The sequence below is a fragment of the Diceros bicornis genome (assembly GCF_020826845.1).
Source record: "Diceros bicornis minor isolate mBicDic1 chromosome 12 unlocalized genomic scaffold, mDicBic1.mat.cur SUPER_12_unloc_1, whole genome shotgun sequence".
Classification (NCBI taxonomy): domain Eukaryota; kingdom Metazoa; phylum Chordata; class Mammalia; order Perissodactyla; family Rhinocerotidae; genus Diceros; species Diceros bicornis.
The window spans coordinates 210,074-354,252 of record NW_026690864.1 but is presented as its reverse complement, the minus strand read 5'-3'; the positions used below and the strand labels follow the sequence as shown (position 1 = coordinate 354,252).

The 144,179-nt window shown below is 42.6% G+C and overlaps 3 long non-coding RNA genes and 1 pseudogene across 8 annotated transcripts; 3 read left to right on the top strand and 1 right to left on the bottom strand.

Moving 5' to 3' along the window:
• Positions 1 to 52,195: 52,195 nt before the first annotated feature.
• LOC131401594 (actin-like protein 9) lies at positions 52,196 to 70,157 on the bottom strand (annotated as a pseudogene).
• Positions 70,158 to 87,655: 17,498 nt separating this feature from the next.
• Positions 87,656 to 92,757, top strand: LOC131401610 (uncharacterized). Of its 2 annotated transcripts, none has more exons than XR_009217786.1 (4): positions 87,656 to 87,862; positions 89,054 to 89,193; positions 90,458 to 90,561; positions 92,647 to 92,757. It is a non-coding gene; the product is annotated as an uncharacterized LOC131401610 (long non-coding RNA). The 2 variants fall into 2 exon arrangements; XR_009217787.1 differs by lacking the exon at positions 87,656 to 87,862 and adding an exon at positions 88,036 to 88,101.
• An 852-nt stretch (positions 92,758 to 93,609) lies between these two features.
• Positions 93,610 to 98,411, top strand: LOC131401608 (uncharacterized). Of its 3 annotated transcripts, XR_009217783.1 has the most exons (6): positions 93,610 to 93,683; positions 96,164 to 96,199; positions 96,568 to 96,788; positions 97,720 to 97,841; positions 97,943 to 98,009; positions 98,169 to 98,411. It is a non-coding gene; the product is annotated as an uncharacterized LOC131401608 (long non-coding RNA). The 3 variants fall into 3 exon arrangements; XR_009217782.1 differs by lacking the exon at positions 93,610 to 93,683 and having other exon boundaries at positions 95,888 to 96,199; XR_009217784.1 differs by lacking the exons at positions 93,610 to 93,683; positions 97,943 to 98,009 and having other exon boundaries at positions 95,888 to 96,199.
• Positions 98,412 to 98,826: 415 nt separating this feature from the next.
• LOC131401606 (uncharacterized) lies at positions 98,827 to 129,941 on the top strand. Of its 3 annotated transcripts, none has more exons than XR_009217780.1 (4): positions 98,827 to 98,848; positions 100,577 to 100,727; positions 102,076 to 102,399; positions 128,369 to 129,941. It is a non-coding gene; the product is annotated as an uncharacterized LOC131401606 (long non-coding RNA). The 3 variants fall into 3 exon arrangements; XR_009217779.1 differs by lacking the exon at positions 98,827 to 98,848 and adding an exon at positions 98,905 to 98,928; XR_009217781.1 differs by lacking the exon at positions 98,827 to 98,848 and adding an exon at positions 98,919 to 98,940.
• Positions 129,942 to 144,179: the final 14,238 nt, after the last annotated feature.

Sequence of the window (144,179 nt, the reverse complement as noted above, 5' to 3'; positions counted from 1 at the left end):
AAAAAATTTAAAACTTTTATGGACTCACATTCTCATCCAGCTATTTCCCTTTCCACTTTATAGCCAAACATCTTGAAAGAGTTGTCTACACTACATGTTTCCATTTACTCACCTCACTTCCTCTTAAACATAAAGCAATTTGGATTCAATGAGCTCCACTTCATCAAAACTGCTCAGTCACTGATGACACACACAACTTTAAAAATCCACAAGTTTTTTCCTGACCCTTATCTTGCTTGATTTTTAAAAAATTGATATGTTTTCACTTTCAGTTTCCAGTTCTGCTCGTAAGGAGCTTGGAAGTTACCGCTCCATCCTGATAACAAGTAAAAAGCTGAACAGACTGAAAAATCAACAAACAACTATTCTTGGATCCATAAGGCAGGGGAGGACACAGGGTAAACTGCTCCCCCAAGAGTGGAGAGATGGACAGGCAAATACAGAAAGCCGCAGCTCACCAGAGCAGAGACTCGCGCAGAAACCACCTCCAGAACCAGCGCCAGGGTAGGAAAACCTGAACTGTAATGGACAGATTGGTGAAGGCTCAGTGTGGACAACTCTGAAAGTGAAGAACTCTGGGGTGATCCAGTCATAGAGGGGCCCCCAGAACATTGTGAGATTACCTCCAGGAACTTGACTAGGTTCCCACAGTAAGTATCTGAGAAAAATCCCCTTGTGCTCCTGGCAGGAGGAGGGGAAAAGGAACCATTCTGAAATACTCCAGAGCACTCTGTTCTTCTTAACAAGGCCCACCCTCAGGGAAAACTGCCTAACAAGAGCTTAACCTACTGGAGTATTATCAGAGCCTAACTGACCTAGGGGAGGGGAAATACCCAACTCCAGCCCACTCTAGCCATCCTGTCTCACCTAACGGGGCAAAAAAAAAACAACTGAGAAACAGTCATGAAGTTCACAGTGCAGAGGCATAGGCTCACTGAAAAACTGAGACCTAATCTTAGGACTATAGAATGCTTCCCCTCCCCAACACCTCACTGCCACATCACTAAAGGCCTATTTACAGCAGTTCCTTTTACCCAGTGCATCATATACAGCTATCAAGAAAATTTACCAGGCATATACCAAAACACAAAAAACATAATTTGAAGAGACAGAGTAAGTATCAAAATCAAACATGGCAAGGATGTTGGAATCATCAGACTGGGAATTTAAAACAACTGTGATTAATATGCTAAGAGCTCTAATGGATAAAGTAAACAGCATGCAAGAACAGATGGGTAATGTAAGCAGAGAGATGGAAACCCTAAGAAAGATTCAGAAAGAAATGCTAGCAATAAAAATCACTGTAACAGAAACGAAGAATGGCTTTGAGGAGCTTATTAGTAGGCCAGACATGGCTGAGGAAAGAATCTCTGAGCTAGAGGATATATCAATAGAATCCTTGAAAACTGTAGAGCAAAAAGAACAAAGACTGAAAAAAAAAAAAAAAAACAGACTATCCAAGGACTGTGGGACAACTACAAAAGATGTAACATAGGTGTAATGGGATTACCAGACGGAGAAAAAAGAGAGAAAGGAACAGAAGAAATATTTGGAAAAATAATGATCAAGAATTTTCCCAAATTAATGTCAGACACCAAACCACAGATCCAGGAATCTCAAAGACTACTGAGCAAGATAAATGCCCCCAAAAATTACACTTAGGTATATCTTCAAATTATAACCAAAAATAAAGAAAAAATCCTGAAAGTAGCCAGAGTATAAAAACATCTTACCTATAGAGGAACAAAGATGAGAATTACATCTAACTTCTCAGAAACCATGCAAACAAGTAGAAAGTTGAGTAAAATATTTAAAGTGTTCAGAGAAAAAACCCCACCAACCTAGAATTCTATACTCTATGAAATTATTCTTCAAAAGTGAAGGAGAAATAAAGACTTTCTCAGGCAAACAAAAATTGAGGGACTATGTTGCCAATAGACCTGCTCTGCAAGAAATGTTAAAAGAGGTTCTTTAGAGAGAAGGAAAATAATATAGGTCAGAAATTCAGATCTACATAAAGAAAGGATGAGAGTTGAAGAAGGAATAACTGAAAGTAAACCAAAAACTCTTATTTTTCTTATTCTTAATCTATCTAACAGATAACAATTTGTTTAAAATAACAATGTATTTGATTACGTACGCTTACGAATATGTATGCTTATGTGTGCTTACATATAAGTGAAATGAATAACAGCAATGATACAAGGGATGGGAGTAAGGAATTAGGATTATTTTGTTATTATAAAATACTTATGCTACCCAGGAAGTAGTATAGTGTTATTTGAAAATGGACTTGGATTAGTTGTAAATATATATTGCACTCTAGGGTAACCACTAAAAAAGTTTTAAAAAACTGTAACTGATATGCTAAGAAAGGAGAGAAAATGGAATCATCATACAAAATGCTCAATTAAAACCATAAAAGGCAGAAAAAGAGTGGAAGACAAAAACAGGAACAAAAAACAAAAGAAACAGGGGCCGGCCCAGTGGTGCAGCGGTTAATTGTGCGTGCTCTGCTGCGGCAGCTTGGGGTTCGCAGGTTCGGATCCCGGGCACGCACCAACGCACCGCTTGCTAAGCCATGCTGTGGCGGCGTCCCATATAAAGTAGAAGAGGATGGGCACGGGTGTTAGCCCAGGGCCAGTCTTCCTCAAGAAAAAAAAGGAGGATTGGCATCGGATGTTAGCTCAGGGCTAGTCCTCCTCACAAACAAAAAAAAACAACACACAAGAGAAACAAATAGAAAACAGTAATGAATATAGCAAATATATGTCAGCTATATCAAAAAACACTTTAAATGTCAATGATCTAAATGTACCACTTAAAAAACAGAGAACGTCAGAAGGGATCAAAAAACATGACCTAACTATATGTTGTCTACCAGAAACCCACTTTCAATACAAAGACACATATAGATTCAAAGCAAATGGGCAGAGAGAAATATACCATGCTAACAATAATCAAAACAAAGCAACAGTAGCTATAGTAATCTCAGACAGAGCAGACTTTAAAGTAAGGAAAGTTATCAGAGATAAATGAAAGCATTATATAATGATAATGGGGTCAATTCTCAAAGAAAACATAACAATTCTGACCGTGCATGTGCCTAACAACAGAGTGTCAAACTATGTGAGGCAAAAACTGATAGAACTATAAGCAGAAATAGACAAATCCACTATAATAGTTGGCGACTTCAACACCCCTCTCTCAGAAATGGACAGATCTAGCAGGCAGAAAATCAGTAAGGACACAGTTGAACTCAACAGCATCATCAATCAACTAGATATAATTGACATCTATAGAGCACTTCATCCAATGATAGCAGATTACACTTTCTTCTCAAGCTTGCATGGAGCATTCACCAAGATAGACCACATCCTGAGACATAAAACACCTTAACAAATTTAAAAAAATAGAAATCATACAATGCCTACTTTCAGACCACAATGGAGTTAAACTAGAAATCAATAATAACACTTACATGTTTTAAATTTACATAATTCACTCTTTGTGATGTATATTTCTATGGATTTTGACAAATGCATAGAACTGTGTATACCATCACAGTCATGATCCAAAAAGTTTCATCACCCCAAAAATTCCTGCTTGCTGCCTCTTTGTGATCAACCCCTCCCCACACCCCACTCCTGGCAACCTCAGATTTGTCTTCTATCTCAATAGTTTCGCCTTTCCCAGAATGTCATATAAATGGAGTCATACAATATGATGCCTTTGGGTTCTAGCTTCTTTCACTTAACAAAATACCTTTGAGATTCACACATGTTGTTGCATGAATCCATCAGGGTTACTTTCTCCCTTGTGTTGCTAAGTAGTATTCCAGTGTATAGATATACCACAAACTGTTGATTCATTTATTCACATTTGAGTTGTTTCCAAGTTTTAACAATTAAAAATAAAGCTGAAATAAACATGCGTGTACAGATTTTTGTGTGCACATAAGTTTTTAGTTCTCTTGGGTAAATATTTGGGAGTAACACTGCTACTCCCATATAAGAATAAGTAAACATATAAGCACTGTATATGTTTAAATTTGTTTGTTAAAAAAACTATTAAACAGTTTTTCAAAGTGGCCATACTGTTTTATAGTCTTATCAGCAAAGCATGAGGATTCCAGTTGTTCCACATCTTTGTCAACACTTGGTAGTGTCAGGATTTTTTTTTTTACCTTCTAATAGACGTATAGTGGTGTTTCATTGTGATTTTACTTTGTGTTTCCATCATGAGTATTGGCATCTTTTCATATGCTTATTTACCATCAATATGTCTTTTTGAGTAAAGTGTCAGTTCAAAACTTATGTTTCTGTCTTTTGAGTTATTTCTTGTTGAATTTTGTGAATTCTTTATATTCTGAATAAAAGTCTTATTTTATTGAGGTATAATTGATATATAACATTATATTAGTTTCAGGTGTATAAAATAATGATTTGCTATTTGTATATATTGGGAAATGATCACCACAATAAGTCTAGTTAACATCTGTCACCATGCATAGTTACAAAATTTTTTCTTGTGATGAGAACTTTGAAGATTTACTCTCTTAGCAACTTTCAACTATGCGGTACAGTATTAACTATAGTTATTATGCTGTACATTACATCCCCACTACTTATTGATTTTATAACTGGAAATTTGTACCTTTTGATCTCCTTCACTCACTTTGCCCACCCCCCCACCCCTCAACTTTGGCAACCAGCAATCTGTTCTCTGTAGGCATGAGCTTGTTTTTTTGTTTGTTTGTTTTAGATCCCACATGTAAGTGAAATCCTACAGTATTTGTCTTTCTCTGTCTGACTTATTTCACTTAGCATAATGCCCTCAAGGTCCATCCATGTTGTCATAAATGGCAAGATTTCATTCCTTTTTATGGCTGAATAATATTTCAGTGTATATATACACCACATTTTCTTTATCCATTCATCCATCAGTGGACACTTAGGTTGTTTCCATGTCTTGGCCACTGCAAATAATGCTGCAATGAACATGCAATGAATATGAAGTCTTTTGTCAGAAATGAGACTTCTAAATATTTTCTCTCAGTCTGTAGGTTTATCTTTTCCTTCTCTTAACAGTGATTGTTTCAGAACAAAAAGTTTTAATGTTTATAATTGCTCACGTTTTGGCAGCATTTGACATTGGCTTTCTCATCCTTCAAGACTCAGTTTCAGGAGGCCTACCTGAATTAGGCTCCTCCAGCTCCTTTATGTTAGCAAATTTCTATCATATTACCCTATACATTTTCTTTATGGCACCTCTCACAAACTGTAATTATTTTATTCATTTATTATGTTTATTATCTGTATTCCCCACTACATTATAAGCTCCATGAGGAATGGGGGCTGCATCTGCTTTTTCACTAGTACTATCAATGACTAATACAGCGCCTGGCAAATAACTATGGAAAGGAAGGAAACAAGGAGAGAAAGAAGGCAGGTACAAAGGAAGAAAAGGAAAATCTTGAAGGAGAGGTCAAAGATTATTCTGAGAATTCAACTTCAAGAAACTAGCTAATTGTTATGATTTAAATGGAAATAGAAAATACAGGATTGAACAGCAACTCCCCACTTCCAGCCCACCCCCATCAGCCCTTGGCAACCACCATTTTACTTTCTGTTTCTATGAGTTTGACTACTTTAGATACCTTATATAAGTGGAATCAGGCAGTATTTGTCCTTCTGTGACTGACTTATTTCACTTAGCATAATGTCCTCAAGGTTCATCCATATTGTAGCATATGATAGCATTCCCTTCTTTTTTAAGGCTGAAGAATATTCCATTGTATGTATGTACCACATTCTCTTTATTCATTCATCTGTTAATGAACATGTAAGTTGTTTCCACCTCTTGCCTATTGTAAATAATGCTGCAATGAACATGGGAACGCAAAATATCTTTGAGATTCTGTTTTCAATTCTTTTAAATAAATATCCAAAAGTAGGATGGCTGGATCATATGGTAGTTCTATTTTCAATTTTTTGAGGAACCTCATACTGTTTTCCGTAGTGGCTGCACCATTTTAATTACCATCAACAGTGCACAAGTGTTCCAATTTTTCAACATCCTTACCAACACTTGTTATTTTCTGTTTTTTTGACAATGGACATCCTAACAGGTGTGAGGTCATATCTCATTGTGGTTTTGATTTGCATCTCCCTGATAATTAGTGATGTTGAGCATTTTTCGTATAGCTGTTGGCCATTTGTATGTCATTTTTTTTTGTGAGGAAGATCAGCCCTGATCGGATGGCACCCTAACATCGGATGCCAATCCTCCTCTTTTTGCCGAGGAAGATTGGCCCTGGGATAACATCTGTGTCCATCTTCCTCTACTTTGTATGGGACACCACCACAGCATGGCTTGACAAGCTGTGCATCGGTGCGCTACCAGGATCCAAACCTGCAAACCCTCGGGCTGCCGAAGCAGAGCACGCACACTTAACCGCTGCGCCACCGGGCAGACCCCTGTATGTCTTCTTTGAAGAAATGTCTATTCAAGTTTTTAGCCCACTTTTTAATTGGTTGTTAGTTTTTCGGCTATTGAGTTTTATGAGTTTCTTATATATTTTAGATATTAACCCTTTATTGGATAACTGGTTTGCAAATATTTTCTCCCATTCTGTAGGTTGCCTCTTCATTCTGTTGATGGTTTCCTTTGCTGCACAGAAACTTTTCAGTTTGATGCAGTCTCACTTATCTATTTTTGCTTTTGTTGCCTGTGCTTCTGGTGATATGTAAGAACAAACCTTTTAGCAAGGTATTCCCGGCTTTCAAATTCTGACCCCAGCCTGCCTTTCTTCTTTGAGCTTCACCACCACACCACTGCACACCACAGTCCAGGCCACTGGACCACTCCCAGTCCCTGAGAATGCCATGCACATGTATGTATCTCTGCATATTGTCCTTTCTTCTTGGAATAGTCACCCTCTGCTGTCTACCCAGCAGGTGCAGTATTACAAAAGTCTCTGGTGGCTTTCCTGATCCTCTTCCTCCCAAGGAAGGATTAGTTGCATTCAGCTTTGTTTGGTCCCCTAGTGAAGTACGTACTAGAGTTGTTTACAAAATTGTTTCCTGTTCTAGACTATATCCCAGAAATTAATATCTACCAGATAGTGTATGCTATTTTTTAAATAAATTTGGTCATTTTGTCTCGATTTCTTTATCTGTAAAATGACAGTGCTTTTAAATTTGCTTGTCAATAATAACCAGCCGAAACTCATTTTTGAAATATAGATTTGAGGCTCCCTCCCATAGATTATGATTGCAGGGTTCCAGGAATTCATATTCGAAATGACCTCACTATGTGATTCTTATAATCAGGTATGTTTAAGAGAACTGAGTTAGATTACTCTAGGGCCCTACCCTGTTCTAAATTTTTTCCTTTTTTTGTCTATAATTTCTTACAGCATAGAAGAGAATAAAAGTGAAGGACAAAGCTGAAGGGCATGTTTTAAGATGACTAGCCAGAGTTTTGGTAACTGACACCCATCCCCTCTCCTTCAGTCCTTATTTTCAAGGGAAATTTTGAAATTTTAAGCCTGGTAAACATGTGGAAATATGATTAGAGTAAAGAGAAAGTAAGAGGAGAAACTGATTCGATGTATATCTAAATTACAAAAATACCTTAGACAATTTTCCATCAATAATCAAAATAACACCTTACACCGGTACAATGCTTACAACTTGCAAAATACTTTCCACTTCCTTTATCTTTTTTACACTTTATAACCACACTGTAAGTTCAGCAGGGAAAAGCAGGACAGCAATCATTATTTCCATTTTATACAAATATTTTTTGAGTGCCTATGTCATATGAGGAAAAAATAGAGTATTTCATATAGAAAAAGGCTATGATCTTCTATGCGTTTAAAAGAGGTAAAGTTCTCAAACTGTATATGCCCAGGTAAAGAGTTATTGGACTGAGTTGGAAAGATATATTATCCAGATATTTCAAGGCCATCGAAATCTTCTTTTCCCACCACCTATGCAGAGTTATTTAGGGAACTGCTATAAATGCCCTCTTGACTTTTCAAATTTGAAATAATTTCAGAATTACAGAAAAGTTGCAAAAATAGTAGTTTCCATATACCTTTCATCCAGCTTCCTCTAATGTTAACATTTTACATACCACAGTACAGTTATCAAAATTAATATTGGTACAATACTAGTGACTAAACTACAGACTTTAAACATTTTTCCACTAAGGTCCATTTTCTGATGCAGGATCTAATCCAGGATCCCACATTGCATTTAGTTGTCAAGTCTCCTTAGTCTCCTTCAATCTGAGATAGTTCCTTGGTCTTTCTCTCTCTTTCGTGACCTTGACACTTTGGCAGAGATACTGGTGGAGTTATTTTGTCGCATATCCCTCGATTTGGGTTTGTCTGATGCTTTCTCATGTTTAGATGAGGGTTATGCATTTTTGGCAAGAACACCACAGAAATCGCATTGTGCCCTTCTCAGAGCATAAAGTCAGGAGACGTGGTGGTCTCTGCCAAGTTTCTCCATGTAATTATTCCCCTTCCCTTGTCATTAATAAATATCTTAGGGGAAATACTGAGACTATGCAAATATCCTGCTTCTCCTCAAACTTTTACCCACTAATTTTAGCATCCTTCAATATATTTTGCCTCTGATAATTATCACTATGGTGTTTGTCTAATGAAGATTTTCTTTCTTCTTCTTTTTTTTTGTTTTTTTTTGGATATCTGATCTTATTTGTTACTCTTAGAAAATTTCATTTTTGACTGGACTCAGACTTAGAGGTAGAAGCTCTCAGGACAGCCCCCGTCTCTTGGCAATCTGTTCCTGGTGTTTTTCTTTGGCCTCCTTCACTCTCTTGGCCAAAAGTTCAGCATATTCTGCAGCCTCTTCCTTGTTTTTCTTAGTACACTGTTTCTTCAGAGCAATAGGCCGCCGTTTGTGTTGCAGGACACGTGGAGTAACAAGATGCTGAATCCTAGTGGATATTGACAGACAACGTGAAGGATCGTCACACTTTTGTGAGGCATGGAAGGGGATGGGCAGTGGAAAATTTTTTGGAGGGAGCTGAGGAATTAGAGTTCCTTAATATCATTTGCTCCTCCTTGTGAGTCCCATTCTTATGACTAAAATTTCACTTTCTGGCATTCAATGTAAAAACTCTGGTGTTAGACACAAGGTGGCAAAAAAAAATTATGTTGCAATGCAACGGGCTTCTTCAGTAACTTCCTGATCTGGTTATATATTCTCAGACCAAAGGCAAATTGGCTTCCAATAATTGTCAAATTTGCTCCAATCTACTTTCATCTGAGAACTTTGTTTAGAATTCCTCTCTTTTCTAATGTAGTTTCCAAAACTCCATGTACAGTAACTGCCACACTTGACATTTTTTATATTTGGCTACCAAGTTCTCTAAAGCCCTACCTCAGTGACTATATAGTTGGAGTTCTAAGACACTATTGGAGAAAGCCTGTGTAAATGATTTACTATTGCATAACACACACACAAACAAGTTCCCATTTTAGGGCAGGAAAGTCTTTGTTGCCTGCTACCCCACCTTGATTCAGCCAGTTTCACTTTCTCTGAGGTTTGTTATTTCCAACCCCATTCACAGTCAAACTGGAGCAGGACTCTTCCAGTTGTAATTGGCTGAAATTCACTTAAACCAGTTTAAGCAAAGACATGACATTGTATTATAAGGATAAATTATGATAAATAATTCAAAGATAGGGAGCAGACTCGACCTTCTCAAAGGACTGAGATCAGGAACGGTAAAACTATCAGGAACGAAGGCAGCTATCGGATCCGTGTCTGATATGTCAGCACTGCTCCATGAAAGCACAGACTCTGGAGTCACACTGCCTGAGTTTTATTTTAGCTTTAGCCCTTCCTTAATTTAGTCAAGCTTCTCAGTTTCCTTACCTATAAAGTAGGGATAACAGTACCAACCTCACAGAGTTACAACACTTAGAACACGGAGTGACGTGGTAAGTGATCTGAGAGTATTCTTGTTCTAAAACACACCTCTAAATCTCCACATGCTGCTACCAAACATGGCAGCCCTAGCCTAAATTTATAGGTTTCTTAGAACAGATCAGCTGTCTGATAAACTTTCTCAATCAAGTTTAAATTCTTAGGACAATCTGATTGGTCCAGATAGGGTTCCGGGTTTCATCCTTGCTAAAGCCAGAGGCGTTAAGTCACCTAACACTTACACACCTACTGAGGCCCACCCCTAAACGTCTGTGGATATTTCTCAGTGGTGGGGGATCACAAATCAAAGCTAAAATCCCCCCCTCCAAAAGAGAAAGAAAAGGATTTTTCAGTACTTCTCTCAACTCACTGCTATTCTGTTCTTCCATAGTCACAAAAAGTCCTGATATGAGTAACTTGCTCAGTATCATATAGCTAATAATGAAGCTGTGGTTCAAAACTAGGTCTGACTCCAAATCCCAAATTTATTTTCACTAAACAATGCATTAGAGTTGTTTATATTTATTGAGACCATACTAAGTAGCTGACCCTGTATTTAACCAAACTTTTGAGATGCAAGACTTCGAGTAATTCAAAATTAGGTTTCCTGGGTTTTTTTCCTAATTTTTAATTTTAAAAAATTGGGGTATAGCATATGCACAGTAAAGTTCACAAAATTAAAATGTTTGACTTGATGAGCTTTCTCATACATATACACTCATATCCACCCAGATCAAGATATGGAACATTCCCATCATTTTATAAGGCTTCCTTATGCCCCTTCCAAGTCAATACCCATGCCCAGAAAGGTAACTACTATCCTGACTTCTATCATTATAAATTAGTTTTGTTTGTTCTTGATTTCATATAAATGGAATTATATAATATGAATTCTTTTGTGTCTATTTCACTCAACATAAATTATTGTTTGTAGCAATTTATTCTTTTTTATTGCTGGGTAATATTCCATTGTATGAATATACTTCACTTTGTTCCAGTTTGAGGCCAAAATGAATCAAACTGCTAGGAAGATTCTTATACAATGCTTTTAGGAGACACCTGCATTCATTTCTCTTGGATATACACTCAGGAGTGAAACTGCTGAGTTATAGGATAGGCATAAGTTTAGCTACAATGTACACTGCCTGTGAATTTTCCAAAGTGGCTGTAACCAATTTACACCCCCACCAGCAATAATACTTTCAGTTGCACTATAATCTTTTTTTAACCAAGGAAAATAATATAATCAGTCTATTGTGCTAGTCACATTTCTTAGTTCTGCAAACGTATTTTATTTGAGGCTCTTTTGTTGCTGGTTACAAGCAAGGCTTAGTTTTAGGCTAAGTTGTTACGTAGAATAGATCCTCCTCGTTCATTAGCACCCTTACCAAACCACAACCCCCACCCACTGAGATTTCACTAAAAGATACTACCTAGTTTGCCATCCTTTATAGCGGGGTTTCTCAACAATGGCATTATTGTCATTTTGGGCCAGATAATTCTCTGTTGTGGGGGGCTGGCCAGTGCATTGTAGGATCTTTAGCAGTATCCCTGGCCTCTGCCCAATATATGTCAGTAGCAGCCCCCACCCGATTCATTGTGACAACCACAAATGTTTCCAGATTCTTGCCAAATATCCCCTGAGGTGCAAAATCTCCACCCACCACTGCCCTGTTAATAACCACTATTTTCTAAGTAAATATTCTGGCCTCTCCACACTTCATCTAAACCAAACGTCGTGAGTGAATGCAGTGTTAATACAATGATGTCCATAGTTTTTCAATACTAATGGCACATTAGAATCATCTTTTTAAAAGGGGAGCTTTGAAAGAACGCATATGCCAAGGCCCCACCTTAGAACAATGGAATGAAATCTCTTAAGGTAAGTCTTGAGCATTTTTCTTTTTCTTTTTTTTTGGTGAAGAAGATTAGCTCTGAGCTAACATCTGCTGCCAATCTTCCTCTTTTTGCTAAGGAAGATTAGCCCTGAGCTAACAGCTGCGCCCATCTTCCCCTATTTTTGTACATGGTTTGCCACCACAGCATGACTTGATGAGCAGTGCATAGGTCCGCAGCCAGGACCTGAACCTGCGTACCCCAGGCCGCCAAGGCAGACTGCGCGAACTTAACCATTATACCACCAGGCCGGCCCCTTGAGCATTTTTATTTTAAAGCTCCTTAGGTAATTCTAAACTTCGGCACAGCTGAGAACTACCTTCTTAACATATTACTCTTCCCAGGAATATATGCTTTCAAATAGATTTCTACCAAGGACTTCTCAAACATCAGCAGAGCATGAGGCATGTATCTGGGGAGTAAAAGACTCACAGAAATTCTCAAGCTACACCAATTAAGTGTCTATAGCCCATAACTATAAACAGTGATATCTAGTGTTCTGTTCCCGATTGGGAAAAAAAAAAGGTATATGTGTTAATTCTTACAGCTAACTCTAATACATTCAACCTCTCTTTCAAAGGGATATTTCCCATTGTCTTTGAAACACCTTAAATCTTTCACCTAAACAAACAAAAATCCACAAGCCCCCCCAAAAAAAACAAACAGAAAAATTCATATTCACCCTCAAGTCAAAGTCCAACTGTCTGAGAGAGAAATTTAGACTCACTGATTCCATTTCTTCATTTATGACATCCCACTCCAATCTGGCTTCTGGTCCTATTATTCCAACAAAATAGTTCTTGCTAAGGTAAATGACCCTTATGTTACTAAATCTAATGGATATTATTCAGGCCTTATTTCACATGACTTCTCAACAGCATTGGACACTACTCACCACTCCTTCCTTGAATTATTTATGACTTTGTCTTCCATTGCACAACACCCATCTGATATCTGCAACTCCTTAGCCAGCTCATCTTCCTCTACCTAGCCAAAAATTAATTTAAATTCTTCATTGCACACTCCTAGGTTGTCTGCTAAGTCTATTTCATGTATACTCAAGACTTTAATTTCTCCCTACATACTTAACAGTTAGTTTTCAGTCTAGATCTTACTTCTCAGCTCTAGACTTCTATCCAAAAGTCTCTTGGATGACTCAAAGGCATCAGAAACTCAGTAAGTCCTACACCAATGATCTCCACACCTACTCATCTCCAAACATATTACCTTTCAAATGGATGTCATCAATCAGCTCCATCCCATTCCATTGTATGTACAGCTTCCCTCCTCCTCCTAACCTTGAATCCAATTGCATCAACAAATCCTGTGGGCTTTTCCTTCCACAGCTACTCTCTCCTCCTCCATAACACTACCCTGGTTCATCAAGTTATTTCTAATCTTTTACCTGTTGTACCTGCCTAATTCATCTAAGAATATTGCATCTACTTTGACCTGCCTCTAATCCTTTTTTGGAATTTACAGCTAAGGTAAATTTTTCAATTTGCAAATCTCATCATTACCATCCAGTTCAAAATCCTTCAAAGGTTTCCCATTGCTCCAAGGGAAGAACCTGCTTCTTTTCCTGGCCTTTGGGCCCTGAATGGCCTGGCCCCTATGCAGCTTCATCTTCCTCAGTTCTGTCTGCTCCAGCAGCACTGAGCTTCTTGCAGTCCCTTATAGGTAGGATGGCAATGTAATTTATCACCCAAACCACTTCTTTTTGTGTGTGTGTGTGTGTGTGTGTGTGTGTGTGAGGAAGATCAGCCCTGTGCTAACATCTGCCAATCCTTCTCTTTTTCTGCTGAGGAAGACTGGCCCTGGGCTAATATCCGTGCCCATCTTCCTCCACTTTATATGAGATGCCGCCACAGCATGGCTTGCCAAGTGGTGCGCCAGTGCGCGCCCAGGATCCCAGCTGGTGAACCCCGGGCCGCCACAGCGGAGCATGTGCACTTCATTCACCGCCTGTGCCACCGGGCCGGCCCCCCAAACCACTTCTGAAAGTGCAAAAAGTCTATCCTTGGCAAACTGGGATGTTAAGTTGACACCATCTTTCTGGCCCTAGAATTTTTGCTCATGTTGTGTCTTTTACTGGGAAAGGAGCTCTCCATGTCCCTTTTGCCTATATAATTCTTCAGTTCTCTGACCAAGTCACTTCCTTCCAGGACTTTTCTGACTACGGTTCTCCATTGTGAATCCTCACAGCACTATATGCTTCTTCATACCATTTTTCTCAGTTATGATTTTGCAGTGTGATTGTTTTCTGCACTAGACTTGAACTCTTGAAAGTATGTTTTTGCTCTAATTCCCCTCCCCCACCCCAGCAGAGTGTCTGTATGCAATTTATTGAATGAATGTCAATATAATAAATAAGGAACACAGAGAGTCTGTATTCAAGGAGCTCACAATGTAGTATGGAAACAAATGGCTTATTACAATGACATGCTGCACTTACAGAATACACAATTTGATATCCAAAAAGGGAGGTAAGAGAGCTGCCTGATGTATCTCACATGGTGTCAGTACAATTGTGTCAGTTCTTGATGACTGACTTAAACAAACCTACAAGGTTTGTTCATAGGAGAGATGGACTATATCCACTAACAGTGAGAAAGATACCTTTCCAATGACCTGAAGAAATACGTGGCTAGAGTGTCGAGTGTCTGCTAGGAATGATGGGAGGCTATGCTGGGGTCAGATTGTGAACAGACTAAGTAATTAAAATATTATGCATGTATGCAAATATATGTAGTATATTTAAATATACATATTTAGAGCAAGGGAGTGATTTCATTAGATTTCAGGTCTGAAAGGAGCCTACAGGGTGAGCTGGAGGGAAAGATATAGAGAAAATAGGGCCTAAGTAAACAAAGTAGTGAGGATTAAGAAGAAGGGCTGAAGACAACAGATATGAGGTAAAATGGACAGTAAATAAAGGACTTGGGGGAGAGGAAAGAGTGACATAGCATCAACACACCAATTTCTTTTTTTTCTTTTTTGAGGAAGACCAGCCCTGAGCTAACATCCTTGCTAATCCTCCTCTTTTTGCTGAGGAAGACCAGCTCTGAGCTAACATCTATTGCCAATCCTCCTCCTTTTGTTTTTTTTCCCCAAAGCCCCAGCAGATAGCCGTACATCATAGCCGCACATCCCTCTAGCTGCTGCATGTGGGATGCGGCCTCAGCATGGCTGGAGAAGCTGTGCGTCGGTGCCCGCCAGGGATCCGAACCCGGGCCACCAGTAGCGGAGCGCACGCACCCAACCGCCAAGCCACGGGCCCGGCCCCCAATTTCATATTTTGAGGTTAGCTACTTAACTTTTTTCTTACACTGTGTGCACACTTAATTTTGTCAGTAGAGGAAGTAAAATCTTTGTATCCACTTCTATGCCTATTAGATTTTATACATAGTTGCCTCTTAGCAAGATCTTTAAGAACTTTCCATTTAAAATTTATTATGATTCAAGCATTTATCAGTAAAAATCTCCAAATACAGTGGCCATAAACAAGCTGGATGAGCTATTGGTAGATATCAGAACAATCTAGGATATTTTTCCAAGCACTACCTAGAACGTAGAAATTCTGCATATCAGAAGAGGGGAGGAATGAGAATGTCAGGCATGTGTAATTAGGAAAAAATTTCCTAGGTGACTGACTCCTGCTCCCTGCCCAACACTGGGAACCACAGCTCCTCTCTTATTTTTATGATTAAGAAAACAGAAAATGTACAATAAATTTTCAGTGTAGGTTACTTAGGATTTCATGTGTTCTATTTATAGAGGACTTTGTAAATTTAAGTATATTTGGAAAGCTCTTCCTGTTTGGCAAGGACCTGGGGGATGACGTCATAGGTTGAGATTCTAGGGTATTTTAATACTGTCCTGATTGTTTTAGCAGCTTCTAATATGCAAATCCTCTAATTAACAAGAACATAATTATGAAATTAAAACCCCAACTTGGCATCCAAAACATTAACAGAAAGCAAGAGTTATCATTGTTTTTATGGTACACATCTCACAATTCTGGATAAGTGGTTCTCAATCTATCCCCACCTAAGGAAACTCATGGGTTTCCAGCCCTAGAAGAGCATATCAGAAGTAAGGACTCACAAAGAGCTGTCCTAGATTTTGTCAAAGTAATATTGTTTCCAAAGAATATGAAATGTCCCAAATGGGAAATTAGATAGGAATAAAAACTTCTGGTTGATGTTATTTTTCAGGGATTTTTGCTAGTCATGTGTTGAGATTATCAACTGTTTGTCTATTGTTTTTAGTACCCATAGGTAGAGACAAAGACCGAGTTTATTCAAACAAAGTGAAACTGAGAATTTAACTATGCAGATAACAAATGGTCAAACAAATACTTTTGCCTTATTTATCAAGTGACTTTTTAAAAGCTGAACTGGCAAGATTGTTCCAATTTTCTACTTACTTGTATTTCTCGACATTGTCAACAGTCATTCTAAAATTTTGTGGAGTCTTAAAGTGTACAATGATTTTACAAGAAATATAAATCTCCAAGATTCAACAGGAAACATAAACCTCCAAGATTCAACAAGAAATATAAATCTCCAAGATGCAATATTTTATTACAATTTTGGCAAGATTTTTTTCCCGCAAAAAAAGGATCTAGAGTTTATATGTAGCATATCACATCCAAATGGCAAGTCAGTAGTTAAAAAAGGTTTGACGTGGGCTTTCAGAAAACATACAAAATAGATTAAGAACATAACGGTAATTCTTTTTTGTAAGACAATTATAAAGTGTAGTATAATTGAGGACTTTATTATCTGAATTATATTTCTGATCACAACATTCTTTCTCTGGCGTGGCTACTGTTTTCCAGGGGCTTTTATTTTTCACTTACCACTCCAGTAATCCAAGAAAGAAATCAGAGGCACGGGAAGGTCCTATCATTAAGGCACTTTTATCATATTTTTAATATTAAAAATTAGCACTTGGTTCCTACTTTTAGGGCCTTCAGAGATGGAGATTTGTATGATCTTGTTATTCCTCACAACCCAGCGTTACAGCTATTTAATAACTAGGAAAAAAGGAAAGAAAAAAAGAGGTGGAGCACAGACCATTTTGCAAACTGTGGTAGTATTCCATTTTGTTTCACTATTCATTGGTCACAGACAGACTTTTTTTGGAGTAGACCAAGTGTACCTGTTTGCCGCCTCCTCCTTCCCAAGGGTGAATATACTCTTCCATAAAATGAACACATACCTGGAGTCATGTTTTGAGATCTTTTTGAAGGCTTTGACCCAAACTGTTTAAACAGCTGGTAGACTAAAACTTGAAATCCCCACATGCGAAAAGAACTATTTTGGGAACGCAGCTACCCCGTTCAAAGTCATTTGACTTGGAAGGTTGGCCTTTACACCAAATCAAATAACTGAGGAATGGGATTAGAAAGTTTCAAAAAGCATCATTAACCTCGAGCGATTCAAGACTGATCTGTGGACGGGGGAAAAAAAATGAAGTGTAAAAGAAATGATTAAAAAAATGCTTTCAAAAAGAATGAAGCGGGACATCCCGAGGCTTGAAAAGACAGTGTTTCCATCGCCACATCTCCAGGGTTGTAACTGAGGCCCGCAGTCACAGTTCAGGAAGAAACCGTCCACTAAGTGGCAGCACGCTACGCTAAGCCAGTTATCAACGTCCTTCGAGCAGCTTTTTTGTCGCCATTCGGCAGCGCACCCTCCTCCCGTCCTCCAGGGAGGGACCTAGAAAGGTTGTAAGAGTTTTCTCCTGAACCCACAAAGGAATCAAGAAGTGTCACAGGATGTCAGCAACTCCGTCTCTGTTTTCCCTCCGTCTCCTCAGGTGCCCCGCCCGCACGGGCCATCGGGCCCCCGAGGCAGCCTCTGTCGCAGGTCGCCTAGGCGTAGGAGGCGGCCTGAGGTGACCACAGCTGCCCAACAGTTGGGGTCCCAGGCTGCCCGGTGTGACGCAGCGGGCCCCTCTCCACCCCTCCCCACAGGCGCTCCGACGGGGCCGGGGCCGGAGAGAGATGCGGGCCGAAGCCTGGGCGACCGGACCCCACGCACGACCCGGCCCCCTGGGCTTATCCAGCGCAGCGCTTCTGCGGCTCCCCGAGCCCCAACATAGTCTTCAGCATCTCGCCATCCCTCTGCTTCCCCGGTTCCTCTCAGTCTCTCCCCCGCGAAGTCCTTGCGCAACTGTCCCGAGCGACAGCAGCGTCCACACCCGCACGCAGCGAGCCTCTAGCTCCCACTTCCCGGAACTCAACTCCCGGCGGGTGAGGGAGGGCACCAGAGCAAGCATCAGCGGCCCGCGGCTGCCGCCAGAGTCCGGCGGCCTCCGCGCGGCCAGCGTGCGCGCTCCCATCGGCGCGCGTGCGCGCACTCGCTCTCCGCCCCACCTCAGCACCAATCGCTTTCTTCCTACGGCCCACGACTCCACAACGTAGCCCCTCCCACCGCCCGCGCGCCGGCAGGAGCGGTTTGGCGTGCTCGCGCCTGCGCCCTAGTCAGTCCTCCTCGCGCCCAGTGGGGAAGGGGAGTGAGCAGGGGGCTTACGTCGTGCAGGCGGCGGCGGCTACGACGGAGACGGCTGCGCTTGCTCTCTCGGCGTTATGGCGGCTGCCGGGAGCCGATAAGTGGCGGGAGCGGGAGCGCGCGCGTGGCTGCGGCGACGACCACGCGCGACGACGACGGCTCCTTCCTTCTCGCTCTAGCTGCCCTCGCCGTTGGTGCTTCCATCATGAATGGATTGTTGGATCCGCTCCGCAGGGGGTCGCGCGTGGGAGCCGCGGGCCGGGGCTTCCCTTCCCCCCTCCCCCTCACGGACTCCTGCTTCCCCCGAGACGCCCGGAGCCCGAGGACTCACCCGGCGGCGGAGACCTGAGTGGGCTCCCTCCGCCCCCGCGAAGCCTGCACGGCCGCCGGTAAGAAAGGGGGCGGCTTGCGGGTCAGGATGTGGCGGGGAGGCCGGGAGCCGGCCGGGCGGAGGGCGGGGGCGCCGGGCGAAGGCCGGGGCGGCTCTGCGAGGGCCGGCGGCGGCGGCGGCGGCGGCCGGGCTCGGCGCGCGGGGGGCTCCGCGGAGCGCGTCCTAGCGCCGGCGGGCGGCGGAGCCCGGGCCTCCTCGGCGTGGGCGCGGCGGGGCCGCGAGGGCAGAGCCGCGGAGCACGAGCGGCGAGCGCTTGGCCGGCGCGTCGCCCCCGCCGCGACCCGGCCTCCCGGCACGTGGGGGGCGGCGGCGAGGGGGAGGGGCGGCGGCCCAGGCGAGCCCGGGAGGGCGCGGAGCGGGGCGGCGGGAAGTGTGAGGCGGGAAGAGAGACTCGGGGACCGGGAGGGGGGCCCTGGGAGGGACGGGGGTGGGAGTGTGCGTCCGGCCGGGAGACTGACTGGAGCGAAGCTGCGATGGACGGAGGAGGGAGGAGGAAGGCTTCCAGCCTCCTTTCGAGCCCCGCTTGGGAAACTCAGCAGGAGCAGAGCAGCTGTTGAAGGACCGGGCACAGGGGAGGAGGGTTGGGGAGGTTTGACTTCATTGTTGAGACGCGGGAAAGGCTGGAGAGAGCTGCGTGCGCCTGGAGCTGCAGAACTCAGGGCTGTGAGCAGGGCCTCGGAAAGAGGACTGACTCGGGGAAGGCAGATGAGGGGGAAAAGGAAGTTAGAATGTCCAGAGAAAGCCGTTTTGAGGAGCGAAAGGAAGGTGGAAAGGAAAGAACGAAAAGAGTGAACTTTCTCAACGCAGAGAGACTTTCGGGAAAGAGGCGGTTTGTTAGAGTCCCTAGATTTTTAAGACTTGTTGAACAGTAAAACTCTTTGACGGGTTGGAATTAATATTTAACATGAGGAATAAATGTTGTGTGGAAGAGTTACTTTTTGGATAACCAGTTCTTGCAAAGAGTCTACTGGACCTTAGTCTCTGGAGAATTAAAATCTCGATCTAGATGTAGAGTTTGCTGTGATGAAGTTGGCAACAGCCTGTTTTCCTCCTCTTTTTTGTGGAATGGAAATCATCGTAGGACTGAATTCTCTTTGCTGAGGTCGGAGGACAGCTCTGCTCTCAGTCGGCTATCTCGGTCCTTTCTGGCTGGGGAGGGATCTGACGTCTCCTTCCCCCGCTTCTTTCTCTCCCTCCCCTGCCAGAGATCTCCTTGGTTTATTCGTGGATGGCTTGTAGGTGACTCTCCAGTGTTGTGCTGAAATCTTGAAAGGTGGGAATGCTGTGTCTTGGTCAGTGATTTCTGCCCCAAACCTGTTACTTAAAAAATCATAGTGTGTATTCCATTACCTTTTTTTTTTTTTAATGGAATCTCCGCAAGTCCAACCTGGATAAATATGATTTAAATTTTATCATTCCACTGTCGGCTTACCTGTGAAAGTACACGTTTATTTTGACCTGTACAGTTTTTGCGAAGATTGTATGATACCCTTTTATTCTTCTGTTCTTATGTGAGCATTTTCAAAACTTTGTCTCATTAAAGTGTATGAAGTTCTTGGTGATATGAATTAGTGTTTGATTAAAGGTAACCTTTTCCCCCTTTACTTGGTTTGACAAAGTATCTAATAAGACTCCGTTTTCTATTCTTGGAGTGTATGTATATGTTATATATTACCATTTTTCTTTAGTTAGCTAGTTATCCGTAATGTGTGTATATGTATCGCTACACAGCTGCAGTTAGTCTAAAAGTTTTATCACTCAGCAGATATTCTGATTTCTTCTGTCAAAAATAAGCACTGGTGTGCTATAAATTCTAGTAAGTAGTCAGGAATGTAGTTAATGGAAGCCTAGGTATTTCTGATTGGCCTAGGTAGATTTGTATAAGTTCTAAATAGACTTATCTTTTTCTCTACAGGAAGTTTTCTTATTTTCTTAATATGTTTTCTTTAGGTGAATCAAAAAGGGTCCCAGGAAACCTGTGAATGTTGAAGAAAATTCGTCTGTGAATTTTTGGTATTCAAGGAGGAGTCAGTATTTATATTCATCTTTTAAACTGGGAAGATATATATTTTATTTTAAAACTTCTTGATATTTACAATGAATGGACACAGTGATGAAGAAAGTGTTAGAAACAGTAGTGGAGAATCAAGGTAAGCACTTTATTATCAAGTATTTATTATGAAGAGAATGGAAAACTTGTGTGAGTCTTTTTAGTTTTCTTAGTAGATGGCAGTTTTCAGGTTCAAATTCTTCCTCTTAGGTATCCAAACAGTAAAAAGTTTCTAATATAAGGAGCTTTGTTGATAATACAGGTTTTAATTATTTTTTTCCTTTGAGATACACAAAGAAGAATTTAAGTATAGAAGTTTGGGTTACTTAAATCTCCTTGGAGGTATATATTGTTTGGGTTAATAACTGAAGCTAGAACAAGTAGGAAAAGAGATTTAAATTGATTTGACTGTTAGTGCACTCTCTAAATAAGGGCAATAAGAATTTCTTTCCTCATCTTTTTCTGGCATTTTATCTTCTACCTGTGCTGTCCAATATAGTAGCCACTAGCCACATGTGGCTGTTTAAATGTAAATTAATTAAAATTACACAATATTCAAAATTCAGTTAGTCACACTAGACACATTTCAAATGCTGAATAGTCCCATGTGGCTAGTGGCTACCATGATGGACGGTGCAGATAGAAAACATTACTATCACTACAAAAAGTTCTTTTGGACAATGCTGATGTGGATATTTGTTAAAGTATTGTTGCAACTCTTTTTTCCTCCTATTTTCTTTAATTTGAGTTTTAATTATATATGAGTGAGTTAAGAGTTCTTACTTGGGCCATGTCTTTTTAAGGAAGATATAGTTTATGGGATTAAGCCATATTAAGCTATTTTAATGTGAAAGAAGCCTCTTCAAATACAAAGACTCTTTAAATTCTTCTGTAGCCCCCAAATTTTAAGTTATCTGCATATTAATAATAAAGTCCATGTAGTTATATATACTCATTGTATGTAGAGATCAGGAATATGGACATTGGAGTGAGACTGCCTGATTACTTATCCTGGTTCTACTTCTGGTTAGCTCTGTGAATTAGGACAAATTATTTAACCTCTGGGGCCAGCCCAATGACCTAGTGGTTAAGTTTGGTGTGGTCTGCTTCAGTGGCCCGGGTTCAGTTCCTGGGCACCGACCTACATCACTCATTGGTGGCCATGCTGTGGCGGCGACCCACATACAAAATAGAGGAAGACTGGCACAGATGTTAGCTCAGGGTGAATCTTCCTCAAGCCAAAAGAGGAAGATTGGCAACACATCTTAGCTCAGGGCCAATCTTCCTCAGCAAAAAAAAAAAAAGAGAGAGAGAGAAAAAGAAAAAATTAACTTCTGAGGCTTTGATTTTTGCAGTTTTGAAATGGGGATTACGGTATTATTTATCTTATTTGAAGTTGAAGATTAAGTGAGATGCTACATCTAAAGGTCTTAATATAGTTCCTGATATAATGAGCACTCAATATTTGCTTATTATGATTAGCATTATGTTTTATGTAACATAGGGTACTAGATAACTAAAACATTAATTATAGTGATAGAGAAATGTGATGGACAAGAAACAGGAAAGTTTTGGCAGTTAGGAGGGTTTCAGACAAAATGTTGGGGTAGAAAATGAAGCAGTGGTATATGTATTTGACCTGAGACTTGGGATTTTCTGGTCATTCTAGGAATACTTGAGTTTATCAGCTTTCACAGGTGCACTGTTTGGATAACAAGAACATCATAGAGAAGAAGGAGTAGTTACACGGAAAGCAGCATGATTTAGCAGAACAAGTGTTGGTCTGGAGTTACAAAACCTGAGTTGACACCATCTAACTAGTTCTCTGAATGATTTCTCAACTGTAAAGTAATTAAGAGTTGAACTAAATGATTTTGAAGTTTCATCCTATCACTTTTACAACGTGTAATAAAATTTTAGATAACAGAGTTTCTGGTGATTCTAGTCAAACTCTGTTATCTAAAACTTTATGAATCTCCAGAGTTGAGAGGTAAATTAGAAGACTTGAATCTCAGTTTTGATTAAGATCTCTACAGGTATATTGACTATAGTAAGTGAATAGGAGAGTCACGTTGTCCCGCATTGTCTTATTCATTAGTGAGCAATGAAATGGTTGATAGGTAGAAATACCTAGAGGAGACACAGGAACAAAACTACCTGGAAAATAGGAAGTAAGCCTCTTGAGAGTAAATCCTCTTGTTGAGTATGTGGAGAGATCGCGTGCTGTTATATTCTGACCGCTTACCTGTTCCAGTAATCTTTTATATATTTTACTGCCATATCTAAAGCAAAGGTGAGTAGTAAGTCAAATTAGATGGTATAGTTGAAAAAAGTTAAACCCTGTGAAAGCGGATTTACTTACAGGAGTCTTATTATGCATACTCATTTAAAATAGTTGCAAAGCGTATTCTGTAATTATTCTGAGTCATCATTTCTACCATACAAGGTATGTGCTTCTGAGAAGTATGATTGTCGAGTTATCTAATTCTTTCAACTGTCTTGGTGTTTGTTTATCAGGAGGAGGAAGACCTGCTTCTATTTTGCTTTCATTTTCTTCCTCACGGCTGTTATGCTATCCTTTTCCTTTGCTCTACTGTCATTGTTACGAACCCTGAGACCCCCTCCCCAAAGCTTTTATAACAAGGCAGTACAGAGAAGGGAGATTGTGCCTAGTTAGTTAAAAGAGTGAGGAGGTGAACTTTATAGACATAGGGATTTTCTTGCAAACAGCAAAAGTTTCAGTAACTACGAATGTTAATATAGAGTGATGAGAGGAGAAATATGCTCTCCTTTTGAAATTAATATACACTGTAAATAGTTTTTAAAGTAAAATTTGATTTTTATTGGCTAGAATTTTTAAATGTATTTTTGCTTTAGCGTTTCTTTTTTCCTTTATGAAAATGAAGTTTATGAAATGAAATAGACTTAAGAAGTCATTTAGCATTTTTGGTTGGTATAATTAGCTTTCTACTAAAAAAAATGGTTTTTTGATTCTTTCTATGTAGAAAGCTCTCTATAACCATTGACTGAAGGGAAGAAGAATACATAGGAAAATGTCTCTTGGCCTATGCTATAAGGGACAGTTTTGAAACTTATTTACTAAGAAATCTGGGTCAGGATGCACCTGTACATCAGTTTCAGCTCAGCACAAAGTTTATTATGTAACTGAAGTTAAGCTTTCTGAAGATACTATGGGAAGATTTCAGAGCATCAGTTCCTCACTGTGTGGATGTGTTGTTATTTGCAACCAAATTTTTCAAATCCTGGGTAGATATTTTTTATTTTAAAATTATCTTGAGTGATGATTTACTCCAGGACTAGATTTATGGGTAAAGACCAGAAATATATTATCATATTTTGCTCATTTTGGATGATTGATACATGCTTAATACTCAGAAGAATTTCTCTGCTTGCCTGTAGATTAAATTTTTAATAATATGTTTGTCCATGTAAATTTGAGAATTTCTTTGAATCACTTTAATTAGTCTCTGTATATTATGCTCTTGAAAAATTCTTACAGGGTGAGGAAGGTGGTTAGTGATGTGCTGTAATGGTCTCAACCATTTAGAATTAATCTCTAGCTGGCAATGGAGCTTTGTTGACTGTAACACTTCAATTTCCTTGGCTTATAGAAAATATTTTAATTATCATTTTATGGTTCAAGAATCTTTGGATCTCAGCTTGTAAAGTGTTGTGGGTAGGCAGTGAATAGGGACTATGATCACTGGAAATGTTCTCAATGAAAACCTCCTTTTTAGAAATTCAGAGTTTAACAGGCTGTTTAGAGGCTTTGAGAAGCCCTGGAGCCTCAATGACCTGTGACATTTAAGGAAAACCAGTTCAGAGTTAATTTGAACACAGGGCACAGTTTGCACCATGGATCTGTTAGTGTCCTGTTGAATTCTACTATGGTATACTGTGTTTGGAAACATTGTATTTATGTATACACATACCAGAAAGATTTCTTGCCATCAAAATCAGTTAGTTTCTTTCACTAAATAAATTTGAACAGTTTTTAAAGTCAATACCAGTTAAAATGGTGTTTGCTGAGCTTGTTTTGCAGTTATCTCAGAGTTTTAAAAAAAATGTTATTTTTTAAATTTCCAAAGTTTGTGTTAAGAAACATTTTAAGGAGGATGGGAAAGTGTGAAATCACAAAGCCAGAATGGCTAGAAATCATTGAGTTAAGGAAACTGGTTTTTAAAATTTTCTGTGATGTCATTAATTGCAGGAAAGTATGACTCTTTTACACCTCATTTTTTGTTATTCCCTATTTCTCAGTTCAGCATGTGCTTTCTTCATCTTTTCCTCTTTTTTCTCTCAAATATCCTGTATATGCTACTAAATCTAAGATCATCTAAGATCGCTTCTTATCCTTTGAAAACTCAAATCGTTAAGCAGGAGCCTTAGTAATAGGATACTCTGTTTCCAAACAGAATTTACCAAATTAAAATTTTCACACAATTTCCTAGGATTGTGGTTAATCTAGGTTACTGTAAAGTATTTAGGCTTTTTTAACTGATAAGGCTAAGAGAATTGTATATGACTTGACTTTGCAAGACATTACTTTTATCTACATAGGTATGAGATCATGTGGGGGCAAACATTAATGTGTAGTTACCCCTTTTTTGTACAGTAGCCTCCCCTCATCCACGGGGGATGTGTTACAAGACCCCAAGTGGATGCCTGAAACTGCGGATAATACAGAACCCTGTATATACTATATTCTTTCCTATGCATTCATACCTGTGATACAGTCTAATTTATAAATTAGGCACAGTAAGAGATTAACAACAACAATAATAAAATAGAACAGTTATAACCATATACTGTAAAAATAGTTCTGTGAATGTGGTCTCTCTCTCTCAAGATACCTTATTGTACTGTACTCACCCTTCCTCTTGTGAGGATGTGAGATGATACAATGCCTACATGTTGAGATGAAGTGAGGTGAATGATCTAGGCATTGTGATGTAGCGCTAGGTTAATATTGACCTTCTGACAATACATGAGGAGGATCATTGAGCCGTGATGATGTTGATGGTTGGATGTCATAAGCAGATGATGTCCATGGTTGTTAGAACACAAGCACTGTGATACTGCGATAGTCAATCTGATAACTGAGATAGCTACTAAGTGACTAATGGGCAGGTAGCTTATGCAGCGTGGATACGCTGGACAAAGGGATGATTCACGTCCCAGGTGGGATGGAGCGAGATTTCATCATGCTACTCAGAACAGCACGAAATTTAAAACTTACGAAGTTGGGAATTTTCTATTTAATATTTTCAGACCACAGTTGACTGCAGGTAACTGAAACTGTGGAAGCAAAACTGCGTATAAGCGGGGAAGACTGTACTGTTGAAATAGTTGCTTATTTAAGATCTTGACGACTGGTGGGTTACATATGATATACTTGGGTTTAAAAATAAGAGTATTTTTTGTGGTGAAGAGATAAAGAATAGATGGAGAAAACTTTTTTGTATTTTTTAAGGAAAATTTAAAAACATGCAGAAATAGAAAAGTTGCAGCCCCAGTTTTGGTCCTTGGACCAGCAGCATTGGCGTCACTTGGGAGCTTGTTCAAAATGTAAAACCTTGGCCCCTACCCCAGACCTTCTGAATCAGAATCTTCATTTTAACAAGATTCTCCAGTAATTCGTATTCATATTAAATTCATACGCATATATATGAAGCGGTTCATTCAGCACCTTGCCGCTTTTTTTGTTACTGATGTTGTTATACATCGTTTTTATTTTCTGGGAACTCCCAAAGAATGGTGTCATAGGCCCTGCCATCAAGAGGCTGGGTACATTTCATTGCTCTAGAAACAATAATGCAACCAATAATCATTGAGCTCTTAACTCTGACTGAGCCAGGCATGGTGCACAGTACATGGTGCATTATGTGAATTTATCACAGTTCATCCTCACAAAACTCCTGTGATGTTCACAGTATTATGAGTCCCATTCTCTAGAAGGAGAAACCAGATTTATAACCATTAAAAAAAAAAAAAAAAGCTATTGGGGCCAGCCTGGTGGTGCAGTGGTTTAGTTCACGTGCTCTCCTTCCGCGGCCCAGGGTTCGCAGGTTCGGATCCTGGGCGCAGACGTATGCACCACTTATCAAGCCATGCTGTGGCAAGTGTCCCACAGAAAATGGAGGAAGATGGGCACAGATGTTAGCCCAGGGCCAGTCTTCCTCAGCAAAAAGAGGAGGATTGGCAGCAGATGTTAGCTCAGGGCTAATCTTTCTCACCAAAAAAAAAAAATAAATTTCAAACTTCACTTGGATTTCATTGACTTTTCCATTAATGCCCTCTTTCTATTCCAGGATTCAACCCAGGGTACCATGTTATGTTTAATTGTCAGCTCTCTCCAGTGTCCTCTGCTCTGTGAGAGTTTCTTAGCCTTTGTTTGATTTCCTTAACAGTCGTCAGAAGTACTGGCTAGGTGTCCTGTAGAATGTCCCCCAGTTTGGATTAGTCTGATGTTTTTGTTAGGATAAACTAGGGTTATCAGTTTTTAGCACGAATATCACAGAGATGAAGTGTTCTTCCAGTCACATCGTATGGGGAGCATAATATCCATGTGACATTACTGTTGATGATAACGTCCATCACTTGGCCAAGGTAGTATTTGCCAGGTTTCTCCACTGTAAAGTTACTGTTTGTTTTTCCCTTTCCATGCTGTATTCTTTGGAAGCAAGTGACTGTGTCTGGCTCACTCTCAAGGGGGTGGAGGGAGTGGGATTAAGTTCCGTCTCCTGCTGGGAGGGAGTGTCTACATATATTATAATGGAATTCTTCTGTAGAGAAGTCATTTCTCCCCCGTTTAGTCACTCATTCATTTATATAAGCATGGACTTATGTATATGTATTTTATACTTTGGGCTATAATCCAATGAATTTATTTTGTTGCTCAAATTGTTCTAGCCTTGCCCATTGTGAGCTTTCTTTCGAGTTGGCTTCCGTGTCCTTTTTACACATTCCCATTCTTTTGCCCTCGAGTCACTCATTTCTCCAAAGAGCTCTGGTTCCTTTTATTGGAGAAAAGGGTCTTAGAAAGCAGATTTGGGTGCGGGGTATGCTCATTGCTACTCAGGTGTCACTACTTCTAGGCCCTCTCAGCAGACAAAGCAGACAGAGCTAGTAACATATGTATATATAGTAAACCACGTATGTCGGCATATCTGTAGTTCTTTCTGTATCTGTCCATCTGTATACATATTAAGGTAAACTTGAGTTTGTACTGATGTCTCCAGCTATAATCCTGAACTACAGGATTCATCCTAACCTTCCTTTCTTGCTCCTTTATAATTTCTATCTCCAACAGAGAAACCTGGTTCCCACCATCCTCTACCTACCATCCATACTCTTCACCCTCAGCATATGGGTAAAGCAGTTGCAGAATTTCTAGGCTATTCTCACAGAAGAAACAAATTTACCAACTAGAATACAGTGTTTACATACAGTGTACAGTTCCTATTATATTTAGCCTTAGAGTTTCTAGTCAAAACACCCGTTTTCCAAAGTTACTCAAGTTAGCTTCTGCCCCCCAACCCCCTTCAGTATGGTGATATCATAAATTTATAATAATGTTAGATTCATTTGTCACAGTTTGCATTCCATCCTGGGATACTCAGTCACATGGGTTGATTTTTTTTAAACTTGCACGTATTACATACACTCCGTGCTACACAGTTTTGTGGGCTTTGACAAATGCATAGAATCATTTATTCTCTGCCACAGTACTGTCAGAATGATTCCTTCATCTAAAAGTTCCCCTGTGTGTCCCAGATTTACGGAATCAAAATTTTCATTTTAACAATATTCCCAGGAGATTTGTATGCATATTAAATTCATATGCATATATATGAAGCTATTCACCTGGAGTCATTCAGTATCTTGCCATGTTTTAAAATTATAAATTAACTTGGAGAAAGATATTATGATCTAGAGGTGATAATGGAATAGCCAGGTTTAAATACACAGTCAAGGAAGTGAGTATATTCAAATTCATGGGGCATATAGGTATGCAAGTGAGGTGAAAGAAAATAGAATTGGGCAAATTATTGGACTAAAGTAGTGGGCTGTATGGCAGGTTTTCACAGAGCTCTTTAAGTTTTGTCCTCTTGATGATGATGAGAAATGATGTAGTTTGGAAAGAAGGAAGAACAAATGGTATCCAGAGGCATGATGGAGAGGAAGGTTTTTTACAGAGGTCATAGTCCCCAACAAAGATGTGCAAGTTCCCTAATAAAGAGAATGTGTTGGACATCCTAGCTTTGCAGTTCTTTACCCTGAGGTTTATTCAGTGTTCTGCCGAAGTTTTTGTGTGGTTTAGTCCCAGGTGGAGGAAGGAGAAAAAAGGAAGCATAGCTGAATAAATGCTACCTGTATTGAGGGATACCCCTGGGAGTGTAATACAGTCCATGTGAATGGACTGGTCAGAACCACAGATTTTAAGGAGGTACTCTAGGAATCTCTTGTACCAGAATCAAGTTCTTATGTATGAATGACTGAGAAAATTGCTTTTCATAATTAAGAGTATATTATCTGTCCCTGTGATATGAGGTGACTGCTTAGTCAAAAGTCAGCTTTAAGTAAATGTTAAACGGCGTTCAAAAGTTTCCTTGATGTGGACAGATTAAGTGAGATCTAAGTGATCTTTGGGATTAAAATACACAGACGTGAAAAGTTCTGGGTAATTACGCACTACTGGCTTTTGGGATCTAATGTCTACAGTATCTCTCAGAGCTGAGGCATAAGGCACAAAAATAGTAGGGGGCTCTTTTCTTAATGAAAACCTTCTGTTAGCTATTTCACATCTGTCTTGTTGCTGCTTTCAGAACTACAGTTCTGTGTCCTTAGATAGTTATTTAACTTAGATGATTGAGCAAGTACTGTGTGGTAGATACCATCAAATACTAAAATTTGAGATTCTTCTCTGAAGCTTATAATCAAGAAAGAGACCTTAGCCTTAAATATTTGTAGCATCAGGTGGATACAGTAAATACAGAGAGATACAGTCTGCACCACTTCAAAGGTAGGAGACAGAGAAGTTTGATCATAAGACAAATGGTTAATTTCTACATCAAGCTCAATATCAGAATCAATTTTTTTTTTTTTGGTGAGAAAGATCAGCCCTGAGCTAACATCCATGCCAGTCTTCCTCTTTTTGCTGAGGAAGACTGGCCCTGAGCCAACATCCATGCCGATCTTCCTCCACTTTATGTGGGACGCCACCACAGCATGGCCTGATAAGCAGTGTGTTGGTGTGCGCCCGGGATCCGAACCCGGGCCGCCAGCAGCGGAGCGTGCGCACTTAACTGCTACGCCACGGGGCTGGCCCCCAGAATGAATTTTTCTTTTTTGAGATCATTCAAAATGCTGATAATCTTAAATTTTATGTGTGTTAAAGTCCTGGTAATGTGACTTTTATGATGGCGAGATATTTTGACAGGGTTAGACAATAAGTCAAGAGTAATTTTTATACCCAGGAAAAATGATGTTAGAACGCAATAAATACTATGCTGACAAGTTTATGTAAAGGAATGGGGCCATTGGAGAAGAGTGAAGTTACAGTCTAAATTCCCTCAGAGAAGACTATTCTTGTTTTAGTGCTTGAGGTAGATTATAATATGATTACTGCCATTTGATGCAACTACTACAGTATTCCCAGTTGTAAATGGCTAAATCCTGAATTACATTAATAAAAGGAAGAAGTTTGATCTGAAAGGAAATTTTATAAGAAAATAAGAATTACAATTAGCTGTAAATGAGTACTAAAAATGTACAAAATCTTCTCTTTATTCCAGTGTTAGCATGTATTTTATACCAAAGGATTGACCTAGTGTGCAGTAGCTTATCTCTGTCCAATCGAACTTTCTGCAGTGATAGAAGAGTTTTATATCTGCACTGTCACATGTGGCTACTGAGTACTTGAAATAAAGCAAAGGTGACTGAGGAACTGAAATTTTAATTTTATATAATTTCAGTTTATTAAAATGAACATTTAAATAGCCATGTGCCTACTTGTTGTAATTATAAATGATAGAATTAGAGATTTTTATCATGTCATTAATATTATAACAAATTGCATGTGTTTTATGAAACTATTAGTGACTTTGAATTGTATCTATATATAGTCCTTATTTCTCATTTGATTCTCTGCTTACTAGAGAAGCTTTTGAGTTTACTATTTGACCTCAGATTCAATGTGACTAAACCCAAATTTAAATGATGTAAGCCAGGTGATAATCAAAATTTTTAAGACAAGGTATTATTAGGTTTTGATGGTTTGAGTGAGAACAAAGGGGAGCCCTACAATTGCTTCAGAGTTTATCAACAGCAGAGAATCCTCCCTCACCTCTTCCAGCTCCTGGTAGTACCTGCTTCCCTGTCTTGTGGCAGCAGATCTCCAATCTCTGCCTACGTCTTTCACGTGATCTTCTTCCCTCCATGTCTCTGGGTCCTCTTCTCTTATAAGGACACCAGTCATTGAATTGAGGGCCCACTCTAAATCCAGGATGAGTTCATCTGCGGATCTTTAATCACATCTTTAAGGACCTGTTTCAAAATAAGATTACATTCTGAGGTTCCGGGTGAACTTGAATCTTTGGGAGATGTTATTCAACTGACTACATCCTCTACCCTCAAGTTGAGGTTGGGAGCTGGCTCAGGCAGATGTGAATGGTAACAATATCAGAGGAGTTGTTTTCACCAACAATAATGGAGGAGTTGTTTTCCTCAGAAGTACTTGATTCAATGTAATAAACTTAAAAATCATAATGTTTTTTGAAATCATGATGGTGATTCTTAAATTCATATGGAAGAGAAAATTTACAAAATAATTTTTGAGAAGCAACCACCAAACAAAAGAAACATGAAGGAGAAAAAGGACAAAGGTGACATATCAAAGCATTTCCCCAGTTCTGTTAACAAAAACGGCAAATTAACGTACACACAGAACAAGTCTCTCCACTGAAGCAACCATTCACTTGGACAATACTGACAGAATCATGTGTTTCAGAACTCGGAAATATAATAAAAAACTTACAGCATCCAGAAGAGTGATTAATGAAGGAAACATGGCTGAATTTGGGTAAGAAAGCACTGTGGTGTTTTTGGTTAATGCCTACCCGCTGCCATCTCTGGTACAGCAGAGGTCGTGAGGATGGGAGGAAAGATTCCTTGCATGGCTCCCTCATGCCAGGAGACAAATACTAACCTGATTCTTAAAATAGGGTGATTATGTGATGGGGTGGTAGTGATCTGTCTTTCGGGCCCCTGAGGGAACAGCGCAGAAGGTGACACGTATTTCTCCCCCTCAGGCTGGAGGGACTTTGCTGGTGGTGTCATTGTCTGATGAAACATTTAAAGGTCTATGATACTGGTAGATGCCTGCGCAAGGGATGATGTCCAGGACAGGAGAGAGACATAAATAGCTGGAAAGGAGGCATCTGAGGAGAAAGTTTTTTGGGGAATGAAAGCTTAGAAAGGCCACTGCATCTACCAGAGAAGCTGGAGTGTAATGTACATGCCCAGGATTGGATGGGTGCTCAGAGAAGAACTGAGAAGACCCGGGATTGCACCTCTGGCAGATTTGTGGGCTCCATGCAGGTAGGGGGTGAAGTCTAAGGAAGAAATGCAGGGGTACCTGCTGCAAAGGCTGGAGATTTTAATTTTATCTTTTTTTAAAATGTGTTCTTTTATTTATTTATTTCTCCCCCAAAGCCTCAGTAGATAGTTGTATGTCATAGTTGCACATCCTTCTAGTCGCTGTATGTGGGACACGGCCTCAGCATGGCCAGAGAAGCTGTGCATTGGTGCGTGCCCGGAATCCGAACCCGGGCCGCCAGCAGTGGAGCACGCGCACTTAACCCCTAAGCCACGGGGCCGGCCCAAAATGTGTTCTTTTGGATCCTTGCATTTAAAGAAATCTGTCTCTGTCAGGTCACTTGCTGATTGTTAAGATAACTGAAAACAGATTTCAGTGAGCACATACATCAAAAAACATAGTCTTTGCAAAAATAGTTTGAAAAGTCACTAAGCAAAAGGATGACTGCAGCTCATAAAAAGCCACAACAGCAAAATCTGGAGAGTGAGGAGAATCTGATTCTCACAACAACCACATTGTAATACGCAAAATGTCTAGTTACCACTACAAAATTACAAACGATATGAAGCTACAGGAAAGTATAGCTGGTTCAGATGAAATAGAGTGGAAATTGACAGAAATTTTTCCTGAGGAAGCCCAAGCACTGGACTCATGAGACAAGGATTTCAAAATAACTCTCTAATATATGCTCAAAGGGCTAATGGAAAGTAGGAACAAAGAACCAAGGAAAATAAAGAGAATGATGTCTCAATTCAGAGAGAATATCAATAAGGATAAAAAAATTGTAAAAAGAACCAAATAGAAATAATTTAGTATTACCGTTGCACTTCCTACTCCCACCTCCAACCTTAAATAACCACAAATTGACTTCTTGTCTGTACAGATTTTCCCATATTTGACATTTCATGTAAAAGGAATCATATGATAAGTGGTCTTCTTTAACTAGACGCTTTCACTTAGCAGAAGGTCTTAAAGGTGCATCCATGGTGTAGCACGTGTCCTTCATATGTTTTTGGCTGAAGTACATACAACGTACAGAAATACGGATCACACTGTGTTTATACATCCATCAGATGATGGATATTTGGGTTGCTCTGGACCACCGTTTGCTGGTCCAACTCTCACCTTCAGTGGCCCAACATCAATGTCTCCCATCACCCTTCCTATTCACTGCCATCCAGTCAGCTCAGCTCTGCTTAGGCACCAGGTCTTCTCAATGTAAACAGTGGTGGAGCCCTTAGCAAGGGCCCTAAAAGGCAGAGGTGGTGATGGGTCGTGTCCACCTCGCTGAAGACTGCCAAGTCCAACACATGCTTTCCAGGTGCAGCAACTTTAACATAAACAATTAGAGCCGAAATTCCCAAGGTTGCTGACACATGTCGTCTCCAGTGTTTCCTCTTATAAAACTTCAAGTATAGGGCCTCCTAGTAGACATCTGTCATCCTTCTTGGTTTCTCAGCCACTGAACCCCTATCCTGTGTTTGAGGGCTTCCCTCACTTTATGATCCTGGGGGAGATAACACCAGCTTCCCGATTTAAAAGCAGAAAATGCCAGATATGGCCATTTGCAGCCTCCCCACTGCAGCCAGGGCACAGTTCCGTGGATCAGACGCACCCACGCAGACTCTGACCCAGGAGGGGGAACCTATGCTCTGATGACGATGGATTTGGACAGCAGCTAATAGAAGCGGCCTCAGCAGGGCTCCAGCCCATCCCCGTCCTCCCAGAGGCTCCGTGAGCGATCACTCTAACAATCCTCTGTTGCACACAATCAAGAGCCCTGAATGAGAGCCTGGCGTTGGTGTTGGAAGTGGGGAGACGGTCAGGAGGGGCCCACAGTTCGCATTCCAGCCTCGGTCTAGGATGGGGGCCTCTTACCAGACTCTCAGTCAGCCGGCGTGGTCACTGCCCCCAGCGGCCTTCCTCACAGGCTGGGTCCGCGGGCTCAGCGCGGCTCAGAGGCTGCACCCCCGGGGTCAGTCCCCGCCGCGGACATCGGCGCCAGACTCCACGCAGCCATCACATCCGGAGGACCCAGCCGCGGGGACACGGGCGTCCTCGTCGTGGGCGGAGGACACGCCGCTGTCCTGGCGTCCACGGCCCTTCATGCGGGGCGCTCGGGGCAGCTCGGAAGCGTGGAAGGTCGCCCTCGTTAACCGCCATCCTCACTTCCGCCTCAGCAGGACTCTCTCTCCGCCACCAGGGTCCCCAGGCCTCCCCAGCAGGGGCTTGGCTCCGCTCTCTCGCCGATTCTCGCTGCTTTTCGGCTCACACGGCTCTCCCTGCAGGCCTCGGCTCTTTCCATCCAATGTCGCCTCCCTCCGCCCAGTCTCGGCTCCCCGTTCCCTGCCCTCCCATCTTCGGCTATTTCCGCCCATCTTCGGCTCTCTCCGCCTCTCCCCGCTGCTCCTCGGCTCAGGCGGTTTCCTTCTGCTCTCTCCGCCTGGCCTAGGCTTTCTCCGCTTTCGCAGCCACAGTTCGCCTCTTTCCGCCTCTACCCGCCAAACTCCCGGGTCCGCTGGGCTCTCTCTGTCCCACCAGGTCCCTGGAAGACTAATCAGCAGTGACTCATGTGACGAATAACAATGCTGCAGAAATGACAGCGTGTCACATCTGAGGCTACATCATAAAACACACTGAAGCTTCCTCCTTCATCTCTTAGATTGCTCCCTCTCTAGGGGAAGCCATCCACCATGCCATGAGGATGCTCCAGCTTGTCATGGTAGGCAGTTATGGGACTAATGGACCATCTTAAGCCCAGGAAGATTAGGTTTTAAATTTTATAAGGCCAGGTCTGTTTCAGGTTTATACTTACTCCTTAGGTGTATCCCTTATTCTTACGGTATGGTACTTATCGGGGTGTGGCATTTCTAGGGTCTTAGTTGATACCCAGGCTTTTTTCCCAAGGCCACTCCACTGCGATGAGTCCACAAACCAACCTCCAATTCCCAGCGTGTATGTCCTCTGAAATTTCTGCACAATCTTCAGCTTTCAGTAGCTATTCTCTGCTAAACCTCCCAGCGTCTGCACGTGCACAGCTTAGATCCGATATTCAAAGACCTGACGGGAATTTTTAGGCAGATTTTTGGTGCTTCTTCTCTCTGGCTCTGTCTTGTCCATTAGAAGATCCTTTGGGTTGGCACCTGTGTTCTTTCAACCAGGACCCGCCACTTTTTGAGCATTTCCTGACTTTACGGCACCACCAGATATTCCCGGACAATCTGGTATTTTCTCTGTCCTAACCCTGGAATCAATCACTTCACCAAGGAACCCTGGTACCCTCGACACATCTTTTTTTTTTTTTTTTAGAGAATGGCATTTAGAAAGCAACATCTGGGAGCCACGTGTACTCATGGCTACTGGAGTGTCCCTGCCTCTAGGTCTTTTCTGCTGACAGAGCTTGGAAATATATGTATTACCTCATCTCATGCATAGACACACATCTATGCCTGTCTATCTATCTAGCTATCTGTCTATCTATCAATCATCATCATCATCATCTAACCATCAAAAAACCACATGTCCAAACTGATACCTCCAATTCCAATCCAACACCCAGTGTTCATTCCAGCCTTCTCTCTTTCCTTGTTGGTAACGTCTTTCTTTGACAACAAAAAACTGGCTCTCATGATCTACAGTATATTTTTTAGTTGTTCAACCCTAGTATATACATAAACTGGTTTCAGAATTGCTAACCCATACCTTTCTGAGAAACAAATTTATGAACCAGAGCACAAGATTTCTAGACAGTTCTTTTTGTTTTCAGCCTTATAGTATCTGGTCAAAGTACAGTTTTCCAAAGTAAATTGGCTTTTCTCCATGCACATCAGTGTGGTTATGTCATTCATTTGTAATACAGTCAGGTTCATTTGTTATAGTCTGTAATCCCTCTGCCACCTGGTGGATTAAGTCTTTTTTTTAACCTGTAGTAGCATTCATTCTTTAGCGTGTTGCGTTCTACAGGATTTGAAAGATGCATAGAGATGTGTATCCACCATCACAGCCACGACATAGAACAGTTCCATCACTTCCAAATTCCTTTGTGCTGCCCCTTTGCATACCTCACCTTTTACCCCTGGCTACCCCTGATTTGTTGTCCTTCCCTACAGTTTTGCCTTTTCCAGAATGTCATACAATGGAATCATGCAACATATGGCTTTCTGTCTCTTTCGCTTAGGAAAATGAGTATGATGCAAATTGAGGTATAATTTACATGGAGTTTAACGTACAGATCTTAAGTGTACAGTTTAATGCATTTTGACAAATGCATACACCTGTGTAACCTATTCCTCTATCAAGATATAGAACCTTTTTCTCACCCCATAAAGTTCCTTCTTGTCCCTTCCCAGTCAATCCCAGCTACTGCCTCACCTCCCTCACGTCACACTTTGATGCAACCACTGTTCTGATTTTTTCCCGCAACAGAGATTATTTTCTGCCTGTTCTAGAAACCTATATAAATAGAATCATATAGTATTTACTCCTTTCTGTCTGGCTTCTTTTGCTTGGCATATTCTTACAAAAATTGTAATTAATTCACAATAGAAGATGAAATATATATATAGTGTTTCCTATATACCAGGAAGTTTCATAAGTGCTTTACATATATCAACCAATTGAATCCTTAATACAAGTCTACGAAGTAGGCACTCTCATGTTCCCATTTTACAGATGAAGAAACTGGGGCACAAAACATGTTACTTGCCTGAGGTGAGCAGGTTAAGTGGTAGAGTCTAGACTTGAACCCAAATGGTCTCTCTCCAGAGTCCATACTCTTAAACTCTATGCTACAGAGCACTGCCTCAGTACCAGGTACGGTTTGTGGCACAAGATCTACAGTAATGGATCAGACATACAGTCGTTGCCATCATGGTGCTTGCAACCTAGTGGGGGTTGGGATGGAATAAATATTAGTCAAATAAATAAGTATATATAGAGTAGATTGGATAGTGATACGTGCTATTGAGACGAATATCTCCCAATAATGATAAGAAATGTGGGAATTGGAGACTTGCTCATTTATCTGGAGTGAGAATGAAAGCCTCTCTGTTCAGGGCACACTTGAGCAGAGACCTAAGTGAACTGAGAGTGAGCCATGTGGCTACATTGGGGGATATCAGTCTAGGCAGTACAGAGACCCTGACATTGAACTGTGCTGGGGTGAGGGAGCTACAGCAAGACCAGTATGGCTACAGTGGATGGAGCAAATAGGAGAGTGGTGGAAGGTGAGGTCAGCGATGTGATGAATCCTGATTATTTGGGGCCCCTGTAGGAAATGGTACAGACTTTTCATTATGCTCTCCGTGCACTGATGTGTCACTAGGCCAGAATGATTCATGTTAACAGGACTAGGGTGTAGGGAAACCAAAGAGGGATACTGCATATTCAGTCATTGGAAGAGCAAGGAAGAAAAGGTGAGGGGAGGGAGTGAGTCTGGGGTCATAGTGGGCAAAGGGGAGACAGCTGCACCACAGGGGCTGAGAAGAGCTCAAGGGTAACACCCGGACCCCAGTTCTCCTGCAGGGATATAGTCATGGCATGGAGTCACTCTCCTCCAACCTTCTGATCTCCTAACTGGGCTCCCCACTGACCAACCCAAACAGAAGCCTAAGGCAAATGAGCTCTTTGATATAGTCCATCAACCTCCCCAAGCACAGAGCAGCCTAGACTAGAGGGGAGAGTGCCAGTGTTTGCCATTCCACATTCCTTATATACAGGGTGTTCCTCTGCAGTGTGTTTCTCATGTGTGTCTTAAGGGCTGAGGGTCCTCTGAAGGGTTTTCCATTTTGATGATATTCATAGAGTTTTCCCTTAGTGTAAATTGTGACGTGACTCCCTAGGGCTATCACCGAAGGCTCTCCTATAGCCATTGCATTCTTTAGGTTTCTCCCTAGTAGGTCATCGTCTGGCACACAGTAGGGTCAGAGTTTGTGTTGAAGGTTTTAGCACATACAGTGCACTTAAAAGGCTTCTCTCCAGAGTGAGTTAACGTGTGGGTTATTGAATGCTACTCCATATTGATCAGATTAAAAGGATGAGGGTGTGCTGAAGGCTTTTCTTCACTGAAGGCCAGACTCCAAGAGGATTCCCAGTGATCTCTGTCTCCTGGTATTCATATCCTGTGTAGTTCCCTCCCACTGTGTGGCAGGATCAGTCTGGGTGACCAACACAATCCAGATGAAGAAAGAATATGACCTTCTGAGGCTAGGTCATAAAAGACTTACAGCTTCTGCATGGGCTCTTTTGGATCACTTCCTTTGGAGGGAACGTGCTGCCATATTGTGACGATACTCAGCACCATGGAGAGACCTACATAAGGAGAAACTGAAGGACCCCTGCCAACAACTGGCACTAATTTGCCAGGGATGTGAGTAAGCTACCTTGGAAGTGGACCCTTCAGTCCCAAAGACTTTAGATGACTGCATTTCTGGTTGACATCTTGTTTCTCATGAGAGATCCTGAGCTAGAACTACATAGCTAATCCATTCCTGAACTCTTGACCTACAGAAATTGTGAGATAATAAATGCTTGTTGTTTTGAACCACTAAATTTTAGGGATAATTTATTACACAACAAATAATTTTTACATCCAATGTGAGTCCCGAAGATGCCCGAGAGATGGCAGATCAATGAATGCTTTCCCACAGTTACTATATTCATATCTACCTATTATAAATTCTCTTATGCACAGAAAGGTAAGAGTTAGTGGTGAAAGATTTCCCAAAATGATTGCATTCATAGGGTTTTTCTCCAGTGTGAGTTCTCACATGTTTCTTAACAGATGAGAGATTATTTAAAGCTTTCCCACAGTCACTGCACTCGTAGGCTTTCTCTCCGTAATGTATTCTCTTGTGCACAGTAAGAGAAAAACTGCTGCTGAAGGATTTCCCACGCTCATTAGACTCACAGAGTTTTTCTCCAGTATGAGTTCTCACATGCTGTGTCAGATGTGAGCTCTTCCTAAATGGTCTACAACAATCATGACATTCATAAGGTTTCTCCCCTGTATGCATTCTATTGTGGACAGTAAGGGAGGAGCTTGTGCTGAAGCATTTCCACAGTGATTACATTCGTAACGATTCTCCCCAGTATGAACTCTCCTGTGCCTTTTGAGGATACATCTAGTGCGGAAGATGTGAAAACACTGGTTACATTCATAGGGCTTTTCTGCAGTGTGAGTTCTCACATGCAGTCTAAGGGATGAGGGATTACTGAAGGCTTTCCCACAGTCACTGCATTCATAGGGTTTCTCCCCATTATGTATTCTCTTATGAACAGTGAGGTAAGAACTGCTGCTGAAGGATTTGCCACATTGATTGCAATCATAGGGTTTTTCTCCAGTATGAATTCTCTTGTGCTGAATAAGATTAGCTTTTGTGCTGAAGACTTTAAAACACTGATTACACTCGTTGAGTTTCACTCCAAGGTGACTTCTCTCCTGTTGATTAAGAAATGAATGCTGACTATAATTTATAATATTTTTAATATTCAATGCTATCATAGGAATTTTTCTTCCAGGAATTCTGCTATGTATAGCATCATTATAATTGGTGTTTTTGCCACTTTGAGTGTCTGTATATGATTTCTGCTGGTTTGAGTTCTCAGAAGTTAAAAAAGATGGATGCTTTGCCATAAGTCCTTATCAGATTCACAGAGCATCTTCTGAGAAGTTTAAGACAAATTTATGTTTGAAACACTCAATATCTGAGTCACATTTATGGAAACATTTACTTTTGTGAACACTCAGGGAAGAAAAAATTTGGGGGATAACTTATGCTTCTCTCCAAATTCACAAGAGTTTCAGGGTATCTCTCCAGAGGAACAACTTTTTCTTGGGAAAATGAATCTCTTGGTAACTTTGTGGCTTTTCTAATTTATGGTATTTTCCTACTGTGGAAAATCAGAAATCTTACCATTTTTAAACCTTTAGATTGTTCTTCTCTAAAAACATGCTGCTTAGAAGTTAACCCTTGGACTTTAAGTAGAGTCTCCAAATCCGAAACAAATTGAAAAGAAATTTAAGTTGATGAAGGAAAGAAAAGGTAAAATGCACACATTAGTGAAGGTAGACCCGAAGGAGTTAGAGATTTTCAGGAGGTTTACAATGAAAGGGACACGAGTGTAAAAATTTTAGGTTTGTATTAAAGAAGACTCTAGAAATATTGAAACTGATGCTGATGGAAAGAAGGAATTGTCCGGAATGTAAAGTGAGAAGGAACTAGACAAAGAGCTCATATGAGACTTAAATTTAAAAAGGAAGAGAGAGATCTTTTTCCCCCTCTGAGGCCAAAGTAAAGTATGAGATAATGAACAGAAAGTTAAAGAAAAAGAAAAGGAGGTCCACGAGGAGGCTCATACTAAACGTTTTTGGTTTTGTCGGGAAAAAAGGGCATTTTACAAATGTGTCTGATGGACATTTCCTAATGTAATACTCCAAACTGTCAAGCCACAGGCCAGAGAGGTTCCTGACAAAGACTCATATATACCTAGTGCTCACCTGGACAGGTGCCTGGGAGAATTCCTCTTTCCTCTGTCCTCGCTTTATCTTCTTGCTCCAATTCGGAGAGCAGACTAGGTTTATCAACTTGATTCCCTATACAGGGAGAAAAGACATATGATGTAGGGGACTCTGCACGAGACAAGAAGCCTCACCATGGAACTGAGGACCACACTTCTATAGATGAGCAGGTGTGACTTTAGGAGCAGAGGTACAATTATCCCTAAATTCTAACAAATATAGTAAAACTATCTTTCACCAAGAAAAAAAAAAATGCAAGCATCCTCAGTCAATATCCAGGGTGACGGGGGATAACTGGTCCCAGAAGTTGATGCCCAGTTTCAAATACAGACTTAAAAGCCCCAAAGCTTTTATCCATGGAGAACATGAAGTCAGGGCAAGGAGTAGATCTTCAGTTGATAGGGAAGGCATTAGACCACAAGCTCCAGGATGGTAGGGACCTAATTCCCTAATTCCTAATTCCTAGCACAAACCTCATTCACCACCATATTCCTGATTCCTAGCACAGACCCAGGAACATAAAGGTGCTTAAGAAAGACTTGTGAGAAGTGATGTCAGTGACAATGGTGGAGTAGGTAACTCTCAAAGTCCAACACTCTACAAAACACCAGCAAATAAACTGGTAAAAACTGTCGGAATCAACTTGATTGGAACATTGGAGAGTTATAAAAGGTTTACAGCAACTAGAATAATGCTTAATCAAAACAAAGAAGTGAATTTGGTAAGAGAGCTCTGTGACAATTTAACTGACCCTGGCCCATCACCTGTTCCCCAACATGGCAGTCACCTTGAAGACAGCAGCCTGTGTTCCTACTACTGGAGGGAGCAGAACGGATTTTCTTCTCAAAGAGCTGTGGTTGCTTGTTTTGACCTGTCTGGTGGCTCCCTGAATGACTGGCTCAAAGGGCTTGCTTTTATTTTGTCTAACTCCAAACTCTCTCAGTGCTGAGGTGGCTATGAAGGGTGGAGGGCTGGGACATGTGCCAAACACATTTAAATGTATTAGCCACTGCTGCCTGGGGCAAGGGAAAACCATTGAACCAAACAAAAGACTAACCAAAAAGTCTAAGAGGAAAGCAGGGAATAAGATGTTTTGGACAAAAAAGGCTTCGAAAAGCTCCCACATATTCCTAGGTATACGTAAGACCAGGCACATACCCAGGGCTGGGTGCATGCTCTGAAAAGACCTGAGAAGGCACTAAGCCCTCACCTTTGATTGACCTTCCTGCTCTGCACAAGCAGGAAGTGAAGGCTAAGACAGAGTTGGCAATCGCCTGATTGAGTTTTGAAAGCACGCTCTAAAATATACACAGAGACCATCTGCAAAGACTGTGCGTTTTTGGGTTCTAGGTATTTAAGGAAATCTCTGACAAATCACTAGCTGGCCATTAAGCTAACAAAACAGAGACTTCAGTGGCCACACATGACTAATACAGACATTGCAAAGTTAGTTCAGAAATGTCACCAAACAAACAACACCAGCTACAACAAGCAACAACAACAAAAATTAGGGATGGGGGGAAATCTGATTTACAGAATTGCCAGACTATAATGCCAAACGTCCAGTTTTCAACAACAAAAAAAATGAGTCATGCAAAGAAACAAAAGTGCTTGGCCCATTACAGGAAAAGGAAATTAACAGAAATTGTCCCCAAAGAAGGGACTTTCCAGACAAAGACTTCAAATCAACTATTTTAAGTATGCTCAAAGAGATAAAGGAAGCCACGTACAAAGAACTAAAGGAAATGGAACTCTTACCAAATAGAGACCATCAAAAAGATAGATATTATTGGGGCTTGCCCGGTGGTGTAGCAGTTAAGTGCGCGTGCTCCATTTTGGTTGCCCAGGGTTCACAAGTTCGGATCCCGGGCGCGCACCGACACACTGCTTGTCAAGCCATGCTGTGGCAGCGTCCCATATAAAGTAGAGGAAGATGGGCACGCATGTTTTCCCAGAGCCAGTCTTCCTCAGCAAAAAAGAGGAGGATTAGCAGATGTTAGCTCAGGGCTGGTTTTCCTCACACACAAAAAAATAAATAAACAAAGTTCTGAAAGAAAACAAACTGTCACCCACAAATTCTATATGCAGCAAAAGTCTCCTTCAAGAAAGTGAAAAGGAAATCCATAGAATGGGAGGAAATATTTGCAAATCATATATTTGATAAATGTCTAGCATCCAGAAGATATAAAGAACTCTTACAACTCAACAACAAAAAGACAAACAACCCTGTTCCCCCTAAAATGAGCAAAAGACTTGAATACACATTTTACTAAAGAAGATATAGAAATGGCCAACAAGCATAAGAGAAGATGATTCTTATCTCATTATTCTTTAAGGAAATGCAAATAAAAGCCACATTGAGATATATACCACTTCACATCTATAAGGACGGCTTTCATAAAAAAAAAAAAAAGGAAAATAAACAAGTGTGGTTAAGAATGAGGAGAAATTGGAACCCTCACATATTGTGGGAGGGAATGTAAATGGTGCACAGGTACTCTGCCAAACAGTTTAGAGATTCCTCAAAAAGTTAAAACATAGAATGACTACATGACTCAGTAATTCCGTTCCTAAGTTTATACCTGAAAGAACTGAAAACAACTGTTCAAGGAAAAATTTGTACATGAATGTTCGTAGCAGCACTATTCACAATAGCTAAAATGTCCATCAACAGATGAGTGGATACACAACAAGTGGTATATATGCACAATGGTATACATTCAGCCATAAAAAGGAACGAAGCCTGATACACACTACAACATGGATGAATCTTAAAAACATTACGCTGAACAAAAGAAGCCAGACACCAAAGGCCGTATATTGTATGATTCATTTATATACAATGTCCAGAATAGGTAAATCCACAGAGACAGAAAGTAAATTAGTGGTAGCCAGTGGCTGGGGGTAGGCAGGACTGGGGAGTAACTACTTAATGATCATGGGTATGATAAAATGGTTCCGGACTTATAGAGTGGTGATGGTTGCACAAGACTGTGACATTATTAAAAGCCACTGAACTGTATATTTAAAATAGTTAAAATGGTCAGTCTTTCTGTTTTGTGAATGTCACATGAAGTAAAAAAAGCCTTGTTACCTGAGTCAATAAATAAATGCAGGAATGATGTCAGGCTTACCAAGAGATGCGAGGTTCCTGCAGTTTTCCAGCATCACATCCCTGTACAGTGTTCTCTGAGAAGCATCCAGCAATGCCCACTCTTCCAGGGTGAACTCCACAGCTACATCCTCGAAGGTCACCAAGTCTTAAACCATCACAAACATCATGGCTTAGCCAAGGACCACCCTCACCAATGTTGACAGGAAAAGGGCCGAGGATGACAGAACTAGGGAAGAGGAACCCAAAGCACACGATGTCCAGGCAGGTGCTGAGCTCTGCTCTCCTTTGCTTCCAGGCTCAGCCCTCAATGCTCGTCTCCAGTCTACTTACTTCCAGCCACTCCCAAGGTTAGATGCATGTCCACCACATACACGGTTGTCTTTTTCCAGTAAGACTGTGGGCTCTGTAATCTTATTTCTCTCAATCTCCAAGGTTGACAGGCTGGGACACTGCAGAAAACAGAGAAATACTCACTAGTAGCCGTCATAAATTACTTGAGTACAGGACACGGTCATGTCTTTCCTTTAAAAGTCTCAGCAGAACACAATATAGACGGTGACCCCGCAGGAAGCTTTGAAAATGTAAAAAATGTTGACATAGGCTGACATTTTCTGGGCAGCCCCTCACCCTCCATCAGATGCTCAGAGATCCTGGGATGCCTGAGGACCTGGTTTGCCTGTGAGGCTCCAGGCCACAAAAGATAAGTCCAATTTCTGGTCAAAAGAATAATTATCTGGAGAAAGGAGTATCTGACTTACCAGTAACCAGCTTGCCAGGAAGCCATGAACAAGACCTTCCTCCTCTGTGCATCTTCTCCGAGGAGAGGCTGGGTACAGGGGAGACTGAGCTGGAGAAGAAGGAAGGAGTCACAAGAATCCAGGGATGCCCTCTGTTCACAGATTATTCCCATTTCACAGATAAAGAAATTGAGGTTCGGAGGGACATCATTGTTACTTCATCAAGTTTATAGAAGGAATTAGAGGTAAAATTCATAAAATCCCACACACTCACCACACAGGTGACATCTCCACAGACACTCAAACCACTGAAGTCCCAAATCCCAAGAACCACATAATCAGATATCAGTGACCTCAGGGATCCTGGGGCTCCACTCCCACCTCCCCTGCTCAGCCCCCTCCCCTGTGGTGCAGGGGCCTTTAGTGCCTGGACTCTGAGGGCTGTAAGGACCCAAGAACTTACCACAAGTTGGGGACAGAACCATGGCCGCCATCCTGTGATTCAGTAAATGTTCGTGAACAACAGGGCAGTGGAGAACCAGGATGCTCCTCCTCTTATCCCCACAGAGCACTCAGGACAGGGCCCTGGAATAAATGGGAAAATACAAAGTATTCACAGCCTCTCTCCCTCTCTAGGTTACTGAGGACGAATCTGTCTTAGCTCGTCCGTCATGTCCTCCTTCAGACATAATATATTTGATACTGGGCCTTTATTTTGCTTAGCAGGTGATGAACTCAGGGCCATGTGATGGCAAAACTTGTCTTCTTCTGCCCCAATGGTATGACCAATACATTACTGCTCCCCCCATTTTAAGTCCTTGGCTTCCCTGAGTCTCAGGGCACATTCTTCCCATCCGCGTGGTTGTCACAATCACAGTCCCAGCTACAACCCCTGTTCACGGAGACTTTGGCACCTGAGTCCCATTGTTATTTCAACCTCCAGTCCCACCTCACTTGGATGATGTCAGCGTCCATGAGGATGACTCTCACAGTATTAGGAGTTTGTCCCCATCCATCTTGGCCACACATTTCCATGGGCACCACCCCAGGCTTTGTCATCACCTAACACTGCTCTACCATCTAGAACACTAGTTCAGAAACTTCTCTCTCTGAACCCAAATTCCCAAACATCTACCCTGCTGACTCATTTCCTCCTCTCAGGACATGTGTTCTACCACACATGGCTCCAGTCTACCCACTCTCCTACTTTATTGTTGTCCATCTACTACCTTCTCTCCTCACTTCATACTTACTCAACTTGTATTTCACTGTCTCTCATTTCAACATATTTCCTTATCCCTACCCCCTATCTTCACTCTGGCACAGCAGAACTCCAACCAAGCATGATTCCAATAATCTGCCTGCTCCGTGGCAACATCTGGGCAGGCCAGCCTGCACAAGAGATGTCACGTTGCCAACTCCAGAAAAACATGGTCTCCACCACGCAAAGAGCTCTTGACCCTGTAGGACAATCCCACAAGTCTCTGAAGCTTCCTACTCATCATACCTTCTCTAATGTCTCTAAATCTCTCACATGCTCACCTTTTCCCCTATGGTAACCAGCTTCCTAAATAGCCCTCAATGATTCGAGCCTCCTGGTTGTCACACTCATATTGAATTAGGGCTGACCTGTGTGACCAACAGAATATTGTGGAGGTGACTTCTGAGGCTAGGTCTTAGAAAGCACTGTAGCTTCCGCCTTGTTCTCTTGGACTGCTGGCTCTAAGGGAAGCCAACTGCCATGTTGCAAAGACACTCAAGCATCCTGGTTGGGAGACCTACGTGGAGAGGAACTGAGGCCTCCAACAGCCAGCACCACCGTGCCAGCATGTGAGTGAACCACCTTGGAAGTCAATCCTTCAGATGACTGCAGCCCCAGCTGATATCTTGATGTGAACTCATGAAAGTCCCTGAGACAGAACCTTCCAGCTAAGCTGCTCCTGAATTCCAGAACCACAAAAACTGTGAGATGACACATGGTTATTGTTGTTTTAAGTCACTAAGGTTTGGGATAATTTGCTATGCAGCAATAGGTATCGATGAATACACTCTGACTTTCAGCAGATGGTCTTGCCTCTTACTTCTCAAAGCAATCATCCTAAGGAGTCCATTTTCCTGTCTTGTCACCAAAATCACAACCTACACCACGGTTTCCTCCCTCTCCTGTTACAAACCAGGAGCCGTCTCCCCTTCTCTGTAAGGCCGTGCTCTGCAGCTCTGTTCTTTGCTCCATCCCGCCTGCCTTTTTAGGATCTGAAGCCTATCGATGATCTCTTATCTACCCTTCCCCTTCCAGCTCTCCCACTCTACTGGACTCTTCCTCCCACCATTTCAACCCTATGCAGTATTTGTAGCGGGGAAATAAACCTATCCTAAGAGCATAGTTTTTTTTCCAGTTACTTCCCAGTCTCTCTCCCTCATCACTGCCAAAGTGTTTGCATTCTCTGTCTCATTTCCTCATGTTCCCAACACAGGACACTCTGGTTTTCACCACTTCCATTTCAAGGACAACACTCTTGGTAGAATCATCAATGATCTTAGTCACAGAACAGAGATGTAGGTGGTAAATACTGATACTATTTCTTATCTTTCAGATCAATAAAAATCCTTTGTTGAAAAGTCTGTCTGGAAAGGCACTTTCATACACTGTTGGGGTACAACTCCTACAGAAGAAAATTTACCATAATCAAGCAAAACTGCAAAAATATTTATCCTTTCTCCATCATTCCCACTACTAGGAATCCATCTCAAAGATACAGAAATACTAAAATATTCCTCTAAGACTATTCACTGTGACATTATTTATAACAACAAAGAAGTAGAAACAACACAAATGACCATCAATAGGGAACTGGTTGAATAAACTATGGGATATTCACCTAGTGAAGAATCATGCAGCCATTAAAAAGTGATAAGATCTCTAGGTAGTTATAGAGATAATTATCCCCAATAAATATAAAGAGAAAAACATCAAGGTACAAAAGTGTATGGAATGATTCCTTTTTAAAAGAAGGGAAAGGCGGGGATATATACATATGTATATGTATACATATAAACGTATATACATTTGCATTTTGTATGTATATGTATTGTATGTAATTGTATGTAAAATACAAATGTATTTTATATAATACATATATATAAATATATGTACATATATACACACATATATTTTGCATATGTATATTTTTACATATACACACACCTATTTTCTTATATTTGCAAAAGAAACGCTGAAAAGATAAAACAAATGAATACAAACAGTAACCAAGAAGGGTAGGACAATAATTGAGAAGAGGAGACAGGAATTGAATTTAGAATTCCCTAAATATGGCTCATTATACAGTTTTGACTTTGGAACCATATTTTAAAAATACAACCACAATCCTCAAAATGGAAAACAAATAACTCAATGAACCGAATTTGCATATAAATTGGAAACATGACTACAACAGAGTTTGGAAAAGAATGCTTTCACGGGACTTTAAAACTAAGTATAGTGCTAATTCAGCTGGTTTCCTACTGAAGGACATTTGAGTTGTTTCTCTTCTTTTGCTGTTGGAAATAATGCTTCTGTGAATAACCATCGTGTGTAGATGTGGTCTTGTATTTTGGGAGGTTTACATTCAGAGTATATTTCCAGAAGCGGGATTGCTACGTAAAGACAGCGACTCTTCTGGGTGTAATTTTTTATATACACTGGAGGAGAATATCATTAAGTAAATAAATTAATGCTATTCAGAGGCAATATTTTTAGTATAACATATAAGAGATTAATATAAAATCAAAGAAAATTAAGCAAAAAACCACTATAAAGTTAAATCGAATTAGAAATATGTTAAACTCATGATTTAAAAATTACGTATTCTCTACTGCAGAAATTGATAAAAGAAACCTTAACTAAATTGGAATCAGGAAGGCCTGTAGTGGGAGCTCTCACACCCTCTCACATATTGTCAATTACACCAAACAGGAAGTGACAGAGACTTGTGTCTTGGACACGAAGTAAAACTGCTTTATTACTGAAGCAAGATTTTTTTTTCCACCTGACAACATCCTAGCCAATGAGAAACATCACAGCTCAACCAACGAAACACGTCGCAGCTCAGCCATCGAGAAACGCCGCAGCTCAGCCAACCAGAAACGTGGCAGCTCAGCCATCGAGAAACGCCGCAGCTCAGCCAGTGAGAAGCCTTTGCTGCCTTGACCTTTACTTTCTCCCAATGGATTTTCCTTTAGAACAGCCCCTCCTTACTCCTGCTCTTCTCTATAAAAGCAGCTCCCCTCCTTTCTTTTCTGGATTTGCCTGTGGTTTGCCATAGCATGTATATCCTGAATTGCAGTTCTTTTGGCTATTCCCAAATAAATTCAATTTCAGATGAAATAACAGGCAAATTTGCTTTTTAAGTTGACACTACTATATCCACTGAAAGGTCATAGAAGCAATGATACTCCAGAGGCACTGAGCATACCTAGTGTCCAGCTCTTGGTTTTTAAGACTATTTACCACTAAAAAGACCAAAGTACTCTATGCACTAATAATAGAAAAATCTCCAGTATATGTTAAAGGAAAAAAGGCAGAGTAAAATGCATAGAGTACTACAATGTTTTGTATAAGTAAAAGGGGAAATGAAAATATATTTGCTTGCATTTACTTAAAGAAAATCCAGAACGCTAAGAATGCATGATAAACCAATAAAAGTAATTACCTATAGGTGGCTAGAGGAAGGAGAATGGGATGGAAAGAAAAGAAGGTGAGGGCAAGACTTTGTAAGGTATATCTTTTTATATCACCTTAGTTTTGGACCAAATGCAAAGAAGAATTCTAATTAGATTTTAAACATTTGAGTATTTTATGAAAAATTGAGTAATTTCATTTTTAACCCGAAAGTCTTCCTGACTCCTTGTGGTGACAACCCAAGCCCAGGAAAGCCCACTGGCAGGTCTTCTGCACAGCGGAGGCTGATGGAACCTGTCGGTACCAGGTCCACACAGTACTCACCTCCTCACACAGAAATCCGCGGATCAACGAGGACAGGTGGACCCTGAGCCTGGTTTCACCTCAAACTTGAGCTCCATGGATGCTTTTCTTGGCTGAGGGGGGAAAAAAGCACAGAGATTGCTTTTGAGACCCTTTATAGGGAGTAATACAGCTGATGGATGGAAAGCCACCCCATTCACTTTTCTTTTTTGCTTTTACTGATTTAACTGTAACTGTTGGCTGAGACTGGATTTTCCCGATTCCTATCCAGACACCTGCTCCCCACTTAGTAAACTCAGTGAATAAAGGAGACACAATCGCTGTCCCTCAAATGTCGTCTGAGAGTAAGACAGTGACATTAGACATCTTTCGCATGTCCTGTCCTCCATGGTACATCCCAAGTGATGCACTGTGGTTTCCTTAGATTTCAGCCCAGAGCTGGGCACATAGTGGGTGGTCAGTGCATGTTTGTGGAATGAATATGTGAATGACTTAAAACCAGAAGTGGAAGAAATTGGGGACGGTGGGCTTGGGAGAGAGTAGACTCCAGGGGTGTGTGTGAATGCGGGTGGGGGGACCTCTCTGGTGCTCTCAGTGCCCCGGGTAGGGGAGTGGCAAGCAGAGAGCACAGAGGTTTACCTACAACTCCTGGAAGGAGGTGGGATTTCTAACAACAGACTTGAGGTAGTGAGCTCCCCACCCCTGAGAGTGTGCAAATGGGTGGGGCACATTTCTGGAGAGTTCTAGGGGAAATTTCTGTCCCAGGGAAGGTTTGGGGCTGGGGAAACCTTAGTCTGGTCTAAATGAGAGCCCTTTGGGTTTGTCAGCAGCCCAAGAGTGGTGGGGGTTTGTGCATCCTCCTCACTTCCAGTTGCATATGGGACTCAGCTTGTCCCACATCCCTTCTGTGTGTGTGTGGCTGGCAGCGCCCTGACCCCGTGGTACGGGGTGGGTCTCCTTTGAGCTCTGGGATGCAGTCGTCATGGTTCTAAATTTGGTGCAGCCCTCAGCCCCTTGAGCTTGGACGCGCTGCCCCCTGGTGAGAAGAAAAAGCAGTTCCTCCTCATCACTTTCTAACCTCTTGGGGGTTCTTGTTTTGGGTTTTTCATATATCTTCTGACATCCTTTTTTTTTTTTTTTTCTGGGAGTCTGAAAACCCCAGGGTGGGGTGTTCTGGGGGTTCATCATGAGTTGACCGTGGGAGACTGTATTTGGGGAGGGAGTTGGGAGGTCAGAACACAGGGGAGGGACCTAGGGCATTAGTGGGGTCATCATGGGATGGTCCTGGGGGCCAAAGCCTTCCTGGGAGGATTCCAGGGCTGAGGACTGGGGTCAGGATGTACACTGAGAGACAGGCCATGCAGGGGTATTTTCGGAGGGATGCAGAACAAGGGGCTGGGCTGAGAGCAGTGGCATCATCCTGGGGGTTTGGGGTTTCAGAACATGGTGTTCTTTGGGGGTACAAATGGGGGATCGGTTGTGGGAGCACCTGGATGGAAAGAGTCTAGGGGAGCAAACTGTGAGGGGAGGGCAGAGTTTGGGGGAGGGGCACTTGGGGCATGGGATTTGGACGAGGGATCCTTTAGTGGGCCATTATAGGGGAGACCCCTGATGGTCAGAACTTGGATTTTTCTGGTGAATGTGGGGTTTCAGCACTTGTGGGGAGAATTTTGGGGGTGCTCATACTATCAGAGTATAGGAGCACTTTGGTTAAATAGACAAGAGAAAACCAATGAGGGGGTGGATTTGAGGTGCTTAGAACCGGGGATGTCTTGGGAAATAGATCTCGGGACTATGTTTGGGGGGATTAGAAATTGGGGGCAGACTATGAGGGTGCACCTAGGGATTGCAACACTCATGGAAAGATTCTGGGAGGGGGTTTGGAGTGCCCAGTGCAGTTCCTTGGGCAGGAACAGGGTATGGGGGTGGTTGAGGATCCTTGACGGACATGGCAAGGGGGTGAATTGGGGAGCTTAGAGCCCAGAGGAATCTTGGGGCACTATATATCAAAAGAAATAGATGATGGAGGGGAGATTAGGGGTTAGAATCTGGGGATGTCTTGGGGTTGGGCTTGGGTGGGGCCCCAACCTGAGAGTGCCCTGGGGGACACAGATCATGGAGACGGGTTTGACAGGGTGAGGACATGGTGGTGTGTCGGGCCTTGATCCTGGGGGAGGTGGGTTCAGGGAATCAGAACTGGGGTCTCTCACGGGATGGACCATGGGAGGTGAGTTAGGAGAGGGCAGAACCAAGGATGTCTTTGGAGGCAGATCTCGGTGGGGTGGGCGTGTGGGGTCAGAGCAAGGCGAGTCTGGGTGGGTCCAGGAGTGGACGCGGCCGGGCCCTGAGGGAAGGGAGGACAGAGCCCGCTGGGTAGCGGAAGCTTTACTGCCCACAACACTCCCCACCCCTGCCCCGCGTCAGTAGCACTTTCGGTACACGATGTGGGGGCCCTGCTCCTCGTACTCCTCCCGCAGGACCAAGCAGGACTGGAAGGCGCGCAGCGAGGCCAGGACGGAGCCCCTGATCCACACCGAGAGGCTCCTGCTGGGCCGGGCCGTCACCACCCGCGCGGGCCTCGCAGGGCAGACCGTGCGGTAGCTCCGCGCGGAAGCGGCCCTCGAACCCCGCGAAGAGCGAGGAGCCCCCGCAGAGCAGCACGTTCTGGGCCACGTCCGCCCGCACCTCCAGGGGCACCTTGAGAAGACTCCGTGTGGCCATGGTGGGGAGGCCCACGGGCGACAGCCCTGGGATCGCGGGCGGGCTGAAGAGCAGCTCCGGGCACTGGAACAGCTCCTTGCCCAGCGTGACGTCCGCCCGTCCGGCAGCTCCAGCCTCTGCCGGTCTTCCTGCTCGGGCCGGGCCTGCTCCTGGAGCAAATGGGCCGCCACGTAGCAGTAGCGATGCTTAATGTCCTCCACCGTGTCCAGGTCCTGCTAGCCCAGCTGCACGCCGGAGCCGAGCAGCATCTCCGCCAGGAAGGCGGTCAGGTGGGGGTGCCCGCCAGGTCCAGGCGCTCCGTGGCGTGGGGCAGCTTGTAGCCCTGGAAGACCCGCACCGTGGAGGTGACCCCGTGGCCCGTGTCCACCACCAGCCCGCTGACCCGCCCCTGCGCGTAGACGGACAGCACGGACTGGGAAGCCACGTACATGGCGGGGGAACGCAGCGACTCGAAGGCCACCTCCACCAGCTTCTCGCGGTTGGTGGCGGGGCTGAAGGGCGGGTCTGAGAAGAGCAGCGGGTGGTCCTGGCTGGCCACGCGGAGGTCGTGCTCCAGCAGGTGGCGCCAGATGAGCTGGGCCGCGCTCCAGTCCACCACGAAGCCTCTCCGCACCGGCTGCACCAGCGTCAGCTTGGGGCGCGCGCGCGCGCGCAGCCTCACCGATGAACGTCTCCAGCGCTTGCTGCCCGGTGGGGGCCGGCCTCTGGGGCTGGCAGCCCACGATGGTGGCCACGGTGTAGTGGGCCTCGCCTGCCCCACCAAGCCCACCTTACAGGTGCCTGTGCCCGTGTCGATGACCACTGCTCCGGTCTTTGGTGGCAACCTGTCGCCCACTGTGCTGGGGGCTGGTGTCCTGCTGCAGGCCTTGTTTCCCGGGGTTGAGCAGGGTGTCAGGCCAGACCTGGGGGTCTCTGGAGGACTGGGGCTCCAAGGGGGTGGAGTGATTTGCATCCATGGCTGCAGGTGGCCGGGTGGCCTGCTTGGCAAAGCTGACCCCTTTCCTCTGGGGTGCAGAGGTGTGGGGGGAAAAGGTGAGGCCGGGCCTGTGGCAGGCACAGGCAGAGAGGGAGAGGGGCCGGCCAGTGGTCTGTGACATCACCCTGCCCTCTGCCCCCTTTAGAAGACGTCACAATGAAGGGCTGGGGATAGGGCCCCTCCCTGTCCCAGAAAGCTCCCAGGACACTCATCTATTCTGGATTCCCCTGAAAGTGCCAAATTTGGAGAAGGAGGAGGATAGAGAGTTCCTGAGGAGGCATGTCTGACCCAGCTCCCTGATCCAGAACCCAGTAAGACCCAGGAATCTTTCTCTTGGTGCCTTGTCTTGAAGTTATTTACAGCGTCCTATGGGAGAGCTGGCCACATGCCTCCTTAGAATATTAAAATATTAATCCTTAGAATATTCATCAGAAGGTGATCAGCTAGTGTGGCTTTAGAAATATACTAAATAACAGCGCCTTATCCATCACATTCAAACTTGGTTGTCATTTTTACTTTTTAATTCAAAACAGGCTGAAAAACACAGCATGAGAAAATGAAGTCACCCATAATCTCACCACTTAAAACTTATGTAAGGGAAAAAAAATAGGGGCTGGCCCAGAGGTGTAGTGGTTAAGTGCAGGCTCTCTGTTTTGGGGTCCCAGGGTTCACAGGTGCCAATCCTAGGTGTGCACTGATGCACCACTTGTCAAGACATGGTGTAGCCGCGTCCCATATAAAATAGAGAAAGCTGGGCACGGATGTTAGCCCAGGGCCAATCTTCCTCAGCAGAAAGAGGAAGAGTGGCATTGGATGTTAGCTCATGGCTAATCTTCCTCTCAAAAAAAAAAAAAAAGTAGGATTCTGCCTCTGACCTTCCGATGCCCCTGCTCAGAGCTGACCTGATTAACGCTTTGGTGCGCAGCCGTTCTGTTTTCAAATGTTTTTGGTTAAAGAATAAGAATAAGCATTTTGGCTGGAAGGATTTCCCCCTCATGTTTTTAAAAAGAGCCATAGTGATGATGTAGTCAGATTTTTTTTCTTTATCCTTTGGAGGGTTTATTGAAATCACAACTTTTAACAAAATTTTAAAGAAAAGTCTAATTGTGGTAAAATAAACATAACATAAAATTTACCATCTTACCCATTTTAAGTGTACAGTCCAGTGGTGTTAAGTACATTCACATTGTTGTGCATCCAATCTCCAAAACTTTTCATCTCACAAAACTGAAACTCTAAACCTATTAAAGAACAGCTCCTTCAGCCCCTGGCCCCCACCATCCTACTTTCTGTCTCTGTGAGTCTGACTCCTCTAGGGACCTCCTATAAGTGAGTCACACTTTACTTGTCTTTTTGTGACTGGCTTATTTCACTGAGCATAATGTCCTCAAGGTTGATCCATGTTGCAGCGTGTGTCAGAATGTCCTTCCTTTTTAAGGCTGATTACTATTCCATTATAAGTATATACCACATTGTGTTGCTCCGTCCTTCCATCACTGGAAACTAGAGTTGTCTCCACCTCTGGGCTATTGTGAGTGATGCTGCTGTGATCATGGGTGTACAGATATCTCTTTGGGACCTTGCTTTCAGTTCTCTTGGGTATACACACAGAAGTGGGAATGCTGGATCATATAGTAGTTCTGTTTCTAATTTTGGGGGGACCATCATACTATTTTCATAGCTGCAACACCATTTTACATTCCCACTAGCCCTGTAGAGGATTTCACTGACTCCACATCCTTGTCAACACTTGTTATTTTCTGGTTTTTAAAAAAGTTACAGCTATCCTAATGAGTGTGGGGTTATAATAGAGCTTTGAGCATCAGCACATTAAAAGGACACATTTAGTTCAGATGGATTATTCCATTAAGAATTGAACAGACTCTGTTGAGGGCCCAGCCTTTAGTGCCGATAGTGATACAGCTGTGTGTGGACGGGGAGGTGTCTCCCATTTCTCCACCTTGTTCAGCACATCTGCAGGATGGACCCTTGACCCCATGAAAGAGTATTGTGGTGAATTTACATTACAGCCACTTAAGACAATAATAAACATTTTTTTCCCTTTAAAGAATCCTCATGGCAAGTGAAAGGGGTGTTAGATGACAGCTTGGAATGGGGCATTGTGATGACTTAAAAATGGGTACTATGGCCACTTTTTCTGATGGGAAAATAGAGGCTCAGAGAGGTGAAGTGACTTGCCCAAAGTCACACAGCTGGAACAGTGCAGGAGCAGGGTTTGAACCCAGATCTCTGAGATACTGCAGTGACTGGGTCCAGGAAACTGTGAGGTCTCAGATCCATCCCAAACAGTGGAAGTGGAGGTTGGGACTCCTGAGGGGGTATTGTGTCTGGCACATAACAGATGCTAGATCCTGGGATACCACAGCAAACAGGGCAGAGACCGTCATGATTAGAGGCAACAATGCCGTGATATTGTTAAGACCACAGATCTGGAGCCAGCTGCTGGGTTTAAACCCCAGCCCCTCCACTTCATGGCTGAGACAAACTACTATTCTCTCTGTGCCTCATCTTCCCCATTAGCAAATTGTACGTAATAGTACTGACGTCAAAGGGCAGGTATGGGGAGGGACGAGTTATTTGTGCAGGGTTAAGGTCCGTGAATGGCACATAGTGCTATATGAGGGTTTGTTACGTAAATTACAGGTAATGTATTCTGTATGTGGGTGTGTGTGAGCAAATGACAACTGGAAACATTCAAACAACAGCTTTGAAATGGAATTATATAGGATTAAATGGATTTAAATAGGCATTTCCATTGAAAGGGCATTTCGTGGACACATATCAACCAGACTTCAGATACGTGCAGCGAACTCCTACAAAGCCCACGTGGGCCGGCATTTCTATCCACCTGCCTGAGGGTGCTGGGAGCCGACATGTACAGCTTCCCGCCGGCAGGGGGCGCCCAAGACCACCAGCTTCTCTTCCTTTCCCCTGCTGCCCCTTTGTTCTCTTGGTCGGGAGTTCTCAACCTTGGTTGCAAATTAGAATCACCAGGGGAACTTAAACAAATCCCCAGATCCTGGCTGCACCCCAGACCGATTGAATCGGAATCTCTGCAGATGGAGAGCAAGCATCAGTGATTTTTAAAAGCTCCCAGAAGAACTTAATGTGCGGCAATTGGAGATCTACAGATCTGGGTCTTCAAAATTCTTAAATTCTTCATTCCCCCTGATCATCTGAAACGTGGACAGTGAGTCTGGCTTGTGAGGCAGTTCTCTCAGACCAGCGGGTCCTCTTGCTTAAAGGTGTATGAGAATCTGCAGGAGGGCTTGTTAAAACACAGAGTTCTGGTCCTGCCCAAAGATTCTGATTCAGCAGGTCCAGGGTGGGGCCTGAGAATCTGCATTTCTAACAAGCTTCCAGGTGAGGCTGATGCTGTTGTTGCTCCACTTTGAAAAATTTGTAGCCTTGTAGTTTTGTTTCATCTGGGAGATGAAAGGAAAACTCACAATAAAGCTGGAACTACAAGGTTTCATTATTTTATTTCTAAATACATTTTTAATTTCAAAATTTGAAATTACAAAATATTTCAGGCTTACAAAACTTACACACATACACACAGTCAAAGCATCAAAAATACAGAATAAATCAGGATAGCCAAGGTGCAGAAACAACCCAAGTGTCCGTCAATGGATGAATGGGTAAAGATGATGTGATATATATATATGCAATGGAATATTACTCTACTATGAAAAGGAAGAAACTCTTGCCATTTGCAACAACATGGATGAACATTGAGGGCATTATACTAATGAAATAAGTCAGACAAAGACAAATCATGTGTGACCTCACTTACACGTGGAATCTAAAATAGCTGAACTCAGAAACAGTAGAATGGTGGTTACCAGGGGGTGGGGGAAATGGGGAGATGTTGGTCAAGGGGTACAAACTTCCAGTTAGAAGATGAATGAGTTCTGGGGATCTCAGCACAGCATCCTGATTATAGTCAAAAATACTGTATTGTGTATTTGGAAGTTGCTAAGAGAGTAGATCTTCAATATTCTCATCACACAAAAGAAATGTGTGATGTGAAGGAGCTGTTAGCTGCATGATGGTGGTAATCACTTTGCCATATATAAGTGTATCAAATCAACTCATTGTACACCTTAACCTTACACATATATTATGTCAATTATATCTCAGTAAAGCTGGAAAAAATGCAGACTAAAAAGCCAAGATTAATACAGCATCCCTGTTTGTTCTCCAGGGGTTAAGGCAAGAATGCTTAAGTGATCAATGGCTGATTCTCTTAATTTATTGCAGTAGTTGTGTTCTATAAAGTCACGATGAACGCTGAACTATTGCCTCTAGGGGAATGTAGGGGAACTATTGTGCCCTTTATGAGCCATGCGTCCTTGAGGCCCCTTGTCTGGTCTACATGCCAGCACTCATGATGATCACAATCCTGGGCTTGGCCGACCCAGCTGTTTCTCATGGGACAGTTAACTCAAAGGCCGTCATGGTCTGAGGGAACATGGAGGCCCTCTGGGGGGAGCTCTCGTCCTTGGAATGCAGGTCATACATGGACAGTCCTCCTCGGCAAGCACGCAGCCTTTGTTCCTCTGCCTGCTTAAGCAAGCTTCTCTCGGGGGCAGGAGCAGGTGCACACTTCTGTCCAGCCGGCCACTGCTGGACATTCCCTGTAAGTAATTCCCAATAAACCCATGTGTCTCACTCACCATCTTTGGGTCTTTTCTTCAGTCTCTGTGCAACCTATCCCACACTGCTCACCCAACTGGGCATGTGGCCAAACTGGGAATCACTGGATTAGGATCCTGCAAGTCTCTAGTTACAGCATTTTGATCAACTAATCCATACATAGCTTTGTGTTGTGTGTGTTTCTGTTTAAAAACACCCCATTTAATATGTATTAATGATCCATTAACATTGAACCCACGGCCAACAGTGCTACAACTCATACCTGAACGAAACTTATCTAACACACGCATTTTCTCTGTAAGTCACGTCACAGCCCCCTTGCACTTAAGAACACTAGATAGCAGCACCTCAGCACTATGCCTGGGGGCCAATGTAAACAGTGAAGGCACAAAAGCACAAAAACGTGACACACGTGGCACTAGATAGACCATGACGATGACATGTTTGTGGTCTGAGAGCTGAAACTAGAAGGGAGAGCCTTGCCTTGTTTGACATCAGCTGGGAAGGAGCGTGCAGATGACTCAAATTTTTCACTGCTCTGTGCATGTCTGCGAATGGCCTAGGACATCCCACCAGTATTGATTTGGGGATTGCAAATAAATGTTAGCAAGTAGGTGAATTCTCAGATATAGTCTTTGTTAGTAATGACGATCAACTGTACACACACACACACACACACACACACACACACAGAATCTCAAGTGCCTGTGTGTATCCACCACCCAACACAAGCAACAATAACACGATGGACACATGGGAAGCCCTCTGTGGATCCTCCCCTGAGAGGATCGTGCTGCTGAATTTGGGGTGTTTTTACATGGGGAAATCACAGTTTTTCCAGGACACTGCACCTCCTTCTGGCTCTGCTGAAATGAGCAGCTCCATCCATTCTTTAGTCTGGAGGTCCCCATTCCCCAACGATGCTGATTCACTTGACCTGGGGTGTGGCCTGAGCATCACATTTTTAAGAACTTCCAGCTCACTCTACTGTGTATTCCGTGCTGAGAACCACTGATTACTCGAGCAGTCTTGCCACAAACCCTGGAGAACACACAGGAATGTTGCATTAATCGTGTCTTTTTATTCTGTATTTTTGATGCTTTGACATCTTGGGGACTTGCTTGGGGAGAGACTGCTCCTTCTAGGACTAGCTAATTCCTAGAGACAGCAAACAACCACCTGTGAGTGCACCTGTCATGTGCAAACCAACCAATGCAGAGCCCACACCCCAACCCTCTCCTTCATGGAGCTCTTATACTCAGGGCCACTGTCCACTTACTAGATCACTCCGGGACCAGGGGCCAGACAACTAGGGACATCCCTGTGCCCCAGAGCCCACCAAAATTATTCAGACTAGACAATCCTAAGCCGGCTAACCCTGCCTCACCCATTTTTTCCATGGAAACCAGAATAAAGGCTGTTGCCCACGTTTTCCCCTCTCTCCCTCTGCCTCCTGACTGACCCTGGTGCCTCCCCATGTGACCCCCATGGCATGGTGTGCCACCTCCTCTTGGGAACCGTAAGAAACAGGGTGTCTTTTCAATGGCAATCATCTGACCTGTTGGCTTCACCATACCTGAATAATAATAAACCTACATTTTAAAACAGATGCCTTGGGAGCTGGCCCTGTAGCCTACTGGTTAAGTTCAGCATGCTCTGCTTCAGCAGTTGAGTCTCAGTTGCAGGGTGTGGAGTTACACCACTCATCAGCCATGCTGTGGCAGCGACGCACATGCAAAATAGAGGAAAACTGGCACAGTTGTTAGCTAAAGGTGAATCTTCCTCAACAAAAACATAAAATAAAATAATATAAAATAAAAAAAATAACCACTTAAAAATAAATAAAATAAAACAGACTCCTCCCATTCTTCTCACTCAGAACTCTCCAGGGTATTCGATGGCCTGGCACTTTTCAGTCATCCATGCAAATACTCCCTCCTCCATTCCTGTGGTCAGTTAAGAGCTGAACATAATTGTTTTCTCATGCTCTGCTGGGGCAAACGTTAGATGTAGGGCACCTGACTCCCACTGCTGTTAATATTCTCTGCAGTTGAAAGAGGAAGCCAGAAGAGGCTTCCCCTGGGACCTCCATCCCTTGACAATTAGCTCGTCACTGCTCGGGTGAAGGTGCTGGTGGGCTAACCAGGGCGTGACACATCCCAGGGAGGTGTCCTCAGGAGTCATTGTGAGATGGGGAGAGCTGATGGGCATCTCTCACTGGGTCTGCTCATGGCCCTGGATCCACAGACTTAAGAGCAAGGTAGGGAAAGGACCTACAGAAGATATGTGTCTCTCTCCTTTGTCTTGTGCAAACAGGATGCATTAGAACTGTGCAAATCTAGGGTCTGTTTTTCCAGCCTGTAGACCAAGTATGTGGATATTTGACATCATCTTTCTACTTTAGTCCACGGCGGTGTGTGTGTTTGCTGAGGCAGGCTCTCCAGATATGATGGAACCAGTGCCACCCCTGTGAGTGTCCTCGCACAAATGTGTCTGCAGGTGTTGCTGGTATCCGCAGGTGAGTTTTGGGCAGGAGTGGTGGTGAGAGACTGAGTCTTCTTCTTTTCTTTTTGTTTTGGAACCCAAAACTCTGTATTTATGTAAATCTCCTCTCGAAACTTTCAAACACACGAAGGTTTCTATCAGTTTAATTTTCTTGAAGAAACCTCTGCTGGAGCCTCCTGAACTGCTTCAGGCTGAACTAGCTGACAGCTGCCATCCTAGGATCCCCCTTCACCATTACCCTAGAGATGCCATTTGGGTTGAATCCTCTGTTTCCTATAGTCTGTATTTTCTCTTTAGGTTTATGCCCCATTGAGGTGGCACACGTGCTCCCTGAGAAAGAGTCAATGGAGACACACTTTTTGAAAATACCATCAGGTCTAAAGATGTCTTTATTCTTTTTTTGTGTGTGTGTGAGGAAGATCAGCCTTGAGCTAACATCCATGCTAATCCTCCTCTTTTTGCTGAGGAAGACTGGTGCTGAGCTAACATCTGTTGTCAATCCTCCTCCCTTTTTTTTCCCCCAAAGCCCCAGAAGATAGTTGTACGTCATAGTTGCACATCCTTCTAGTTGCTGTATGTGGGACGTGGCCTCAGCATGGCCGGAGAAGCAGTGCGTTGGTGCACGTCCAGGATCCGAACCTGGGCCACCAGTAGCAGAGCACATGCACTTAACCACTAAGCCATGGGGCCGGCCCAAAAGATGTCTTTATTCTATTCTCACACTTAAATGGTTATTTGACCAGCTATAGAATCCTGGGTTGGAATTAATTTTCCTTGAGCATTTTGAAGAGATCACTCCATTGCCTTCTAGTATTTTTTGTTCCTGCTGAAAAGTTCCAGGGCATTCTTATTTTTGAGTTTTGTAGGAAAGGTGTTTTATCTCTCTGGAAGCTTATAGGATATATTATTTTTGTCTACTCTGCTGAGCAATTTTCAATCTTGAAATTCACAACTTCCATTCTGGAAAATTTTCTTGCATTATTTCTTTGAATTTTTCTGTTTTTTTCTTCTCATATTTCCATACATCTGAAATGCCTATTGTTTCTTTGTTGGGCCATCTGTGATGATTCTTTGACTTATTCATCATTTTTCTACTATTTTTCTCTTTGTTCTTTTGTGATGTCTTCCTAAATTTTATATTTCAACACTTCTATTGAGTTTTTCATGTCTCCTATCATTAAAAACATTCTAAAAGATTTTTTTTGTTATTTAAAGTAAAGATAAAATCCTTTGTTTCATGATTATTATCTTTGTAGTTATGTCTCTGAGTTCTATTCAGTTATATTTCTAATATTACTAAGAATTTCTTTTTAATTTCTTCTTCCCTCAAAGTCTGTTTCCTCCAAAGTGCCTTTATTTTCAGAACTACTGTTTCGGTCTCTGTCCCTTGTATGACATGTTTTTGGTTAATTGGGTAAAAGAGTTGATGGGAAGCTCTATGCACGTGTGTTAGCCTGTTTACTTGGTTTTCTATTTAGGGTGACCTTGCTGGGCTGTTTCCTTGGGGATTCCGTAGTGGTAGCTTTTTCTTTCTTTTTGGGACTGGTTGATTCTCAGAGAAGAATCTCTTATATAGATGTCAGTTCATTGGGTAACCCCCTGAAAGGCTGGAATGTTGGACAAATTCTCCAATTCTTTCCCTCCTCAAGGAGAAGCCAGGACTGGGGGTTTTTAGCTCACTTGCCTTGTGCTGACATGGGGAAAGGTCTATGGCCAGGGAGTGCACACTAGTCTAAACCATCACCTTTGTTCTCAGTGGCTCCCAACCTGGGCCACTTTCCCATCAGTGCTCAGACTCAGGCAAGACAGAAACCAGTCCTTCAGGCAGCCCCTCAAAATGCTAGAATATGGGATGTGTGGTACAGCGCTTTCCTTCCTTTCTCAGGGAGAATCTGGGAGCTGGGGGTTTCCTCCTGGATTGTGTGGTGCTATGATGGGGGAGGAGTTATGGTGAGATGGTGTCGTGTATTTTCCTACTGGCTTCAATGCAGCTGATCTCATGCTCAGTTGAGGTGCAGGAGCCGTTCAACTGGTCTCTGGATTTCACAAAGGGAAATAATCTATATATTGTTAAATCAGTATGTCCATGTTGGGGAAAGAAGTCTGGGGCTTCCCATTCCACCATTTTGCTTACATTATCCCTGCTCTCTTCATATAAGGTCATGAGTCATATTGGATTAGATCCCATCCAAATGACCTCATTTTCACATAATTACCTCTTTAATGACTCTATCTGTAAATACAGCTGGGTTCTCTGCTCCTGTGGGGTTAAAATTTCAACATATGAATTTTGAAGAGGTATAACTCAGCCTACAACAATGCTACAACATGGATGAACCTCTAAAACATTATAATAAGTAAAAGAATTCAGACAAAAGAGGTCACATACTGTATGATTCTATTTATATGAAATATCCACCATAGGTAAATCTGTGGGTACAGACGGCAGATAGGTGGCTGCCAGATGCCGGGGGATTGATAATGGGAGTTAGCTACTTAATAAATATAGAGTCTTCTTTGGGGTGATGGAAAATCTTGGGAACTAGATAAAGGTTATGATTGCACAACCTTGTGAATATACTAAATACCATGGAATTATACACTTTAAAATGGTTAATTTTGTGTTAGGTGTATTTCGCGTCACATGAATTTGTGAATTTGATGTTATGTGAAAGTGAGTGTGGTTGTGTGTTTATATGTATGTAAAGCGAGAAAGCCATGTGGCAAAAGAGTAACAATTAGTTAAGGGTACATGGTTGTTCCTTCCACTTTTCTGTAGGTTTAAAAATTTTCATGTAAAAAGTTAGAAACCCTGAGAAAAGACTTGGTGTTATTTTTTTTCAGCCATTTCCATCATTTTACGCTTATCTTTTCCAAAGGCTAATGGTGATGACTTGTCAGCATAAAAGAGGAAATTAAGTAAATTCTAAAAAAACAACTAAAAGTGAGTGATTAAAGAAAAACACAGGTATATTCCACAGACTATCTCCCTGTTTAAACTTTTCCTAGTAGAATGCAAAAATGTCTTGTTAATGCCCAAACTTCATAAAATGTGTCTGTCTCTCAATATAATGTTTTCTGGCCCATAGTTACAGAGGAAAAGTTGACATTGACACCAAGCTAAGTACAAGACTTTAAACAAAACAGTGTATAGAAAAAGTGTCCCAAGTGGTAACAAAGGAGAGTGTGCGTCTCAGGTATTACTGGTGCCGAGAGGTTATGACAACATCACACTCAATGTGAGTCATTCTCTGCTGTTATGTGCTTGTCATGAACTTGTTTCCTCAAGGACCGTCTACATTTTGACAAAAGCAAAGGTTAGTGTTGTACAATGATTCCCCCAAAAGTTGAGAAGTGAAGAAAATCTTGGAAAAGGAAGCAATGGAAAAGAAATATGACTTCACACTGTTAATAGCTCTGTTCATTTCTCAGTCAACAGGAAGCAATGTTTTAAGTATGTCATATCCCAGCATGATAGCTTGTTACTGATACGTAAGCGTTTCACTGGTTTTAGCTATATTTCAGGAGATTGGTTGAGAGTTTGGGGTTGATGTAAAATACAACTTTTCCCATTTAAATAATGGAATATAGGGTTCCAATAGACAGTTTTGTGTGCATCTGCTTTTCAGGAGTGGACAACTGACATTAAGCAGGAGATACCTGTATTGAGAAAACGTTAGTGTGGATGGAACATGGAAATGGCAAAATTATGAAGGTGGTATGCAAGGACAAATATTTGAGGCACACACCAAGACTACTAACAATTTCTTTTTCATCTTTATTTTTCTTCATCTGTTCCTTAGAACAACATGACTCAGCCACAAATAACTTGAATCATGGCTTGTTCTTTCCATTCCTACACCCTTCCATCCACCCACCTGCCCATCCACCCATCCATCCATCTTTGATGCAAGTCAGCATGCTAGGTGTTGAGGATCCAAGATCCCCTGCCCAATTCTCCATATCCTGATTTCTCTTTCCAAACTCCTGTCTGTTCCATCCCTGTCTGTTCAACAAACATTGAAGTGTCCATGTACCTTGGGTAGCAGTTACACAGAAATGAATAATAGCAGGATACTTCCTGTCCAGGATCTCATGGTCTATGGCAGTGCTATGCAAAGTGTGGTCCATGAGCTCTTATTGGCCCTTGAGGGGGAAATGACTTTGGGATGGACTGTCAATCAACAGCATCACTAACCTTTAGTTCAACTGACATTTCTTCCAGAACAAGACTTTCTCAACAAAGGAAGCAGTGTGTGGAATAACTTTTTGGTACAAGCTCTTTATCTCCATGCAGACTATCTCAACTGCTTTGAGTCCTGGTCTAGAATCTGCTTGGAAAGAAGATTTCATTATGAATGTCAAATCCAATTTGTAAGCTCTGGCTGTATGGTGTGCTAGGTTGGGAAGCTCCATCTAAGGTCAGAGGTAGAAAACAATGAGATCAATGACTAACATCTGCCATGCACTTGGGAGTAGAGAGTGGTGGCATGGTACAAGGAATTTGCTAATAGTTACTACTATAAATAAAGTCCTTAGCATATGTCACTTGTTCCTGCTTCTGTCTTGGTTACACCTTGTTGCCACCTGTCTGACTCAGCTTTGGTTTGAGCAGAGCTCTGGGTAAATCACTCTGCTTTGGCCTTGCCTGTGACTTTCTGCAGAGGGCAACTTTGTTGAGGATAGCCTGGCTCTCTGGTCTCTGCCCTTTCCTTTGGCTCTGGTTGTAGACACATAATAAGTTCATGGGCACTAGAGTCATCTATCTCTTGACCATTGCATCTCCTGAGACTTGCAGGCTCCTCAAGAATGGAAGAGGAAGAAATGTCTCAAGCCAGTGAAGCTGCCTCCTAGCTGTTCCACCACCATCACTGTCTCATTATTTAACTCAGAAGAGGTCTCCTGGACATCAGAATTGGTTTTGTTTTTGAGCATGGGTCCATTTGCAATAATGGATTCCCTCATCTCCTCTTCCTAATTGGATCTAAACGAAAAGACTTGGATGTTTGTCGCATTCAATTATCCACATCAGTGCTGCTCATCCTTCTGTGGTTGTGAGATGAGTAAATGTTATTCCGTGATCCTCCAGCGACAATCCAAACATAAAGGGCTCTAGGCTCCCATTGCAACCAATTTTCTCTCCAGCAGAAAGGTAGACCCAGAGGGGTTTCTGATGCAACAGCTCTCCCTGGAGCTTCCATACCCAGGCGATGACAACTATCTCTGCACAGACAGAGGCAGCACTGGTTAAGCCCAGGATGCTGGAATCCAGGGAGGTTTTATCTGAGACTGTCTTGGAATGAGGGGGTTGACATGCTCATGGGGTGTTGAGAAAGGTCCCTCACTCCACACACAGACCATGGTAAGTGGGGGAAACACCTTGGAACCCAGCCTTGCGGAGATCTTGGGCGTCTAGGCATGATTGAGAGACTAGACATTCATGGCAGGATGAATCCAAAGAACTGCTCATGTTGTTTCCCACAAACGTGCTGAGTTGAGTCTGAGTTGTGCTTGTTCTTTCCCTGTCTGTCTTCATCGCTGTGAACCCAAGAAGGCCAGGCCTCTAGACAGCAGGAAGTCATCTATGTTGACGTTCAATCCATCTTGAAGGTCAACCCATGCTGACCTTTCATAAAAGCTGTTGGAAGCAGCCAGGCATGGGCACGTGACCTTGGTCATGAGGCTGGTACCAGAACAAACTTTATATCATGGGTTGGGGGCACCTTCAGCTCACCTTCTGAGGACTGGCCATCCACAACTGTGATCCCCTAGGGGAGTTCTCAGTTCTGGCCTCCTGGGCAGAAGAGCTGAGCATTAACTCCAGGAAAGAAGCAACATCCCGTGTTGAGAGAACTTATGATTTGGAATCAGACAAATAGGAATTCAAATCCTAGTCTGCCCTCTTAGTAGCTGTGTGACTTTAGGTAAGTCACATCTACTCTCTCAGCCAATTTGTCATTAAAATTAGTTCCAACCAAAATAGTGTTTCCCTTGCAGAATATCTTCATTCAACAACTGTTTATTGAGTGAGCTCTGCTGTGGATTCTTAAGCTGTGCTAATGGATTGTGAGGCTTAAATAAATAATATAAATGACAGTGTCCTGCAAAATGTCATTTGATTATTAAGATGATCAAGGGTCCATTTCATGCCTGGCCATCCTGGAGAGATGTGAGAGTTTTACTGGCAACAAGAAGGGAAATAATGCTGGTGTCTTCACCCTGGTCACTCAGTGTCAACAAAGGGGTCCTCAGACCCAAATTTTGGCATCCTTAATGAAAATGGGGAAAGAAAGAGGTAAAACCACACTTGGAAAGTTGCTGAAGGGGCTTCTCTTCAACCCAAATGAGAAGTATTGATTTAGGAGTCACAGTGTGATAAGCCAGCCCGGATTCAAGTGAGTCATGGCTAACTCTGCCAGCTCTGGCTGTGTGACTGGCAGGGCAGGGGTTGGGGAGGTTGGGTGGGTGGAAACATATTTTCCAAAAGAGGTCTTGGGGGGGAAAGAGTTTGACAAAAGCTCATGACACTAGGGGACCACAACCAGAATTGCTAGCCTCTGAGGAACTGCTGGTTAGAGATTCCAAATATCCAGGGCTTTGCATTTTTTAAAAGATGCATCAAGAACAGTGGGACCCTCTGGGCACCTTGGAAGGAAAGGTGAGTTTGAGGACTCACAGGACAGAGTGTGTGCGTGTGAGTGTGTAAAAACTCCTGAAATATATATTACAGTGTTTTTTTTTTTTTGGAGGCGGGGTGTAGAATGCCAAGATAAAAATAGGGACTTTGAAATCAAATCCCTATTTGTTCAAATCTTGGCTCTATTACTTCCTTGCTGGGTGATACTGGACAAGTCTCTATGCTTCTCTCAACCTCTATCTTATCCAAAAAAAAAAAAAACACCACATATAAATAACAATACATACAGGCACTGTTTTCTTTTATTGTGATAAAACATACATAACACAATTTACCATTTTAACCACTTCTGAGTGCACTGTCCATGGCATTAAGTGTATTCGCATTGTTGTGCAACCATCTCCACCATCCATCTCCAGGACTGGAGGATTAAAGCATTAAGCACATAAAACAGCCAGATGACTGCTACACAGTCAGCACTCAGTCGGTGTCAGCTCCTTTCAGGGTGAGGACGTGTGAGTGCACAGAGCAAGACCAGGTTCATTTGGACACTTAAATAGCCCTGGACAGGAGTCTGCAGTAGAAGCTCTTTACCAGCTGGGGTACTGGCGACTGGGGGGATTGATTGGCTGTAAGTTGACTGAAAGGTGTGAGCAGGCTCATTCTACTTCCTGGGGACATTTGGCCATGTGTGGAGCCATTTTTGGTTTTCCTGACTAGATGGTGGGAGGGAAGTGCTGCTGGCATCAAGTAGGTTGAGGCCAGGGGTGCTGCTAAACTTCATACAGTGCACAGGACAGCTCCCCACAACAGAGAGTTATCTGTCCACAAATAATGCCAAGGTGGAAAAACCCTGTTGTAAGCCAGTGGGGTTGGGAATGAGTGGATTTTTAAAGACTCTGCTAAGGGATCTCAGAAGCCAGAGAAGGAGCAGGTGGGTTTCTACCCAGTAAGGACAAGGGCATCACAGAGCAGCACTCATGAGGATGAACTGGACAAGGTCAGGCTTGACCATGGAAGGGGTCATGATGTTGAATAATAATAACAGGAGTCGACATTGACAAGAATGTCCTATGTGCCTGGCACTATGCTAAGTGCAGATCATCCAGCCAGAACTCTTTAATGCTTTCCCCTTCCAGAGAATTAGTAGTATTTACAATTTATTGAGCACTTGCTGTGTGGCAGGTACTAAGCTCTTAACATTCATGCTTTGATATAATCTTTACAACAATGCCTGTGACCCAAATTATCACCATCCATTTTATGGATGAAAAAACTGAGGTTGAGTAGCTGCTCAAGGTCATGTTGCTACAAAGTATTTGAGCTGGGATCCAAGCTCCTGGGTACCCTCTCCTAACCACCAATCCATACAGCTCATGTGATCTATTTCTTCTGCTTGGAACAACTTTCCCTCCCCTAGCTGCCTGGAAAATTCCTGCTTGATCTTCAAAACTCAGTTCCAGTGCCTCCTCCTCTATGAAGGCTTCCCTGTCCCCACCCCAGGCAGAGTTTGATTCTCTGGGTACCCAAAGCATCATGCATGTGTCTCTATTACATTTCTGATTAGACTATTCTGAAGCTATGTGAACAATGCTTGTTTTCCCTCTCGAACTCTGAATTCTATAATCACAGAACTAACTTATCTTACTTCCTTACATCATGGACTGACTTTGGAAAATGCTGCCAATAAGGCAGCCCATTCCGTTTTTGTTTGGATCTCACTGTTAGAAAGTTCTTCATTAGGGTGAACCGCACAGCCAGCCTCACTAAAACCCACTTCCAGGCAGCAGGAAGCAGTTGGTTCTACGGCATCAGTAGCCCGGGGTCGGGGCCGCCTCCGCCGAGCCGCGCCGCCGGATTTGTAGCGGCCGAGGCCGCGCGCCCCTCCGGCGGCTGATTCAAGGAGCCTCCCGGGCGGGGGCTGCGACCCGAGGGCCGCGGGCGTGGAAGAAAAGGACGCGCCCCCAGCGCCCCTCGGGCGGCCACCTCGGAGCACGACCCTCGCGGGCCGGCGCCGCGCGCTCTGATCCGTCGGGACCCCAAGCCATGGGCGCCGGGGGCCGGCGGGGGGCGGCGCCGCGCCGCTGCTGGTGGCCGTGGCCGCGCTGCTGTTGGGCGCCGCGGGCCACCTGCACCCCGGAGAGGGTGAGTCTGGGGTCCGGGAGTGGGCGGGGAGTCGCGCGGTGGGGAGGCGATCCCTCGCCAAAATGGAGCCCCAGCTGTGGACCAAGAGCCCTCCCGGGTGGGGAGGCGGGTGGCCGGGGCGGTCACTCAGGTTCCCCTGGGGGCGGGAAGCCGCTGACCTTGGTCTTTGCCCGCCTGGGCTCACGGCTCCGCGCCCCGCGTGCCGACCCCGGGCTGGAGCAACCTTGCGCCAGTGCCTGCTCTGCCGCGGGCGCCTCTCCGGAGCGCGCCTCGGACCCGTGCCTGGCTCTCTCCGACCCCAAGTCGCTCCGGAGAGGGGACACACGTCCTCTCTGGGTCGCCTCTGAGAAGTGGGGTCCCTGGGTCCGGGAGGCCACGGACAGCCAAATGCGCGGGGCGCACACGGTAAGGAGCCGGAGTCGAGGGTGACAGACCGGGGGGTCCCTTGGGGTCGCTGCTGCTAGGTGACGCTGCCCGGGGCGGGGAACTGTAGAATCCCTCCATCCCCTTCCTGGGATCGAGGCCCGTGGCTACCCCGGACTTCAGGTGCATGTTTACACTTTGGGATTCTGTTTCCACATGTCCGGAGGCAAACTCCGGCGCCTTGGGAACAGCACAGTTATAGTAGCAGAAGGAGTGGACGTTTTTATCATGATTATTATAGTGGGTGTCACCGAATGCCACGGGCTGCGCCATCCTATCTCTCTGGACCCTCAGAGTGGCCCCTAAAGGCTGACGCTGTTGTTCGCCCATTTCATAAAGGAGTAAACTGAGGCTCAGAGAGGACGCATAACTTACTGCCCCAAGTCAGTGCCAGAGGGAGGGCTGGAACCTCTCCGTGTGGTGCCCACCCAAGGCTCTGGACTGCTGCCGAGGCTCCCTGCTAACCTCCCCCCGCCAGCTCCGCCCGTCATGAAGCGGTCTTTTGCCGTCAGACTTGGGAGGTCTCTAACCTTGGATGAGCCTCTCATGCGCCCTAACCCCGAGGGCCTCCCTCCTGCGTGTCCCTGTGTGGCAGCAGACAGAGGCCAACCCCAACCCCAGCATGCTTCTGCGGCTTGACAGCAGGCCTTTCTGGTTGTGGGACAAGGACTGAAGAATCGTTTAAGAGAAGACGGCTGGAGATTCCCACCGTGGTGTCTGAGGCTGTGCTTTAAAAATATCTGTTGGGTTACTTCAGATTTCTGCATAAAAGGAAATCAGTCATGATGAGGAAGGGGTTGGGGAGGAAAGGAAGAGACTCCTTGAGTTCCCTGATGGTGAGTGAGGTGTGGGAGAAAGCATACACAGGCTCAGGAGTTGAAAACCAGGTTTGCTGAGCGCCTCTGCCAATTACGCAATGTCTTGATGCCCCCGTATGCCTGGTGTACAGTGAGCGCTCAATGAAGGAAGGATGGCAATTGGTTTAGGTTCTTGTTAAGAAAATCCAAGACAAGTTGTCAGACCTACGCCAGGCTTTGTGGTTGTTTGTGTGTATGCATTTGTGTACGTGCGGTTCCCTGTTCCTCTTTTCCTTGTGGCTTTGGTAATTAATTGTGGATTTACGCCTGGGCTTCCAGGAGTGAACAGATGGATTTACCACTTGGTTACACATTTACAGTTCCCACAAGGGCAGAGGCTTATGTGTATTTCATTCACTGCGACATTTCTAGAGCCTAGAACGGTGCCTGGCACACAGTAGGCATCTGGTAAATATTTCTTCTTGATTCAACTCTTTTCCTTCATGTCCTCACCAGTCCTCCAAGCCACTGCTCCTTTATTCTCCAGATAATACCTAACTAACAAGAATAAAAGGAAACACTCAGTGGGAGCTGTGCCATATGCTTTGCATATATAATCTCAGTTAATTCTCACCATGACCCTATGAGGTAGAGTCTGCCCTCCCTTTTTGTAGGCGAGCAACTTGACGTGGTTACAGAGCTGGAATTAGAGCCCCAGCTTGTCTGGCTGCAGAGCACTGGCTTCTCAATAAAAGGTTGTTCATTGGGGTCCCAGCCTCCCCATCCCTACCCTGCGGTAATGGTTAACAAAATCCTATCAAATACATGAGATGTGAGGCCCCTCAGAGATTTGGAGAGGTTAACAAAATCCTATCAAATACATGAGATGTGAGGCCCCTCAGAGATTTGGAGAGGGGCAAGAAAGTTTACAGATCATTAGTCTCTTACATCAACTGACACGACATTTTGGCGGGGCTGGGCGGTGGAGGGAGATCAATGTGATTTTTCACGAATGAAGGACTCTTTCTTGGAGATGTTGTATGGGATGTTCCACCCTGGTTCATTCTCCTGTGGCGTCTCTGTTGCTTTGCTGAAGAGGGCAATGGCTTTCCCCGCCATTTCTCCTTCATAAATAATTAGAGCGGAAATTCCCAAGGTTGCTGACATAAGTGGTCTCCAGGGGTTCCTCTTAAAAAACTTAAAGTAGGGCCTCCTAGTAGAATTTGTCATCCTTCTTGGTTTCTCAGCCACTGAACCCCTATCCTATGTTTGAGGGCTTCCCTCACTTTATGATCCTGGGGGGAGATAACACCAGCTTCCAGATTTAACAGCAGAAAATGCCAGACATGTCCATTTCCCGCCTCCCCACTGTAGCCAGGGCACAGTTCTGTGGATCAGACGCACCCACGCAGACTCTGACCCAGGAGAGGTACCTACGCTCTGATGACGATGGATTTGGACAGCAGCTAATAGAAGCGGCCTCAGCGGGGCTCCAGCCCGTCCCCGTCCTCCCAGAGGCTCCGTGAGCAATCCCTCTAACAATCCTGTTTCACACAATCAAGAGCCCTGAGTGAGAGCCTGGCGCTGGTGTTGGAAGTGCGGAGACAGTCAGGAGGGGCCCACAGTTCGCATTCCAGCCTCGGTCTAGGATGGGGGCCTCTTCCCAGACCCCCGGTCAGCCCGCGTGGTCACTGCCCCCCAGCGGCTTCCCCACGGGCTGGGTCCGCGGGCTCAGCGCGGGTCAGAGGCTGCACCCCCGGGGTCAGTCCCCGCGCGGACACCTGCGCCAGACTCCACGCGGCCATCACGTCCGGAGGATGCAGCCGCGGGGACACGCGCGTCCTCGTCGTGGGCGGAGGACACGCCGCTGTCCCGCCAGAGCGCCCCGCGCTGTGGGCAGCAGCGGGGCCGGGGGAGCGGGGAGGAGGGCAGCGGGGACCGGGTCCACGACCCTCCGTGGGGGCGCTCGGGGCGACTCGGGCGCGTGGAAGGCTCCGGACTTTACATCCAGGGCCCCATGCAGCGCGGTCCCCTTCATCGTCGCCGGCCTCGCCTCCGCTTCCTTCTGAGGCGCCAACCGCCTGTTCTCGCTTCACCGCCCACGACCTTTCAGCCCTTCCCCGCGGCCCCGGGGCTCGGCTCTCTCCGCCGCCTCTCGCCGCTTTTCGGCTGGGCTCGGCTCCTCTAACCAGGCGTCGGGCCCTTCCGCCTGGCCTCCGCTGTGTCGTCACATCTTCGGCTCTTTCCGTTTATCTTCGTCTCTCTCCGCCTGTTCGGCTCCCTCCGCCTGTCCCCGCCGCTCCTCGGCTCAGTGGTTCGGGTTCGTCTCTCTCCGTCTGGTTTCGGCTTTCTCCGATTTCACTGCCACAGTTCGGCTCTTTCCGTCTCTCCCCGCCAAGTCCCGGGCTTCGCTGGTTGTTCAAGTTCACCCCCTCTTCACTGTGCTGTCGGAGTGTCACTTTCTCTACATCCTAATGGATCAACATATTAAACAAACAGTAAGTGTTCCTAATCTGATAAATAAAAACAAGAATTTTGGTGTTTTACTTATCTTTCCTTTGGTGGGCGAAGTTGAGAATCATCTCTTATACTGAGAGCATTCTCTATTTTCTGTGAACTGTTCTTCGCCATTTGTCCATTTCTCCAACGGATTCTTTGTCTTTTTTGGTTGGTAAGAGTTCCTTAATATTAAAAAATTAGCTTTTTGTGATGAGTTGCCAACATCCTCCTCTTTTCCTGTTTTTGTCTTTGCCTCTAGTTGTTGCTGCCATGCAGATTTTTTGAAAGGAAATCAAACGTGTTAATTTCGGTTCTTGTTTTGTTATAGTTTTAAAAGACCATCTCTTCTCTGAGATTATATATAAAATACTTATCCTTTGGTTTTTTATAGGACTTTCATAGCTTTAATCTGTACCGTTAAATCTATGATAATCCCTATTCCACAGAACAACTGGGGGTTCCAACATGATTTTTTTGTTAACAATTCGTTTTTTCTTTCCTGCCTTAGCACACCACCTGCACCCACTTTATTAGGAAAAATGTTCAGGCAGGGAGATAATTTGAAAGAGTTTTGCAGTGAACAGTCACGTTATGGACAGAATTCTGTCCCCTCAACAGTCACGTGTTGAAGCCCAAATCCCTAGTACCTCTTATTGTAACTTTATTTGGAGTTTGTGACTTAAAAGAAAGTAACTGAGATAAAATAGGGCCATTAGGGTGGACCCTAATCCAATTTGATCAGTGTCCTTATAAGATGAGATTAGGACACACAGACCAAGAGACGCCAGGGGCACGCATGCACAGAGGGATGACAACGTGAAGAGGCAGCTAGACGATGGTCATCTGGAAGCCAAGGAGAGAGGACTCAGGGGAAACCAATCCTGCAGGCACCTTGATCTTGGACTTCCAGCCTCCAGAATTATGAGAAAGTAAATTTCTGCTGTTTAAGCCACTCCGTCTGTGGTACTTTACTACGGCAGCCCTAATGAAGACAGTCCACCACCTAGATTCCATCAGTTACAATTTACTATGTTTACTTTGCCACCTCCATCCGTTTATCACCCAAGAATCCATCTCCGTTTAATGCATTTTGAAGTACGATGCAAACAACAGTAGACTTCACTCCTAAACATGTTAGCATACGTAGTCATTAAAGTTCAAAATTTGACTGAGGCTGGAAGATCTTCCCAGGTGGCTCACTGAATGGTGAGCACTTGGTGCTGGCAAGTTGGTTCCTCTCCACGTGGACCTCTCCACAGGGCTACTGGAGCATCCTCATGGCATGGTGGATGGCTTCCCCTAGAGAGGGAGCAATCTAAGAGACCAAGGAGGCAGCTTCAGTGTGGTTTATGATGTAGCCTCAGGTGTCAGACACTGTCATTTCTGCAGCACTGTATTGACCACTTGGGTTCATGGCAATTCACAGCTAATCGAATGTAGGAGGGGGCTGCACAGGGCATAAACACAGGTGGAAGGTACCATTGGTGGCTATCTTGGCTGCTAGCCTACACACCCCCCTTTCCTCCAGGCCGCCTCTCCTCATAAGCCCAGAATTCCTTTTCTTCTGTTCCTGCTCACCCCTGAGAACCTGGTTTGATTGGAGCTGTTTGGGGCCTCTGGAATTCATGGCTGTGTTTGGGACAACATGGAAGGTCTCATCTTTCCCTTTACTCTTACTCCTCTCCCCTCTCTATCCTTCTCAGCCTCTCCCCCAGCTCCAGCCTTTCTTGGCTCCTAGTGACTCTTTTAGCAGTAGAGGTTATTCTGAAGGTCAGCAGGATGTGCAACAGATAAGAGGGGTTTGGTAGAGCAGGAAATGTTGAGGGGAAGTTTGCGTCCTGGGCTCCTGTCACCTTCTGTAGAAGGGGAGCTTGGGGGTGTTTGGTGGCTTGTCAGGACAACTGCTGTGTTCCTTATTCTGAGACTGGGTCCTCAACATTCCCCAGGGCAGGGGATTTTAGGTTGAACGGGGCTCTATCTATCCACTACAGTTGGGGACAGAGACATCTACACAGCAAGAGGAAGCTGACGAGTTGCCAGCTGGGGCTCAGAATGTTCCTTGTGTTTGGGATTAGGGAGGATTCCCCACAGGGGCAGTCGTCTCCTGTTGGGAGGGACTTGAGGGACTTGCATTGTGGTCTCCTCTCATTTGTGTTGAGTACTGCTTGGTGATGCTTCTATAGACTCTTATTTTTTGATAATGGGAAGAGAGGGAGTTTTCTGAGGATCTGTTTGACACTTACACTGGAGAACCTGGCGTGTTGCCTAGTGAGACTCTGGTCATTGCTTTTCTGGGGGGGAGACTGGGTTACTCATTGCTGGGTATACTCATATCTAGTCCAAGTAGTCAAGAGGCGAGCTGGGCTTTGTGTTGGGTGAAAATGGTGTGCTATTGGTTGGGGCTCCTTTCTTCTTGGTGTATAGGGGGTTGTAAGTTGGTTTTTGGGGTTTCCAACATCTCTAATCTTGCAGGAATATGGGGGAGCACTTGCTGAAGCTTCCGTCATTTGATGGAGCCCTCATTATTTTGGGGATAACTAGGAGGCATGAGACTGAGTTTCCTGTTGTATCTGGTGCTTGGAGACTGGAGGACCACTGCTTGTACGGGGATCCCACCTTTCAAGTGTTGGGGTGACAGGAAGGGGTCACTTCATGGAGGGCCATTGTCTCTAATTCAGGGAGAGGATTGGGTTAATTGCGTGAGATTCCATGTGTCTTTAGTCAGGGGGCTCTGGAGGGGTCTTTATAGAGCTCCTTTTTTCTAGTGTTGGGGGAGATCGGAAGTCTCACTTTCTGGGTCTGCCCTTGTCTGTATTGTTGGCATAGACTGGGTGGGTCACTGGGCTGGGCCTTCCCATTGTCTAGTGTTGAGGAGCAGCTAAGGGTGTTACTTATGGGACTGCTGTCATTTCTAGAATTGGAAGTGACTAGGGGGTGCTTGCTGGAGTCCCATAATTTCTAGTTCTGGGGGAATGGAGGTCTTGATGCTCAGACCCCAGCATTTGTGTTTGTGGATGACAGTTGTTATCTGAGGTCTGGTTGCCTCTAGTTTTGGAAGGAACTGGTGATGTCTCTCTAGGGCTTCTGTCACATCTGCTGTTGGAGGCAGATTGTGAGCACCATTTGCTGGGGCTCCATAATCTCTAGTCTTGCGGGGTGGAGTGAAGATTTTCTTGGAGGTGCTTCCATCATCGCTATTTTTCGGGTATCAGTTCAACATGTTTTTAAAAGCATTATATTTTGAAAATGTTTAAACTTACATAAAAGTTGTAAAAGTATACAGGGTTATTTTATTCAGTCAATATTCATTATATTTACATACATTTTCTTTCCTGCTGATGATCATTCCTAACATTATGTGTCTTTGTGTGGAATTCTTTTCCTTCACCCTGAAAATTCTCTTTATAGAGTTTCTTGAATTTCAGTTCTGCTGCTGTTTAATTGTTCTAGCTTGTTTTTTTAAACCCCATTTGAAAAATATCTTTAATTTGTCTGCATTTTTGAAGAATATTTTTCTTAAGTCAGAGAAATTTAAATTGGCAGCTTTTTCTCCCCTCCCATTCAACCCTTATCTGTCAGATGTCATTCATGTCTTCTGCTTCCAAAGTTTCTTTTGAAAAGTTTCCAGAATTACTATTGCTCTTTTGAAAGAAACGTGTCCTTTTTCTTTGGTTGCTCTAAAGATTTCTAGTTTGTCTTTCATTTTCTACAATTGTCCAGGTTTCTTTCCTTTTATTCATAGTTATTTTGAAGTCCTTGTCTGCTAATTCCGGTATCTGGATTGTCTCTGGGTCTGCTTCTACTGATTTATATATTCATAATTGAGAGCATTTTCCTGCTGCTCTGCATGTCTATTAATCTTTTATTGTGTGCTGGATCTTGTGAACAATACCTCGTAAGGTCTTAATCATGTTGCCTTCCTCTAAAGATTAGGTTTGTAGTACGAATGGATCACCCTGAGCCTCTGAAGGCTAGGTTTTAGACCCTAAAAGGACATATATATTTCAGTTTTACACTGACTCCCAAGATGTAATCCTTACTCTTAGTGTGTGGCACTGACTCTCAGGCTGTGACATTTCTAGGGTCATAATTGAAAGCTAGGACTTGTTTTTCTTTTATCAAGGTCATTCCACTCCAGATGAATCCAAAAGCCAACCTCCCACTCCTGGCATGTGTGATCTCCGAAATTTCTGCACAATATTCAGTTTTCAGTAGCTTTTCTCTTCTAAGTCTCCTAGATTCGTTCCCTGCACGTGCACAAGTTAGGTGTTATTCAAGGACCTGAAGGGGGATTTTTAGTCAGATTTTGGGGGTTTCCTTTTGTGAATCTTTATTTTACACTAGAATATCCTTCAGAGATATTTCATGGTCAGGTTGTATTTCCTCTACCATAGCCCTGGAATCCAGTATTCCTCAAGAGAGCCCTGGTTCCTTCCTTTTTCTTTAGAATAGTATCTTAGTAACCAATTTCTGGGTGGTTGATAGGTATTCTCATTATTACTGGTGTGTCGTTCTTCTAGGCCTTCTGAGCAGTCAGGCCTTGAAAAGATATGAATCTATACTGTCCTCTACATACACACACTAACTATCTATCTCTCTCTCTATCTATGTATCTATCTATGTATCTACTATCTATCTATGTATCTATCTATCTATCTACTATCTATCTATGTATCTATCTATCTATCTACCCATCCATCCGTGAAAAGCATGAATTGATAATGGTAGCTCTTATTCCAATCCAACGCCTCAGTTGGATTGGAATAAGAGCCAGCCTTCTCTCTTTCCCTGTTTATAACATTTTTCTTTGACTGTGATACACTGGCTCTCATCATCTACAATATATTTACTTAGTTGTTCATGTCTAGTGTATGCATAAATTAGTTTCAGAATTGCTAACCGATACCCTTCTGAGAAACATTTTTTATGAACTAGACTACAGGATTTCTGATCAGTTCTTTTGATCCAGGCTTACAGGATCTGGTAAAACATAGGTTTCCAAAATAATTTTGGTTTCCTTTTCATAGCCTTCATTGTGGCTATGTTATTCATTTGCAATACATTTAGATTCATTTGTTATAGCTTGTTTTCCATTTTATGTTCCCTTCACTACCTGGTGGATTAATTTTTTTAACCTACAGTAATATCCACTCTGGGATGTACTGTTCTGTGGGTCTTGGCAAATGCATAGAGTTGTGTATCCATCAACACAGTCATGATCTAACATGATACACACATGAATAGTCTTGATAGGACAATTCCATCACTCCCAAATTCCTTTGTGCTGTCCCTTTGTAGTCATCCCCCTCTCTTACTCTTTGCCCCGGAAACCATTGATTTCTTGTCCTTCCTGACAGTTTTGCCTTTCCCCAAATGGAGTACAATGGAATCTACAATAAATGGCTTTTCATCTCTGGCTTCTTTCACTTAGGAAAATGAATCTGATTTTAATGGAGGCATATGTTACACATAGCACAATGCATAGATCTTAGGTGTAGAACTGAATGCATTTTGACAAATGCATACACCTATGTAACCTATACTCCTTTCAAGATATAGAACGTTCTCCTCATCCCATAAAGTTCCTCCATGTCCCTTCTCAGTCAATCCTTGCTCCTGCCTCACCCCTTCTCCACAATCTGAGGTTAGATGCAACCACTGTTCTGATTATTTTTCCTACCACAGACTATTTTTTGACTGTTCTTGGAATTCATACAAATAGAATCATACAATATTTACTCTTTTTTGTGTGTGGCTCATTTTGCTCAGTATAATCCTGTAATGGATTTTAATTAATTCACAATAAAAGATGAAACATATAATGTTTCCTGTATACTGGGAGTCTCATAAATGTTTTACATATGTCAGCTGATTGAATCCTTAATACAAGTCTGTGAAGTAGTCAATCTCATTGTTCTCATTATACAGATGAAGAAACTTTGGCATAAAAAGTTTGTTACTTGCTTGAGGTAACCATCTCTAAAGAAGAGAACTGAGATTAGGCAGAAGACATTGAACTGTGATAAGTTAGAAACGGAGACCACAGTTGATCCCAATGGGAGCACTGGAGCTGAGGTGGCCCTTCTGGGGTCTCTCAAATTGAGGCAAAGGAATTGGGCCTTTGTATCCGCCTCCCTCCCCCCATGAACCGGTGATTGGAAGTGGGCTGCTATTGGGAGTGGTCACAATCTTAGGTGTGGCACTTTCCTTTGGCCCAAGGAAATTCCCAGAGAGGTTGGCAGTATGAGCCCTTAGAAGAATTTCTGCAGCTACAAGAGCGAGTGACTTAGTCCTGAAATAAGAACCTAGAAAATATACCACTGTCTCCATTATGGTCCACCACTTATACCACTCAGATGCACTTGCTTCTTACAGTCAGTGCACTAGGATTCTGGTTGGTCTTCTTGACTGGGGAAACTTAGAACAGGAAGATCAGTGGGACAAATTACAGACAGCTCTTGACTGCACCTTTTATTCATGCTACAATTGATACTTACAATCCCACTTCTCCTACTGTCCCATTTAGATTCCCCTCACCCTTGACAAGCACTTCTGGTGGTCTGGGTGGCTTACCTGGAGAGAGGATCCAGTTCCTCATCCCTGAGTCATCTGAACACCTGATCACCACACCCTTCACAGGATACAGCTGCTACACTTAATTATTGGGGAAAGAATATCAAAAGACAGCCCAATGGATTACTTGAAGGCCAAATGTCTTCTTTGCCCTCACTGTATAACAGAAGCCCCTTGTCCTCGGGATGAGTTACTTGTGCCAGAGGCCATAGTGACTTCTTTCATTCTGTTTGCCTCATAAGCAGTAGTAAAGTTCAATGGGACTCTGACTTTGTCTCCTGGTAGAAGTGTCCACCTCTGGGAACCAGGATCTGTTGGTTAATTATTGTTTGCAATTCTTCCCAAGAACCTCATAACCCATCTTACATGAAGAACACCTGCAATGGCAACTATTTTTGACTACACATGGGAGTATCAATGCTTGGATTGCATCTAGGACAGGACAGTAGCTGATGGGATTCCTGGGCAGGGATATGAACTTTCCACCCAGGTGATTGACAAGAGTACATTCTCAGGCAAAAAAGGGCTGCACAGTTCAGAATATCTTCCATTTGCCCCAGTAGATCCACCTTCTCTATCTTGCTTCACCCAGGAAGATTAGTGAAGATGAACTACGTCAGCGGGCTTTCTTGCCTTTTGGCTTTTGGCTGGGTTTGGTCAATGGGGAGCCTAGACATGAAATCAGAAGGATGAAAGAGAGTGACATCTAGTCACTCTGGCAATTTCTAGTCAGTCCTGGCAATTTCTTGCAGGAGAACCTGGGGCTGGATGCTACCCCTGACCTCCTTTCAGCTCCTGGAATGCATTTCCCTCATCTCTTGTTTCTAGAATTCGATAATTTTTCACTATCCTTACTCCTTCAGACTTAGGGATGTTAGTAGAGCCCTGCACTTACCATCTCACTGGGTACCAACCACCTTTTGTGGTGTTCTTACATGCTGTCCACAACTCCGAGAAGCCCCTTTATGAAAACTCTACTTGAATCATCCTAGTCTCAGTGTGTCCTCTGTTTCCTGCTGAGACTCCAACTGATATGCCAACTCATTGATAGCATAAGGAAAAGACCTAATAGTGAACCATAACACCCAACAACATCAGGACCGACCAAGTCTCTGACCACATCACCTTCTACCACTCCCTCAGTGTCCCCAACTTGATCTACTCCAGTGACACTAGCCTCTGTCTTCCAGACCTTTGCATGAGTATATTGCTTTAGTCACACAAATTCGTATGACTCACTGTCCCAACTTGTTATGCTATCTGTTCAAGTGCTCCTTAACTAAGAGTTTATCCCTTTCTATTCTATGTAAATTAGCAAGATCTCAATCCCTCTCAACTGTCTTAAAATGCTTTCTACATTTTCTACATGACACTTATAATAACATGTTTTCTTGATTTTTCTATAGTCTGTCCTTCCCCTATTAGAACCTAAGTGCTTCAATAGCAAAAGTGGAGTTTCATTCATTGCTACAGACACCAGTGTCTCCAAAAGTGCTTGGCATATAGAATGTACTCAAGGAATATGCTGGTGGTTAAGAGTGTCTACTGTCTGGGCTCAAATTCAGGCTCTATCATTTTCTAGCCAAAGAGCTCAGGCAAGTAACATGCCAGTTTTCTCACATCTGAAGTGGGAATGATACTACTGCACACTTCTTAAGTTTATATTTAGTACTCTGTAAGTTAATATTCATAAGGCGTTTAGAAAAGTGCCTGGTCTATCAGAAGAAATGTTTGATCATTTATTAATGTAGTGAAATACTTCGCTATGAAAAAATAAGACCCCTTCATGAAAAGGAACAATTCACAAGAAAAGACCTAATCCTGTATGTACTTATTTACATTACACCCAAATATATAACGAAAAAATGACAGAATAACAAATAAGAATCTGTTTCTCTATAACCGTAGTAGAAGACTTCAGTACACCTCTATCACAAGATAAGTTCGAGAAAATAATCTGAATGTAATACTATATTCAAAAACAAAATTAGCTTGAGTTCATGAGAAAGTAGTGTCCTAAGGATAGAGCAGTCAGCCGGGTCAAATGATGCTGCGTGCTGAAGTAAAAAAAGAGTAAAGAATGACCACTGGATTGGGCCTCGTAGAAGCTGCCGATGTTCTTGACGAGAACAGATTGAGTGACGTACTTGGACAGACCTGATTGAAGTGGGTTGAAAAGGATGGGAATTGAGGAAGAGGAATATTTGAATACTAACAACCCTTGCAAATGTTTGCCTTGAAGATTAGCAGAGAAATGGCAAAAGAGTTGTTGAGAGAGACTTTGGATTTAGGAGAGACAGACTTTAAATGGAATGTACTGGAATATGTAGTAACTAAGTGCTGGAGTCCTAGCACAGGACATAGGTCTAAGGAAGAGGTTAGGTGTAAATATATGTGAATTTAGACTTCATTTCATGGGAAACTGATATGAACTGGATAATGGATATCCATTTCCTGAACTGTGCATGAGACCAGTTCTTCAGACATTGGTCAAATAGACCTAAGGGTGAGGTTGGCGATATAGGCTGTAAAGTACCATTGAGGCTTACCCAAGGCATGGTCAATGACCTCATCCTTGGGTCTCACAGGAATCATGCTGGGCTGTTTTTGCCGATTGCAATACCAGCCCTTTCTGATGTTGTGTTTTGATGGATGCAACACCACTCAGTCAATTGCAAGAAACAGAATGTTTGCCTAGAAAAGAAAAAATCCAATCTCAGGATGGGGTAGTTCCCAGAGCCTTGCTGACCCCCATCCCTGATGAAATCTCTGGCACCTTCAGTGGAAGATGTTGCCCAAACGTATTTTTCACCTTTGTCTTTACCAGGGCACAGCATGCCCAGGTGCAGAGCCCCAGGGCAGGGAGGACCCCAGAGCTCCTTACTGAGAGCAGTGAGCAGTTAGGCCTGGACTGGGGGAGTGACAGAAAGAGGGTACCGGAAGCAACTCTGAACCACAGTGACATTGAGGGAAAATCTGAACCAGTATACATTGCTCTTGAAAATGCCCTAGTTCTGATTAATAACAAATCTTCTTTCCATGGTGTTGAATGGCAGAGCACTTTTAGACACGTGTACCATGCACAGGAGTAAAATTTCCCTGCAGAAGGCTACACTGCAGGTCTCTTTCCATCTCTGCTCCCTCAATCACCACTGACTAGAGGCCTTGCCTCAAACTGTTAAGTCAGCTGAGATGTTCTTTCTGCTTCTTCTGCCCCTCCTTGGGAAATTTCCACATTCCATGTGCCTGATGAGTTATTCGAGCGGCTTTGATTACATAAGGCCCAGTGTCTACAAGGAAGGGAACTTAGTGGTCAGTGGGTTTTCCCCCTTCTATACGTTGACCCAGGATTCAGAAATGCAATGGAAATTTCTTTGTGACTTGTCCAAGCAAAGATGTCACATTTTGCGTGTAAGTTCCTGTGTGTGTGTGAATCCCTCTGACAGTTATGAAAGTTGAATATAAAAACTGTGTTGAGATTCTCCCGTAAACTATGAATCATCGGCTCCTTTCTTTTCCTTCAATAATTATTTGTGGCTTCCTTTCTTTTTCCCTTCTGGAATATTTTCCTTCCAAACAGAAGACAGAAATAAGCATCTTTTATTTTCCCCTGCCTTGGAATAATCTCCATTAGTGATTATTTTCTGAAAGCCTAAAGGATGCAAATTGTAGGGAAAAAACACCAAGATCCTACTGCAGTGATCCACAAGCCACCCTGCTCCTGACCCATATTGTGGGAGGGGAGGGAATCTTTGGGCAAACCATACCTTGGCTAGAAGTTAGTACTAAGAGAAAGTCTCATCATAATGTATAGATTATTCAAAAACGAACTACTTATTGAGATGATATTTATTTTTCTTCAAAATGCATTTACTCAGTATCCTTTATGGTCTAAAATAATTTGGTGTATTCTCTGAAAAAGATGTGTTTTTGTTCCAGTTTTATTGAGATATTATTGACGTTCATCACTGTATAAATTTAAGGTGTACTGCATAATGGTTTGACTTATATATTTGGTACAATGATTACCACAATAAATTTAGTTAGCATCTATCATCTCATATAAATATAATAAAACAGAAAAAGCAAAAAAAGAAAAGAATATTTTTTCCTCTTGATGAGAACTCAGGACTTAGTATCTTAACATTCATATGTATCATACAGCGGTGTTAACTATAGTCGTGTTGTACATTTGATCCCTAGTACTGGATCAAAGATCAAGTGTTTAACATATACATACATATATATATATATAAAATGGAATTTTCTAGATCTTTTTATTAATTGCTAGCCTAATGATACTGTGGTCAGAGAATGCATTGTATATAATTTCAATGTTCAAAGGCTTACTTGATGGCCCAGTGTATGATCCAATGTATGTATATTCTTTGGGGTTCATAATATACCAGCCTTATTTACATTTATATGTAAATATCTGTTAAGCTTAAGTCTTCCATAACTTTGCATATTTTTTTTGTCTTTAATTTGACCATTTCTAAGAGGATATGTTAAATCTCCAAATCTGGTTGTTCATATATGCACTTATGCACATGGGTCTATAAATAATAGCTTTTTTTCACTTTGGGGGATAGATATAATGACTGTTAGTACTCAATCTTCTCTTCCTTTCACCACATATGGTCACCACATATGTCACATATGACATATGTTCAGCTCCTTTGATATTTCACATGCTTTTTGCTTTGAACTCGGATTTTATCAGATATTAACAAGGATACCCATGCTTTCTTTTGGTTCATATTTAAATGGAATATCATTTCTACCTATTTTAACCTCTTCTGTATTTTGCTTCAAGTATTGGAAAGCATGTAGTTGGGTCCTGTGGTAGGTGGAACGTGCCCCCACAGGTGACCAATTCCTAATCCTTCGAATCTATGAATATGTTACCTCACATAGAAAGGAGACTTTGCAAGTGTGAAGAAGTCAAGGATCTTGAGATGAGGAGATAATCCTGAATTATCTGGATGTGTCCAATATAATCACAAGGGTCCTTACAAGTGAAAGAATAAGTCAAGAGTCAGAGTCAGAGAAGGAGTTATGACAATGGAAACAGAGATTGAAGTGATATGAGGCTGTTACCTAGGAATGTGAGCAGCCTCTAGAAGCTAGAAAATGCAAGGAAATGGACTCTTCTCTAGAGCCTCCAGAAGGAATGCATTCCTGCTGACACCTTTATTTTAGCCAGTGAGACTCATTTTAGATTTCTCTCCTCCCAAAGTATAAGATAATAAATTTTGTGTTATTTTAGGCCTCTAAATCTGTGGTAGTTTCTCAGAGTAGCAATAGGAAATGAATACAAGTCTTATTTGTAATCCAATCTGAGTGTTTCTGTGTGACTCAGAATTACAGCATCCCAACATTTTGGTTTTTAAAGCTGTATTCACCAATGAAAATAATATTTTAATGTTAGAGCACCAAAAGCCTATGTTCTGCTGTGCAATCTTCTGGAATTGCATGTTGTACCTTGTCAATTAAATTGTTTGAAAATTAACATTGGACTGAAGTTAGATGTGTAAGAGAGGAATCAACCCAAAGATAAGCTGTAAAGCTCACTGCTTATGATGGTTTTCTAATCTGTAAAGAAATAGATGAAAAGCTGCAAGTTTACACTGCTCCTCGGACTCTGAATTGTTTTTACTCTTTTAGAAAAACATAGAGTCATAAATTGCTTCTTCCTCTTTATTTTCTCCCTAAGACTATCTCCTTATTTATTATGGTGCAATTTCCCTGCTTCTGGTAGTATGTGTTTCCTAAGTCTGTGAGGCAGGCAGTTTTAGAAAGGTATATTGCAAAAGTTTTGATGATACCATTCTGTCCTCGACTTGCCCTTCCTTCAAGTTTTTCTTATGCACTTCCCTGTCCTACCTAGTTTCTTTAATGGATTATAAACTTTTGCTTCATCTCACTATACCTGCACATGCCCATGAGCAACCTCATGTTGGTGCCACTGTATGAAATAGTGTTTGACTTGTAAACAAACATGCAAATGGGTTCTTTCCCCTTAAGCATCCTTTGTGCCTCTTCTTTCCACTAATTCATTTTAGGATATTGATCTATCTCTTTTGAGTCCAGAGTTGCAGGGCTTGATCTTCCAAGGCTTTGGGAACATCTTGTGCGTGTGCTCCAGATTCCAAAGTCATGAAGAGACAGCCATTGCTCTGGAATGAACAAGTTGCTTAAGTCAAAATGCCACCCTTTACTCTTTTTTTTTCCCACATGAGTTATGCCTGAAGTGCATGACTTGATCTTTATTTTTAATACTATGGCCTTGGTACAGGTTGAACTTCAAAAACTATCGTTATGTCCTGGTCTTTGTTTTTGCCATCGAGGAGATCAAGAGGAGCCCCCAGCTGCTCCCCACCCTGTCTCTGGGTTTCCATGTCTACAGTTCCTTCCACAGTGATGTCAGCACCTTGGTGAGCACCCTGAGGTGGTTATCGGGATGGGGTCAGATGATCCCTAATTACACCTGCCAGGCACAGAACAAGAATGTGGCTGTCACTGCAGGAACCACACCAGCATTCTCTGCCCATATTGGGACACTGTTTGAGCTCTACAAAATACCACAGGTATGAGCGTGGTGGAGGGATGGATCTGGAGGGACTGAAGTTTTCCTCCTTGGTGGAATTCTGTGGCCACTCATGTGGAAAAGAAGAAAGTGGTTTTGCATGTCTCTCTAATAGGAAAAAACCTACCACAGATAGTTCTTGAAATGGTGGATTCATTATTTTGGTGTGTGAATCTGAGAGAGGGATGAAGTAGCCAGAGGCTAGCGTCACTGTCTAAAGCAGACCACAGGAGCTTCTGGAAGAGTGGTTGCCCAAATTCTCTCAAAGGAGTGGAAGCTAGATATTCTGAAATAATCATACCCTAGTTACTTATCGAATAGTTAATAAAATTTTATATGTAAACATGTACTTAAAACCACTTTACACTCTTCAAATGCTTTACAAATAGTCACAAACTTAATCCTAATATAAGACAATGAATAGGTAACGTTATTATAGGACTTTTTAGAGATATAGAAACTAAGATGGATAGAGGTTATTTAACCTTCTCAAGTGCGCTAAGCTAGTCACAGTAGAGTCAGGATTTGAACCCAGGCAGTCTGGCTTCAAAGCCAAGCTTCCCCTCAATCACTTCTACCATCAGATAATATTGCTTCATACTCACAGTGTTAGCACCAAGAATGTAAGTTTAGCTAGCTGATCATATGAATTTTGTTGAAATTCTGTTTATTTTTCTTCCAGAGAACTCAACATGGAACACTTGTTCTCTTTTGATTCAGACAACCTATGGAGATTTTGATCCTGTACTGAAAGGTAAGGACTAGTTTTCCTCTCTCTATCAGATAGCTCACAAGGACACATCTCTAGTCTTCAGAATGGTCTCATTGTTGACACGTTTTGGCTGGACCTAGGTAGGAATCTTAGTATCAGTTGATACAAAAGGTGAGCAATTCCTCTGGGAACTTAGAAGAGAGATGACTAGGAATGGTGCCTGCCTGTGACTAAGATACCTGTGAGCAAGAGGACGTACACTTCAAAAGATTGGACATGCATAGCCAGAAGCACAGACTCATCAGCCAATGTGTTTATCATTTATGGTGACACAAGTAGATTAATAAATGTGAGCACTGCAGGAAACCATTATTTAACCACTCAGAAGGTGGGGATCACTACATCACAGTGGGATGCTTCTTTTATTCCACTTCACCCCTTTTTCCATACCTACTATGGGAGTCTTTCCTTTGCACACCAGAACTTTGAGATATCTGGATTTTAAACACTCTCTATGGACAGTTAGCCCCTCTAAATACCAAGAAGACTTTTTCTTTACCAAATGATGGCTTGAACTTTTCAACTGCTCATTTGCAGGAACTGAATGTGGAAAATTTTGGAGTGTCCATTCAATGCCTCCCTGGAGTCTCTGCCAAAGGAAAAATTAGACACGACTATGTCTGGATCCGGCTACTACATCTATGATGCTGTGGATGTGGTGGCCTGAGCCCTCCATGAAATACTTCTTATAAAAGCAGAACAGGGGTCCATAATGGATGCAGGCCAGCTCATGTTTCTCCCTTAGCAGGTAAAATTCTCCCTTAAATAGGATTCTCATTATTGTTCTTTTAGGATCTGAGAGTTATTTTATTTGGGTATCGAATTGTGATTGTCACATTGTCACAGATCAGCAGTGACTTGTGCATAATGAATTACTGTTCTTTCTTACAGGTTGCAAGTAAACCTCTAGTGATTGTAGGGTCTAATTAGCAACAGTGTCAACTCTTTTAACTGGAAATAATTGATTAAAAACTTTCACTGTGAGAGGTAAGTGCTCAAGAGAAAACAATGACAATTCATCCCAGGGAATTAAAAAATTCAGGGATTTCCAAAATCTAGTTCTGGCCCTATCCCTTGATATCTTAAATGCTTCTGGGGAAAGGACAATTTATTTGAACTTCCTGCATTTTTCTAGAAAGGCTACTGATAGCTAAATAAATATTTCCCCATTGAAATTTAAAATGACTTTTGGAAGCAAGGAGTTTGATCCCCTTTTTACAGATCAGAACCCCAATACTATGAAATATATTTTAATTCCCCAAGTCCTTATCAATTCTACTTAGATGAATTTGTACATGAACCTAGACTTTTATAAATCCAAAACCTATGAATAATGTGTCATGAAACTCTTGCTTTCAGGTACGAGGAAGTGAATGTCATGTCAGATCTAAATACACACATTTGTTGTGAATATATATTTGTTTATGTATATATACAACCATATATATAGTTATGTATTATACAAATATCAGTTGTACATTTATATAGAAATTATATCAATTAATGCGTGAAGATTCTGTACTAGGAGCTTTCATCTCTTCTCTCTCATTTAATAAAATATTTTGTTCAAAGGTAGGAAGAAGCAGGCTGTCTTTCTTTGTCTCTTCTTGAGCTCGAGGAAACTCCCTAGCACCCTTAAAGCAAACCTCCTTGCTCAAGGTACAGCTCAGGTTTAGCCCCACAGCACTCCCTGGACGTGGAATCTTCAGGAATGGTTTAAACATCACCATGTGCTCTCTGAGGGCAGACAAGAATGCCTGCTTGCTTAAGCGTGCAGAATAGTAAACACTCCCCAAATTGAACTTATTCAGAGGATGAATAATATAGAGGGGAAAAAATCTAATTGCTGGGCAACTCAGTATCCCCACCAGTTCGAATCTGGGTTTTCTGCCTTCAATTTCCATGCTCATTTCATCTCCCAATTATGTCTCCCTTTTAGCTCCACCCATTCCTAAGAAACACCCAATTTAAAAAAAGCACTGGAGCTCACGTGTCACTGGATGAGAAAAGAAACTCTGTGTCACAGCATGTAATTCTGAACTATATGATTTTCCTAAAGGTCTTGGACTTCAGGTGAAAGTAAGGGAGTTTGTTCCCCAGGAACCATGTGGTCAAGGTTTCATCATACATGAGGAGCTGATAGACTGGGCCATGGGATTCAAAAAGGTTGCAGACAAGTCGATCTTGGATTAATCATCTACATCACAAGATAGAGAGCATATATGAAAATAATGGTGAAATCATTTAACTCATAACAAAATCCTCATTTGTTGATATAACTTTTCTTACTGTCCAAGAGATATTGAAAGGACACTTGCAATTAAGGAGATATTCCTGAATTTTGAAATGCTTTATGCATTACAGCAGGACAGTGAGGCTACCAATTTAATAGGATGAGCTGATAAAAAATTGATTGAATTCCCATTTAAGCTGAAAAAGTGTGAATCTCATGTGCTTGCAAATTTATTGCTCTGCATGCATTGTGCCCTGAAGATATAACAGATGCTGATGACCTAGACTTTTGATGATTTAAAGATACAATTCAAATTGTCTTTGGCCATATGCTTTTCTTCCAGAAAACAAATTTTATTCTCTTTAACGAGAATCAAAAGAATTGACATTGAGGGTTTTTTTAAATATTTTAATATTTTATTAATTTTCCTTATATTTCCATCTCTTCATCCCAACTTTATACATTCTTGTAGAAAAATTCACCATCAGAAAAAAAGATTCTTTTGGCTCCCCAGGAACTGCATTCTTCCTCTTCTTCAGATTTCCCTTTAGAACTCAGTCTTGTAAGCCATCCCTCAAGATGCTATATTATATCATTCAAGCCTGTCCCTGTGTCTTTGGTGTATAATCTACCTGACATTAAATACATTACTAAATAAATTCAATAATTACAATTTGTACTAATCAAACAATTCTCATATAAATGCATTGTATGAATTAAAATATTATTTTATATTAAGGTAAAATCTGCTTATAGTTCAAAAAAGTAATCCTGGAATACCATATTCAGAGTCACAATTGTTATTGCCAGATGCCCCATTCCATAAAACAAACAAGTGTCCTAGTCATTGAGATGGAAAATTTTTTAAATCAGTACGTATTTTCGTGTTGGGAACTCTTTTCTGCAGATTGACCTTGATTTTATTTTGCTTTCCCTGGGTGCATCAATCATGTCAAATCTTATAGGTGATCTCTAAGATAAGTTTTGAGATAATTTAAACAATATTATCAATTATTCAATATTATTAAATAAAAAATATTATCCAATTATATAGTATTGTTCAGTATCATCAATAATTCTCTTCTTTCAAACTCCCCACTCTGGGTGTAGGACGTTCTGTCAGCCAGGATTCAGGAACATCCCTCAGGAAGAGAGAGCTACCTGCTGCTTTGTCTGTGTATTGTGCCCCGAGAGAGAAATATGTAATCAGACAGGTATGAACTGACAAAATTACACAATCACTTTCTCTTACCTCTTCTTTGTCTCCAAATAAAATGTAAAGGATCTGAGAGTAACCAATAGCATCACATTTCTTCATTATTTTCTATTATTTCATTCACTCATTCAATACATTCATTTAGGAAATCAATACATCGTTTCCATGTTAGGAGTTAACTTGATCTGGCTTCCTTATACTCACATTGTTAGGTTCTGCTGAAGCAGCTCTTCTCAAGGGAATACAACCCTTAAACCACATGTTGTGTTAGGCAAACACTTAGAGATTCCATAGCACCATATACTCATCTTGATCACAGAATAACACACATGGAATTACAATGGAAGTAAGTGTGGGTGTCTTTAGCACATGCCTCCTATTCATATCTTTACACCCAAGGTGACGAGCACTATGCCTTACACATAGTAGGTGTGCAAAAACCGGAACTAAAGATTCAATAAATGAATGGATATATTATATTATTATTACTCTAGTAGAAGACATAAACAATGAACTGAGCATGCAAACTTGATAAGATAAAGGCCCTGCTTTCCAAGAAATCATAGTGAGGTACATGTGAAAAAAGAATAACAGGGCAATTTGAAAAGTGCCAAAATAAAGGTAGTTAGAGGTTAGCAGAGTCAACAAGAGTAGATAGTGTTACTTGGATAAATCAGATAATTCTTCATGGAAAGCTTATGTTTGAGTTGAGCTTTTAAAAATATGGGGGGATTTTTCAGTTAAAGATGAAGAGGGCCTCTTGGCAATAGATGTTTGAGCAACAAAAGTTATGTAAGATTAATAAGTTCTGGAGACCTACCATCCAACATGGGCCGATAGTTCACAATACTGTATTGTAGACTTAAAAATTTACTAGGAGGGTAGATTTATGTTAAGTATTCCTACCTCAAAAGAAAAAAAGTATTTTAAAAAAGGAAGTTAAATAAAAAAAATAAAGAGGACAGGAGGAAACATTTGGGGGTGATGAATATGTTAAGGACTTGAGTAGTGATGGTTTCACGGGTGTATATTATCTCCAAACACATTAAGTTGTATACATTAAATATGTACAGCTTTTTGTATGTCAGTCATACCTCAATAAAGTGTTTTTAAAATGTTTTTATGTGGCATATTCAGACATTCAGAATATGACTAATATGACTGGAATGAGATGATAAAAGACTGATCATGGATGATGATGGAATAGGTAAATAATGAAAAAAAATCCCATCATATTTAAAGTACAATATTCCAGTCTTACCAAACAAAACAGCAAACAATTCATATATATTTATTACCAAAGTTATCTCTACATTGCTAAATGTTCTGTCCAGTAAGATAATTCATGAAATAACATATTACAAAAATAATAATGGGCTGGAGGAGAGAGCATGTTTACAAATTATGTTTGTTGTTAGAATGCATCTGGCTATAAATTAAAAAGAAAAAAATCTAAAAGTGTCTTTTAAAAAATATTTATTATATCCCATAAAAAAGACCAGAGTAATTTACTACGATGATTCTTTGCGCCAGAAAAAATAAAAGCACAATTGTTGCATTATAAAGATGGAGAAGGAAATACGTTTCATTCCATTTGTTATTTACTTGATGAATGTTGTCATAGATATCACTTTTTACAAAAAAATAGTGAAAGAATTTATAAAAAGGCCAGAGATAGAATGACTCCAGGTTTAGGGAAAGGAATGAAGAAAAGCTATTCAACATCCAGCTACCTGTACAGTCTAAGGGTGCAAGGAAAGCATCGCCTCCAGCCCCGCCGCTGGAGCTGATTTCCTCCCACTGTGAGGTCGGCCAGACTTATTCCAGCCCCACCCCCGCCTCTTCCCGCCCCTGGAACTGGTCTCCGCGGACAACCTCCTGGCCTGGTTCCGCCCGCAGCCTGGTCCCGGCTCATTGCCCCGCCCGCACCCTTGTCCCCCCCCCCCCCCGACCCCCGGGCCTGGTGTCAATCACACCCTTGTCCCCGCCCACAGCCCGCCCCTAGAACTGGTTCCCGCCCCTAGATTTCGTCCCTGTCCCTGGTGCTGACCCAGCCCGCGGCCCAGCTTCGCACTCACTCTAGACACTGGAGACCTCCCCCGAGGCTGGGGTGCGCGGCCCCGCCCCGCCCGCCGCCTCAACCCGGAGCCCCCAAACGTCCGTCCTCCCCGAACGCCCGCCCGAGACCGGAAGCGGAAGCGCGGTTGGCGCCGTGGATGGAGCGGGAGGTCTGCGCGGTGTGTCCAGTCTTCTCGGCGCGGACGGGATTCCCGTGGACCTTCGGCCGAAGGGGCGACGCGCGGTGAGTGGCGGGCGGTCCCGTCTCCGGTCGCGGTCCAGGGAGGGGCCTGGGCCGCGGGCAGCCCCGTCGCGGCCCGGCGTCCCCCCGTCCCCCCGGAGCCCCGTGTACCCCGGGCTGTTCGCTCAGGGCGCCCGAGGCTGCTGTTCCTCCCGGCTCCGGGCGCCGCCGGCCCCTCCTCAGAGTCCCCGTCACCGTCCTCCGTGTGATTTTGTCCCCAGGGGGCTTATCCGCGTCTGGAGGCGGTGTTTGGGTTGTTACTAATGGGGGCGCTCCTGGCATCTAGAGGGGGAGGCAGGGATGCTGCTCAGCGTCCTCCAGGGCCCAGGACGGCCCGACAGAGAATCATCCGGCCCCAGATGTCAGTGGTGCCGAGGTTGGGAAACCTGCTCCAGGGCCTGAAAATCTCCCGAGCCCTGAATGAAGTGTGGGAATTGTTTACCAGTCAGCGAGCCACTTACAGGGTCCCTAAATGACGAGCTTGTTTAAAGGGTCCAGAGTCAGCAAAGTGAGTTGAGCGAGTCAAGTGCACACAGCACGGAGCTGCTTCTCCCATCTTGGGGAGCAGGTGGCTGGAGAGGAATCGGGAAAATCCAGTCTCAGCCAACAGTTACAGTTAAATCAGTAAATACGAAAAAGAAAAGTAAGTGGGGTGGGCTTTCCTTCCATCACCTGTATTACTCCCTGTAAAAGGCCTCAAAAGCAATCTTTGCTTTTTTTTTCCGTTAGAAAAGAAAAGTGTCTGTGGAGCTCAAGTTTGAGTTGGAACCAGGCTCAGGGTCCACCTGTCCTCGCTGATCCGTGGATTTCTGTGTGACCAGGTGAGTACCCTGTGGACCTGGTACCAACAGGTGCCAGCAGCCTCCGCTGTGCAGAAGACCTGCCAGTGGGCTTTCCTGGGCTCAGGTTGTCAGCACAAGGACTCACTGAGAGTGAGGGTATCATGAGAAAAATTATTTATGTTTGATGGATTATATTCAAGGGAAAGATGGTAAGGTGTGTGAGGCTCTGTGTGTAAATAATTCAGAAAATACAGTTATTTGCAAAGAAAAACACATTAAACAAATATATGTAAATAAGTGTAAATATGTGTAACAGTAAAGAAATATAGACTTACCTGCATTCCGAATTCTCAAAAGTCAGGATTTCATCTATAAATATAAATATATAAATGTTTTACGTGTATATGTAGTATTACAAGACATCTCATTAAATATTAGCAGGGATGCTCAGCAACATTCCTCAGGCCTATTCAATTTGACTTCTAAAGACCTATAAATGCTCCACAAAGATTCAAAATCTTACAGACGCCTGGAGAAAAATATGATTTGAACTTCTTTATGTTAGTAACAGAAATGGAAAGTTAAATTGACCAGCAGCCGGATTTATTTTCAGCATATTGTTGTTTATGAGATTTCAAATCATTTGGAGGAATATTAAGTAACACCTTTTAGATAGAAGGGTAGGGCACTAGTCTCCAAAAAGATTGTCCTCTCCACCTCACATTCTAAAGGGAATTAACTTTGCTTCTTGAATCCTTTCTGAAATAACAGTCTGGTGATTCACGTTGAAGACAATCTTGTTAAGTAATTTTATATATAATTGTTGGCCTCTCCTAATTGTGTGTGTATGTCTGTGTGCCTTTTTCATTCTAGCATTCCTGGGACGTTCTTGAGGGAATGTGTGCTTGTCATGCAATAGATATTCTTTGAGTGCACAATTTATGGTGACCCACCATCCTCATTTATTCAGAACAGAGGGGTTTTCCAGGACACAGGACATTTAGCGTTCAAACCAGGATGGTTCCTCATCTGATGAGCCAGGCCCTGGGCCAGATGCGTGGGGACCTGGAGAACCAAACAGACCTTGTCCCACCTCCATGGGATTTATATTCTGTTAGGGAATTTGGATTTTAGACAGTTAATGATGAGAGTGATTTGGGAGTTTGGCACAAGGGGACTAAACCTGAGGGGGCAGGGAAGCCCTCTTGAGAAGGACTGATATTTAGCTTGAGAGCTAGAGTTGGGACTGGATTTAGGTGGTTGGAGGGTTAGACTGGAGTGAGGGTGTGGGAGTGTGTTCAAGAGAGCGTTTCAGGCAGAGGGACCCGCAGGAGGACACCCCTGAAGCAGAGAGCCTGGTGTGTCCATGAACTGAGAAGAGGGATGGCTGAGCCGAGTCAACACAGGGGGAGGGGTGTGAGCCAGACCAGCGAGGGGAACAGGCTGCAGCAGGTCAGACGTGACTTTGGACTCTGTTCTAAGACCAGTGGGAAGACACTGGAGAGGTGCGAGCAGATGGGTGATGTGATTGGCGTTTGGTCTAAGCATGTGGGTTAAAATGGACTTCATGGTTAAGAATGTAGACTTAAGAGGCAGATAGGAGGTGTTGGGAAGAAGGTTACGAATAAGGTGATTGTTCCCTAGGCCTGGATGATGGCTGTGGAGTAGGAAAGAAGTAGAAAGAAAAGACCTTGGAGTGTAGAACCGCGAGAACGTAACGGTACTTTCTTGCCTGGATGTGTCAGATGGCACAGGGCACTGACTGTGCTCCTCGCTGCTGTCCGTGCAGACCTGCAGGCGCCCCCTCACCCAGGTCTGTGTGTTCACCCCACTTAGCCACTCACAGGCCTCCCTCCACATCTTAAAGGAAGTCAGGCCTTACTTGTGAGGGGGTTGTCGCAGACGGGAGACACCGAGGAGAGCCCCTCCAGGCATCAGAGCAGCCCCTTCAGCCTCTCCCTCAGGCTCCTCCCCCTCCACTCTCTCGCTTTCCACCCTCAGAAGGACCCCTGCTCAATATTCCACGTCCCCATGTTCTTCCTCCCTCAGGCTTGAGAAGGGTGGGCAGCCAGTGGGGTGGACATTGTCTGTACCTTCCACTCTGACTCCCGCAGGTCCTGGGCTGGACAGAGAGCAACTCTACTGGGAGCTGAGCCATGAGAGCCAGGGCATCACCCACCTGAGCTCCTTCATTCTGGATGGGGACAGCCTCTACATCAGTGTGGAGGGGCTGTGCTACAGCCGTGCTCTCTGTCCCTATCATAGTTCTGTGTTGCCTCCATTGCTCTAAAGTGAGCTGTGATCCATCTCTGTCTCCTTCTGGTCGGGGTGCAGTCTTCTGGGGTGATGACTGGGGCCAGCCACCTTCCATCTCGTTTCATCCCCCCTGAACACCCCTCCACTCTTCCCCTCTGCTTTTCCCTAAGCTTTTCCCACAAAGCTCCCTACATCCTCCCTCTCCCTTAATCCTTTATGTTCACCCCAACTCTTGCTCAGCTCCTCTCACCTTCTCTCCACAGCTGACACCTATGGAGCTGTGGCCCTGACTACTACCAGTGAGTATTCCTGGCCCTCATCTCCTGGGTTCCATCCCCATTTGGGGTTGGGGAGCAGTGGTTCTCCTGCACCCACTGTCCTTGGTGAGAGAAGGACCTGGAAGGGCCCTAACTCATCCCTTCTCTCTCTCCCGTGTTCTGGTGGAGAGTTCCAGCCCAGGGTGAGAAAGCCTTAGTGACAGACGTGTTCTCCACCACATTCTGACCCCACGTGGTTTTCACTTTAATTCTCCTAAAGCCTCGCCCTTGGTCCTCCTTTTCCAGGTATCCCGTATGTCTGTCCAGTGTTCTGCCTGTCCATGTGTCTCTCCTCTGTTCAGTCTCTCTTGTTCACCTATCTCACTTTCTTGGGCTCCTCTCATCCACAGGCTTGCTCATCCCTCTACTCACACAGTCACCCCTCCCCTCACTCTCATTTATGCTTCACCTGTGAATGGTGGTCCTGGGACAGCCACTGCTGGAGCCCGGGTGAGCCTGGGGGCTCCTCCCACTCTGTCCCTCCCTGAGACAGCCCTCGCCACAGCTCCCGAGCCGGCCACCACGTCCCTGCATACTTCATCATCACCTGTGCCACCAGAAGCCACCACAGGTGTCTGGGGGCCCCTTTTCCTTCCCAAGAGAAGCTCTCCAGCCCCACACCTCCACCAGCCAGTTGTGATCCAGGAGCTGGGAAGCCACAGTGTGAGATTCTGGTTTTGAGGAAATGGTGCTGATCACAAAGATTATACCAATGATTCAGTCTGAGGCCAGCCCTCAGAGAGCCCCGAGCCTCGTGAAATTAACACACCAATATAACACTGTGTGGGAGGTTTCGGGAAGAGGCACTGGCATAGTTTGCAGAGGAAGAGCTTGCTAGAGAAAGTTGCACCTGAATAGAGTCTTTAAGAATGAGCAGGAGGGACCCAGGCAGGTAGAGGATGAAGAGTTTTTCTGGCAGAGAGGATTCCATGAGCAAAGGCTTGCACCAGAAACAACATGCCATATGCGGAGAATTGAAACGAATTTGGGTTGCGTGAAGCATGAAGTTTAACCCGCGGTACATGGATAAAATGAGACTGAAAGGTCAGCAGGAGCCAGATTGAGTAGAGCCTTGAGTGCCAGGTCAAGAAGGTTGAACTAACACTGAAGGCCATAGGGAGCCATGGTGGTACTAGAGCAGTGGTGGCCCTAGTGAGGTATTCATTTCAGAAAGATCCTTCTAGTGGTCCATGTAGAACATCCTTTAGACAGAGCATCCAGTGAGCCTGCTGGGGTGTTGGTCCGGGTGAAGGAAGTTAAGTCCCCTGAGCTGGGACAGGGATGGAGAGGGAGTGTGTGTGAGGACCAGTGTTCAAGGTGAATGGGTGTTACTGGGAGGGAGGAGGAGCTGAGCAGATGTGCTGGTTCTGACTTGGGTGACCACACGGGTGGGTGGTGGTGCCCCTGGGAGAGAAGACGACAGATGATAATGAGTGCAGGACTCTGGTGTGGTCTCAGGCCAGCTCTCAGTGATGGCCATCGCTCTCCCTCTCGTCTTGCAGCTTTGGGACACAACCTGAAGACCCTCACAGTCACCTTCCCCATCTCCACCCTCCAGTATTCATCAGACAGGAGCAACGGCTCAGCCACGTTCCACTCCACTGAGAGGGTCCTGCAGAGCCTGGTGAGACCCTGGTCCCAGCAGCTCCTGTTGGGTTAAATCCCACCCAGCCCCTCCCCCAATCCCTGTCCCTCCTGCTCCTCCTCCTCCTCCTTCCTCCCCAGCTGGATCCTTGTTCAAGAAGAGCAGCCTGGGCCTCTTCTCCTTGAGTTGCAGACTGGTCTCCCTCAGGTGAGACCCTCCCCTGAGTATTTGCCCCTAATGACCACTTTTGTTACCACCCCTCTCTCAGTCTCCCCCCTGTCCTCCCATTTCCTCCTTCCTGTTCTGGCCCCCACCCCAGAGGTTTCAGGACCTCTCTCTAGATTCCCCATGTACCTCTCTCCCCAGGCCTGTGAAGGATGGGGGAGCCACCTGTGTGGACGCTGTCTGCACCCACCACCGTGACCCCGTGGGCCACCATGCCTCTGTGCTGGGAGCTGAGAGTCTCCACCTGTCTGCTCTTCCTCTCGGTGGCTCCAGGCTCTGCACCCTGGAGTTTATGCATGCAGAGAGAACACCAGCTGCATTTCCGCAGCATCAGCTGGAACCACAGCAACCCGGAGCCCACATCCTCGGAGTATACCGCCCTGCTGAGAGTCACCCAGGACCAGGTGGGGTCTCCCCTGTCCCGTCTCTCCTTGCCCTGAAGGCACCCTCATTCCTCTGCCTGACTTACATCTGTTACATGGTTGTTTCAATCCTTCACATTCCCTGCGTGTCTTGGTTCTCTCAGTTTCCAGAGGTGATATCCTAGCTGCCTTCCCCATTTCTCACGTGGGTAAACTGAAGCTCAGAAAGGGGAGTATTGTGTCTAAGGTCACACAATGAGTTAGGGGCAGAGCCAGGATTTGAAGTCAGGTCTCCCTTGCCCCAAGGTCTGTGATCTTTCACTGGCTCCAGTGGGGCCCCGCATCCCCAGGAGACCTCCATCTCTCCCACTCTCCCTCCCGTTTGTTCTAGGTCACCAAGCTCTACAGAGGCAGCCAGCTATGAGACATATTCCACTCCTGCCTGGTCACCGACTTGATGTAGGTTGAGGAGATTGGAAGCATTGGCTGAGCTGGTGACTGATGGCTCTGAGCTCCCGTGACACATCCTTGATCTGGAAGTCACTGACATGGTGCCCATTCTCCCCCACATCCCTATCAGCTAATCTTACCATCTCCTTCCATAGGTTTTTCGGGAGTTGAGAAAAGCATTAACATTTGGGGCCACCAACCTCCAGCATCATCCTCCTCCTCCTCTTCTGGAGACTTTCAACAAATATCAGCAGTCTAACTGTGCTCTCCACTAGTGGAGCCGCTAACCACATGGGGCAATTGAAATTTTTTATACACCTGGTGGAATACGATTCACATATTGTGTGTGTGGGGGGGCTGTATTTTTTAGGTTTTTCTATATACAATATCTTCTCCTCTGCAAAACAAATAGTTTTACCTCTTCTGTTCCAATCTGGGTTTCTTTTATTCCTTTTTCTTGCCTAATTGCCCTCATTAGAAACTCTAGTACCTGTGATTAACATATCAGATGAGGGAAGACATCATGGTCTTGTCCCTGGTCTTAGGGGGAAATTTTTAGTCTTTCAGCATTGAATATGGTGTTAGCTGTGGGTTTTTCATTGAAGCTATTTATAGGTTGGGAAAGTTTTTTATATTCCTAATTTGTTGAGTGTTTTCTTTTTTAGACATGAAGGGCGTTGTATTTTGTGAAATTCTTTTCTATGTATATGGTCGAGATTATGTGGTATTGGCCGTTATTCTATTAATATGGTGTATTACATAATTAGTTTTCAGATATTAAGCCACCGCTCCAACTAGAGGTGAGAGATTCAGACGTTTTCAAGTCTTTTCTGGGCGTGCCACATCCCTGAGCCCTTGTGGCCTTCCAGATGCCTACAAATACACTGGAGCTTTTCAAAGCCCCCTGTGGAGATCTCATTCCCCCAATTTTTCTTCTAAGTTGTCGGCTCACCTCTTGCCTGCCTCTCCTGGTGTCACTCCCTCAGGCAACTACAATAGAAAACAATTAGCACTGATTGTTTTTAGCTAGTGCCTTGTGGACAGACTTTCCACCTTGGGCAAGCTCTGAGTCTAGTAACGACAAGCCCTGAACATGGGGCGTTTTCGGGGAGCTGCCAGGCAGGTCAGCTAGTTGCAGTTGGGTGGGGAGGGGTCTTTTCAGAGCTCCACACCCATTATGGCTGCTGTGCTGCGGGTTGTCTCAGCCACCATGGTTCTGAGACTGACGGTTTTCACAGTTATGGAGGATGTTGTGAGAGCAGGATGGGAATAGTGCAAGTTATAGTGCCACAAAGTTTCCTCCCTTTATCAAGATTCCACTGTGTGTCTTCACTAAACCCTCCTCAGATTCTTACAAGCCTTTGATTAATTTCTAGACTTCTGAAAAGATGATTTCGACCATTTTTACCAGTGTTCTCATTGTTTTTATGCATTTGCAGAAGTCCTTACTCCAAAGTTTGAAAAATGTTCTCCCTGTAGTTATTTATTTATAAATTAATTACTTGAAATGAAATTACATGAGAAATTCAGTTCCTCACTCACACACACTAGCCACATTTTAAGTGCTCGATAACAACATGGGGCTAATAATGAGTGTATTTGGTAATGCAGACAAATGTTTACATTATTGCAGAAAGTTCTCTTGGACAGGACCCAGAAGCAGGGAATCTAGAATCAGGGTAGAATTCCAGACACCCTTGATCATCCTTTAGGTCCTTCCAGGTCTGTCCCCCACAGTAACCACACTGGAGTGGACTCCCTGTGTACCTTGCCGCCTTGGCACAGAGACTGGACAGAGTTGCCATCTATGAGGAATTCCTGTGGCTGACCCAGAATGGTACCCAGCTGCAGAACTTGACCCTGGACAGGAAGAGTGTCCTTGGGGATGGTAAGGCTCCCTGGTCATTGGGAAAGGAAGTGAGGCCATTCTGGGGACTCTGGAGGCCTAGGGCTGAGAGAGCATTGAACTTTCTCAGGCTGGCAGGAGGTGGCATAGTCCCCCAGTCTTTACCCACCGTTGAGAGAGAGAAAAGGACACCAGTGTAGTATGGGAGGCCCTCACCTTCTCCGAGACAGCTCTGTGACCTCAAGCTAGTCACCTCCCCTCTCTGGACTTTTGTTTCCTTATCTCTGCACTGAGAGCCACTGGGCCAGATGGTCAGTGAGGGCCTCCAGCTGTGTGTGAAGCAGACTTACAGGTTTGGGGGTGGTTGTGGTTCCTGGTCCACAGGCTATAGTTTGCCAAGTCCCGCTCTAGATGAGCACCAATGCGCTAGAACTTTCTGCAGTGGTGGAATGCTCTATCTGTGCTGTCCAGTGCATAGCCGCATGTGGCTGTTGAGTGCTTGAAGGATGGTATTGTGACTGGTCTTTATTGTTACTGATTTTTAATGTTACTGAGGTTAGAATTTTTATTTTGTTTAACTAAAATTAATTTTAATTCAAAAAGAGACTTGTTGCTGCTCCATATCAGACAGCACTCCTCTAAGAGGTTGTCTGGGTAGAGGTACAAGTAGGGGGACCTGCACCCTTCCCCCCATGCCCATTGGGTGCTGCGTTTCCTACCCTCCTGGAATTTATGTTGTAGCTGGCAATAACAAGAATAGAGAATTGAAAATTATCAATTATTTGATGTGAACAAACTCATACTTGCAGGTGGAAATCAGAGAAGACTTCCTGCAGGATATTACATTGTAGGTTAATCCTAGAAAATGAATATTAAGCAAATAGATAAAGGAGAAGGGGATGAATGTGTTTCTAGGCAAGGAAGAACACTTTTGAGTGGGAATTTACAAATTTAGAGAGATCCCATAGGCTTGCCAACTGTGATGACACATTCTCCCCCAAGCCGTCCTAAGAAAGTCCATCTCAAATTCAGTCCTCTGTGCCCAGAGGTATGAATTTGGTTTAATTTATTAAACTTTTGTTCTGTGATAATGGTCTTGGATTTTGTAGCAAAGTGTGCTCACTTTTTAGAGATGGAAACTAAAATGGTGTGAAACATGATGATGTCTACTTGACTTTAATATTTCATTGAAAACATGGGATGAATCAAGGGTGGCAAGTGTTAATAATTTATACATTGATGAAATATTGTTTTAATTGAATAGAATATACATGGTTAAATTAGATGATGGATGTTTATGAGACTCTCCCTTTATTTTTCTGTGTCTAAAAAGTTTTATTAAAAAGAGTGAAACACACTCACATGCATTCTCCATTTCATTCACTTCCAGAATATTCTCCCAACAGAGATGACACCTTGACTGAGAAGCCTGGTAAACCTGCAGGAAGCCCCAGCCCACGGTAGGGGGCGAGTATCTTGATGCTGTGCCTCATCGAAGAGAACCATGCGCACAGGGTCTTGGATGATGAGGAAAGTTGGCCAACCCTTGTCAAGGATGGTTGAGGCACAGTGGGGTCAGCAGGAGCCCTGGGGCAATGACAGGAGGTGGCTCATCCCAGCACTTGTCTCCGCAGACCACCCCGTCTGGGCTCTCATCCTCATCTGCTTGGCGGGAATCCTGGTGCTCATCACAGGCCTCATCTGCTGTCTCCTGGTAAGGCATGACGTGTTGCTTGTCTTCTTACTATTGGGTTGTAAGAGCTCTTTATATATTATAAATACACGTCCTTTTCTAGGGATATGTTTTGCAGATGTTTTCTCCCAGTCTGTGTGTGGCTTGCCTTCTCCTTCACAACATGAGTCATTGGGGAAATGTAAGTGACAGTCATCCTGAGATTCCACCATACTTGAGAATGGCTAAAATTAAAAAGACTGACTATAGCAAGTGTTGTTGAAGATGTCAATTCACTGAAACTCTCATCGAGTGCTGGTGAAAAATAGCTTGGATGTGTCTTTAGTTATTACATACGTCTACCCAGCCATTCCTCCCCTAGGAATCCATCCAAGGGAAATAAACCCGTATGTCTATACACAGACTTGTACACACATGTTGATAACAACCAATTTATAGTAGACAAAAACGGAAAACAACCCAAATGTCCATCTACGGGTGAACGGATACACAAAGTGTGGTCTATCCCCACAGTAGAATACTATTCAACCATAAAAAAGAATGAATTATTTTTTTTTCATTATTTTATTGAAATTCTAAAGCGTGTTAACATTGTGTAATTTCGGGTGTTCATTATTATTTGTGAATTTTTGTATAGACTGCATCGTGCTCACCACAAGTAGTCTAAATTTTATCCATCACCATGCATATGTGCCCCTTTAACTCTTTCACTCAACCCCCAGCCCCCATCCCCTCTGGTAACCACTAATCTGTTCTCTTTATCCCTGTGTATGTTTATCTACTACATATGAGTGAAATCATGCATATTTGTCTTTGTCTGGCTTATTTCATTTAACATCATACCCTCAAGGTCCATCCAGGTTGTTGCAAACAGAATGATCTTGTCTTTTGTTTCTGGCTTAGTAGTACTCCATTGTATATAATACATAGCACATCTTCTTTATCCATTCATCTGTAGCAGGGCATTTGGGTTGCTTCCATGTCTTGGCTATTGTGAATAATGCCGCAGTGAACACAGGGGTGCATAAATCTCTTTGAATTGTTGATTTCAATTTCTCTGGATAAATACCCAGTAGTCGGATAGCTGAAAGGTATGGTATTTCTATTTTTAATTTTTTGAGAAATCTCCATACTGTTTTCCCTGGTGGCTGCACCAGTTTGCATCCCCACCAGCAGTGTGTGAGGGTGCCCTTTTCTCCTTATCCTCTCCAACATTTGTTATTTTTTGTCTTGGGAATTATAGCCATTCTGACAGGTGTAAGGTGATCTCTCATTGTAGATTTGATTTGAATATCCCTAATAATTAGTGATGTTATACATCTTTTCATGTGTCTGGCCTTCTGTATATCTTCTTTGGAAAAATGTCTGTTCATATCCTCTGCCCATTTTTAGATTGGATTATCTGTTTTTTTGTTGTTGGGTTGTTTGAGTTGTTTATATATTTTGGAGATTAACCCCTTGTCAGCTATATGATTTGCAAATATTTTCTCCCAGTTGGTGGGTTGTCTTTTCATTTTTTTTTTTTTTGTGAGGAAGATCAGCCCTGAGCTAACATCTGTGCTAATCCTCCTCTTTTTTTCTGAGGAAGACCGGCTCTGAGCTAACATCTATTGCCAATCCTCCTCCTTTTTCTTTTCCCCAAAGTCCCAGTTGGTGGTTGTATATCATAGTTGCAGATCCTTCTAGTTGCTGTATGTGGGACGCAGCCTCAGCATGGCTGGACAAGAGGTGCGTCTATGCGCGTCCGGGAACCGAACCTGGGCCGCCAGTAGCAGAGCGCGCGCGCTTAATCACTAAGCCACTGGGCCGGCCCTATCTTTTCGTTTTGTTCATCGTTTCCTTTGCCTTGCAGAAGTCTTTTAGTCTCATGTAGTCCCATTTGTATATTTTTTCTTTTCTTTCCCTTGCCAGAGTAGACATGGTATTGGAAAAGCTGCTGCTAAGACCGATGTCAAAGCCTGTACTGCGTATATTTTCTTCTAGGAGTTTTATGTTTCAAGTGTTAGATTCAAGTCTTTTATCCAGTTCGTTTTAATTTTGGTGTATGGATGAAGATAATGATCTACTTTTATTCTTTTGCATGTGGCTGTCCAGTTTTCCCAACAGCATTTATTGAAGAGACTTTCCTTTCTCCATTGTATGATCTTGGCTCCTTTGGCAGAGATTAACTGACCACAGATGTGTGGTTGTCTTTCTGGGCTTTCAGTTCTGTTCCATTGATCTATGAGTCTGCTTGTGTGCCAGTACCATGCCATTTTGATTACTATAGCTATGTAATATATTTTCAAGTTAGGATTGTGATGCCTCCAGCTTTGTTCTTTCTTCTCAGGATTGCTTTGGCTATTCGAGATCTTTTGTTATTCCATACATATTTTAGGATTCTGTGTTCTATTTCTATGAAGAATGTCACTGGGATTCTGATTGGGATTGCATTGAATCTGTAGATTACTTTAGGTAATATGGACATTTTAACTGTGTTTATTCTTCCAATCCATGTGCATGGAATATCTTCCCATTACTTCAGGTCATCATTGATTTCTTTTAATAATGTCTTATAGTTTTCACTGTATAGGTCTTTAACCTCTTTGGTTAAATTTATCCCTAGACACTTTTTTCCTTTTGTTGCAGTTGTAAATGGGACTGTATTCTTGAGTTCTCTATCTGTTAGTTCATTATTAGAGTATAGAATTGCAACTGACTGGGGTGAGTTGATTTTGTATGCTGCAACTTTGCTGTAGTTGTTGATTATTTCTAATAGTTTTCTGATGGATTCTTTAGGGTTTTCTATATTTACAATTATGTCATCTGCAAACAGCAAGAGTTTCATTTCTTCCTTTCCAATTTGGATTCCTTTTATTTCTTTTTCCAGCCTAATTGCTCTGGCCAAAACCTCCAGTACTATGTTGAATGCGAGTGGCGAGAGTGGGCACCTTTGTCTTCTTCCTGTTCTCAGAGGAATGGCTTTAATTTTTTCACCATTTAGTATGATGTTGGCTGTGGGTTTGTAATATATGGTCTTTACTGTGTTGAGGTACGTTCCTTCTATACCCATTTTATTGAGAGTTTTTATCATAAATGGATGTTGGATCTTGTCAAATCCTTTCTCTGCATCTGTGGAGAGGATCATGTGACTTTTATTCCTCATTTTCTTAATGTGGTGTATCACATTGATTGATTTGTGGATGTTGAACCATCCCGGCATCCCTGGTATAATTTCCACTTGATCATGGTATATGATCCCTTTAATATATTGCTGTGTTCGATTTGCTGATATTTAGTTGAGGATTTTTGCATCTGTGTTCATCAGTGATTTTGGCCTGTAATATTCCTTCTTTGTGCTGTCCTTATCTGCTTTTGCTGTCAGGGTGATGTTGGCCTCATAGAATGAATTAGGAAGTGTTCCATCTTCTTCAACTGTTTGGAATAGTTTGAGAAGCATAGGTATTAAATCTTGTTTGAATATTTGGTAGAATTCTCCAGAGAAGCCATCTGGTCCTGGACTTTTGTTTTTTGGGAGGTTTTTGATGACCATTTTGATCTCTTTACTTGTGATTGGTCTGTTCATTTTCTCTATTTCTTCTTGATTCAGTTTTGGGAGGTTGTATGAATCTAAGAATTTATCTATTTCTTTTAGGTTATTGAAATTGGTGGCATGTAAGTTGTTCAGTGTATTCTCTGATTGTCCTTTTGATTTCTGTGGTATCTGTTGTAATTTCTCCTCTTTCATTTCTAATTTTATGTCTTTGAGCCTTCTCTCTTTTTTTCTTAGTGAGTCTGGCTAAGGGTCTGTCAATTTTGTTTCAATCTTCTCAAAGAACCAGCTCTTTGTTTCATTGATCCTTTCTACTGTTTTTTTAGTCGCTATTTCATTTATTTCTGCTCTAATTTTTATTATTTCCCTCATTCTGCTGACTTTGGGCTTCATTTGTTCTTCATTTTCTGGTTCTATTAGGTGTAGTTTAAGGTTACTTATTTGGTATTTTTCTTGTTTGTTGAGGTGCGCTTGTATTGCTATGAATTTCCTTCTTAGAACTGCTTTTGCTGCATCCCATAAGAGTTGTTTTGTTGTCTTTTCATTGTCATTTGTCTTCAGGTATTTTTTGATTTCTCCTTTGATTTGTTCATTGATCCAATGGTTCTTCAATCGTGTGTTCTTTAGTCTCCACATATTTGTGACTTCCCCATCTTTGTTCTTGTAGTTGATTTCTAGTGTCATAGCATTGTGGTCAGAAAAGAAGCTTGATATGATTTCCATCTTAAATTTATTCAGGCTTGCCTTGTTTCACAACGTATGGTCTATCTTTGAGAATGTTCCATGTGCACTTAAGAAGAATGTGTATTCTGCTGTTTTGGGAGGGTATGCTTTATATATATCGATTAAGTTCATCTGATCATATGTTTCATTAAATTCCACTATTTACTTGTTGTCTTTCTCTGCATGATTTATCCATGGATGTAAGTGGATTGTTCAGGTCCCCTGCTATTATTGTGTTGCTGTTAATTTCTCCCTTTAGGTCTATTAATAGTTGCTTTATATTCTTTTGTGCTGCTGTGTTAGGTGCATATATCTTTATAAGTGTTATGTCCTCTTGGTGGAAAGTCCCCTTTATCATTATATATCCCCCCTCTTTGTATCTCATAGTCTTTTTTATCTTGAAGTCGGCTTTGTCTGATATAAGTATGGCAACACATACTTTCTTTTATTTGCCATTTGCTTGGAGTATTGTCTCCCATCCCTTCATTCTGAGCCTGTTTGTTTTTAGAGCTGATTTGTGTTTCCTGGTGGCAGCATATTGTTGGGTCTTCTTTTCTAATCCACCCCACCACTCTGTGTCTGTTTGGAGAATTCAGTCGATTTACATTTAGACTGATTATTGATACATGAGGACTTAATCCCACCTAATCTATATTTCCATTGTTTCTCTTCCCTTCTGTTTCTGACTACCATTTCATTTTGGGGGTTTTCTGTGGAGGTTTTCTCCTTTTTTATGATCTATGGCTCTGCTCTGATTTTTTGTTTGGTGGTTACTGTGAGGTTTGTATGAAGATCTCATAGATGAGATAGTCCATCTTCTGATAACCTCTTATCTCCATTAATCTAAGCAGGTTCCATCCCCTTCCTCTTCTCTTTCTGAGTTATTGTTGTCACAAGTTATTCATTTTTGTGTTGTGCATTTGTGACTAAGCTGAAGTGTTTATAGTTACTTTTGATGCTTTCCTTCCCTTCTTCTTTTAAGTTATAATTAAGTATTTGCTACCCTGTTGTGAAACAGAGCTGTACCTTTCTGATTTTGTCTGTCTATTTATCTCTTTGCTCAAAGCTTTGTAGACATTTGCCTTCTTTTTGTTTCAGGTATGAGGGCATTCTTCATCATTGCTTGTAGGGGAGATCTAGTGGCAATGAACTCCCTCAGACTTTGTTTATCTGGGAAAACTTTTATTTCTCCATTGTATCATAAGGATCGTTTCACTGGATAGAGTATTCTAGACTGAAAGTTTTTGTCTTTCAGTATTTTTAATATATCATTCCATTCTTTCCTTGCCTGTAAAGTTTCTGCCAAGAAATATGCTGAAAGCCTGATAGGGGTTCCTTTGTAGGTTATTTTCTTCTGTCTTGCTTCCCTTCATATTTTTTCTTTGTCATTGGCTTTTGCCGATTTTACTATTATATGCCTTGGAGAAGGTCTTTTAGCATTGATGTAATTAGGCATTCTGTTGGCTTCATGTATTTGTAAGTCTGGTTCTTCCCCAGGTTTGGGAAGTTCTCAGCTATTATTTCTTTGAACAAGCTCTCTGCTCCTTTCTCCCTCTTTTCTCCCTCCAGAATAAGTATAATTCTTATGTTGCTTTTATAATTGAGTCATATATTTCTCCAAGAATTCCTTCATTTTTTAAAAATCTGACTTCTCTCTCCTCGTCCACTGCAAGCATTTCTATATTTCTGTCCTCTAAATCACTAATTCTTTCATCCATAATATCAGATCTATTTTTTAAGGATTCTAGATTCTTTTTTATCTCACTAATTATGTTCTTCATATCCAGAATTACTGTTTTTTTTTAATAGTTTTAGTCTCTTTGATGAAGTATTCCTTTTCCTCATTAATTTTATTTCTGAGTTCATCGAACTGTCTGAATATTCCTGAAACTTGGTGAGTTTCTTTATGACAGTTATTTTGAATTCTCTGTCATTTAGATTGTAAATTTCTGTGACTTCAAGGTTGGTTTCTGGAGACTTGTCATTTCCTTCTGCTCTGAATTTTTACTGTAGTTTCTTATGTTGTTTGATGAACTAATCTTTTGCCTCTGTATTTGTGGTAGTATCAGCTCACAGATTCCACCTGCTACTGCTGTGGGGGAAGCATGAGCTGTGTTTCTGATCCCCCCCATATGCTGGAAGTTGTGTGGGTACAGTGGGTGTTCCCACCCGCTGAGAAAGCATTCACACTGGGCTCAGAGCTCCCGCCACACGGAGGCACGTACCCACTTGTGAGAGCGCAGCACTACTATGGGTGTGTGTGCATCTGGGAAAGCATCTGCATGTGCGCGTATCTGCTGCTGCCTTTTCTCATGCTCATGGCAGCCTCTGTGCTTGGTGGGTGGGGCTTCTTCACGGGTCTGAGCATTGGCCGATCATTGGGACTCCAGTGGCATGGTGGGCTTTCCAGCCATCCAGGAAAGCATTCATGTGCGGGTCCAGGGCTGCTGCCAACACCTCCCAGAGTTGCACCAAGGCGCATTCCTACTTTTGGGGATGCAGCAGTACTATTGGCTCTCACGCCAACCTGGGAAGCGCTCGAGTGTGTGCACAGTGCTGCCATGGAAGGGTTGGGGATAGGAATGAATTCATAGTACATGCAATGACAAGCATAAATCTCAGAATAATAATGCTGAGTGAAAGAAGCCAGTAAAAAATGAGTACATAGTATATGATCCCATTTATAAAAGTTCTTGGAAAATACAGGAAAATCTATAGGGACATATACCGGATCACTGGTTGCCTGGGACTGAGAATATGTTTGCAAACGGCAGGGAAGGAGGAATTAAAATGAGCATGAGGAAATTTGGGGAGGATGGGCATTCCTTTTCTTGATTGTGGTGTTGGTTGAATAAGTTATAATCAAAATGTATCAAATTGTTCACTTTAAATGTATTCAGTTTACAGTATGTCATTAATACCTCAATTAAGCTAGAACATGTAGGGGAAAGAGAGGGAGAGAGAGCCAAAAGAGGGAAAAGGGAAGGAAAAGAAGGACTGAGGGTGAAAATTAAATGGACAAAAGGAAGAAGGAGACACAGGAGGCATCGGGTCTCTGTGGCTTTGGCATCTCCTTCCCCTGGAGTCTCCCATACTGGGCAACTGACTGGACCATTCTGATGCACTCTCCTCACCTCACAAGTCACTGTCTGCCAGCGAAAGAAGGAGGGCAACTATGAGGTCCAGTGACGGCGCCTGGGCTATTACCTGCCTCATGGCGACCTATGGAAGCTGCGATGACTAGATCTGACTAGATCTGAGGTCCCCTTTTCCCAGCTGGGGTCCAGAGGAGCTTGGCTGGAACAGAACGCAACCACATTGGATGGATTCAGGCTCCGAGCCTTTCTAGACTTGGGCCCTGACTGGCTCACAGGGGCCTAAGCTGAAAGGTTTCACCTTCCTTAAGTCCTGAAAGTGACTGAAACTTCTGTCCTGTGGTGTCACACCAGTTCATCCCTCAGGGACACCAGAATTGGTGAAACCAGCACAGACATTGCCATCATGTAAAATCGAATTCCCACTTCAGTGCAAGGTTTCCCTTCTTAGGAAACTTTGGAACATCCCTCCCCTTGACTCTGTGTAGCCATCACAAACCTCTCGGTTCCTCCATAATCCTCCCCCACTGAAGGCCTGGCAGTCTCAGGTTCCCCTTTTCTGCTTCATTCTCTGAAGCTCAGATTAGTCAGCTGGGCCCAAGGGTTCAAAAGTCAACGTGTATACACTGGAAAAGAAATATTTCAAGTTTAAACTGAGGCTGGAGAGGTTTAAAGAGTTCCAGAAGGGTTGTCATATATCACTTGTAGGAGTTCTCCTTGCGGTGGAGAAAAGCTGTTAAGTGTTAAACATTTCTTTTTCTCTCTTTTCATAAAAGCCAATGCTATTTATTTATTTAAGCAATGCTGTGGTGGTTCCTTTAAAGTTTTGCTAACCTTCCCGGGCCACCTTCCTGTCATAAGCTGTTTTTTTTTTTATCTGAAAACCCAGTGTTTCATTCCTTTTGGTTAAGTTTTAGAATTAGAAGCATGGATTGTGAGATGCAATCCTGAGTTCATGTGAGTTAGTTTGAGGTTGAAACAAGATGGAAGATCAAAAAAGTTTAAGGTGAGGTTTAAGGTGCGCCGAGCCCTCTGTCTTCTGCGAAGCCAGCGCATAGACTGGGTTTTTGCGTTTCTCCCGAGTGTTTTGAATACAGCCCTCTCGAGGCTTTTGTTCCACAAAGCTAAAGTTGAGCATGAGAAGTAGGCTGAGCAACTGTGTTAGGTTCTCTGTTGTATGAAGCAAGTTCTACCAATAAAGAGAGTGCAGTGCAGTTGAGAGAACAAGAAGAAAAAGAGAATGGAATTAGACTCATTGTTCTGAACAGAAATAATGTATACTTATATCTGGCACCATATCAGTGGTTCTAAACCTGATTGCTTGTCAGAATTACCCCAGAGGAGGTTTTAAAAATCTAGACTCTTAGGCCCAAGTCTATACTTGCTGAAGCAAAATTGCTCATGGTAAATTCCCAGGATCTGAATTTTTAAGGAGCTGTCTATGTATTCGGACACACGCAGTCCAAAAGTAGTCCACAGACAGTGGTTTGAGAACTATGTATACAAGCAAAAAGAGAGCAATTCACCAGCATGCCCTGCAGAGTGCTATCTGTCGTTCAGAGCAATCCTTAAAATGGCACAAAGAAAACCTTGAAAGCACTTTTGGCTTTTGAGATTTTTGTAACACCTCATCTTGGCAGTGTGACTACTTTCACATGGACTTTTCCTCGCTTTACTTGGTTCTGGCAAGTGGGCAAGGTACTGGGTGTGACAGCTGGTGCCTGCTCCCCCACTTCCTCCTCCAAAGGAAACTGCTCCACCCGTCTCCCTTCTAGCTAGGGGACTCGACTATCACCCTGAGGTTCTCACCAGAAAGGAAGCCCCTTCAAGGCCGTCCAGCTTCCAACACCAGCAGTATGCAAAGGACACAAGAACTGGGCATTTATTTCCCATCATTTAGAATTTGAACTAGGGACTCGTCCTAGTCTGTTTGGGCTGCTATGACACAATACCACAGACTGGGTGGCCTATAAACAACAGACATTTATTTCTCACAGTTCTGCAGGCTGGAAGTCGGACATCAGGGTGCCAGCGTGGTCTGGTCCTGGTGAGAGCCCACTTCCATGTTGCAGATGAACATCTTCTTGCTGTGTCTTCACGTGGCTGAAAGAGAGCAAGCTAGTATCTCTGACCTCTTTCTAGAAGGGCACTAGTCCCATTCACAAGGGCTCCACTGTCATGGCCTAATCACTTTCTAACACCAGCACATTGGAAGTTAGGATTCAACATATGAATTTTGGCGGGACACAAACGTTCAGTCCGTTGCAGAACTGTCAAGAAGGAAACCCTTCTCAGAGAGAAGTATGGACCTGATGTGCAAAGGAAGGTAGACACCTAGAGAACTGGGGGCCTGCGAGGGACAGTAGAGCCACCAGGGTAGACGGTCCAAGTTTACAGATGTGCCTATGGACAGACCTGGAAGAAGTTTTACATCAATGAGATCAGTTACAATATACACTTGAAGATAAGGGGATGAATGTGTTTCCTCCCTAAGTTATCCATCAGGTAATTTGGTTTGCATCCTTCTACACTATTTCGTGTTGTGCCCTCATGACCCGGGGGGATGTGTTGGATGGTAGTTCAGAGTAAGACTCAGAGCTTGGCTGCTCCTGCCGAATCTGGCTGCAGTCTGGACCAGCAGTGCGAGCTTAGTGAGTTACTTTACCTCTCCATTCTTCAGTTTTCTCATCCATAAAAATAAAGAGAAAAATAGCACCCCATATGGTCACTGAGAGAACTAGATGAGTTAGTGCATGTAAGGCTATGGAACAGTGTCTAGCATTTAGTGAGCACCCAATGAATATTAGCCATTTTTATTACAGCGTTCCTTAATTATTTTGATGACAAACTAGTGTCTGAGAGAGACATATTTACCTGAAATGATGTCAACTGATGCTAATTTTGGAAGCTTAGAGAGGTCACTGATGAAATCAGTTTTTAAAAATGCAAAGAATCTTAACATAGACTTAGTAATTATTCCTGGGATTATGGTCTCAAATATTGGATACAGTTGTACATATGCATTTAAAGAACACTCTAAAAAACTATTTAGAAAGAGTTATATTATGAATTTCAAGAAAATATAGTACAAAGAAAAAAGGAAAATAAAAACAAGCTACTTATATGTTATGGAAATAGTACTTGCAACTTGGCCTAAATTTTCCAGTGATGGCATCTTACATGCTTTTAACAATTGCTTCAGATCCAACAACTTAGAAGATAATATGCTCTGGAAGAAAGTGGCTCTGATGATTACAGTGTTACTGATTTCGAAGAATACCTGTGACAAGTTTGAATAAACTTACTTTGTGAAATGGAAGAGTAAAAAAAGGTATCTCTAAATAATAAATATATTATTTTTCATGAGGTGTTATTTTAAATTAGTATGTACATCAAAATTAATAAATTGATTACTACAGTAGACATCTGACTAATTTAGCCACATTTTTGTAATTTTATATAATCGGGTTTCTTTCTGAGGATGCAGAAGGAAGGGCTTATACAGGTTTTGGTTTGCCATGTATGCTTTCCAGAATCTTTTTTTTTAATGGTTTTTAACACTGTGAAATGAGTTGTACATTTTTGTTTGTCCTTCACCCCTTGTGCCCACCCCCCACCCCCATAGCCCCTGGTAACCACAATACAGTTTTCTCTGTCCATGTGTTGGTTTATATTCCACATATGAGTGAGATCATACGGTGTTTGTCTTTCTCCTTCTGGCTTACTTCACTTAACATAATACTCTCCAGGCCCATCCATGTTGTTGCAAATGGGACGATTTTGTCTTTTTTTATGGCTGAGTAGTATACCACATCTTCTTGATCCAGTCATCAGTCGAGGGACACTTAGGTTGCTTCCACTTCTTGGCTATGGTGAATAATGCTGCAATGAACATAGGGGTGCATAAGCCTCTTTGAATTGTTGATTTCAGGTTTGTTGAATAGATTCCCAGTAATGGGATGGCTGGGTCATAGGGCATCTCTATTTTTAATTCTTTGAAGAATATGCATACCGTTTTCCATAGAGGCTGCACCAGTTTGCATTCCGACCAGCTGTGTATGAGGGTTCCTGTTGCTCCACATCCTCTCCAACATTTGTTGTTTTTTGTCTTGGTGATTATAGCCATTCTAACGGGCGTGAGGTGATATCTTAGGGTTGTTTTGATTTGCATTTCCCTGATGATTAATGATGTTGAACATCTTTTCATGTGCCTATTGACCATATGTATATCTTCTTTGGAGAAGTGTCTGTTCATTTCCTCTGCCTGTTCTTTGATCGTGTTGTTTGCCTTTTTGTTGTTCAGTTGTGTGAGTTCTTTATATATTATGGAGATCAACCCCTTGTCAGATGTATGTTTTGCAAATATTCTCTCCCAGCTGGTGGGTTGTCTGTTCATCTTGATTCTGGTTTCGTTTGTCTTGTAGAAGCTCTTTAATCTGATAAAGTCCCGCTTGTTTATTTTTTCCTTAGTTTCCCTAGTCTGGGTAGGCATGTCATCCGAAAAGATTCCTTTAGGACCAATGTCAAATAGTGTGTTGCCTATATTTTCTTCTATGAGTTTTATAGTTTCGGGTCTCACCTTCAGGTCGTTGATCCATTTTGAGTTAATTTTTTGAATGGCGATAGCAGATGGTCCACTTTCATTCTTTTGCATGTGGCTGTCCAGTTTTCCCAACACCTTTTATTGAAGAGACTTTCCTTTCTCCATTGTATGTTCTTAGCTCCTTTGTCAAAAATTAGCTGTCCATATATGTGTGGTTTTATTTCTGGGCTTTCAATTCTGTTCCATTGATCTGTGTGTCTGTTTTTGTACCAGCACCATGCTGTTTTGATTACTATTGCTCTGTAGTATGTTTTGAAGTCAGGGATTGTGATGCCTCCTGCTTTGTTCTTTTTTCTTAGGATTTCTTTAGCTATTCGGGGTCTTTTGTTGCCCCATATAAATTTTAGTATTCTTTTTTCTATTTCTGTGAAGAATCTCATTGGGATTCTGATTGGGATTGCATTGAATCTGTAGATTGCTTTAGGTAATACAGATATTTTAATTATGTTTATTCTTCTAATCCACATGCATGAGATATCTTTCCGTTTCTTTATGTCATCATCGATTTCTTTCAATAATGTCTTGTAGTTCTCATTGTATAGGTCATTCATCTCCTTGGTAAGATTTATTCCTAAGTATTTTATTCTTTTTGATGCAATTGTAAATGGTATTATCTTTTTGAGCTCTCTTTCTGTTGGTTCATTATTAGCATACAGAAATGCAACTGATTTTTGTAGATTGATTTTTGTACCCTGCAACTTTGCTGTAGTTGTTGATTGTTTCTAATAGTTTTCCAATGGATTCTTTAGGGTTTTCTATATATAAAATCATGTCATCTGCAAATAGTGAAGAATTTCACTTCTTCATTACCTGTTTGAATTCCTTTTTCTTGCCTAATTGCTCTGGCCAAAACCTCCAGTACTATGTTGAACAGGAGTGGTGAGAGTTGGCAGCCCTGCCTCGTTCTTGTTCTCCGAGGAATGACTTTCAGTCTTTCCCCGTTGACCATGATGTTGGCTGTGGGTTTGTCATAAATAGCCTTTATTATGTTGAGGTACTTTCCTTCTATTCCCATTTTGTTGAGAGTTTTTATCACAAATGGATGTTGTGTCTTGTCAAATGCCTTCTCTGCGTCTATTAGATGACCATGTGGTTTTTATTCTTTGTTTTGTTGATGTGATGTATCACGTTGATTGATTTGTGGATGTTGAACCATCCCTGCGTCCCTGGTATAAATCCCACTTGATCATGGTGCATGATCTTTTTAATGTATTGCTGTATTCGGTTTGCCAATATTTTGTTGAGGATTTTTGCATCTATGTTCATCAGCGATATTGGCCTGTAATTTTCTTTCTTTGTATTGTCTTTGTCTGGCTTTGGTATCAGGGTGATGTTGGCCTCATAGAATGATTTAGGAAGTGTTCCACCTTCCTCTATTTTTTGGAATAGTTTGAGAAGGATGGGTATTAAATTTTCCTTGAATGTTTGGTAAACTTCACCGGAGAAGCCATCTGGTCCTGGACTTTTATTTTTTGGGAGGTTTTTGATTACTATTTCAATCTCTTTACTTGTGATTGGTCTATTCAGATTCTCCATTTCTTCTTGGTTCAGTTTTGGGAGATTGTATAAGTCTAAGAATTTATCCATTTCTTCTAGATTTTCCAATTTGTTGGCATATAATTTCTCATAGTATTCTCTTATAATCCTCTGTATTTCCGTGGTATCCGTTGTAATTTCTCCTCTTTCATTTCTAATTTTATTTACTTGAGCCTTTTCTCCTTTTTTCTCAGTAAGCCTGGCTAAGGGTTTGTCGATTTTGTTTATCTTCTCAAAGAACCAACTCTTTGTTTCATTAATCCTTTCTACTGTTTTTTGGTCTCAATTTCCTTTATTTCTGCTCTGATTTTTAGTATTTCTCTCATTCTGCTGACTTTGGGCTTCTTTTTCTAGTTCTGTTAGGTGTAATTTAAGGTTGCTTATTTGGGCTTTTTCTTGTTTGTTAAGGTGGGCTTGTATCGCTATGAGTTTCCCTCTCAGGACTGCTTTTGCTGCATCCCATATGGTTTGGTATGGCATATTTTCATTTTCGTTTGTTTCCAGATAGTTTTTGATTTCTCCTTTAATTTCATCAATGATCCATTAGTTGTTCAGTAGCATGTTGTTTAATCTCCACATTTTTGTCACTTTCCCAGTTTTTTTTTTCATGGTTCATTTCCAGTTTCATAGCATTATGGTCTGAAAAGATGTTTGTTATGATTTCAATCTTCTTAAATTAATTGAGGCTTGCTTTGTTTCCCAACATATGGTCTATCCTTGAGAATGTTCGATGTGCGCTTGAGAAGAATGTGTAGTCAGCTGTTCTTGGATGGAGTGCTCTGTATGTCTACTAGGTCCATCTTGTCCAGTTTTTCATTTAAGTGTACTATTTCTTTATTGACTTTTTGTCTGGATGATCTATCCATTGATGTAAGTGGGGTATTAAGATCCCCTACTATTATTGTGTTGTTATTAATGTCTCCTTTTAGGTTTGTTAATAGTTGCTTTATGTACATTGGTGCTCCTATGTTGGGTGCATATATATTTAAAAGTGATATGTCTTCTTGGTGGGGTGTCCCTTTTATCATTATATATTTCCCTGTTTGTCTTTCTTCACCTGTTTTATCTTGAAGTCTACTTTGTCTGATATGAGTATGGCAACACCTGCTTTCTTTTGTTTGCCATTAGCTTGGAGTATTGTCTTCCATTCTTTCACTCTGAGCCTGTGCTTGTCTTTAGAGCTGAGATGTGTTTCCTGGAGGCAGCATATTGTTGGGTCCTGCTTTTTAATCCATCCTGCCACTCTGTATCTTTTGATTGGAGAGTTCAATCCTTTCCATTATGGTAATTATTGATATATGAGAGCTTAATGTTACTGTTTTGTCACTTATTTTCTGGTTCTTTTGCATTTCCTTTGTTTCTTGTCCCATTTGTTTTGGACTGCCAATTCAGTTTGGTTGTTCTGTCTCATGTCTCTTCTAGTTTTCTCTTTGATTATCATATGTGATTTTGTTTTGATTATTGTTTAGTGGTTACCTTGAGGTTTGTGTAAAAAATGTTGTGTATGAGATAGTCCATTATCTGATGGCCTTCTATTTCCTTATACTAAGTCAATTCAATCACTTTCCTCTTCCCCTTCTAAGTCGTTCTTGTTATACCTTATTCTATCTTGTGTTGTGGCTATGTATTTTCAGTGATGAGGTTAAATTTATTTTTGTTGAATAACTTCCTTTGATCACTGATTTTGGTTTTTAAGTGGTTGCTAACCTATTCTGGTAAAGATCTACTATTTTTCTGAGTTTATCTACCTATTTTTCTCCTTGCTCCAAGCTTTGTATTCCCTTTCTCTTCTTTTTTTCAGGCCGGAGGGCCTTCTTGAGTATTTCTTGTAGTGGGGGTCTCATGGCCATGAACTACCTTAGCTTTTGTTTATGTTTATCTGGGAGAGTTACTACTTCTTCATCATATTTGAAGGATATTTTTGCTGGATAGAGTATTCTTGGCTGAAAGTTTTTGTCTTTCAGTATTTTGACTATATCATTCCCGTCTCTCCTAGCCTGTAAAATTTCTGTTGAGAAATCCGCTGAGACCCTGATGGGAGTTCCTTTGTACGTTATTTTTTGTTTTTCTCTAGCTGCCCTTAATATTGTTTCTTTGTCATTGACTCTGGCTAGCCTTACCACTAGGTGTTATAGTGTGGGCCTTTGCCTGTTGACATGTTTAGGTGACCTGTTGGCTTCGCTTACTGGTATTTCCTGCTCCTTCCCCAGATTTGGGAAATTCTCAGCTATTATTTCCTTGAATAGGCTCTCTGTTCCTCTTTCCCTCTCTTCTCCCTCAGGAATACCTATAATTCTTATGTTACATTTCCTAATAGAGTCAGATATTTCTCGGAGACTTTCTTCATTTCTTTTTAGTCTTAGTTCTCTCTCCTCTTCTATCTGGAGCATATCTGTATTGCTATCCTCTAAAATGCTAATTCTTTCCTCCATATTGTCAGCTCTGTTCTTTAAAGACTCCAGATTCTCCTTTATCTCCTCCATTGTGTTCTTCATCTCCATCAGCACTGATTGGTTTTTGTTTATGATTTCAATCTCTTTTGTGAAGAAACTCCTAATCTCATTGAATTGTTTGTCTGTGTTGTCTCGTATTTTGTTGAGTGTTTTTATGATAGCTATTTTGAAATCTCTGTCATTTAGGTTATGGATTTCTCTGTCTTCAGGATTGGTTTCTGGGTGCTTGTCATTTTCCTTCTGGTCTGGGGATTTCATGTATCTTTGCATTGCGGTTCCTGCGTTGGCTTTGTTTTTCCTCATCCTGGAAATCCCCTGTTGTAATTTCCACCCGCCGCCACTGTGTGGGGGTAAAGGGCTGTTTAATCTGAGGCCCCTGTCCTCTGCCCTGGCTGTTCACTGCCATCCTCGATCCACAGGTCACTTGGTCTGGTTTGGTCGGCTGAGCTGCAGGGTCCGGTTTGCGGGAAGGGGGGTGCTCTCTCTTTTGCCCGCTGGGCCCCTGGCGTGGGGGGCTTCTCATTCGCCCCTCGTTATCCGCTCTCTGGGGTGCTCAGATATTGATGGTACCCTGTAGCAATTCTGAGTCCTCTGTGTGGGAGTTTGCCACTGGCTGAGAGAGCCCAAAGAGCTATGGTTTCCCTGCAGAGGGCCGCCCCTCCCCCCTCTCTGGGAGCCGAGCAGACCAGGATCGCTGGTCTGATGGGGAGGGAGAAAAGTTCTCCTTACCTCTCCCCACTTCCTCCAGGGGCCCAGCACGTTCCACTCTCAGATGTGCGGCAGTGTGGATCTTCCCGATCCTGCTTTTCACTGTCTAGCATTCCGTTGTTGGTCTGTGACTGTTCCTTTTGTTGTATCTTATCAGGGGAAGAGTTTACGGGAAAGCTCGCTCCGCCATGACGCTGATGTCACTTTTACAGAATCTTTTTGACGAGCTCAGATTCTAAATACATTCCTTAAAAAAAGGGAGATGACTAAAACAATGACAAAAGTACACTTGTTATGCTACTGGAAGACATTAAGTGAAATACATCACTTTCGCCTTGTGCTACTATTGTGCTTATACAGGACTTGCCATTTAGTATTGCAGTTACATTTTGTATGTGTAATCTATTAAATAGTCTATATATGGCTAGATATATAATATATGCACAAATGTGTATCATAGAGTGTGTATTAGTAGAATATTTATATATGACTCATATTACCCATGTCTTACTTAGAAGACTGTGAGATCCTTTATCTTCACACATCTTGGTCCCCAAATAATGTTTGATAAATTAGTAGATACTCTCTTATGTGTTAGTCAAATGAATTTATAAAACAAAGAGTAAAGTCCATATTGAACCTAGTGTTGTAAATACTACTAAGAACAACAAAAATAGTTTCTCTGGCTAACTTTTTTGGATAATTACTACCTGCTAGTGAAACACACATTTTATTTCATTAAACCTCAGAATGACCATATTGAGTAGATGCTATTATTCTTATATTAGACGAAGAATCTTAGCCTTAGAGGTTCTGTCACTCACTCAGGTCACAGTAAGTTAAGGTCAAGCTCCGGGTAGACTATCTAACCCTAAAAGCCATGCTCATTTCTCTCCATTTTGTGAAGGCGGAAGTTCTATTGATAAAATATCATCTGAGAATTTTCTAAGTGTCAGAGACACATCTAAACTGAGTGATCAGTAGGAAACAACTTACTGTAGTGGAAGAAGATGGACAGTAAAGCCAGGTACTCAGGTACCATGAAGGAAATAAATAAAGGGGATGTGGAAGAGAGCCAGGGTGGGGTATGGGGTGAGTCTGGGACTCTGAGAAGGTAACTTTGGTGTAAACAATCAAACAATGAAGAGGCAGCTCTAAGAAGATCTGAAGGCAGATCATCCCAAGAAGAGAGATTAACTCCTGCAAATGTGCTGAGATGAGATTGCATTTAGAGTATTTGGGGGACATAAAGAACGGCTGTGCATCTGGAGCCTGGAGAATAAAGAGGAAGAGAGGAGGGGGTGAAATCTGAGCAGAAGGAGAGCACATCACATAGAGCATTAGAGACCAGGGTACACATGATTTATACCTCACATGAAATGGGAAATCACTAAAAAATTTTCAGCAGAGAGTAACATGATCAGACTGGTAATTTTGAAAGACAGTATGGCTACCAGACGGCAGGAAAATGAGGAAAAAAAGGAATAAATTGAGCTCCAAATTTTTGTCCCAAGTAACTGAGGTGAGGAAAGCTTGAAAGAACAGTGAGTAGATTTAAGAATGAGGTGTTAAGAAAGGTTGAATCACATTTTTGGTTTGGGCCTAGCTAAAGTTGAGCTGTCCCTTATGATACACACGGACTCTTGGAATAGGCAGTTGGATACTCCATTTTAAAGCTCAGGAGAAAAGGCCAGGCTGGAGATACAAATCCAAAATTATAAGCATAGAGATGATATATAGAGCCATGGAAATAGTTGGGATCAATTAGTAAAAACGAAAAGGAACTAGGACAAGACTTTATATTCTAAAAATTTAGAAGTTAAGAAGAGAAGGTTAAAAACTAGGAGAGTGTGGCATATTGAAAACATAGAGGAAGAGATGTTTCAAGTGGTCAAAATTATCAAATACTAGTAAAAGTTCATGTAAAAGAAGTATATAGAAAAGACATCAGCAAATTGTACCTAAATCTAATTTTTTAAAAGAAAAATTAAAAATAACATTAGTTATGAGATTTTTTTAATATAGAAGAAAATTATCAAGGATGATGCCTTCAGTCTTTTTTTCAAAGCTGTTTGCATATGTTTTGTAAGAAAACTTTTTATGTATAACAGTCTCATGTATCTTGCTATTTCTTCTACTATTTGTAGAATTGAACACTGCATTTCACAATCAATCAGATTATTAAAAGTTGTATTAAAAAGATGAAAAAAAAAAATACATGGCCTTCATAATGGCTCTTTAGTGGGTTATTGGAAAGAAAGTAAATTGGAATGAATTGAAAGGAGAATGGAAGATGAGAATGGGACATGGCAAGTTTAGTCCTTTCCTTGAAGGAAGAGTGCTGAGAAGGAGAGAAGAAAATTCGGGTTCTTGTTGGAGGGGACAAGAGTTGGGAAGTTTTTTTGTTTGTTTGTTTGCTTTCTTTAAAATGGGGGACAGTAAAGCGTGTTTATGCACTGATCAAGTAGAAAATGTGAAAATGATGAGGCAGATAAGAAATATGACATTTGCAGAAGTGAAGTCCTTTAAATATTACTATTGTGGTAATAAATGATAAATAATATAGAGAAGGCATCTGTTCAACTTATAGTATGCTTCTATTTTTTTTATCATACATAACAATAATTTACTGAAAAAATAAAGAAAATTACATAGTATGAGACTTAAGTCCAATTTATATCAGGAAATGAACACTATTTTAAATAAATTCAAATATTAGAAAATATATAAAAGGTTGGAACAACAGCATGAACCAACTTAAACTACTTATATTTCTAGAACACTAGACTCGAATGCAGAAAATATATTTCTTCCAGGTGCACATGAAAATTTACAAGGATAAATTATATTTTTAACCATAAAATAAATCTCAGTAAATTTGAAAGACTGAAACAATTAAGAAAAAAAATTGTCTACAACAGAATTAAATTAGGAAATAATAAAAATAAGATATCTCAAAATTTCTCAAATATTTAGAAATTAAACAAAATTATTCAGAATAAAAATGGGCAAGGAAGAAAATAAAATAGATATTAGAATATATTTTTAATTAAAATGTAATGAAAACATAGGATATTGAAATTTGTGGGATGTACCAAATGCAGTACATAGAGGGAAATTTATAGGTTTAAATAATTATATTAGGGAAAAAGAAAGTTGTAATATCATTGATTTTTGCTTCAACTTAAGAAGCTAGGAAAAAAAAGAACAAATTAAATTCAGAATATTTAAAAGAAAGCAAATTATAAAATAAAGAGAATAACTCAATAGAATAGAAAATGTATAAATAATAGGAAAATCAAAAAGTATGAAAAATTAATAAACTCCTAGTAAAACTGGCCAAGACAAAAGAGAAATTGCAAACTACTAATATCAGTAACAGAAGAGGAGGCATTACTACAGAAAATAAAAGGTTAATAATGGGATATTGTGAAGAACTTGTTAGCATAAATTTGACAACTTAAGGGAAAGGAATACATTTCTTGAAAGACCTGCGTTTTCAAGATTGACATAAAAGCATACAATTTAATTAGGCCATATCTACTAAAGATATTGTATGTTTAATCAAAAACCTTTCCATGAATATAACTCCAGGTTTGGATGACTTCACTAAGTGAAATCTGTCAAACATATACGAGGGAAATAACACCATTTTAACATAAACTCTTTTGAAAAATAGAGGAGAAGAGAACAGGATGCAATTTGTTTTATGAAGCCAGCATATCCCTGATATCAAAAGCTAAGAAAGATAGCTAAAGAAAAAAGACCAATATTCTTCACGAACATAGATGCAAAAATTCTTAACCAAGTTATCAAATCAAATTCAACAATATATTAACAACATGGCTAAGTTGGTTTAAAATTTGGAAAGCAAGCAATGTTAATTGCCACATTTTCCCATAATTGAGGAAAAACATCATATGATCATCTTAATAGACGAAGACAAAGCATTTGACAAAATTTAATGTCCATTCATAGTAAAAACCCTCAGCAAACAAGAAATAGAAGTGAATTTCCTCTATCTCAAAAAGTGCATTTAGAAAATATTGTACAGAAAATATCACATTTAATGGTGTGGTATACATCCTAAACCCACGGGATCCTACAGAAACATTGAACTAGTAAGTGAACTTAGCAAAGTTGCAGAATACAAGGCCAATTTGCAGAAATTAATTGCATTTCTATATACTGTAACAAAACATTACCATGGCACTATATAATTCAAGTACCTAGTAAAAATCTAGCAAAAAAATATGCAGTTTTATAAACTGAAGACTAAAAATCTTTGTTGAGAGAAATTGAAACAGACCTAAATAAATGGAGAGATATGCCATAAATAGTTGTTTAAAGAGAGTTAAATCTGCAGAGCCACTAATCATGTTTGAGAATACTTATTGAAATTAAAAATATGATTTCACAACTATTATCAGTAATGTTTGAGGAAGTATGTAGCATATATGGGAGGCTAGGAAAATAGCAATGGGCTAGTTTTGTTCCTCTAATTGAAAAAGAATTCAAGATGGAAACTGGAAACTCTGAAAGCATGACCTTGTCACTGATTCAACAGTGATATGAAGTGACACAGAGGTTTTCTAGGTAGGTCATGCTATGTCTAACAATATCCTTAAATGTCCCTTTGTGAGTAGAGTTGCTAGACTGATCATAATGGAAGTATTCTTCCCTGAGGCATTAATACCAGCTGCTGTGATCTCCGAGGGCCCAACATGAGGAAGGAAGGGTCGAAGATTGGAGAGGGAAAGTTGGTTGCCTGAACATCTGTATCCACAGGCAGTTGATTGATAGATGATGTGAGAGCTCCTGGGAGACGTCAGGCAGGCTGTTATAAATGAAGTTCTTTTGTGTGTGTGTGTGTGAGGAAGATCAGCCCTGAGCTAACATCCACGCCAATCCTCCTCTGTTTGCTGAGGAAGACTGGCCCTGAGATAACATCTATTGCCAATCCTCCTCCTTTTTTTTTCCCCCACCTTTTCTCCCCAAAGCCCCAGTAGATAGTTATACGTCATAGTTGCATATCCCTCTAGTTGCTGTATGTGGGACGCTGCCTCACCATGGCCGGACAAGCGGTGCGTTGGTGCACACCTAGGATCCGAACCCAGGCGGCCAGTAGCGGAGCACGGAAACTTAACCGCTAAGCCAGGGGACTGGCCCCTAAATGAAGTTCTTCACACTTTAACTACAATGTTGTCTTAAAATTACAGGGAAGGAGAAAAAAATGGAATGAATTGAGGAAGAGAATGTAGAAGAGAGTTTTAAGAGAGTATGAGAAAGAGTAGAGAGAAAATGCAGAAAAGAAAGGAGAAAAATGTTGAACGAAGAGACAGAAAGAGAAAGAAAGGAAAAGAGGAAGAGTAGAAAGGCAGAAGGACTATGGTGGAAACATCCTTATGAGGCTATAACATGCTGGCAAACAGAAGTAGTAAGTTTAACAACATGTTAACAAAAGGAACCTCTGTGCTGATGAGAGCACAGCTGATCATCGTTCTCAGGGCACCAGAGATTAAATAGGTTACCGAGGCAGGAGACGAAAAAATAGAAAATGTGGTCACAGAGATGGAAGATTTCAGATACTAGAACTAGGGAATAAAGTGGAAGCCAGGCTCATCGCAAAGTCGTGACCCAGATAATCTCTTCCTTGTAAAGAATGTAGAAGTTTATGTTGTTTACTGATTAAATGACGAATAATGTTATAGGGAAAAAACAGAAAAGAAAAAAGTTTAGGAAGAAACTTCTATATTTACGGAAATAAAAAACTACAATATGAATTCAAATAAAAGATACCATTATGTCACAAACTGTTATTTGTCCCTCAGTTCTTCTCGTTTCACCAGACGTTTGCTGGATCCATAGCCCGCAGAATAACGATTAGGTTTACCACCTCTCTCTCGCTCTGTCTCGCCATTGTAACCATGTGTCAGGTATGGCTGTTGGGACAAGAGAGGAAGCGAGACCAGCAGCTTCCAGGATCTGCTCTTACCAACAGGCAAACCTGGTACCCAGACTGACAGGGACAGAGTGAGTGGATGTCTCGGGTGAGCAGTCCCACATAGCCATCGGCCTTGACCACGAGAGTCCCAGGAATCCCAACCTCATTTCCTTGTTAGGGGCCTGCGCTGTGCAGGAGGAGCCTTGAGGATTTGGGTGGAGACAGCAGAAGGGGCAGGGCTAGAACATCTCCATCAATTTACTGTTGCCTCCGAGGAAGCCTCACCAGGAGACCCTAAGAGGATGAGTTTCTTCTTTCTTTCAAACATTGTATCATATCAAGTATTGACGTTGGCCGGTGTGCAGGGGCGTCTTTGTCAGCTTTCCCCAACTATACTCTTTGCAGTTGAAATAAACCTGAAACGACTTCAATCTGACTGGAAACATTTGCCCCTGCCCAGAACAAAGCAGTCTCTATCATGATTTGAAAAAGGGGCCTCAAAAAACGCTTGGCTGATTCTAGCATCTGGTCGTCAAGGAGGCAATTGACCATCACCAGCCAATGTCAGCTCTACCGCTGACTCTTCCCAAGTGTCCTCCCAATAGGTGAGAAGAGCTAGGAGTCCACCCAGCAGGAAAGCCATCCTGCTGGCTGTGGGACCCAAATGCAAATTAAAAAACCATGCCCCTGTGGAGCACCTACTTTCCTCCCTTTGGATGGGTCACTCATAATGCTCTCAACCACTCCCCACACTTTCCACAGGGTATGGCTAAAATCCAGCCCAATCTTGACTGTCTTCTTCAGGGTCATATCCCAAGACTGGATCCATATCGACATGGATGGTAGTTTATTCTTTGGTTTTCCTCTGGAATAATGGACTGTTGATGGGTCTCATTCTGTTTGATTAAAGAAGAGCATGTAGCCATTTCTTTAAACAGCGACATGTGACTACAAATGAAAATGGTTAGCCTATTTTATTTTTTTTATTTTCAAATCTGTGTCATGGGCCAAATACATAAAAGCATAGAGATTTTTGACACTTCTTCATGACTATCACGAGCCAAACTCCCTCAAACAATACGCTCTTCACACTCCCATTGCGGTCGGTAACTGACAGTCGTCTCCAGCTGAGAAGTAGTGAGGCTTAGTGGAATCACTGTTGAGTATCCAGACACGCCCTCTGCCCAAATCTTCATTTTCTTTTCCTTTTTTTTAAAAAACCAGCTCCTCGTGATATGCTAGCACGTTATTTTGCTTCTGAGCAAATGACCTCAGTTTTGTTCACAACCTAAATGAAAATTTCCTTTCATCCCTGTATATCTGTGAATATGTCATTCACTATGAAGATCAGACCTCTGCAGCTTCATTTACTAAGAACCCAGGTCTGTGCACATCTTCTCCAGGAAGGTAGCTCAGTGGGAATACCCAGTAACGGTGACTTATTCACTTCCAGAGAGAGTTGTGTTAGCTAGATGCATGTTCTTTCTGCCGTAAACCATGAGTCATGACAGGGTTGGGATATAGATAGTTTTGGTGCTTATGGTGAGTTTTGGGTTCTACTTGGCTGACTTTTATTTTTGTGGTAAGGAGAGAAGAAGTGGTTACGTTTTGCTATGCAATTTATCTTGGAAGTGAGGATTTCCTATGACCCCTCTTTAAAGCCCCAGATCTAGTTTAATTTGGACGTATCCCAGGATTGTAAGGCATGCTTTAAAAATCACTATTTGCAACTATATTTCTGATTCTGTGTAAATCAGAACTTTTTTGTTATAGTGTCACCAAAACAAAATATAGCGATAACTTGGATCCTGAGGCTATGTAAAACAGCCACAGCAATCTATTCTCCAGAATTTCAACTTTTAAATGTCTATCAAAACAGAGCCACCATTTTCTAAATTATAGCAAATAAATATGAGAAAGTTAAACAAACAAAATAATTTTATAGCAATGGAAAAGTATTTCTGTCAGTTTTTATTTTAGAGTTTCACGCATGACTCCATTTGAAAAGTAGACTCTGCCTTTGAAAAATGTTTAAAAACAAGTGCTCTAGACAAGAAATTGCAAACTGGCACACTGGGGGCCATCTTTGGTGAATCATAGGTTGTTTTGTCTAAATAAGGTTTTGGAAATCAGGTCTTTTATGTAAAATACACATTTCATGCTCCTATTAGAAATCAGAAGATTTTACACTCTTGTCCCATAGTGACAATGACCAACTGGCTGGAAGCAAGTAGAGGCTGCCTCTTAAGACAGGTCATGAGTTTCCATAGTGACTAATTCCACATCAGTCCCTGTTGTCTTCCACCTCAACTCTCTTACTCACATACTTGACCCACATGGACACCCACACTCCACAGCTGTGTCTTTTCCTGTTTCTCATCTCTCAGCTGCACTTTCAATATCTCAACCAGCACATTTCACATGCACTTTTGCAGACTCTGATGCTGCATGGTCTGTGTCTTTGTATTTATACTGCATAATCTTACACTGAAGGAAAATGCAGTTCATCTTCAGAAAACTCTCTGAGATCATTAGCAACAGAGTGGAGCTTGGCGAAATGACGATCAGGAGTGAGCACATCATCTTGAGACTTGGTCAGCGAGAGTTGAATGTTCACGCTATCACAATGCCGTAGGCCCCAGAGAGTACAAAAGAAATCAAAGGAATGGAACTATTTATCCACACATGAAAGGGGATGCATTTTCTCACATACCCCTAGCTCGAGTGACGGGTGTGTGGAGCACCTGCCCTTCAGCTGCCGTCTGCCCCTCAGGCAGAACTCTGCCACTCAGGGTGTTTGAAAGACATTGTCCAGACTAATCCATTGAGAAACGGCTGCCCAGATGTTCAGATGCCTTGGAGCAAAACAGACGTGTTCTAAGGTTTATAAAAGTCCAAGACGTTTCCTCTTCTCCTAGAGTCCGTTTCATGTACTTCATCCCAGTGCAGCGAGGGCCCTGTGAACAGACACATGCAGCCTCAGATTTAACACACCCCCTGCTGCCTCACAAGCAGCTGATGCCTGGGGATGCCTGTTCAGTGGAATAAAGATCAGGCATGTGCCCATTATCCTTACTCTTTCTCCCCAACACCTCTTCAATATACTCAGACATGGTGAGAGTAAATCTGTGTCAAATTCAAAAAAAAACCCTAAAAACCAATGATTGCTCATTTTAGTGTAAAGTAAAATGAAATTCTCGATGTTAATTAGACCTTTATTTGAAATCTCAAGAACCAGTTAAATGAATTCTTATTCACTGCCATAAAACAATGTTTTAATGTTTTTTGCAAGACACGATAGGGCCTCCTACTGCCCGATTTGTTGAACGTGATCATTCAAGGAGAAAGATCTGCTTTTAGGCAAGAACTATTTACATATGGCTCTTTTCTTTCCAGGAAAACATTTTAACCCTGCTGTTCCCATGATGTCACAAGGACTAGAGTGTTGGGGAGGACTGAGAGCACACTCTTCCTCTGGAGTATGTTAGACTCTAAGGGTCCATGACACAGGAGTGGGGAACATTTCATTCATCGAGGATTGAGCCTCTCGTGCTGGGTGTTGAAAGAAACACCAGTGACGTCCCCGTGTATTCACGTGGAGTATCTGACAGTCAGTCATTGCAGGATTACAGAAGGAAGGGCAGTTCAGAGGGGAGGCCCCGTGGAGGCAGGCATGGAGGAGCGCGTGGTGACTGACACCGAGAGCTTGTGACCCGGGCAGGTGGCAGACTCTGTTCGGTCAGAAGACTCTGCCGACTGCAGTGCATAGAAATCCACGTCCGTCCACGGGAAGTCGCAGGACGAGAACACCGCTGACAGGAAGTCACCTGTCAGAGCGTGCGGCACGAGTGGTGAGAATGTTGAGTCTGAACCAAGGTCGTGGTGTCACAGTGGTGGAAAGGCCACTGGAGGTGAAAGAAGCAGACCCAGAGTCATTTCCAAGAACAAACTGGAAGGTTTATGGGACCAATTAGGCAGAGATCCTGAGGAGGAGAGGTGAAGATGTGCAGTGGTTTCCGGCCAGGAAGAAGAGTGTTCCATGGACGGTGAGGACAGATGCGTGCTGGGCTTCTCTGAGGGCTGGGAAGACGCACGGGGAGCTTGATTTTAGACATGACACAAGTTCAGTGATGGTGCTCAACACACATGCGCCAAGGCGTGTCTCTCACACACACACAGCCTAAGAACAGAGTCCATGATCACGGCACAGCCAGAGTGGGCACGACACTGTCGCCACTGACACAGGCAGGGTGAGGGGGTTGGGCCTGTCAGGTGTTCTGAGGAGAAGTCGGCCGGCCTGAGAGTGCTGGAAGGTGCTCAATTCTCATCAAGAGGAGGGCCGGTTTCAGAGATGAGAAGAGAGAGCTGGAGAGGGGAGAGCAGAGTCAGGAAAGGGCGGTGAACCATGAAGCCGAGCAAGGAGGGTCCCTGTGGGGCCACACGTTTCCCAGAGGCCTGATAGGGTCAGAACGTTAGGGGCTTCCTCGGAGATCTCACTCTCCACGGAATGGTGAGCGCAGAGGTCAAGGGCAGGATGGAATAAGGGATGCACGGCGAGGCCTTAGTGACTGCTGCCCTGATGTACGGGAAGAAAGGCTTCCAGGTCACGCCCAGGCCCCACCAGATGTGTGCCGGCTGTGTGACAGGAGGCAGCAGGAGGAAGAGAGGGGTGAGCACTGATATGGCAGTCAGAACTCCAAGGCTCAGCGAACAGGTGGCCCCAGAGAAGAGGAGAGGAGGCCTCCTCCTGGAAGGACGTGCACAGGGAGAAGCTAAGGCCTGTCCTTGCAGGGGCTGGGCGTTAGTGTGCAATCTCATCGGTTTTGGGGAGTGAATATGTGTTTCTGGAGCACGCACAACATGCCGGGTGCTGTGTGGCATCTGGATGAAAACACTGAACTGACGCAGGCGCAGGTCCTCACAGGGGCTGGCAGGGGAGACAGACCTGCCGGGAGGCACGGGCAGCAGGCCCAGGTGGGGGGAGGGCAGGCCTCCACTGCAGGCCGGGAGGTAGCAGGAGGAGCCCACAGAGCCAGCCTCACCCACACAAGGACCGGGAGATGAGAAGAATTTAGGAGAAGACAGAAGAGGGTGGAGATAGGGGAATGTGAAGAAGTGGGGGCGTCCTGGGGGAGGGGAGACAGCAGGACAGCAGGGCGTGAAGCTGGTGAGGAAAGCGAGCCCCTCAAGGGTCGGGGGAGCCCCAGGAAAGCCCTTAGCTGGGCGGTCAGAAAACCAGTTTGTCAGAAGGATCAAGGAGAGATTGATGGAGCCAGTGCTGAGAGCAGGGAGCTCAGTTAGGCGGCTGTTGTAAGAAGCATGTGCTTTCCACCCGCGAGGTGCTGGGACAGAGGACGTAGATGCATATTGTAGAGAAGGTCTGAAGGATTGAGAAAGCACGGGATGGGTTTCCTCCCAATCAAGGGAGAAGGTTGGATGAAGGCTGGACACGCTGGACGGCTGCTCCGCAGGTGACCACATCCGACCCCTGAGCTGCTGACACTCATCTGCAGAAAAGCGTGTCAGTGCTGGGTGCATATTTACTTATTTTACCAGCATTAAACAACGCTAAACAGAATCCTTGAACCTCTGAATTAACCAGACTCCAGACATTCCTGTAGAAATATCTACAGCTTTCTGGTGGACTGGACTTTGATTAAAATAACAACAACAATACACAAATCCATGTGCCGTGTCGGTGCCTCTGGGAGCCTGGAACCATCCAAGGAGACTTGGGGAAGCCTGGTGTGTAGATGGCAAGATGGGAGCCCGTGCGTCCCTGCTGCACGTCGGCCTGAGTTTGTGTCAACACCACCACAGAAGCACAGTGTGAAGACAGCATGGCTATGTGAATTTATAGGTGGGAAAATGAGGCTCGGCGTGCTTAAACCTTCCTGAGATCATGAGATTTTATACAGAAGAGGGTTGAAGGAGGCAATCTCATTGAAGGAAGTGCTTATGACACCCGGCTCAAAGGTGTGCCAGCAAACGGGGAGTTTCATTTGGATTGTGGGTCGTTCCAGGCTGCCGTGAGAGATGCTAACTGGGACGCAGGACCTGACGCACCACGTGGGGCCTCGAAGCCTGACATCCAGTGACTGAGACTGGGTGTCCATCGCACTAGATGGTCCCATTTCAGTGCTGGATTTCAATGACTCTCTGTTTCACTGACTTGCCGTCAGTTCAAAGACTCGCCATTATTTATGAAAATGCACTGCCGATTAAACTAAAAAAATACCCTTTTATGACTTAGATGTTTTATACATATTGAAAGTGTTCCTCAATGTGTTTATTGAAATATCTCTACTTATACCCACGTAAATCCATATATTTAGACAAAGACTAGTATGATACATCGTTATTTGGAAAGCATGAAGAGGACAGTGTAAGTGAGCTGGTGAAGGCATCATAAAACATATTCACATTCAGAGCACAGTTGTTCCAACCATGCTTGACTGAGCCACAAATGCCCATGTTTTCCACTTAACCATGGCTGCCCACTGTGGCTACAGTGCCTGTGAAAGCATTTCGTAGAAGAGACTCTAATCACGGCCACGGTGTTTTCCCAGCCGCTGACACCGCTCGGCAAGTTTTGATGCTGTGGCTTCCTTGAGCTCCCAGACATGAATGGAGTACATTTAAGCAATGGTGGGGGACCACATGCCTTTCTCAGATGGGCCTTTCCATGTTTGTTGCTTGAAACACCCAGAGGTCGCCCTTGGTCAGCCACACCTGCAGAGATGACCCCCAATTTTCTCCATGCAGTGGAGGTGACACCTCTCACAACTGTCCCTGGACAAGCACCATAGGATGCCGGGTTTGCCAAATCATCCTAACATCTGAGATGGTAAACTATGGGAGACTGAGCATCGTGGGACTGATGGCCTATGGCATCCAGGACTTCTTAAAGATGATATTTTATAAGGCGTGGAACTAGAAAAGGAAACATTATTCCAATTGCTTTTGATATCCTACAGATTGCAGGGAGCATAGCCCTGATAACTCTCCCCTTTAGGATCTCGTCTGCCAGGACACCATCTTTCTTTTCTGACATGCATGTGCAGAATCTAGGTCATGATTGTTGAGGCCTCGGACACCTCAGCATCTGTTTATGTTGTCAAGAGAGCTGTGCAAGAGGTGAGAACTCAGGGTTTGAAGGGCTTTCGGGGTTTGATGAGTGAGGTCTAAATGAGGTGGCCCATGGACAAGGCGGATGTATTTAAGAAACTCACGGACCCTCATCCTTCAGCAGAGCAGTGACGCGCTGCCCTGTTTTCTCCAGGGGAGAGTCCCCTGCCTGCTGTTCAAGTGGTCAGCATTGCCTCAGAGAACGTTCAACTCAGCCCAGACCAAGTCTAGAAACAAGAACCTTGTTACCTTTTTGTTTTTAAATGCTTTTAAAAGACAAAGGTGAAATCAAGCAGAGCTTGATGATCTTATGAGTCCAGCAGCAGAAAGCACAGGCCACGTGGAGCCAGGAAAGAAGCATGTGAGGGTGAGACACGCTTAGTCTCAGGAAGCAGACCCGAGGCAGACCCACGTCTCTCACAGCTAGCACTCCAGGCGGAAAGAAGACAGGGTCTCAGATGACAAAGGACATCTTTGCAGTTTCAGTTTTCAGAAACTTATGTCACCTTAGAGCTGAGGACAAATTTATATCTGAGCCAGCAGGACATTGTCTGCCTTCACATGCAGGAGGTACAAAGGGCAGACTGAATCATTGAAGCCACTTAGGAGCCTTTCTCTGGGAAATGATAAAACTGGTCTATTCAGCGTCTGCCAGTTGATAGTCGATCTGGAGAGAAAATGCATCTGCAGCTGTAGTGTGCTGCATGATGCCGCCAGCACGGCCTTGCAGGGAACGCTGTTGACTGACCGGTCAGAGCATCCGACACAGATGTTACTGCAGACATCACGCCTGGTGGCCCATTCCCCCTCCTTCCTCGGATACGATACCTGCAGACCTTTTAGATTCGTTCTTTCAGGAGACGAGAGATCACCTTAGGGAGAGTCCCAATTGTGAAAAGCACACCTGCCATTGCATACCATAGAGTATCTCAATTCACACTGAGGAGTCCATGATGATTCAGTACAGATGGGTGCACTGATAAATAATCGCTACGGTAAGATCCCTTTACACTGCACTGTGATTGGGGGTCCTAACCATGGGGACCTAGCATTTACATAGGAGATTAAAATTTAGGATGTCAAGAGTTTGGATTTGAGAAGGTGGGTTGTGCAGGATGGTGGGCTCCCTCCAGTGGAATTAATTTTTAAAATGCACTTTTGCAGGAAATTTAATATGTAAATCTGACATGTGGGGGTGTGGTAGAAGAAACCATGCTCTCAGCTTCCTCTTTTCTCCCTGGAAGGTCCCAGACTCTGTTCGGTTACTCAGGGTGCAGCAGAGAGCTTGAAAGCCAGTGGTGTCCCGTAAAGAGTGTGGGAACTTTGTTTCTGGTGCCTTAATCAAGAACGTTTCAGAGATCACTACCTCAAGTGTCCTTCCAACTCTAAACTCTTAAAGACAGACTTTTTCAGAAGACAAAGAACAAACGTCTGGAAACAAAAGATGGAAATGAGGGGCGGTGACGATGATTATTGTTTCTTATACTTTATTTAATCTGACAAACAGAAGTAAACACTGGGTAAGAAACGATTTCTCTAGACTTCTGTAAATATGAGATTTCACATTTGACAAACGACCTCACGTGCCTTTGTAGATCAATGGAGTGAACTCAGCACATTTTCCCTGGAAGAAGATTCAAGAATAAAGCGCCCTTGGTCTGTTCCAGGTGCCCGGTCGGGACAGGCTGTTTCTGTGGACAGGGAGCTCCTAACCTCATCGATTCCCCAGGATTCCCCATGTACCGACACCTGGTGCAGTTGCCTGCAGCTGTCAGTCTTCAGACCTATTCAGAAACAGCTGTCTTTTACAGCACGGAATTTACTTTTTTATTTGAATGTTTCAACGGCTGGTTTTTAATTTTCAAAATAAAAATTTAGGTTTCATATTGTTCAAAGGAATTCATGCAACAGGTTACCTTTGATTCTCATGTAGAAATATCTTTTTAAGGGTAAAAGGACTGGGGTCTCCATGGCCGTTACCCATTAACCCAACACTGGATTGAAGAACTGCTTGCTTAGGAAAACATCTTTTGTGAGAGGTACCTGTCTCTTGATTAACATAGTGGTTCAATGAAAATATCCTTTGTTTCAAGGGCAGAACTGGAAATTCTGGAGGGAATAGAGCCCAGAAATATGCGTACTTTCACTGATACAGAGAGCGTGACGACTGACCGGACAGGGAGCTGGCCAATTTGGGTGCGAGGACAGGGAGGAGATTACATCACAGATCTCAGTGGAACCACATCAGTTCTGCCTAAACATGAGTGATCTTGGTATAATTACCAATTACCTTGGATAATTGTTAAACCTACCTGATTCAGGACTTCCGAATAGGCCCAGGGATTCTTAATTTATAACAAATGCTCTCAGGTATTTAGATAGCTGGGCAACATTTGGAAACATTAAACTATGTGACTTTCAAGCATTCATTCATCTCAGACGCTGTACAGTTTGCCTCTTCAAAGTACATAAAATGGGATAAATAATGTATCCTAAGAAAGTTCTGGGTTTTGAGCGGATCTCTCAAATTAATGCTTATAAGAATGAAATTTCACTAAGATCTTTCGAGGTTTCCATTTTTTGACACAGAACTTGAGACAAGCCAGATATAAGATAAAGTTTCCACAATTCTTTGGGCTTCTGCTCCCACATAGGAGTGAGCCTCCGCCATGTAAATATGCCCAGATTCATCTGTTATCCTGAGCCAACATGTTCAAGTGTGGCAAATGTAATGTTCATTTCCTGAAAAATCTTATTAGATACAAGAATTGGGTCTCCTCTATGGAATTGGGCGAGTGACTGAACAGCACACATGCAATGCTACATTTCACTTTTTGGAAAGTCTTTGGAGTAAAGGCTTCCCTTGCCTCCCCCTCCACCTGCCAGATGTAGGAGGTAGTGCAGTGGATGAGGGGCCCCAGGTTCCTCCCATTCTCGAGGTGACATGATCTTGCTTTGCCCCTTACCAAGATTCACCCAAGGAGCCTGTTGCTTCAACACGTTGACATCACTTCAGACAAATTGTATATGTTAACACTGAGCATCTGAGGCTTCCTGGGCCACCAGCATGTGCTGCCCATCCTCTGTTCTCTTGAGATGCCTCCAAGGCCCCACAGAGCAGGCTCTGAGGCCACAGGCCCCTCACATCGTGGTGTGCATGCACCCTCAAGGGCCAACTTTTGTTTCTGTTTTCCAGTTGTTTTCCCTTACATGAAACTGAGATCTTTTACTTTTTGTTTTGATTTAAGTCAATTTCCTCTTTTTTTAAATCTTTGAGGATAGAAAAATTACTTCTTAACATGTCTTTATCAAAAACATTCCCATCGTCAAAAACAACAACAGGCTAATTCCGACTCTAATCTTCTCTTCTCCCCACCTCAATCCCTTCACCTTTATGCACAGATTTAAACTCATTTTACTGAGTCTGTTTCGTAGTTAACTATAAACAGCAGTATGAAAAAAAGAACAAAAAGTGATTGTCCCAAGTAGATCTTTGGAAGCATTGTTGCCTTTGGAGAGCCAGGAGCACACTTTCCGTTCATACAGTGCTGCTTAGCAAGGGATGGCGGTTGAAGGATGATGATTAATAACAGACATTTGTAGAACTGTGTGAACATGTGGACAATCTTTCTTATTCAGTCATGAGGAATATTTACAACTGAGTGCCCTATTGGAATTTTCAGGAAAAACAACCTCAAAGCTTTGGCTTTGATTTACAGATATTTCATTTTGTCCTAGAGGAAGACTGTAGCTGTTCCTCTTAGAATTTACCTTCCTATAGACAGGAGATGAATCAGAATCAATGTCCCCAATGTTACTGTTTCTAGGGTGAGGTGTGGGGAGTGTTATCAACTGTAGAATGACATCAGCTGTGAGACTGTCCCAAGAGATGAAGGAGAAAGAATATGCAATCCTTCTCCATCAGCAGAGGAATCAGGTTTTTTAATTTCCAGAGGTGTTTTTAGGGATCTGGACTGGAAAAATAAGGATGAAGCTGAAGGTTGTATTTCTGTGGGTAGTCTTCCACCTCACTCCTTGGGTCTCAGTGATGCTCCATCCCAGGTGGATGTGAGCAATGACAGTTGCTCACTTCTTAAGATGATGCCGCCAGGACAAAGCTGGTCGTCACCTTAGAGTGGGCAGGGTCTGGCCGTGGGATGGGGCAGAGAAAGGATACTTTCTTCTTCACAGTTCAAGAGGGACTTTGTTCTATTTTTCCATTTAATGTTCTTTGAATTTGATATATTTCTGTCTGATCCAAAGCTACAGTCCTCCAGTGCAGCTCACAGACTGTAAATCTGAGACCTTCTAGGTACTCTCATTGGGCAGTTCTGACGCTGGTGTGATTACAGAAAGGTCACTTCTGAGAGAGAAAATGAAAGTGAAAGTAATCTGAGGGAAGGAAAGATAAATTTCATTTACAAAATGTTCAGGGATTCTTCCTAGAAGATCCAAGAGGGGGGAAGATTTCAATTTAGAATCTTATGGATCACAGCTCACCTGTTTTATTACTAAGCATAACTACTCACTAGATCCATTTGCTGCTGAGCAAGGTCTGTTCTGAATTCAGACTTGGCTAGTAAAAGCTCTATAATAAAAGCAATTCTTTGATGTCCAATCCCAGCACATAAAATCCCAAAATATGCTTTTACTAAGGTGAGTGAGTGAGTGGTTTGGGTTAACGTGAACAGTTACAAATGTCAGAGGCTTGGAGGGATAGAAATTAATTGGAAATTTCACTCAAGCCAGGTATCTGGTTTAAATTTGAAGAAATGAATATATTAAATATGCTTTATTGAACTGTCATGCATGAAATTGCATCCTTACATATCTGAAAAAAATGGGATCATTTTCCCAGAAGTTGGTAAGATTCCAGTGGTCTTTTCAGGGGATAGAGAAGCCCACGTCTCAGCACCCCATCATATACAGCCTGAAAGCCTTGCCCAGCCTGCGGAAATTGGGTTCCAGGCTGATGGCAGGCTGATGTGGCTGTCAACACACTAGGCCAGGGAGGCCGTTTCTCAGTGTGTGAGTACTGACAACCATCACTGGCCGGACATGGTCTGGGTCAAGACTACACAAAGTGGCAGTCAAGGCAACGGAACAGCTACTCTTCTCATGTAAAGAGAGAGAAGCGATGCTCACTATCTCTGCAAAGGAAATCAGGTGGATTTCCCGCAGCACCTGTCATACCTCTATTCCCTGAACGGGAAGCCCAGGAAGTTTAAATAAACAAATGCATGTGTTGTGAGTAAGGGCACAATGGACATAATCCAAGGATGTACAGTGTGATTATGACATTTTTGCCTTTTAGGATAGATTTTTTTGAAAAATTAAGCTGTAGAAGAAAAAATGAAATATTTGAGAAACAGCATTATAAATAAAGTCATCTATTTGATATAATTTATGGAATTCCATAGAAATCATCTTTTCTACACATTCTCTCCTACCGCTCTCAATATATGTGCACAGACATAGGAAAACAGTTGTATATTCATTCAACAGAATGGTATACTGCACATGCTATCATAGACTGGATCCATTTAACATCTCCAAGCTTTGATTTCCATGTCTGTAAATAGGAATAATGATAGCACGTACCTCCCAGGAAAGCAGTGAAGATTACCTCCTATGACACATGTAAATTACTTCAAGAGATAGAAAAAGTTGCTAGCTATTATCATCATCATTAATAAAGCTTAACACTGTTCTGACATTTTATGTGTTAGAAAAGCGACAGAAAACAGATTGAATTCCCAGAGAATATACTAAAGACAATGGGCAGCATGTCAGTTTTAGTTATTCATTTGCATGCATGCATGTGCATGAAGGAAGTGTTTCTTCTAGTTGAGAAATAACAGTTCTTTTAATAAGCTTCTGTGCTATGGAATTCCTTTGTCTCCTACTCCTCTCTCACACCTCCAATTTGAAATCATAGCAGAAAACAGATTTCCTGTTACGCAAAGAGTTTGCCAGGGAACTTTCAGAGAGCTCAATGGCAGTCCCCAACGTAATAACCTCTTTCTAATAAGTTTCACGCAGGCGTTTAAATGCTTCCCATTCTAAGAACAGCTCAAGCGAGGCAAATGCCAGTCCTAGAATCCAGGCTCCACTCTTTCCCTTCGAGAGGGCTGTGCCTCTGGCTGCCACATGTAGAGGCAACCACAGCTCAGGGAGAGCTCCTACCAGGCATGTGAACTCTGCAGCAGCTGTAAACCTGCAAAGGTGACAGTCTTAGCCAAGAGGCTAAATTGCCACTTGAACTTCAAGCACGTGGGGCATTGTGTGTATATTTTGAGGCTTTTTAACACTTAAAAGCTGCAATTCACAAGGACACTTAAGCCTGTCTCTTTCATAGAGGAGCAGAGAACCAGAGTCAAACTAGGCAATGACTGTTCATGACTGCAATTCAGTGAAGGAAACAAATCACATGCGAGTTTATGTATTCCAATAAATATCATATTAAATATCATCAAGCTGTTTTAAGGTAAATTTTACATTAAAATGGGAAAGAATGGTGTTATGTGTGAGAAAAAGCAGACAACGCCCTAAGTATCATATCCTTGTCTACTGCAGCATGTCCCCTACAGAATTCCCTGGATCGTGGTTCTTACAACTTTTTCTGTAAAGAGTCAGTTGACAATTATTTTAGGCTTTGCAGGACATGTGGCCTCTGTTGCAGCTCCTCAGCTCTGTCACTGTAGCTCACAAGAATTCATAGACAACACATAAATGAGTGAGTGTGGCTGTGTTCCAATAAATTTTTATTAAAAAAAAAAAAAACAGGCAGCCAGCCCAAGAGCATGTTTTGCTACACCTTTTGTAGTTAAATACTATTATGGTGTCCTGAACTTAGCTGCAAAATTTTATCTATTCTCCAACCCTATACAAATGAGTTTGACCATATGTTTTCCTAAAACAGATTAGTGAATTTACAGAAATAGCAGTAGAATATATCTCAAATGATGCAACAGAGAAAAATAGCTGGGAAAAAACCCATAGTCTCAGCAACCTGTAGAATAATATCAAGGGGTATAAGACACTTATAGTTGGAATTTCCGAAAGAGTGAGACAAGAATATTTGAGAAAATAGTGGTCAAATACATTTCTAAATTTGACGAAAACTCTAAATCAGCAGATCCAGGAAACTCAATAAATCCTAAGCAGAAGAAACAATACATACACAAATACACAGACACACAAAGAATGTCTACTAAGGCATATTAACAAACAAATTGCTGAAATCCGGTGATAAAGAGAGTATCTTAAAAGTAGCCCATCACATATGGGCACACAAATGAAAGAACGGCAGCAGACTTTTTGACCAATACTGTGAAGCCAGAAGATAATGAAATGACAGCATAAGTGCTGAAAGAAAAAAATCTGTCAGCCAAGAATTCTATACCTAGCAAATCTATCCATTGAAAACAAACACCAACCACATGAGATACCACCACACACTCGTGGAAGGGCTGTAACCCAAAAGTGTAACATTACCAAGTGTTGGCGAAGAAACTAGGACCGTCATACATTGTTGGTGGGGATGTAAAATGGTACAGCCATTTTGGAAAAGAGTTTGGCAGTTTCTTAAAAAGATAAGCATCTATTTACTATATGATCCAGCAACTCAATCTTATGAAGATATCCCCAGATAAATAAAAGCATATGTCCACACAAAGACTTGCGCCTGAATGTTCACAGCTCCGTTATTTATAATAGCCCAAAATAGAAACAACCTAAATGTCCATCAAGAGATAAATGAATAAACAAATTGTGGTGGTGTAGCCATGCTGTGGGATTTTATTCACCAATTAAGAAAGAACAAACTACTGATGTATTCAACAACCTGGATGAATCACAAAAACACTATTCAGAAACAAGAAGGCAGACACAAAAGACTACAGATCATAGGATATCATTTACAGGAAATTTAGAGAAAAATCAAGTGTGTAGAGAGAGCAGATCAATGGCTTCTGGGGCTAGGGTTGTGTATTGGTCAGGGTTCTGCAGAGAAACAGACCCAGTCGGGGAGACCAGGAAACAGAGATTGCGGCCTTACCCAGTTGGGTGGTCACTGCACCAAGAGATCCCCATGTTCCTCCCAATACATTCTGTCTGCCCCACAGCAGTGCTCCACAAGGGGTCTTAGTATATTCTTAATGCCAAGATTAAAGCCATATTTATTCCACTACAAAAAAAGTTACCAAAAATTGTCATCCATTACCACCATTTCTTTTATTTCAGTACAAAGAAAATAAGGCTTTTTAGATGACGAAGAGTTAAAAAAGCAAAAATTTTGAGGGACTTTAAAATGATCTATCTTTGCTTATTCTTCTTGACAGCTCTCCTATTATTTATGGGAATCGGGGAATTGTGGCATTCTCTCAAGTCACCTGTAAAGCATCTGGCCTTCATTTGGGGGAACCTGGTTCATGAAAGGACCACTTCTGGCACTGGTCGGGAAGCACTAGGTTGTCAATATTCTAGGCAGATCTGTGGGTGGGTAAACAGCAGGGAACGCTCTTCAGAAGAAGAGCCCCTCGTTTTAAAAGGAAGGCTGGGTCCATACTGCCGACATAGGGATTTCTCTACTCTGAAGGGACCCCACATTGGGGATCTGAATTTGTAATAAATGCCAATTTCTTTGTTTACGATATTGTTACATTCTTACTAATCACAACATATGTACTAAAACCTAATCAGCAATCTATCAAAGAACAAAGCAACATACAGAAAACATCCTCAGGACGTAAACGCCTGCCTGCAAAGAGTAATTGTGCTGTTTAATTGACTATCGGTAAAGGTTTACAAAATGGCCATTGCAAATGCTGTCAAGAGCTGACGTTTCTGTCATATGTAAAATTGGGGGCAGCTAGAGAACTAACTGAGAATCTTACCGACCAGGAAAGGCTACGACAAAGGTGGCTTTCCTACGGCCATTCTAAATCAGACCCTTAGCCAGGAAAAACACATTTTTTCACCAAGGGGATTGAAAGGGCTGTGTTAATTTCATGACAGGAAATTATGGAGAGTAAAACGTAGGCTAGAAGACAGATCTGGTTTTTCCAACATGGTTAGATGGTGCATGGGCCAGGCCCCCAAGGAATATTTTACCTGCAATGCTTTATGATTGACAGGGGGTTGTGGATTTCTTTTTTTTTTTTCTAGTTTGATTATGAAGATAAAAATAAAATTTGACTGAGATCTTTGATGATAATTTACAACATGTGGGAAAATATTTCCTATAATTTCCACGAACAAAAGCCAAGAATTTGAAATGGTGTACCAAGGAGCCGAAAATCTCATAAAAGTTGCTTTTCTACATCTGAAAGAAAGAGAAAGTTTTCCATATCTGGGTTTCTTAGAACTGAGTAAAGTTGTCTGGGAATTTTGGTTGAAGATAAATACACTCTCTTACAATGAGAGGAGATGGGTGGGGGTTTAGGGAAAGAGAGAGACAGAGTCATAGACAGAGAGAGAGAAATAGAGAGAGAGAGACCGAGGAGGGTGGAGAGAGAGAGAGAGAGAGAGAGAGAGAGAGAGAGGGACAGAGGGAAAGAGCGAGAGAGAAGCTTAAGAGAAAAAGACGCTATTTGTTGGTTTGTCTGTCTTTTGGGGTTCGGGGATTGATTTTGGGTCCCAGGAGAGGGAAGTAGGAATGAGAAGAATCTATTAATCTTACAACTATGTGTTTTGTTTCTTCAGTGGTCAACTTTTGTTCAGTTTACTTTATTAAAAATTGAAATGGAACACAGAATTTGAATAATTTCTTCAGGATGAGAACAGTTGTTGTGACAAAATATTTCAACTAAAGAAAAACAAAACAAATCTTCCAGGGAATGGAAATTCATTTTGGGGAAAATCATCATTGATTAGCCATGCCCGTCCTGGGTGTGAAAGTATACAGCAGTGACATCTGCTTTGACCCGGCCTTGACAGGCCTGGGACCGTCCTGCTCACGTGTGGTGGTCAAGTTGCAAAATAGCGGATCACCATATCAGGAGCCCAGGGAAATTCACTTATACAGAAATTTGGTTCAAGATACATCATTTGATATTAAGTTTGTATGTTTAATTTAAATACAAAATAAAATTTATCCTGGGGTTGAAAATATTAACTCCAGGGCTAGGCCTATATTTCTTTTTATTTTTTATTTTTGTGGTCTTTTCAAGGTGTACTTTTTAAAAGTTGAGGGAAAAAGAAGATATGAATAAATTACTCTGTCGCAGGAAAATGAAATGAGTTGATAAAGTCGGTTACATCTATTGATATTAACCCTATTAGAAATTAAAACTGAAGAGATTTTAAAATATTTTTATTAATTCAGTAAAAACGGGGAAGAGGAGAGGGAGGAGCATGAAACGGGTGACAGGGTACATGTGTATGGTGATGGATGGTAACTAGTCTTTGGGTGGAGAACATGATATACTCTATGCAGAAACCAAAATATGATGTACATCTGAAATTTATATAATGTTATAAACCAACGTTACCTCAATAAAAAATTAAAAAATATACAATAATAAACTGATCAAATGTTAGCATAAATAACATTTAATAAAAAAATAAATATAATTTTCAAGCCAAACAATTTTTACTGACAAGAGTTGGTGTTACTTTACGTTTTTGAAAATCTAACGTGTGGCCTAAGGGAAGGCAGCTAGCTACTCCCGGGTTGAATCTGTGTTGATATGATGTTTTGGTTGCAGTATACAAAGCAGATCCAGTGTTGTCAGATACATAGTTAGAAAAGAGAGGGCTTTTCACAGCCTCTCCAGAGAAGTGTGGCAGTTCTTTGACACTATGCCACGGTGGTAGCTTCTTAAAGGGGAGTTGCGATGTGGACTCTGATACCACATGTGTGGAAGCCTTGTGTTGTTTGACGTCAGCATCCATTGACCCATCGCACCCTGTAAATGGATCTTTTGCCTCTGCATCATTTTATTTATTTATTTTTTTGTGAGGAAGATCAGCCCTGAGCTAACATCCGTGCTAATCCTCCTCTTTTTGCTGAGGAACACTGGCTCTGAGCTAACATCTATTGCCAATCCTCCTCTTTTTCTTTCCCCCAAAGCCCCAGTAGATAGTTGTGTGTCATAGTTGCACATCCTTCTAGTTGCTGTATGTGGGACGCGGCCTCAGCATGGCTGGAGAAGCGGTGCGTTGCTGCATGCCCGCGATCTGAACCCGGGCTGCCAGTAGCGGAGCGCGCACACCCAACCGCTAAGCCACGGGGCCGGCCCACCTCTGCATCATTTTATATAGCATCATGCATTGTCATTTGGAAAGTGTCGGTTTCTTTGAGTTATATACAGGTGTTCCAAATGCTGACGCTTTTCATTAAACAATACATAAGCATCACTTTTGTCAACGTCACCACTGCTAACAGAAAACTCCTGTGGACTGGCAGCTGGCGGGCTCACAGCGGCAGATACGAGATCTCCAAAATTCTTATTTTCACATGGACGCTCAGATTGTATCATGGCAACAAAAACTGGCAGTTGCGGTCCTTGCAAGAACAGGTTCATCTGCTCACTGCTGAGATGTCTGCCCAGTTCCCCAGACTGACGGATCAGAGTCTGACCGTCAGTCACTCTCTCCAGTAAGCGCGGGATCCCATGACAAGGATGCAGCTGGTCTTCCTGACAACTCCACCGATGGCACATATGCTTTTCTTCAAGACTATCCTCATATTTCTGGATGCGACAGAAGCACTTCCTGCCTGCTTCCCATTTTGACAAAGAAAATATTAAAAAGATGCACACTCAAAGGTCGAGATTTGGTAAAATTAATAGTTTCACTGCTTGATCAGAGACATTCTGAAGTCAGACTGGCGTTGTGTCCAGCTGCCAGTTCCTGATGGAATAATGCAGTGGCTACCCGCAAGCTTGGGGCCATCATCCTGATTTATCCTCAGGTGCCTGTAGGATTCCCAGCACTGTAGTTCCAGGACAAATGATGAGATTCACAACAGTTACGTAACGCTTTGGGTGTTTCAGCACCACTTTTGTTTGTCATGAAGCATTTACACAAAAGATTTTCTTTGATGGCGCTGGGTCCAAACACATCTGTAGAAGGA